The sequence below is a fragment of the Sphaerodactylus townsendi genome, linkage group LG07, assembly GCF_021028975.2.
Source record: "Sphaerodactylus townsendi isolate TG3544 linkage group LG07, MPM_Stown_v2.3, whole genome shotgun sequence".
Taxonomy (NCBI): domain Eukaryota; kingdom Metazoa; phylum Chordata; class Lepidosauria; order Squamata; family Sphaerodactylidae; genus Sphaerodactylus; species Sphaerodactylus townsendi.
In genome coordinates this window covers 27,712,465-27,830,687 of record NC_059431.1, presented here as the reverse complement: position 1 = coordinate 27,830,687, position 118,223 = coordinate 27,712,465, and the positions used below count along the sequence as shown (strand labels likewise).

Here is a 118,223-nt window from a genome sequence, read left to right as displayed (position 1 = left end):
AAAATTGCTGGAGGTTTGAAGAACAGAGATTGGAACAGATGGGGGTTGAGAAAGGGGGAGGGACAACAGTGGGGTATATTGCCATCACATCGGCTCTCTGAAGCTGCCATTTTGTCTAGGGAAACTGATCTCTGTAGTGTGGAAATTAGAGTTGTATCTGGTAAAGGAGAGTCAGCATGGTGTAGTGGTTAAGGGGTTGGACTAGGAGCTGAGAAACCCGAGTTCAAATCCCAACTTTCGTTGTGGAAGCTTGCTGGGTGACCTTGGGCCAGCCACACGTTCCCATCTGGACCCCGGCAAATATTTGAATGGGGTAAATCACCTCTGAATATCTTGAAAATCCTGTGAGGTTGCCATAAGCCAGTTACACATGCAACACATCTGATGAAGGGTACTTTCACTCTTGAAAGCTTATACCCTGGAAATCTTGTTAGTCTTTTAGAGGCTACTGGTCTTGAATTTTGCTGTTCTACTACAGACTAGCACAACTATCCATCTGAAACTATCTTCATAAAAAGTAGCTGTAATCCTGTCACAAATAAATAATAAAAAACACTTTTGAAAGGAAGACAAGTCAGTGAGGGTTCGAGCGCATGGCTCTTTTAAAATTTGTTTTTGATTGTTTACAAATCTCTTTTAATCTTCTCCTTTTCCTTTTTAGTTAATCTTTCCCTTTTTAGTTTAGTACATTTTTTAGTTTAGTACATTTTAGTCCATCTTAGTTTTGTTTAGTACATCTTAGTCCTTTTTAGTTTAGTACATTTAGTTGGAATTGTACATTCATTTCAGTAGGCATTTGAAATTGTGGGTCTGTGAGATCTTCTGAGACAGGCTTGGCTGACTTTCGGACAAAATTCCAGTGTAGTTCTGGTTGAATCTGATCACTCCAGTAACTTCACAGAAAACCTGTATACACTCATATGTTTGCAGCTATGACCCCAGAAAATGGTGAATAAAGAAACTAAACAAACTGTGGCCTCTTTACACAGTCAAACAGCTGCAAGGAGGCCGGGTCCACATGATGTGATTCTAAACTTCTGGAGTGTGTACAGATTAGCAGGTATGTGGGAATATTGTGCAGGTCTTTCCCCTGTGGGAAAGTGGGTCTTCATCCTGGCAGTGGGTCTTCATCCTGGCATCATTTGCTTCAGTGGGTCTTCATCCTGGCATGGTTTGATTCATTTCCTTTATAATAGGATTAAGAATTTCCACCTCACACATAAGCATCTGTTGAAAGAGTAATGGGGATTTACTTTTATAAAAGATACTTATTTCCCCCCTCAACTTACATTAAATCAGTGCTGCTCCATGTGTGTTTTGAAATTGGTTAATCCAGAAAAAATTACTGAAGGCAAGGACTGACGTGGGACAGTAAAACAAAATCTGAAATTAAAGGGCAGTTTGTTCTGTATCAAAATACAAATAGAGACTTTTCAGAAAAGGAATTGGCTTTCAGTGTTCAACGCAAATTTCATCTCCTAAGGTAGACAATAACAGGACCAGCTTATTAGGAAGCCAGTGTGAAGATACCCAACTTGTTCAGGACGTGCAAATGGTTGTGACCCACCCATCCCACTTGTTGGTGCAAGGGATATGTTGGTTGACAAGCTGGCACAGGTATGCAGCCCAAGTTCCTCCCATTCAAACCTAGCTCAGTAGCACTTGCTGTTTAAAGAAATTCAGGCTCTTCATTCATTAAAGTGCCTCAATCATTTCCTAAAAACTGATGATGGATCACTTCCATCTTCTTCTACAGTAGCAATGTTTAATCAAAACTTTGTTAGACAAGATCTGTCTTGAAGCACGCACCATCATAAATGTCAGAGATGCCTAGAATCCAAATAGAAATATTTGGGAACAGTGGGAAACATTCTGATGCCTCACTGTCTGGTTTTGTTTCCTCAGGCAAGAATGGGGAAAGAGCTCCAACCAGAAAAGTTAACCAATATTCTCACCAAACAGGATTGCCCAATTGTTATTCCTGAGCATAATGTTTCCACTTTCTGTCAATCATTCCATGTTCCCAGAGACTTTGGGGAAAAGAGGTGTGTTTTTTTAATTTATATCCCCTCTTTCTCTCCTGCAGGAGACTCAAAGGGGCTTACAATCTCCTTGCCCTTCCCCCCTCACAACAAACACCCTGTGAGGTAGATGGGGCTGAGAGAGCTCCGAGAAGCTGTGACTAGCCCAAGGTCACCCAGCTGGCGTGTGTGGGAGTGTACAGGCTAATCTGAATCCCCCAGATAAGCCTCCACAGCTCAGGCGGCAGAGCTGGGAATCAAACCCGGTTCCTCCAGATTAGATACACGAGCTCTTAACCTCCTACGCCACTGCTGTCACATTCTGCTTCTACAAAATTTTGGCACCCTTGTTCATATGAACTGCTCCATTTTCTAAAAACTTAAGAACCCTGCTAGATCAGACAAGTGGTCAGCTAGTTCCTCTGGAGGCCCAACAACAAGGCATGCAGATTGAGGCATTTTCCTAATGTTGCCTCCAGGTACTGGTGTTCAGAGGTTTACTGCCTCTGAACATGGAGGTTCCCTTCTTTCACTATGACTGTTAGCCACTAAAAGATCTGTCCTCCATGAATCTATCTAATCCCTTTTTAAAGCTGTCAATTTCTGTGGCCCTCGCCACATCCTATGGCAGCGTATTCCAAATTTTCATCACTTGCTGAGTAAAGAAGTATTGTTTTTTGCCCATCCCAAATCCACCTTTAAATAGTTTTATTGATTAATGATATGTTCCTTTCAGTGACACAGGTATAGATTTTTTTAATGGGGTGGGTTCGGTGACTGAGGGCCTTCTGGCTGTTCCATTCCATGCATTGTTTCAAGCAAACCACACATGTAATGGGACGAGTTTGAACCCGAGAACCCACCCCCACCCCCTTACCTACGTCCCTGGTTCCTTTTATTTCTCTAAATATGTTTATAGCAAGTTTATAATTTTATTTTTTTTTTAATTGCTTCCCTTGAATTGTCTTTCATTTTCGTATTCTGGAACTTGGTTTGTTTTATTCAATGGTATTGGTGTGTGACCTTAAATAAATAAATACTGAAATACATCTCCCATTGACCTCATTGGATGCCCTCAAGGTCTAGCAATTTGGGAGAGGAAGAAAAAGTTATGTTTGTCATAAGAACATAAGAACAAGCCAGCTGGATCAGACCAGAGTCCATCTAGTCCAGCTCTCTGCTACTCACAGTGGCCCACCAGGTACCTTTGGGAGCTCACATGCAGGATGTGAAAATGTCAACTCTCCCCACCCCATGCATAATTAAACAAACCTCTGTTGTGATCCCTTTCAGTTGTCTCTTTTCTGAAAGAAGTCCCAGACTCTTTAGCTTTTCCACATAGGCAAGGTGCTACAACCCCTGAACCATTTTGGATGCTCTCTTTTTCCATATCTGAGATGTCTGTTTTGAGATTCAGTGACCAAAACTCTATGCAGCATTTCAAATAAGGCCACACCATACATCTCTTCAGGGGTGTATAGCAGCTGTTTTATTTGTGATCCCTTTCCTAAAAATCCCTAAGATAGAGTGTGCCTTTTTCACTGCAGCATCACAGTGGGTTGACACTTTCACAGAGCTATCTACTATTACTTTCCCCATATCCGCCTCAGCAAGTTCAGGTCCCATTAGCCTGCACCTGAAGGTGGGATTTTTTGTTCCAGTGTACCAACAGTGAACTTCATCTGCCACACTGTTGCCCTGTCACCCAGTTTGTAGAGATCTTCTTGGATCTTCTCACAATCATCCGTGGTTTTCACCATCCTGAATAATTGTATGTCATCTGCAACCTTGGCCACTACACTATTAGTAAAGTGACATCATGAAGTAGGGGCAAAGCGCTAGGATTTGCCAAAATTCTAGGGTTAATGTTCCATTTCCCCCTCCCCCCCTCCCCTCCCCCAACCTCTGACATTCTGGTGGGAAACAAAATTGCAGGGAGGACTCCCACTACAGCAAGGCAAGGGATAGCTGTAGAGACGAGAGGCTTTCAGGGAACAGAGGTCAAGGGGTTTGCTTATACAAGCAGGCAGGACTGCAGAACCAAGAGAGAACAGAAGTCAGGTTTTGACACACACACATACACACACCACCACATACACATATACATCAGTAAACAAACTGTTTTCCCTGCAGTCTAGGTAAGAAAGCTGAGGTAAAGAGTGAAAGATACCCCAGCCAGCACCAGAAATGGTAATAAAGAGCAAACATCTACTTAAGGCGATGCACAAAAGATCAGTGATTGTCTCTTGGATGTCTTTATTATCTTTAGCAATAGTCAGGGGAGAAATGATATGTGCGACTCTGCTTGATCACATGTAAACAGCAGTATTTGTATCTTATTATTCAACCAAGTAGACTGTGTGGGTAGAGAGAACCTTGTGGGCCTCAGCCTTATCATGCACCAATTGAAGCTTTTTTTCTCCCAGCTGTGATATTGGAAGTCAGCTGAGATAAGAAAAAAATGCTGGAACGCAACAGTGGTTATAGAGGACCGTGGCTTTGTGCGTGAGTGTATGTGTAGGATTCAGTTTCTTACTTCCCTACAATCTGGTTTTGTACAAATGTGTGTTAAGAGCTAATTTGCTTCTGACTTAACGGCAGCCCTATGAAGTAAATGACCTCTCAAACATCCTATTGTTAACAGCCTTGCTAACTAAGGGCTTTGGCTTCTCAGCAAGGCCAGTTAGCAAGAGAGAGTTTCCAAGATGGTATCATGGCAGGAGCTTTGAATGTTTGTTCCTGTCTGTGTAGAATTTTAACCGTATTTAACAGCATTCGAACAGCATTCAAGGAGTTGAAATTTATAAATTCAGTGGAAATCTTACCACAAACTAGAGAAGGTGGATTTGGATGATGACTCATTGTAATATTAGAACAAGCTATGAGTGGACAAATAATGAGTAGCAACCACTAGAATGCTGGAACACTGAGATCTTTTTGAATATCTCAGGAACATCTGAGGAACATCCCAGGAGGAGAAGATGAAATATACTGAAAATGCAGGTTTTTCCTTTGATTCTCTTCCCATATTAGAGTTTGTCAGGCACTGAAATATGTGGTATTAAAATACTTACTGTGGTACACTGTGAGCGGGTCTTTTTTTTTTGAGGTGTTGTGGGGAAGGCTTATGAAGGTTCTTTCACCCACTGTGGCTCAGTCAGTTCTGCCTGTTTTCCCACCACTGAGCTGCTGATATCACACCAGCCCTATGGTTGGTTAGCAGCCGGGCTTTTGGCTCTCATCTTCCAAGTGGTCTTGGCCTGCAGTCAACCTGGGTGGCCTTGAATGGTCTCTGGCAGAAACGGGTCTTTCTGGATGATCTCAGGTGTCTCTAAGTGATTTTAAGTTATTTGATCCCATTTGACACGATGAGCTGTTACCACTGATCAGCTTGAACTGATAATGAACACATCAGCTCTGCTGTGCTTGGAAATGGATTAAGGGCAGCTCTGATGACTTTGAGAGCTGCCTGGAGGACTGTGGGGGATCTTGGTGATGTGGTGGGTTGGGCTGGCTTGGAAACAAAGAAGATTGTTGAGTCAACAATGCTGGATTTCTTGAAAGAGGTCTGTACTGGACGTTTGGGATCTCCAGAAATGATAACTTTGCAAGTTGAGATCTGCTGTTGTGTGGAAGATATCCATGATATGTATGTTATCCACCCTTTCAATAGACTGCTAGTTTTAACTCCTATCTCTCTTTGATTGATGAAGGACTAGCAAGGTTCACTAGATTTCATGAAGAACATCTATTTCCCTCTAAATTTAATATTGTCATTTGAAAGGTTTTAGTGTGGGGTGCTTAGTAAGAGTGATCGGGAGGGAGGAGGGAGTTGAATAGATATATTATTAATGTAGTTAGTGTGGTTCAGGTGCTAGATGTATTGATTGTTATACTGTATTTATGTGGGTGGGTTCTTGTCACTCCTCCAGGACTTTATCACTAATGTTGATATAGTGAGTAAACTTGAGGGCCTTTGGTCAACTTCAGGTCCTGGGTTGGAGCAGTTCAGTACACTTTTCCAGGATCTTGGTGGCTGTGACACTTACCACTTGCCCCTGGACCTGTGACCATCATGGCTGGTGAAAGCTAGTGGTGATGGGGTATGGGCATTATTAATCCTGTCCCCAATGTTATTTCATATCTACATATGCCCCCTTGTCCAGCTAGTCTGGAGTTTCAGGCTGGGTGGTCATCAGTTTGTAGGTGACACCCAGCTATACCTGTTGATGGGAGGCTGGCTGGATGCTGCCCTGGTTATATTAGCGCTATATTAGCGCTGTTTTTAAGTAGCTTTTAATGGTTTTTAGTATTATATTGTTGTTATCGATTTAATTAATTGTATATGTGAATGTTGTTCACCGCCCAGAGCCCCCAGGGGATGGGGCGGTTTATAAATCGAAACAATAAATAAATAAATAAATAAATAAATAAATAAATAAATAAATAAATAAATAAATAAATAAATAAATAAAATGGTTGAGTTAGAATTGATTGAAACTGAAGCCATTGTAGACAGATGTCACGGGGTTGGGCCAGGGAGATATGGGAGTGGAGTGCCAGCCTCCCACTCTTGACGGTGTACAATTTACACTAGCACTGATCATCAGGCATTTGGGAGTGACTCTGGATACCTTCCTATTAGTGGAGGTATAAGTCATGAATGTAACCAGAGTGGCATTTTTCCATCTGCGCCAGGTCCAGCAACTGGTCCGCTTTCTATCTCACTCTGACTTAACCACTGTGATCCATACAACTGTCACCTCCAGATTAGACTACCATAACTTACTGTACACAGAGCTACCCTTCAGACTGCTTTGGAAGCTTCAACAAGTCCAGAATGCAATGGTGTGGGTCCTTACAGAGACTCCATGGAAGGCACATATCCAATCAATGCTCTGCCAGCTATTCTGGTTCCAGATAGAGTACTGGATCAGGTTCAAGGTTTTGGGGTTGACCTTTAAAACTCTAAATGGTTTGGAACCATCGTATCTGCAGTACCGCCTCTCCCAATAAACCCCTCAAAGAGCACTGTGCTCAGCAGGGAACAACTTACTGGTGGTCCCTGGCTCAAAGACCATTCGGCTGTCCTCAGTTAGAGCCAGAGCTTCCTCAGCTCTGACCCCGGCCAGGTGGAACTCCCTTTCAAGTGAGGTCCAGGCCCTTCGGAACCTGTTGCAATTCCGCATGGTTTTTAAGCCTGAGATGTTCTGCCTGGGCTATGGTTGAGGATAGCAACAATTTCCATCTAGCCAGCCTTTTAAATTCCCTTTCGTCCACTTACCTATTTATAATTAGATTTGTCTGTATCTTATTTCCCTCATTTAATTGGAGGTTCCAGTTCTCTTTCTTTCCCCCTCTGATTTACATTCCATTGTATATAGCCTATGGTGGCATCAGTGTTTTGAGTTTTACCAATATTGAGGTTTTCATTTGTTAAATGTACCCTTAACTTCTTAACCTTAATTTCTTTGTTCTGTAAAAACCATTGCATGGGTTATCCTGAGTTTTGCTTTTCCTCACGACAGAACAGCTTGCAAACTGAGTTTGTTGGAACATTTACAAACGTTGCCTGAAATACTCTGACTGGTTGCATTGGTATACTATAAGGGGAGCGGGGAAGAGTGAAAGATTTGTGTCAGCCAAACTGCAGCAGTTTGAAAATACCTTAAGCTTTTAACAAACATAATAAATTAGGAGAACTTCTGGGGAGCTTCAGCCCTCTCTTGATTATGAGATGAAAACTGGCCATTTATCATGAAAAGCAGCACCCGGTGAAGAGGTAAAGAACTGCAGGGGAGGAAAAGATTTTCGGCATGTGCAGCGAACAAGACCAGTTAAACCTCCCCCCCCCCGCCCCCAGACTTGTTAAAGGTCTCCTAAACTGTATATAATCGACTATGCTAGAACCCATAGCCAGGAGCCAGACTAAAGTTCTTCAGCAGACGTTTCCTTCAACACAATCTTTGTTTTGAGTGTCTCGACCAGGGTGACAATGATGTCACCAAATGCTTGTTTTTCTGTGCGAAAGCCAAACATTTGCCACTCCCCGCACCTGGGAATCCTCTGAAACAGGAAAGGGAGGGGTGACATTTGGGAGGGGAGAACCTGGGTCTAGAGAGAGGAAAATATGAGTGAGAAGAGAGAAAAGTGACAAGGGGTGAGATTTAGCTGGCAGAGAGCAAGAGAAACTATGCAAAGAAGAGTCGAAAGAACATAAGACCATATCTCTCATAAAACAGAAGGGTGGGTTTAAGCAAGTATCATGGGAACCAATATGTTCTACAAGAGGATACAAAGAAGCAAGAAGTTCTACGGAACAGCAACAGAGAACTGGAATTTAGGGCAGCAGCCATTTTGGCAGCACTGTTAGCAAGTACTGGAATAACTTTTATACTTCAAATATCCCAGGATACCATAGGATGAAATTTGCCACATAAAATACTGCAAAGATTTTACATGTATCAAGGTCGTCCATTGTAGCACCTGTAAACTGTACCCACCCCACCAGTCTGCTATAGTGCAATTAGTTGAGTTTGCCTTAAAATATTCTTGTCTGTACAAAGACAGCTGGTCTCTTTCAAGCTCTTTTGATACTATTACAAGATGGGCCAATTCATAGGGCTGCTGCTGTACATTATGAATTGGTGTGCTTTTGAGCTCTGCTGGTGGCGGCAACGCATTTGTCGCGAGCTCGGCCATACGTGTGGGATGCTGATGTTCTTTGTGGCTTGTAACAATGAAAACCCAAAAGATGACTTGCTTTTCACAGAGATCAGTCTAGATTTTAAGAGGGAAGCACTGATAAGATCCTGGTTCATGGGAACACATGAAGCTGCCTTACAGAGTCTTTCCATCGGTCTTTCAAGGTCAATATTGTCAGTATTATCCATATGAGCGGCGAACTCTTATCTGGTGAATTGGATTTGTTTCCTCTGCTCCTCCACCTGCTGGGTGACCTTGGGCTAGTCACAGTTCTCTCAGAATTCTCTCAGCCTCACCTACTTCACAAGGTGTCTGTTGTGCGGAGAGGAAGGGAAAGGGTTTGTAAACCACTTTGAGACTCTTTATAGGAGAGAAAAGCAGGATATAAAAAGCGATGGTTCTCCTCCTCCTCTCCAAGGTCCCAGGGAGAAGTCTTTCACATCATTTACTGCCTGATCTTTTTAAAACAGGAGATGCCCGCAAATGAAGTTTTTCTTTTCTCTCAGCAAATAATGTAGATGCACAAGTGCAAGGACGTTTGGGATTTGTAGAGCCATCCCAAGCAGAGAGATACCCTTCTATTTCCAAGGATATAGCACTGGGTCAGCCACTCATTTTCAGCTGAACCCTCCTCACAGCCTTATAGTGAGGATAAAATAGCAAGGGCAGAAGTGCTGAGCTCCTCGAGGACAGACTTAACAAATATATGACATAGGATAGACAGATTTGTAACCAGCCTTGGCCAATGACTATTTTGCTGAATAAGGAAAAACAATGCAGAATATTGAGCATATTATCAAGACACACACACACACACTCTCTCATTAATCAGATTGGATGGATGGACAGTCAATCAGTCTGTAATCGTGCATACCATGCTCTTTAGTGTTTGTTACCATTATAAATATATTCCAGGGATAAGGGACCACTGGGTTCTAGTATAAATTTCCTCCTTGCTTGTATGCTCTCCAACTGTCAATATCCTAAAACCATGGTGGCGAACCTTTGGCACTCCAGATGTTATGGACTACAATTCTCATCAGCCCCTGCCAGCATGGTCAATTGGCCATGCTGGCAGGGGCTGATGGGAATTGTAGTCCATAACATCTGGAGTGCCAAAGGTTCGCTACCACTGTCCTAAAATGTCCAAAGTGTTCACATTGTTATGTTCTTATATAGACAGATACCCAGCATGACAGGCCTCCCAAAAGATTATGATTTGTCATAACTTAAGACCCTCAGCAAAAGTCACCTGCAAATGCAATAGAGGGAGAAGAAATAAAACATTCCCTAATGTGGGATCTTTCTTTCCTCAGTTTTTCATTGCTAAACTGACCATGCTTCATGACAGTAGAACAATTCAAAGAGCTTTAAGAGTGTATACACTACTTAAGCCTTTCCCGAGGTGAACATATGAACTGCATTAGTGCCTCTTGCCATTTTAATCTCCCAAAAGAAAGAAAGAAAGAAAGAAAATATTTGAACTAGCGTGATTTTAAATAAAGCTCTTGTTGTTTAACTGAAAATATCTCACTTTCAGGTGCAGACATCATTCTGGCTCCTTAAACGGCACCATTTGCAAACTGGGAGCCAGCAAGACAGCTCTTGTTATCTTCCAAGTATTCTGCAAAGTCAGATTTCCAAATCTGAACATGTCATGGAATACACAGATTGTATCTGGATGGATTCTGCTGAGTAATCGATGAGATCTGCGGGTTCTCCTTAACTCTTGTGCACACAGTGCCTGATTTGGATTGGGAATGTAATATGCATGCAGAATACAGTGGAATCTCGGTTTTCATTGCCTTCGGTTTTCATTGATTTTGGTTTTCATCAATTTTTCCAGTGAAAAAATTTGTCTCAGTTTTCATTGATTTGCCTCGGTTTTCATCTATTTGCAGTAAGGTGCAGGGGTTTGTGGAGAAAAATCACCCGGACAAAGCTGTTGCAGGCCGTGTCTGCAACTTGGTTAATGACAATGTCTTGCCCCATTTCAGACAAATCTTAAAGAGGCGTCAGAAACAGACCTCTTTGGACAGCTTTCTGGTGCGACATTGGTCCACTGGCTCTGAAGCTGGTCCTAGTGTTATTGTTTGTTATTGTTTTCAGCATTAAACAGTATGTTTATTCACCCAAAATATGTTTTTGGTATGTTTTTTTGGAGTGCCTAGAATGGATTAATTGGATTTACATTGATTCCTATGGAAAAGTTTGCCTTGGTTTTCATCGGTTTCAGTTTTCATCGATTCTTTTTGGATGGATTACCAACAAAAACCGAGGTTCCACTGAATAGTATGCTGTTTTCCCAATTTGAATTGGACCATAGGGGGATATATTAGGCTTTCTGCCATAGGCCAAATAGCACCCCTCCCAAACCATTTCAGGTTAAGAAAATGGGGCAAGGTCTGGTTTCCTTCTTGGTAGATGCTATGACCTGATGTGAATTGGGCATGTCATACATGGGAACTCATGAAGAACCCACAACTGATGTCTGTCTGTTCCACAGGCTGGAACCCCAGAATTTATGTGCCATCTCTCCAGAGCCCTGCTTGAGATGGCTGAGAAACAAAAACATTACTATAAAATCATTAAAAAAATCATAAATTAGAAATATAAAAACAAAACAAGCTATTATAAACAAACTTAGCATGCTAAACATTCACTGAGCGTGCTAAAAAGTATCCATAAAACAGATCTCAGACCATAAAACAGGTAAAAAGTTTATATGATCTAGTAATTTTTGAATTCTGTTACTATCAAGTGGTATGCTCTTTAAGATACTTAAGAGGTGTTTATGAAATTAATGATTTACAACTTTTCAAGAAAGAGATTTTACAGATTTATGGGTTGGATCTAGACTATATTTTCTGCTAATAGAAGACAGTTTCATAAGTAGACGGTTTCATAAGTAGAACTTTCCTGCCTCCCACTCCCCCTTCCTGCTGCAGATTCCTGATTTGTCCATTATGTCATTCCTGGGGGTCCCCTGCCCCCCAGGAGCAGCCAATTGGGGAGATCAATGATCTCCCCAATTGGCTGCTCCTGGGGGGCAGGGGACCCCCAGGAATGACATAATGGACAAATCAGGAATCTGCAGCAGGAAGGGGGAAGTGTTAGTGGAAAATGTAATTTGTATCCAACTCTATGTACCATATATACTCGAGTATAAGCTGACTTTTTCAGCATATTTTTAATACTAAAAAAGCCCCCCTTGGCTTATACTCGAGTCCCACTTACCTGTTCTCTGGTGCCTCATCAGGGAGAGCATCTCTTTATCTAGGCTCTATTACATTGCTCTTAATTTACCTTTTTTCCTTACCTTACCTCATTTGAATTAACTCCTTCCCTCACTCTCCCCCACCATCTTCTCCTCCTCTTCACCTCCCTCCCCTCTGTGTCAGATTTACCCAGCGGGGGCCCCAGGACCTAAGCAGCCTCAAATGGCCACCAAATCCTTCTCACCGGACAAGGAAGCATTCGTCCGCTCACTGGTGGAACGCACACGGGCGGCTTCCAAGGGCGCGGACCAGGATAAACCGATCCCCACCCAGAAGAAGGCTGGCAGAACAGGCAAGCAAGCCCCGATCGAGACGCATCCTCTGGAGCCACATTTTAAAAAGTCGCGGCTGCAGCAACAGGAGGGAGGAGCGATAAGCAAACAGGCATACGCCGGCGGTCCCAGCAGAGACGTGTCTGGCGCGGCCTATCAGGAACGTCAAGGAGGGAGGAACGAGAACCACGCTGGTGAATGTCAACGGCCCCAAAATTGGCTGCTGCATTTCCCACCCTAGGCTTATACTTGAGTCAATAAGTTTTCCCAGTTTTTTGTGGTAAAATTAGGTGCCTCGGCTTATATTCGGGTCGGCTTATACTCGAGTATATGCGGTATGTCCTGATGCCCAGGAACTAAATATGTGAGCAGAATTTGTCGATAATGGTTGTGTCTGAGTGAGTTGATGTGACATGATATGACTGTTCCATCTGTTAGATTATAATTCTAATCATTTTCATTTTTGAATGAGCTACTACCTGATGTTGTGGTTATCAAGTGAGGAACCTATGAATCTGCCTTATGCTGACTCAGAGCTTTGGTCCATCAGTACTGTCTACTCAGACAGGCAGCATCTCCCCAAGGTCTTGGGCAAAGGTCTTTCACATCACCTTCTATCTGATCCTTCCAGCTAGAGATGCCAGGAACGGAACCTGGGAACTTCTGCATGCCAACCAGATGTTGTTTCACTGAGCCTATAAAGGAGAGTCCATGATCCATCCTCAAATTGTGGCAAATTTTAAGGATGCAAATTACTTTTTAAGACATTTCTCTATTTCTATTTCCGTGGAAGTAAAAATGGGCCTTGTTTCAGAACAGGACTGACACAATGGAAGAGCTCTGTGCAATTGCATAACCTGTCTAGGAGTCTGATATTCCAAGATCAGTTGGGTAGATAATGTAGTGCTTGGCAGACTGTTCTGATTGCTCTGCCATCTGCCTGCCTGAGGCTAGGACTCCCTACTGCTAGGACCATACAACACCTTTCCTACTTGATGAGAGATGAAGTATTTCAAAATCTTGCCTCCCATTTCCTGGAATAATGGGGAAAGAAGATAGAGGCATGTCCTAATAGTGAATTACTTCACAGCGGGGACTGAGATATAAGTATTATAACATGGGCTACGAGGAGGCTATCGGGGTCTCTACTTCCATCTGAGAATGCCCCTTCTGTCTCCACCTCTGTTAATGAGGACAGGTTCCTCAGTGCCTGAATCCAGTTTAGCCGGGAAATATTTTGTATTGAGTTCAGTTTGTTCTTGGAATCCACTTTGAGCAACAGTGTTGGTTAAAGAGTGGGATAAAAAATAATATAAGCAGATATTTTGGGTTATGAAGTTCCATAAAACCAGTTGCATTTATTAGACAAACTGTGTTGGCATTAACTATACAGAATGAATCACAGGCTTGATTATCACAGGTAGAATATGTATGGAAGAAGCACAAAAAAACAAGGCCTCAATCTCTGCTATGAACTGGTGTAAAAAGACATGGACCATGCCACTTCTAACAAAAGTTACCTTTTATTCGAGGGAAACAAAAAGACCCCAATCAGATTTATGATGAATTGGGTTGTGTTTCTTGACCACTTATACTGTTCCACATAAAGATGTTAGTAGTTTGTATATTCCTCCGCCACAGAACAAAGCATGTTGGACCTTCTTTGTTGTAGAATGCTCCACTTGGGTCCTAGTGCCTACCTTTCCCTACTTCCACTATTTTTCATTTTCATTCAATGAACTATGAATTCTCTTGCATCGAAGTACCATTTTCCAGAATGCACAAAATAATGGTTTTGACAAAGTCAATGTGTAAAAATGAATGATAATTCTCATATTTGTTTGGGACTATATTCTAATGTGGAAGCATACAATTTTCTCATCCACTGTACCTCAGCTGACTGTACTAACATCTTTATGTGGAAAAGAGTATAGAATATAAAATTCTCAGATTCTGTACAATATTATGCTTGTTTTATCCCATATTAAAAATAAATATAATATGAACATTGGCAGCATCTTACAAATTAGCAGTGGCCGCTCTAAGATGTGAAAGAATTTGGCAGGGAATCTATGTATTTTCCTGCAAACAGGAAAGGATAATATCAGCTACCAAGTAATCTGCTACAATGAAGAGACTTAACAAATCGGTGAAGAGAAATTCACCATTCCTGTTCTTCCAGTGAAGCACAGTAAAGGTCTCTGCTTTGCAGGAGGCAGGCAACCAGCTTACCAAAGAGTAAGCTGGCAAAATCTCAGTCTCAATTCACCTATTTTTTTTAAATCAAGTAAGACCTTTTCGTTAAAAGATTTAATGCCATAATTTTAAAAGGTATGCTTATCACAATATCACTTCAGAACGCAGAATTGGTGAATCTCAGATGTTTCCTGAATGGTTTGATAAAGCAGCTCCCAAAATTCCGCTCTTTGAAGTTATTTGCTCAACATGAATTCAAAACATCAGGGGTGTTGGCTGCAGCTTTGTTTAAAGGGACATAACTAGCTTGGAAGACAGCTGGTTTGTTAAAAATAGTAAGATAGTTAGGAATACCTCTTTTGGAAGGAAAACAAAAGCAACAGGTTGATGATGTGAACCTGACGGGGAGCCATCACTCAATATATCTCTTCTCCACAAGAGCACGAGAACTACAATAAACACAGTCATGACAGATTTGTTATACGTTTTCAATAGAATTTTGAATTTCTAGAATCCTAAAAATTATTTAAGTTCACTTTCTTTCACGTAAAAGAACCAACACTTAAACCCCCAGACCTTGGGAAGATGTTGCCTGTCTGAGTAGACAACTCCTGCATTTTCTCTGGAAGATGCCCACTGAAGTGTGCTCAGTGATATGCATATTGAATACCATGAAGTTAAAAAGGTTCCACTATTGAATCCTATGGATGAAGGGAGGGGGTCGTGAGTCTCAATGAGAAAGATGGACTGTCAATAAATAAATAAAAATGTTTAATTGTGTGGAAGAAGAAGAAGAAGAGTAGTAGTAGTAGTAGTAGTAGTAGTAGTAGTAGTAGTAGTAGTAGTAGTAGTAGTAGTAGTAGTTTGGATTTATATCCCCCCCCTTCTCTCCTGCAGGAGACTCAAAGGGGCTTACAATCTCCTTGCCCTTCCCCCCTCACAACAAACACCCTGTGAGGTAGGTGGGGCTGAGAGAGCTCCGAGAAGCTGTGACTAGCCCAAGGTCACCCAGCTGGCGCGTGTGGGAGTGTACAGGCTAATCTGAATTCCCCAGATAAGCATCCACAGCTGTAAGAAGTATGCTACAGCTTTTTGTATCTATCCACAAGATTTTTGGAATGGGTTAACCATGGACTGAGCTCTTATTTGAAGGCAGAATGTATTTATTCACATCATTCATAGTCTGCCTTTCTCATAGAGACTCAGGTGGACATAAGATTTGCCTGTACCCTTTCCCAGATTCAGCCATGTTTTTATTTATTTAGAGAATTTTCATGCCACCATTCTAAAAGACTTGCTGGAGGCTAGTGCAGCTTTCTCATGTCTCAAAGTCTGTCACCTGTTAAATGACGCTTCTAGCTAAAGATGCCAGGAATTGAACCTGGGATCTTCCAGAGAAAATGCAGGAGTTGGCAACTGGCAGGCCTTGAGCTAAATCGGATTCAAGTTTGCCAAAACAGGCAAATGGGAGGGTGTGTGCAGAACTTCATAGGTCCAATTTACATGTTTGCATGAATGTGTGTTTCTCCACAGTAGGCTATCTCTGGGAAATGACATTGGTGTGGAAGATCCCACCTGACTGACTCTGTGTGTGCTCTCCCCAAGATAACCTGCATATGTGTATGGACTGATACAGATAATTTTCAGATCAGCTTAAATGCACAATGTTCAATGGATATTATCATGTATATTCTAAGTTAGGCCTAGAGATTTGAAGACTCAGGAGGAAACAAAAATCAACCCCATCTCACCAGCCTTCCTATTTCTAGTTAGTATACTGGTACATTTACCCAGTATAATCCAGTCTCCTTAAACTGATGGGGCTCTTCGGGGCCTTAGACCACTCACAAAATCTGCTACTTGAACATCTTTAGACTCTCAAATTAAGATAAAGGATGACGTTAAATCCTACGAAGACAGAGGTGCTATGCCTGGGTCAAGGTGGACCGGCCAGTGGACTTTTTCCTGCCTATGCTTGACAGCAAGGTATTGCACTTGGTCTCGTCTGTCGAAAGCCTATGAGTCATCCTGGACCCAGGATTATCGCTCGAGGCCCAGGTTGCACAAGGCCCGTGTTGCATTCCATCATCTGTGGCAGGCACGGCAACTGGCTCCGTACCTCTCCTGTACAGACTCAGCCACAGTTATCCATGCAACGGTTACCTCCAGGTTTGACTATTGTAACTCACTGTACGCTGGCCTGCCTTTGACTGTGATCCGGAAGCTTAAACTCGTTCAACGTGCGGCAGCCAGGCTCCTTATGGGACGTCAAGTTGGGACCGGATCACCCCGGTCTTGTACCATCTCCGTTGGCTGCCCATTGAGTTCTGGGTCATGTTGAAGTTTCTGGTTTTAACCTTTAAGGCTATAAGCAGCCTTGGACCTGCATATTTGAGGGACTGCGTCTCCCCATACTGCCCCGCTAGGACCCTCCAATCCTCAAAGGTGTACCTATTAGAGGTCCCTGGCCCAAAACGTGTCCGGCTGGCCTCTACTAGAGCCAGGGCCTTTATGGTCCTGGCCCCCCTCTGGTGGAGAGAACAGGGCCCTGAGGGTCTTGTCGAGTTTCTGCAGGGCCTGTAAAACAAACCTGTTCCGCCAGACATTTGGCCAGCGGGGCTGAATGTTGTTCCATTGTCCTGACCTCCAGTGGGCTTGGGCGGGGGGGGGGGGGGGGGAGGGTTTTTAATCGCCATCTGAGTTTTATTTTTGGTTTTATTAGGATGTTGTATTGTTGTTGGTTTTAATATTATATTACTAACTGTTATTGTAACTATTGTGCCTGAGCCCTCTGTGGAAGGGCGGCTAACAAATCCTATGTATGTATGTATGTATGTATGTATGTATGTATGTATGTATGTATGTATGTATGTATGAATGAATGAATGAATGAATGAATGAATGAATACAGGGAGATGTCCTTCTGAGTGTCCCATCAATCAAAGAAGCTCATTTGGTGGGTACAGGAGAGAGGGTCATTTCAGTAGCAGCCCCGCAATTACAAAACAAGGAAGAGTGCCAGGCTCCCCACATTTTCGTGCTTTAGGAGGCAGTCCAAGATGGTTTTCCTTAGGACTTCATTTGGTTAAGTTTACTACCTGGACTGAGTTGTGATTTTAAAATGTTGGCTTTTATGTTTTTAGTGTATTGTATGGTATGTGTTTTGCTTATGTTGTAAACCACCTTAAATTCCATAAGGAAGAAAGGCCCTAATACATGTTTTAAATTAGCAAATAAATAAAGCAGATAATCTACCACTGAGCCACAGCCCCTTTTTAGTGGAGAATTGATGAAAAGTTGGGAATGCCTTCTCATGCAGAAATACCTCTGCACCCAAGTCACAGCAGTCACCTGGTTCTGTATAGGCAACAATCTAGATAAATTACAATACTTTTTTTTTGCACACATGGAGGTGGGTATAACTCATCCTGTCAGTACTCTTTGGTCATTCTGATTGTAAGTATGTCTTTAAAATATGCTTATAAACTATTATGATTGCTAACAATATACTTTTATATTGATAACAGTATAATTATATTGATAACAGTATAAAGCTCCCTGCTCTTTTACATTTATTTATTTATTTATTTATTTATTTATTTATTTATTTATTTATTTATTTATTTATTTATACATACTTTAGACTTTAGACTTTTATACTGCCATATCCCCGAAGGGCTCCGGGTAGCCCTCCTATGCGGTTCCCCTCTTTTTTGGGGAGGGTTTTAAATATGGGTTTACTGGATGCCTTTTATTGTATTAACCGCTGTTTTAATGGAATTTTAGTAAGTTTTAATGCCTATTTTAGATGGAGCCTATGTAATTTGTTATTGTGTATTTGTATAGTTTGCTTCCCTGTTTGGTATAGTATTGATTTTGTGTTGTACACCGCCTGGAACCCCTTGGGGATAGGGCGGTATGAAAATCTAAGAAATAAATAAATAAATAAATAAAATAATTCTGAACACAGGTTAGCAGTCCCTTTACACTACATTGCTAACCTTGTGTTCAAGAATGTGGCTGTATCAGTGTTACAGTACTTTGAGAGAGAGAGATAATTTGATATTGATGTTGTAGTATGAGTCAAACTCAAACTATATAATTTAACCAGGAGCACCCAAACTGAACAGTTTTTTGATTCTTCTAAAATTTCTCATTCTCTAAATTAACTGTCAAACATTGTTAATTTACAGGATTAATTTACAGGCATTACAGGATGGATTGTTTAATCTTTAAAAAAAAGAAGAAGAAAACCTGGGAAGAGCACTGTCCACCAAAACAGTACCAGCTTTTCATGCATCCATTTTTGCTACATTTGTATAGTATGATATTTACACAGTTGAGTATATGTAATGAAGGTTGAGTGAGGACTGCTTCATTTCTGTCTTTCTAGAGCTTGGGTTTATAATGTTTTAGACTTTAAAGCAGTGAGTTCAATGGGGTTTACCCTCAAGTAATGCGTGTAGGGGTCCGTCACCTTGGTGCACTTATATTAGTTACCCCAAAATACTCAATGCATTTCTCACATACTATCTTGCTAACGTAATTTCTGATTGAGCCTATACCTATTCATAGGTATGAATCCACCCCTCTGTTTATAAGTCATCTAGAGCCACTGGTTGATGATAGGAAAGGAGGTATATAAATATTTTAATTAATAAAAATTCCCCCCTTTCCCAGCCAGTACACACGCAACAAGTATGGTGTGCTTATTTTTAAAATATCAGCTGTATTACCATTGAGTAACTCATAAGTTATAAATCTTTTCACCTACAACCTTCAGGAGGGTTGTGTGGAAGACATAAGAACAATAACATTTTTTTTAATGAACTGCAAGAAGAGATAAAAATAATGCGATGCTATCAGCAGCAACTATTTTGGAAAGTTGTGAAATGAGAAAAACAAAACTTCCCTTTTTGGTATTGAAGAAGAACATCTGAAGTGTGATAGTTTCATTGGCTGGACCCACTAATTATTTTGTTGTCAGAAATTGCTCTATAAAAGGCATAAGAGAGCAATTCAATGCCGTTTCCTTTTATCTGCCTTACCAATTGATGTCTATACAGAGCAAGCGGGGCTCCCCAAACACGTCAGTCTGTTTCAGATACACAAGATTAAGTAGCAAGTGACATTCAAGACCAATCGGCCCACCCAGGAGAAGTGAAACCAGCGGAAAAGCTGTCAGATTCCCCCTTTTCTCCATTAATCTTGAAGCTTTTCAATGCTGCCAGGTCGCATCTCCATCAAACAAGCTGGGAAGAGTGTCGGGCTATTTTCTTTCCGCTAACCCTCTCCTCCTATCATACTCTTTTGAGTAACCCCTTTTGTGCTGGGCTTCTGTTTGTCAGTGCCTCTGGCGCCCCAGAATTACCTTTACCAGTGACAGATAGAATGCTAGTCAGCAATGGCTCTCAATCCTTTACAAGTCAGATGCAAAAGACGTCTCTAAGCTGTGCCCCTCAAGTGACACAAATATGTATAAATGAGAATAAAAGATATGCGGGTCATTTGGACCAAACCCTTTAACCTTGCCTGTTTATTTCACAACTTAGGCAGTATATACTACCTTGAGGCTGCCACCAATGCATCCTCATATGATGGGCGAGAGCTCGACTACGCTGTTTATTTCCCATAGTGCTAAACTGAAGATGACTTAGCACCCATTAGATTTGATACTATTTAAGAATATGTCAATCATAAGCTACCAATAGTGGGTCTTACACACTCTTTAGCATTCGTTCCATAAATTGCAGTCATTCTCCCCATCCTTTATGTTAGGATAATAATGGCACATTCTAAATCTGTAATGATTAGCAAAATAATATGAAAAATCTACTGAGGATTTAGGTAAAAGCAGGAGTACTGAAACTGTAGTCATTTGCATGGGAGCAAATCCTGTTGAGGTTTATAAGATTTACCTGAAGGTGAACATTTGCCAGATCAGGCTGTAAATATTACAAAGGAGAACAGAGTGGGGGAAAGATTGAAGTTCCTGAAGATGACATTAAATCAGAGGGAGAATAATTGAAAAGATCCATGAAATTACAAAGAGAACATACGATCAAATTTCCCCACCTGTGAGTCAGCACCCAAAAGTGGATCATGAAGCCTCTGAAAGTGGGTCATGGGCTCTTGCGGGAGGGGAATTACAGGAACTAATGGAAAAGGAAAGGGTGATCAAATGCTGGAATGTAGCCTCCATATGAAAGGCTGCTTATTTTGGAATGGCACTTGGTTAGTTGTATTGTCGAAGGCTTTCACTGCCGGATTCAACTGGTTCTGGTGGGTTTTCCGGGCTGTGTGGCTGTGGTCTGGTGGATCTTGTTCCTAACGTTTCGCCTGCATCTGTGACTGGCATCTTCAGAGGTGTATCACAGAGGGAAGTCTGTTGGTTTCTCAAACATACCTGGTTAGCCAGAATGGAGAATGGAATGCTGAACTACATGGGTGCCAAAGTCATTTTTGTTTAGGTTGCTCAAAAACCTTGGGTCAGCTTCGGATGGGTCACCATACCAAATAATTTGGACTTGTGGGTCATCATACCAAAAAAAAAAAAAGATTGGGCACTGTTGATCTACCCTGTGAAGTTTCAGGGCAAGATTAGTTTTCTGACTTGTGTTTGGTGAATTCACATACCGCAACCATGAAAGGGACATGATGTTGCTCTCTGAGTTGCTGTCCTGAGCAAACAAAAGGGACATGCCTCCTGAGATGCATTAAGATTGTGTAGATAAGGAGGGAGAAAGTAGAAGGGTGAAAATAATTCTGTGAGGAGAGAGAAGTACTATGGGAAACACAGAAAAGTGGAGACAACAATAGTGTAAGGGAGAAGACTACTTTGTCCAGATAATATACTTTGGCAGGGTGTCAATTAAGTAAATAAACAAACTCCCGTTCCCTTTCCTTTTCTATTTCCTTTCATAATTGGAGATGGGACTAGATTAATTTAAATGGTTGGTGGTTGGTTCTTGTTACCAATTTGCCAGAGGGAGGAAATTAGATTGATTGCATGTTTTATCTTGGTATAGTTTCTACATAATAAAAAGCAGAAAAGCTTAGTTTTGGTAGCACCTTTTTTTAAAAAAAGCTTTATTTTAACTGCACCATCTTCACAATACCTCAGCCAGCTGCTGGAATGGGTTGAACGGTGCTAAATACGTCAGAGTAATAGTCTGAGCTTTAAAAGAAAATTAAGCCAGTAAAATTTTTTACTTTAAAGTTGACACACCTGAAGTTCTTCCCGTCTGTTTTATGAGGAGATAATGATGAAAAGTGAGAATGAATGAAGCTTGATAGTTTTTATTTCTGTTGAAACGGAGACCCCAAAATATAAGTAGACCTATTAGTGATTACTCTGGCAGTGCACACACAATGCCCCTAATTGGCTCTCATTAGATTTTATGTCCTATGGGCAATGAATGATGTGTGACTGAGCTGCCTGACACACTGTTGTGTAGAGAGTCTCTTTGAAAGGGAAAGGACCGCTCTGTGTTTGACATGCATGGAAGGGTGCCTGTCACTGTGATCACTTTACCCAGTAGTAAAGGACATAAAAGAACAGAAGAGAAGCTTAACGGTTCAAACTAGCCGCCCACCTTGCCTAGACAGTGTTCCTGATAGCAGCCCATTACCCAAGCTTCACGTTGTTTGTTAGTTCCTTGTAGTATTTAAAGTGCTCTGGCTTTACTGACTATACTGGAAAGTTCATTTTTCGCTTTCACTTCTCAGTTCACCACAATTCTGGAGAAGGTACCTGGGGTGAATGAGAAGCTAATGTAGCTGTTCAAACAAAATATCTTTCTGTCATTCACAACTGCCATCCACGAGTCCAAGAAGACTCAGAAATGGAGCAGGTTGCCCAAAAATCTGCATTATATTTTTCAGAGCACAGTGAAACATTAAAAAAAAAGCAGTCCTCTCCCCCGTATTGCGACTTTTCACTTCACCGTTTTCTAGACTGGGGGTGGAAAGTTGCTGCCTTACAGAACCCTGAAGTTGCGTTTACCTGAAGGTCTAGGGCAGGGGAGAAGCCGAGGAGGCAGCAGGGCTGCAGGTGGAAGCCAATGGAGGTCTTAAAGAGGAAGTAAGGACCAGAGGGAGAAAGAAAGATCCTGACTCCAGGGGCCTTATCTAGCGTTATCTCATTAGTACAGGTTGGCCCTAGTTACTACTTGGATTGGAGACCACCAGGAATACCAGGGTTGCTGTTAAGAGGAAGGCAATGGCAAACTACTTCTGTTAATCTCTTGCTTTGAAAACTCTATAGTGAGTCACCATGTTGGCTGCGACCTGGCAGCATTTTATACACACCTCTAAAGTTTTATTTTTTTAAATTCTGTTTTAATTTGTAAGCCATCTCAAACAGGTTCGCTGGAGAGGCAGCATGACTTTTGTTAAATAAATAAACTATTTATGATGTCTTCAGACTATAAAACTGAAAATACAGAAAACTTTGAGGAAGTAAGCATGCATTAAACTATCTGCGTTCTCTAAGGCCCCTTCTGCACGTGCAGAATAATGCACTTTCAAACTGCTTTCACAATTGGGTGCTGTGTGGTTTCCGGGCTGTATGGCCGTGTTCTAGCAGCATTCTCTCCTGACGTTTCGCCTGCATCTGTGGCTGGCATCTTCAGAGGAAGATGCCAGCCACAGATGCAGGCGAAACGTCAGGAGAGAATGCTGCTAGAACACGGCCATACAGCCCGGAAACCACACAGCACCCAAGTGATTCCGGCCGTGAAAGCCTTCGACAATACAATGCTTTCACAATTGCTTGCAAGTGGATTTTGCTATTTCGCACAGTAAAATCCAGCTGCAAAGTGCATTGAAAGTGGATTGAAAGTGCATTATTGTGCATGTGCGGGCCTAGCTGAAGCAAGACAGTATATATGAAATCTGAGAATGAGTTGATGCCAGTGGTGAAGGTGCAAAGGGGGGGGGGTCTCCATGCCCTGGGCACACACCATTGGTGCCACGTGGGAGCGGAAAATCACTCGCCAGAGCCCCCTCTCCAGGGGCAGGGGCAGGGCATGGGTGGGCTTGGGGGCGTATGGCCAGGTCATACCCTGAGCGCAGTTCCCTCTCCCTCCGTCCCTGGTTGATGCGCTTTACAAATTTGGTTAGCTGGTTCCGGAAAACTCACCACAGTGGTTATACCTAGAGGTTAAACACATCTCTAGAAAATATAATTCCAGTGACTCTTCTTGCATTATTTAAATGTACTTCTATGGTACACAGATGTGACTACTTTAAAAACATGACCTTGAACATTTGGGAAGAAGGTTTGCCCCTATAAAAATTTTTCTGCACAATTGTCAATGTAGAATGTCTGCCAGAATTGAAAGGGACAGAGTTTGACTCAGTCTATCAACGAAGGGATTCAGTGTGAGCAAGAGGAATGCTCTGGAAACCAAAAGGTTGGGGGATTGCTGAAGGTAGATAGGCCCATGTAAAAACCAAGGTCAACATTCAGAGGGCCACGGGGAGGCTGCCCCTACTCAGGAAAAACAACATTACCTGGAAAGATCAGCCACTGACCAGAAAATGAGCAGCCACAGGGAACTGACTTTTCCGTTCCAGACTGAAAGAATATATTGCTTTAACTGCCAGCTGCCCAGGGATTGCAGCCAAAAGTAGAAGGACACCCTGCCCTTTACCAGACATTCAAGAGCTACTTGGTCACTGCATCCCATAGCTTCCAAGAAGAACCACTAGCAAGGAAAAATTAGCTTGGCCCAGCTGCATATATAAACTGTGACATAGTCAGGCTGATATCCGTCCTCTGTTGTTTGTCTCTATTCTCCGTCCCTTGTGTGTTTAGTGATGCTAAGAGTTCCCTGGCTGGAGCTTCCATGCGTTTTGCATTTTTATATCATAGTTATAGGGAAATCTGAATCCGACTGGGACTACAGGAGAAGAGAATTAACCCTTCTCCAGCTACACAGTTATTCTTACCTGAAACTGGCCCTATGGAATTGCAGCTTACTCTCATAGATTCTTAAGTAAGACAGTCATTTTGACAGTTTTATGGGGCAAGAAACCACCCCAAAGGATTTTCTGTCAAAATTTTGCACATTCTCCACTGCTGAGGGGAATTTCAGCAGGAATACAAAAAGTGCTGGAGATAGAATCTGAGCCTGGATCAATAAGCGAGGTGTAAACAGATAGGGGCAAATATGTTTTTCTTTTTTAAAGGAACAAGAAAGAAGTTTGTGTTTTTAAAGAAAGACTTAAAAAGTACATATTAATACTTGACAAGGAGATGTGGAATTTCAGGTTTTAAGCCGCGCATTCCAAGGGAAATAACCCTTTCTAAGCACATGTATTACATATAGATACAGCACTTCACTACAACTTTTTTATTCTGTGATCCTAGTCTTATTTTATTGTTTATTGGATGTCTTATGCTGCCAGACTGAATTTTTAACAATGATTTTCAATCCACCTTGAATTTCAGTGTGAAAAATAGGGGATAAATGCAGCAAGGAAGTAAATTTTATTTTATTTATTTATAAACATTTATACCCTTGTCTCTGGGTGGCTTTCACAAGTTAAAAACAATTTTAAAAAATACAATAAACACACTAAGTCCAAAAATACTGACTAAAATACAGCTACGGTCTGACATGGGTGCTTTCCACACAGGCCCCTGAAAATGTTTTGCAAACATTTTCAAAACTCCTTATTTGTCCACACTCACCCCCTCGAAAACACTTCCTGCCCACCATTTTGTGGTCATTCCAGGTTTGTTTGTTTTTACAGTTTGGTAAATCTGATGCTACGAGACTGCAATTCTCTAGAAGTCATGTCTACATAGCTCTGTACACCCAATCCCCTGAAAAAAAAAATTAAGTAAAGAAAATACCCTGAGAGACTGCTAGAATGAGTTCGGAAAATGGCGCCAATGAGGAAGTCTGGGGACAGCAGAGTAGCATGGGAAGTGTTTTAAAGAGATCAGCACAGCAAGTGAACACAGTTCCATCAAAGAAACCCTTCAGAAAACCATTTTCAATTGCTTGGGAACAGCATGCAAATAAAACCTTTTGAGGCAGGAAGTAAAATGTTTTGGAAAAAAAGCCATATGGAAACTACCTGGGGAGAGGGAACAAGATCATCTGGTCCCACCATGCTGAGCTCTGATCTTGGCTGGGCCTTCAAAGCATTTTTATAATCAGCCATGTTAGGCTTTAAAATGGCAGTGGCATCCCTGGGTCATATTCTGGGATGTCATCACATCAACTTTGATCCTTACCTTTTAAGGCCTTCTTGCAATGCTTTCAAGCCTTGTAATTTGAAGACTTATTGACTTGAGAACTAGGTCATCAACACTTAGCTCAAGGCCCCAAGGAATCCCTTTCCCAGTTACTTCAGCAACCAGGGCAATTTGTCTCAGTCTACTGAGTCATGTTCTGGATTCCCTGATGAGCAGGCCACCCCTAGTGAGCACTGGAGCAAAACTGATCTCTTCACCTACCTGAGTAGTTGCTTCTCCAGCTTTTCCGAGCCTCTCTTCTGATATGGGTGGGCATCTTCTAGGTGCCCAATGAGAATTAGCATGCAAAAATAGATGGGCATCATATGTGGATTTCATTTGAACTGACACAGAGCTTCTCTAACAACATTCAGTTGTGGTTAATGATCTTTTAAATACAACCCTATGCAATAAAAGAGAAGTCCAGGTTGCAGCTATTAAAATTTTCAGTAATGAAGATTAATTATTTGGCCTTTGGTAAAACTCTGAAGGAAGCTTCTACCCAGTCTCTCACTTGGGTTGCTCACTTTACTGATCTATCTCCTTGTCAACTTTCTTGCCGGGATTCCTTACTCCTTCACTCTTGCAACCTGCTTAAGGTTGCCAACATTCAGGTGCGTCCTACAGATTTCCTGCAATTACAACTGATCTCCAGATTACAGAGATGACTGGCTCCTAGGGAGGATGAAATCTATGGCATTATACCCTGCTGAGGTCTTTCTTTCCCAAACACCGCCAAACCCAGGTCCAGCTCTAAAATCTCCAGGTATTGCCCAACCCAGAATTGGCAACCCTATATGCTGCACTGTTGGGGTGATTTAGGGAAAGCACTGGTTTGCCCCATGTGACTTCAAGCTTGAAAACTTCCCTTGCTGCTGGTTTCCCCCGCAATTATACTGAACAAAATCTCACATTCCTCTTTTTTACTACCAGATTAAGAAAAAAGGAAGGTGCTATTAGTCCAAATCTACCCATAGTTTGCTTAGTAAATAACTAGTACTGGATTGAGGGGATCCAATATAGAACTAAATTCTATTACTGTACTCTACCTAGAAGCAATGGACATGGTAATAGAAATCCACTACAACCCAGCATTCTTATTTTACTTCCAGACACCAGCACATTTGGTTGGTTTTTGTATGCCGACAGTGCAGTACCTCGCAGATGGGTTGTAAACACATATTTTACTGGTTGTGTGCAATTAAACTGTTGAGTCAGAGTCATGCCAGCCATTAAGAAGTCTGTCTTCGAGGAAAAGCAATTTAAAAATAGTTCACCGGAGTTGTTTATTGTTAATGCCAGCGCACAATATGTTCAAACCTGAAATAACAAACCTTGATATGTTTTTAGAAACGTTTCAGCCACTTCTTTATGCTCCAAATGTATCTCCCCATGCGTGAGAGATGTGTAAAACAACATCTTATTGAAAGTGCAAGTCTTGTAGCCTAGAATATTTTCCCCTGTGGACTCATGAGAACCTTGCCTGTCAAAACGGTCTGCTGTGCTTACGTGTCCTGGTGCAGCAATTTCTAGCCGGTATAAAGCTGTGATGTGCATACAGAAATCTCTCCTTGCTCACAAAAAGGTGCTTTCTTTACTTTGGGCGAGGGTAGATCTTCATGCATTTAGTGGGATGCACAGCTTCTTCTTCTAAGTAAATATGGGCAGCGGTTCTGGATCCAAACTGGCATTCAAACCCATGCACTGGAGGCATTGATTTCACTGTGTTCTTACAAACTCTCCAGTTTGTACTACAGCCATTTGAAAAGGCCTGTGTCTCCATGAGAGAGCATGTATTTGATTTTGTAGAGGATCCCTGATTCAACCCTGAGAATTTCCAGGGGAAGTATCCAGTGGTGGGATTCAGCAGGCTCGCACCAATTTTTCAGAACCGGTTGTTAAAATGGTGGTCATAAACAACCAATTGTTAAATTATTTGAATCCCATCACTGGAAGTATCTCATGCTGTCAACTGAAAAAAGACCTTTCTCTGCCTTGATACCTGCCTGAAGAGCTGCTGGTAGTTAAAGTAGACAGTGCTGGAACAGATGAACCAATGGTCTGATCCCCGGCATTTATTAATTCATTCACTGAGTATAGGGAGCAAAGAAGGTGTATCAACCTTGTGGTGTATCAACAGATACATAGTATGTAAAGCATGATAGTACTACTGTATATTGCACTGGTATACTGAACTGCTGTGTCCAGTTCTGGAGGCTTTTTTAGAACAAGTTCAGAAGAGACTGATGACGATGATTAGAGGGTTGCCGCCTAAAGAAGAAGAGAAGAGTTGGATTTATATTCCCCATTTCTCTCGACTCCAAGGGGCTTACAAACTCTGTTCCCTTCCCCCCTCACAACAAACACCCTGTGAGGTGGGTGGGGCTGAGAGAACTCAGAAGAACTGTGACTAGCCCAAGGTCACCCAGCTGGCATCTGTTGGAGTGTACAGGCTAATCTGAATTCCCCAGATAAGCCTCCACAGCTCAGGCAGCAGAGTGGGGAATCAAACCCGGTTCCTCCAGATTAGAGTACACATGCTCTTAACCACTATGGCACTGCTGCTCATAAGCCTTATAAAGAAAGGTGGTGGAAACTGGGAATGTTCAGCATGGAGAAGATGAGATTGAGGTGATATACTCTTTTTAAGTATTACTTTTTTGAAGGGTTGTCATTTAGAGGCGGGTAGGGCACTGAGTTGGGAGTGGAGGATAGGACATGGAATGGGTTTGATTTGCAGGGGGAGATATCGGCGGAATATTAGGAAAAACCTTTTAACGATAAAGGCAGCTCAGTGGTGGAATCGGTTCCTCAGGAATGTTGTGAGTTCTCTGTCTTTGGAGGGGTTTAAGTGAAGATTGAATGATTGTTGTAAGAGATACTTTAGATCATCCTGCGTGGTGCAGGGGCTGGACTGGATAATCTTTAGGCCCCTTCTGACTTTCTAATTCTATGATTCATCCAGCCATCCCTTCAGTACACAATCTCAATAACACTTTTCCTTCAGGATTTTGAAACATCTGATCTACAACTAATAGTAACGAAGCATTAACGAAGAAGGAAACAAGGCCCAAAGCCTCCGCAGTGTTCTCCGTGCTCCCCCTTTGGTTTGGGTGCTGGAGATGGGAGCAGTTGCCACCAACATATGCCATGTCATTGTATTCCACAGCAAGCATTTCTTTTTTAAAAAGTGCTTCAGGTTACAGCTGTGACGCTCAGGGAAACTGGTTTGGAGGACACATGCAAAGTGATGACATCTGACTATTTGGAATCAGTAGATCCTGGCAGCACAGATGCATAGAGCTGGAAGTCACCCCAGCAGAGGTGACTTCCAGCTAGTCCAGCTTCATCTAGTACAGGGGTAGGGAACCTGCGGCTCTCCAGATGTTCAGGAACTACAATTCCCATCAGCCTCTGACAGCATGGCCAATTGGCCATGCTGGTAGGGGCTGTTGGGAATTGTAGTTCCTGAACATCTGGAGAGCCGCAGGTTCCCTACCCCTGATCTAGTATAACTCCTTGTACAATGCAGGAAAATAACAGCTACTCCCCCCTCTCCTCCAATGACTCCTGCTCTATGTTCAGAGGAAAGCAAAAAATCTCCAAGATCCCTGAACCAATCTAGCCTGGAGGCAAATTCCTTCCTGACCCAAGAAGATCCCCATAAGAACCATCTTTGTTGTAAGAGGCATGAGGTCTTGCTCTTTAAGTGTAGGGAATCATATTAAATATTTGATTGTAAGTGTTAATTCAAACCGCATGACGTTTGCGAGTAACGATTTCTTTCTGTCAGGGCTAATTTTCTTTAATCCTGGCTGCCGAGTAGAAAGCATGATCAATTTGTCTTTTCTAATCCGTCTCTCTCTTTTTTAACTTTTAAAGCAGCTGAACAAGACCCAACAAAGGAAATTTCACAGCTTGCATACCCTCCTCACTTCACAACTCGCTTAATTGCAATGATGTGACGATTAAAATGGCCTCTGGGGCTGCAGCAACGTATGTGTGGAACTGCAAGCTCGCTAGGCTTTCCAAGACAGTTTAACAATGGTGGCAGACTTCATTAGAGACGTGTTTGTGGGACTGGCATGAAAGAGTTTCAGACTCTGCTGCCTTCATTAATTTTAATATATTTCATTAGGATCATTCAGGATGCCATGGAATGATTCTGCTGTCGGACACCATTTCGTTGCTTCTTTTTTCCCCCCCTGGCAAGTGTGACATTCATATTTAAACGTTTCTACGGTCTGGATCGGCCACATGGCTGAAATGAGATATTTGTGGTCTCTAGTCTGGAGCCGCAAACTAGAAATTAGAAAGTTCGTCATGCTGCTTTCTTCTTTTTTTAGCTGCATTGATGCCATTCATAGTCACTTCCGCCAGCTTGCAGATGTTTCTGCAGTGTATCCGTTGCTGATCATGGTGCAGTCACGTAATGTGGCTTATCTCCAGCTTGCAAAAACCACCAATGCAGACTATGTTCCTTACTCCCCCCCCCCCCGTACATACTGCCAATGCAGATGTGGACTGCTACACTCACAGTTTCTAATACTGAAGAAGCTCATCCTATACTTCATGTAAGACATCAGTCAGATTATAATTGTATTGTCAAAGGCCGGAATCACTTGGGTGTTGTGTGGTTTCCAGGCTGTATGGCTGTATGCTAATAGCATTTTCTCCTTATGTAGTAGAACATGGCCATACAGCCCGGAAACCACACAACACCCAACAGATTATAATTGTTGGCACCATTTATTCAGGAGCCTGAAGGCCCCTCCCCAAATTCAGCTTCTCCCTCCTTTTCTCTGGTTGATAATCTAACTGGTGCCATATGCATTTATGTCTTCTGTTGTTTTTAATATCAGTTGTTTCAGTCCACTTTTAGGCATGAAAGTCTAGATGGATTTGGGCAATGCCATACTCAAATCAAGGAAGATGTATCTAGCACAGGAAGTGGAAGGGTATGCTATAACCTGATCTTCTCAGATCTCAGAAGCTAGGTAAGGTCAGTCTTAGATGAGGGACCACTGAGAAAGACTGCAGAGGAAGGCAAAAGCAAACCACCTCTGCTTCTCACCTGCTTTGAAAGGGCCTTACTGGGGCCCCTAGAAATCAGTTGTGACTGGACAGCACATACTTACCTTCTTTTTTTTGGTAGGAACTCAGTTTTTCCCCTTATTTTTTTTTCTTAATTTTTATTTAAACAATTGCAAAATTTATAATCACAATTAACACACATTTTAAAGTTACATTTTAAGCATACTTACCGTTCAATGCAGTGGTCATCCAACGCTTTCCTTCTGCCACACAGTCGCTTTCTTACACAGTTTCTCTTCCTCAGTAGAGATTAGCGAAGCACATTAGCAGCGCATAAGTATTATCTGGTGTTTTTATTTCATTTTCCTAGAAGTCAGTAATTGTCATCTCAGTGCATGTCATTAAAGGTAATTTTGATTTTCATATAATCCTGAAACATGATTCAACCAAAGTGAAACAGCTTCTGCTGATTCCAATGAGAAAGATTTTGATTTGTGCGTTCTTAAAATCCGTGGGAGACAGTGACCTTGAAATTTGGTTGGCTTGCACCAGACTAGTTGTTCACTACATAAAAGTGATGCCATCTTATATTACATATTGCAGTGCACAGTGGTGGAGAAAACAACATTCCTTCTGGTAAATGCAGACCTGCATATTTATTATTTAGAATGTAGAAAATTTTAGCAATTATACTCCTATTTGTTTGGGTAGGATGATGTTTGTTTAATGACTGGCAGCTTATCTTGCTGATTGTTCTCATTTGACATTTTCTGTCATTCATGTTTTATACAGAATAATCTATCCATGTGCAATAAAATCTACCTAAATATCGCTCTATTGTATTTGTTTATCAGTTGAATGCCTATGAGACTTTTCACAGAAGACTGCAGACTAGGGGTTTAAATTGCATCCTAAAAACCTTTTCTGAAAAAAAACCCTTTTTGTTTTTTTTAAATCAAATTAGCCTTTCTGTGCAACTCAAACGCTCATTTTCTTTTTAATGTACTTGTTGATTTACATATACCGTAATGTATAGCCCACCTTTCTCGCTAAAACACACTGATGGTCAGTCTAAATAAAAATTACATTGCTGCTGTTTTGATTTTTTCCAAAGAATGAATGTGGCTACTGACAATTTTGCTCTTTGAGCCCTGGGCTTTTTACAGTGATAACATAAACATAGGGGGTCCTAGTTGAAACCTTACAATCTACATAACAAGGAACAAAAGGGAAGGAGAAAGGAAAACAGGGGAGACCGATCTGCTGGAAAGGGCTCCTGGAGGGGGTGGGGGGGGAATCCTGAATGAACCTGTTAGAGGAAAAGTGAGGATGCGAGAGAAATGATTGGAGTGAAGCTGTTCTTCCTGTAGAGGAGAGTCGGTGGTTAAAATGATGACTTCTGTGAAATTTCACTGAAAAAAAACCCTTTTTTGTTCTTCCTTGACTGCTCCCTAACTACATAGGCTGTTTCAAGCTTTAAGACACATGAATTCGGATTGCATTTCTTTTGTTTGTTTGTACAGTTGCAAACGATAGATACCCCTGTCTCCCACGGTCTGCATTTGCTGATAGATAGCTTCCTTTCCCCCTTTCATCCATTGGGTTGGTAATTACACACAAATAATGATCAGATTAGTGAGTTGTATTGAAATGCTTAGCACCATCTTTCAGCTAGATGGAATGTAAACACCAGTGGTACAGGCCTCCCCAGGAGCACTTCTCATTCCGACAGGAAAAACAAAAACCATGCTCTGTTTGTTACCTTGGCCAGTTGCTGTGAAGCTGCATTTCCCTGTCGTCTCACAATGGCTGAGGGTTGCTCCATTCCAGAATTTTCTAAAGTGCAAAAAGCTGGGCTTTCTCTCATTCTGTGATATAAGCAGCTGCAACTCATACCAGAAGATTGAAACAGAAATTATACAAACTAGGGAAAAAGTTTGGTTGGAAGTAACCTTTTAGAGCTCAGAGTTCTGCGGGATGAGCAAGGCCAAACACCTCTAATTAATTAATTAAGATTTATACCCCCCCCCCCTCACTGCAGTGGGGCACAGGGCAGGGCATATATTAGTTTAAAATCAAGAACAGTTAAAATAGGTTGAACTCTATAAAATAATAATAAACATCGAACATCCTCATTGGGCATAAAGCAATATGAATGAGTGTTTTAATTGGATTGTGTTTAATTTTATATATGAATACTATACGTTGTTAGCCACCCTGAGCCCTTCTAGGAAGGGTGGAGGACAAATAAAATATAAAATAATTATTTTATAAAATTATTTTAATAGGGTTTGGTATAAGGGTGGGGATGGGGATTACCAGCACCCTTCTGTCCAAAACAAAGGGGATTTAAGAGACCACAACACTCCTCGATCTCTCTCCTTGTAACATTTAGTTACAAAAGATGAACAACATGACATGAATGTCCTCACTAATTCTTTGGGAGGTCAGGAAGGCTACCTCAGAACTATCAAAATGTGAAATAAAGAAATACATTCTTGAAATGGAAAGAAGCAGAAGAAGAGTTGGGATTTATACCCCACCTTTCTGTCCTGTAAGGAGACTCAAGGTGGCTTACAAGCTCCTTTCCCGTCCTCTCCCACAACAGACAGCTTGTGAGGTAGGTGGGGCTGAGAGAGTTCCAAAGAACGGTGACTAGCCCAAGCTCACCCAGCAGGAATGCAGGATTGCAGAAATACATCTGATTCACCAGATAAGCCTCTGCCAATCAGGTGGAGGAGTGGGGAATCAAACCTGGTTGTCCAAATTAGAACCCACCTGCTCTTAACCACTATACCATGCTGGCTCAGAGAACTGTGGTAGGGCACAATAGTCCAGAAGGGCACCTTCATAAGATGGTGGGAAGTGGGTACTACATCGTAATCCCTTGTTTGACATTTTCTCCTATAAAAATGAAAGCTTCGTTTTGGCGCTAGGTTTTTGTAGTGGTTTGGGGAAAAGGTCATCAGTGGTTCTCACAAGCCTATCCTAGAGCTGGTCTGATACATTTTCCTGCAAACAGGTAGATAACACAGACCACATGCTGTCTCACCACAATACACCATTAGTGAAGCCTTCATGAAGGAGTTTAGTTTAATTTAAAAGATGTATTATCTTCCCAGAAATCACACACAGAATGCAGTCATGTAAGCCATTTTCTCGCTCTTTGGTACAGGTAGGGAGTGGGTTGGGGGAGGAAAAAAAGTAGCCAAATGGTGTTTTCTATGATCTGAAGGGGAGGGGGGGGGGGACGTGACAGGAAACAGATGGCAAACCACCTAAACAAATATACCAAAATTTCCAAAAAATGCTTATAAATTATTGCATAAGAGGTTGTGTATTAATGGACATCTAGTTATTTGTTGTAATAAATTATGTATTTTTAAAGAAAAGCGTGCATTCTTTTGCTTGAGGTTTTCACTTGACACAATAGCTGCTTCAAGCAATGCAATGACTCACTTTTACCAAGTTCAACAAATGAGCCACGTTCAATTTTATGTACTCAAATGTTTATTACAGGAAATCAAGTCATAGCAAGGAACAAGTGCTTCATTAAAGAGGTATGTTAAGAATGCTGTAATCTTTTTTACCTAATGCTGGAGAGCTAAAATACTCCATTCTTAAATTTGGTTGCATCGTTGTTATGCAAAAGTTTCCCCAGATTTTTTCATTCTGCCTAACGCACATGTGACATGTGATACAAGTACTTTTATATAAGTTAGGCACTTGTCCAAAGCATGGAGCATTTCTACCATAAAAATGCACGACCTATAATGCTTCTTCTTCCAGGAGATCCATAATTTCTAACAGTTTAATTGAAGAACACATATTTTATATTATCTTCCTTCTCTAAAGATGTCAGGTCTAATTCTGAACGTACCCTTGGTGTAATAAATTGGAAGGGGGGGGGGGGATTCCTTTACCCAGACTTGGATCCTTGGGAGATGTTTTGCCTGCTACATGAAAATACGAAAGCAAGAAACATAAGCAAGTCATGGTTCCTAGTTAATATTTTATTCATATTTTTAGAAATTTACATAGAATCATAGAGTTGGAAGAGACGACAAGGACCATCATGTCCAACCCCTGCCATGCAGGAACACACAATCAAAGCACTCCTAACATATGATCATCCAGCCTCTGTTTAAAAACCTCCAAAGAAGGAGACTCCACCACTCTCCGAGGCAGTGAATTCCACTGTTGAACAGCCCTGCTAGAAAGTTCTTCCTAATGTTTAGGTGGAATCTCTTTTGCTGTACCTTGAATCCATTACTCCGTGTCCTAGTCTCTGAGGCAGCAGAAAACAAGCTTGCTCCCTCTTCGACATGACGTCCCTTCAAATATTTTAATATAGCTATCATGTCCCCCCTTAACCTTCAGTTCTTCAGACTAAACATCCCCAGCTCCCTAAGTCTCTCTTCATAGGGCATGGATTCCAGACCTTTTACCATTTTGGTTGTCCTCCCTTGGACACGTTCCAGCTTGTCAATATCCTGTTTTTCTCCCCAATGAGATCCCATAGCAGTTTACAGTGTCATTCCCCCCTCCTCCATTTTATCCTCAATAACAATAACAAACTTGTAAGATAGTTTAGGTTGAGAGAGAGTGACTGGATCATCCCACAAACTTCCACTACAAGGTGGGGATTTGTGCCTGGGTCTCCCAGATCTGAGTCCAACACTATGGCTATTCTACGCTAGCTGCAAAGAAGAAAGTTCCAGAAACCAGAAAGCTCTCTTCTCCACAGGAAGACACATAAGCTGCCACTATATCCAGTGCTTGCACATTGCCCTTTGGAAGGATCTAGAAACCTAGTACCAGAAAACACAAATTGCTTTCACCACTATTTTAGTATCATTTCTTATGGGGAATTACTGAATTCTACGGCTTTGCCTTATCACTGTGGAGTCCTAGAAGCTTTGGAAGTAAGGGGAAAATAGTGACCTATCTTCTGCACATGTGCTTGTGCTTTTTATGTTGGAAAGGTGTCTTATATAAAGGTTAGGGTGATGTCATTGCAATCTTTCAAGACATGATGATTAGTGCCTTTCAGAAATTGTAAATGAAGTAGAAGAGTTTTGATTTATATCCCCCCTTTCTCTCCTGTAGGAGACTCAAAGGGGTTTACAATCTCCTTGCCCTTCCCCCCTCACAACAAACACCCTGTGAAATGGGTGGGGCTGAGAGAGCTCAGAAGAACTGTGACTAGCCCACGGTCACCCAGCTGGCATGTGTTGGAGTGCACTAGCTAATCTGGTTCACTTCGTCATTATCCCTCTGCTTCTATGACAAGCAATGTATTTAGCTGTGTGTGTGTGTCTATGTGTGTGTGTGTGCGCGTAAAGAGCTATGTCACTTACAGTGACTTTGGCAAGGGGCTTTCAAGGCAAGTAAGAAGAAGACGTGGTTCATAATTGCCTTCTTCTGCCGATTCTTCCTTGGTGGTCTCCTCTCCAAGTACTGACCCTACTTAACTTCCAAGATCTGATGGGATCAGGCTATACCCGATGGCACCTTCCTTCCCGTGTATAACAATGGTCATAATTTAATTTTTAATCACTGGGTATGATTATAAAACAGATTTTAACCTTCACTTAACATAGAGTATATAAATCATGGTGCATCCATTAAGTTTTTATCTCAATATACTTGGATATAAAAAAGCATCATAAATGGTACCAGCTACTCCATATTAAAGCCAGACAGTTAAAGACTTTAAGGTGTTAAAAGTTACCCATGGAATGGATATGAGGTAAAAATGAAAATGGTTCAGCAACATAATATTAATAACACCTTATGGACAGCTTAAAGGCTCTATTACAAGCATCCATACAAATATTTCCAAATGAGTTGAATAACTGCTTAATATGATACTGGTGTTTAAGGAAACGCCTTTGATACAAATAAGAGAAAAATATTTGTACAAAGAGACTTTCTGGGAATGCAGACACTACAGTACAAGCAGTTCCCCCCAAATATGAGGTTTACTAGCATTTTAGATTCTTTCATTCATTGAGCTGTATCCCACAATTTTTTTCCTCTAAAGATGTTGTAGCATAAGGAGTCTTCCCCTGATATAAGAGTTCCTGCTGTGGGGAAAGATTCCACCCATAGCAAGCCAAAGCCGCAGGATACAGCCACAAGTGTCTGTCTTTACTGTTTTAGTTTGTTTGGGTGAGTGCCTTTCTTTACTCAGGAGACTGCAGCAAATGGGTTAGTTGCATAATAAACCTCTCTGGCTGACACTGGAGTTCAGTGGGTTGACTACTAAATAAATAGTGCATTTTTAACGCTGTGCCAGACAACCTCTCAAATAACGTGCTCAAGCCAAGGAAGTTTGTATCAAGAAATTTTAAAAGGTGGAAGCTGAAGAGACTAAATTTAGCCGCTCCTCCTCACGCTGCCAATACTTTTGCAGATAAAGGGCAAATTAGCTTTCCATTTCACAATATCGCTTGCCGGACGGATTTGTTTAAAATAGTCCATTAAAAACTATGCAATGTAGCAACATTGTCAAGGAACTGAAATAGTGCTATAATGTTCTGGCACACTTTTTGTCCCCTATAAATTCAAGGCTTGCATATCCTGTGTTGACCTGTTTAATTGTCTAGTGTACGGCACTTTTTTTTGGCATAATTGCTAATAGGGAGTTGTAACCTAAGAATTAGTTATTACAAGCAATTCCACCTCCTATCCAATTGACTTCCTCCAATCTTGGCTTCTTGACTCAATCCAACCCAACCCCACCCCATCCATCTTGTTCCTAGGTCTTTTGAGACTACCTTGTTCCAGATCTTCTGCTTAGAATTTAATTATCGTTTAATGGGTTACCCACCCTAGACTGGATGTGGGCTATAAACAATTGTCTCCCTTCCTATGATGTAAACATTCTATGACATCACATCCATTCAACCAACGGCAGGAATGGGAGGAGGGGGCCCACAGGCAACTGGGGGAGCAATTTCTAAACCTCAGAGTAAAATTTTATATGATTTTAGAGGATGTGACTGACTCTTTCAGCTCTCATTCCAGAAAGGCAATCAGAATGAACATGTCAAAGTTCCTTGTTCTAGAAGTGTCTACATGCATTACAGAACTAGAGATGCACATTCACCTACGTTGTTGCAGAGTAGTTTGCTTCTATTATAGTATAATAGCTTACTATTGTGTAGTTCAATCTACAGCAATACCCTAAGTATTGCATGGCAAGGAGAATGGCACCATCTGCTGCCTGACCAGACTGCTGATAGTATGTAGCCATGATAGGAAGAACAGAATTGGTTGCTCTAGTTATGCTCCCCATGAGTACAGGCACGGATCAGAGCAATCATTCTCTGGGTTGCTGGAAGAAGTTAGCCTGACAATTTCTCAAAGCTAAGACAATTCACCTAGCTCTTTGCCCTCAATGGTGAGTGAGGAGAAAGCACGCAATGAGAAATCTGATCAGGTAGATCTTTCCCATGCTCTAAGCGGCGGTAGGAAAAGAAGGGTTTTTGTCAGATTCTTGGATATTGCTTGTTTGTATAAAAGATAGCACCAAGTGCAGATTATCTGTCACTGTAACTTAAGCATTAGGTGCCTTCCGCACATGCAGAATAATGCACTTTCAATCCACTTTGAATGCACTTTGCAGCTGGATTTTACTGTGTGGAATGGCAAAACACAGTTGTGAACCAGATAGTTTAGTGCATGCTTACGTCCTCAAAGTTTTTTGGATTTTCAGTTTTATAGTCTGAAAGCAGCATAAATGGTTTATTTATTTAACAAAAGTTATGCTGTCTCTCCAGCGAACCTGCGTGAGATGGCTTACAAATGAAAACAGACTTAAAAAAAATAAAACTTCAGAGGTGTGTATAAAATGCTGCCATGTCGCAGCCAACATGATGACTCTTTATAGAGTTTTCAAAGCAAGAGATTAACAGAATGGGCCTTACAGTAGTTGAACTTTCAAAGGCTGATAATAAGGCCGTACCAACCTTTGCTCAGCCAGACTACATCTGAGGTTTGTAGACATACATGACACTTAATTCAGTCTTTCAGTTTTAATCTTTGTTTAGACAAGGAATGTTTCTGGGAAGTCAGCTGTACAACACAAATAGTCATTGGAACTGGAAAGTACTGAGAAAAAAATATGGTTTGCAGAACATTTTAAACAATAAGCAGGTAGTGACTTCTGCGGGCTTTTAGCCTGATGAGCCTATCATATATAATAACCCACTTCTCCCAAAAGGAATATTTATCAACAGGTTTTCTTTGGGAAAAGATGGTCATCTAAACACCTTCTTGAACTATAAAATTACTCTAAAAGGCAATGCCTGATCTTTAATGTTGCAACTCATTTCAAGCATTCCTTTTAATGAATTCCACGTACAACAATTTCCTAGAGGTATGAACACCCCAAATCTCCTCTCTAAATATAGGGAAGTTTGTAACAGGTTCAATTGGAGACTTCAAAAACATTTTAAATAGACACCACAAGATGCATGAGTAGTTTAAAGGTCAAATTTATTAGGAGATTAAGAGATGTATTATACATGGACTATAAATACAGCACAGCTGACTTTATTCACAGTCAGACGCAGAGACAGCCAATGCCAACCTATTTTGTGGACACCCTTGTTCTTTTGTTCCAAGAAAAGTTTGCACCATAAGACTTGGATTTAGGTTTTGGAATCCTCCGCTCTTGAACATCATAGCTCCAGCCTAGGAAAAAACATGTCGAGAATTCTAAACAACACACATACAGCCGACAATACTGACCAAATGTAACACAAAACAAATGCAACTTCAAGCTTTTAAGAGCTGACAAAAAAGAAATAACCAACATATTTGATATACAATATGTAATTACTCCCTTATTCTTTTGCAAAAAGCAGAGGAGAATAATCCTTTAAGACAGATATGCCTTAAATGTGACATACACCTGTTCCCAGGTTTGTCAGATCTTGGGCACTGTATGTTCCGACTTCTGCTGCTCCTGCTGATAGACCAGCATCGACAGTTGACACATGAAGTCCTGTAATGTTATGCTTCTACACCTCTCTATCTGATGTCAGGCCAAGTTTTAGAAATATGCATGGTAGCAGAGAGTGCCAATGTCACAAGGAAAGTGAGAGGAACGAGGAGGTGAGCTTAGGATAATTTATTAAGTAGCCTTCAAACCAGCATCAGCTGCTTTGTTAGACCTTTGTAGACAGTACCAACTGCTTCCACAGCTTCAAATAAAGAGGTAGCATCAAAAGGCACCAAACTGCATTGATTCAGCCACTGTCAGCCTGATTCCTTTTCTAGCCTGCTCACAGACTCCGCAGCTGGAGGAACCCCTCCATACAAGGATGATACAGGAACAGGGAGTTGATAACCACAGAAGAAGAATCTCTCAACAGTGGATGGGATTCAGGAAAGCATACAAGAGCTGGGTTCTGTGCAGCCATTCAATTAAAATTCAACAAAGACAACCTCAGATTCTGATCAGGTTTGTAAATGTACTGGAATGGGGGAAAGACAGAGGGGCAAGCAATAAAGTTTCTTTCATTCATACGAGTCAGAATCCAAAGATGGTGTTCTGCATGCTCAAGTGGCTTTGGCATGATGTTCTAATTTCTAAATTCTAATGATCTAAGTTCTAATTTCAATCTTTAAAATATATATCTAGGGGACAAAATAGTCTTTCTTTTTTCACACACACACACATCATTCTTCACCACAATGAATGGGACAACAGGAAATAGAGCAGCCCACAAAGGAGGAATCTGATGCTGCGGAATTGGGGGCTGGATCATGCCTTTAGAAGAAGAAGAGTTGGATTTATATCCCCCCTTTCTCTCCTCTAGGAGACTCAAGGGGGCTTTCAAACTCCTTTCCTTTCCCTTCTCACAACAAACACCCTGTGAGGTAGGTGGGGCTGAGAGATCTCCGAGAAGCTGTGACTAGCCCAAGGTCCCCCAGCTGGTGTGTGTTGGAGTGTACAGGCTAATCTGAATTCCCCAGATAAGCCTCCATAGCTCAAGCGGCAGAGCGGGGAATCAAACCTGGTTCCTCCAGATTAGAGTACACCTGCTCTTAATTACTACGCCACTGCTGCTCCCTTTACTACTAATACTTTATCCACTGGAAACCTTTGTACTAAATATCTATCCAGTAGAAACCTTTACTAAAGGTGAATTTTCATCAGGTTAAATAAGTTGCAATAATAAATCATAATAAATTGCGTAGTCCTAATCCAGTTTGTTATAAACTTAAGTTTACCAGGCACACATAACGGACCACATTTTTTCATAAATCCCAGCTTCTTTCCTGCTTGTCTCTTTTCCTGCCTCCAAGCAGAATCCCCAATTGCTAAGTTCCTTTCCATCGCCAGACTGTTGCCACAGCCTTACATATAGACAGCCTACTTGCTAATGGCCAGAAGCAACACTCAGAAAATGAATGGAGGGGGCAGATTAGGAGGACAAGCCCTAACTTCCTTCTCTTTTCTCTTGTCTTAACCATTGCATGGTGGGGAAAGAGGGAACTGGAGAAAAAGTGGATGAAAGAAAAGAGTATCATTAAAACAGCTGAATACTGCTAGTGTGGCAAAATTTCTGTGGGTTTGCGCTAACTTCCCTGTATGGAGGCCAGGAGGAATGGAACGACTGATTTCTGCATAACAAACGACAGTCAACAAGACCAGAATCCCAGCTTAGCACCTCCCAACAAATCACAGTTCGTTGTGCAACAGACACAAGTTCTTAAGAGGAGCCATGCTGGACCAGACTAGCAGACCGCATAGTCCAGCAGCCAAATAGTTACACTGGAGGGCCGAACAGAGCCAAGACCTTTCCTGATGTTCCTTCATAGCACTGGTATGAAGAGGTTAGTTACATGTTGATACAGATGTATAAGTATTGTCTACATTTTTTAAAACCAAAGGAGCTAGTTCTTTATTAATCTGTCAACTGAGTTGCCTCTGCCGCCGCCGCCCCCGCCGCCCCCCCCCGCGACCAATTATGCACTTGAGGTCAGAGTACAGAGGAAATAGCACCAGACAATTAAACCATGTCGTGCAGTACGAGGGGAAAATCAAACAAACTTTAAGAATGTAGCACCTGCTCAGCTGAGCAAACGGATTCTTCTCAATTTTACCTACCTAACTGGCTCCACACAGACAGAACAGGAGTTATGGTGATCTACCAAATCCAAATGTAAAAAAAAACCCCAGTCCTTTTGTAGATGAACAGCCTCTTCGGAGCTGGGTCTGGATGGTGGATTTTCTATAGTTTAAGAAGCAACTGCCTTTTCAGGCATTGAAAGGTGGTACACATCAGCCTCTTATTTAGCCTTAGGCTGGTTCAAGATTGCCACAATACAGCTCATTGTGAACCCTGTTGCTCTCTAAACAGTCTTCCAGGAGAAAACCCCAAAATCCCACAGGGAGGTTCAGAATGGATCTCTCTGCACACTCAGGGTGAAACCATTCTAGAAGATGCTGTCATTCCTAGTTCAAGCCGATATGTATTACAAAATACCTTCAGTACATTTCGTGATTAGAAATAAGCATGAAGAAAGTTTATCCTTAAATTAAAAAAAAAAAAAACACCACACTACGCAGGAAGATATTAGACAGGCCTGGGTTCTACACTCTCGCCTTCATTCCCTTGGAGAAAAGTTCAACTTTTGACTCCAGAGTTTGTGAGTGAAAATGAGTTTAATGGCCCCTCGTTCCCCAAGTGTTATAAACTAGCACATAAACTACCACATAATTTGGCATCACCCGATCTGCCTGGCAATGTCTGTGCTCAGGAGGAAGAGACATGGAATTAGCGAGGCCCCGTTGGCCAAGATAAAGGTGCGCTGGCACAGGCAGATGGGGAAACTCGTACCTCACCCACACTTATACTGGGCCGAGGGCCAAGCCTCTTGGTTTCTCACTTCAGTGAGCACTGAAGTTCCTTGTCAAATATTTCTGGGAAACAAGATAAAGAAAAGGGCAGAGATTTTTTATGCCAACACTTAAGGGCCTGTTGAATAATTAGGAGAAATCCTCCTCTTCAAAAAGGCTCAGGCGAAGATGTTAAGAGTGACAGATGCAAAACAGGCTTCGGCTGAGCTGGGAAGGCTTTTAGCTAAACACTTTTACTTCTGAGTAAACAGATATCATCTTGATGCAACTGGAGTGCTGCCTCAGAGTCTCCAAACTGCATTTAATCCTACGTTTGTACTAAGCGTGTGCTAACAAAGTTGAAGGAAAGGAGGAAGACACAACATGAGATGGCTTGACTCAGTCAGTTTGCAAGACCTGATCAAGGTTGTTAATGATAGAATATTTTGGAGGTCGTGCATTCGGAGGTCAGAAGTGACTTGATGGCACTAGACACGCACAACAAAGGCAGACATTAATTTTTTTTCCTCTGAGGTAAATCTCACCAAGTAGATTGGATTTTGCTTTCGAATAAGTATGCTCAATAAAACAAAACTCATGAGATGTATGCTCGGATTTTGATGTCCCGCTGATTTCAAAGTGTGCCAACTTACTGCTGTTGAATTACAGGATCTGAGCCAAGCTGTTCTTAAAATATTACACTGACTCTGTAGAAAAGTTTACATTTCAACAGATTTTTCTAAACTCTCCCATTCCCTCTCTCTCTCTTACCCCCCCCGCCCCCCACACATGGTCTCTGTAAAATAAACCATGTTCCTTCATGTCAGATGACAGAGGATAATCGAGCTACCCCAGGTTACATAGCAAGACACAAAGGAGACATTACTTGATATGTTCTCCACAAATAAGTGTTTCCAGTAGTAACCACAAAGTATGGAACCAGAATAGGACACTTAATATATTTGCTTCTGGCAGGGGCAGCAAAGTTGCTCAACAATGTGATCTAGCCCTTTGGCCAATGATGGTAAACCCTACTCACTGGGGAAGAAGAGGTCTGGAAAGACAGAAACCGCAGCACAATGCAGCTTCTGAGCCAAGCATTCCAGGCTGGCTACACACAGAGAAGCTTGCCTGGGAAGTTTGTTACACACAATACAAGGGACAAACTTCTCCGTGGGCAGGGGAGCAAGGGTCACGGAAAAGGAGGGGAAAGAGAAGAACGGCTCTCTTTCTCTGTCCACAATGGAGAAATACCTGGGCTCATTCCGCACATGCAGAATAATGCACTTTCAAACTGCTTCCAGTGCTCTTTGAAGCTGTGCGGAATGGCAAAACCCACTTGCAAACAGTTCTGAAAGTGGTTTGAAAACGCATTATTTTGCGTGTGCGGAAGGGGCCCTGGTGTTCTCTCAGAACCCAATGTAACTGGTAGGTGTTCAAGAAACACGTACCAGCCAGTCTTCAGTCTCATTAATACACCTTGTCCCACCCCTTAAGGATTGTATTGTTATGTAAAACATATGCTCAGCAACTCACTGGGAGGTAGTAACAAGCTATAGCAGTGGTTCTCAACCTTCCTAATGCCGCGACCCTTTAATACAGTTCCTCATATTGTGGTGACCCCCACCCTAACATTTATCCATTTTACCGATGGAGAACACTGATGCAGAGAGTCGTAGGTGACCCCTGTGAAAGGATCGTTCGACCCCCAAAGGGGTCACGACCCCCAGGTTGAGAACCACTGAGCTGTAGCCACTGAACAGGGCCTCTTCTGGAAGGTATCTCAATGTGGCAGAAACATGGAAGCTGCTATATCAAGTTCCCCAAAGATGTGAGGCAACTTGGTTGGGTAGCAGCACTGAGAAAGGGCTGCGGTCAGATGCCTGTATGGAATGCAAATATATTTTGCACCTTCTGATCACAACTGCCATATTTCCATCCAGTGATGCTCAGGGGAGCAAGCTGCTGTTGTACATACCATTCTTTTCAGCAAAAGCGATAGCTTCTTCTTTCGTAGCAAAAGTCAGAAACAGATTGGACATAGGATCCGCCCTGTAAAATATAAAAGAAGGACTTCAGTTTCAAAGTACAAAGAAAATGAATACCCAAGCAAGACTTTGTGCAGCTTATTTCAAAGAATCCATGCTAAAACTGACTAGACAACCCAAACATTTGATCACGCTAATCCTATTCAGGCACTCCTACTCTAAGGTGCCAGCTTTTAAATCGACAGCATTCCAGCAGGTGTGGTTGGGTATGGAGCAAAAATGGACTCTGCAGAATCGGAGAGCAGGAAACAGTCGTATTTCTACTTGTAGTCCGGTTTCATGTGGGTAGCCATGTTGGTCTGCACCTTCAAGACTAACAAGATTTCCAGGGTACAAGCTTCTGAGAATCAAATGCTTTATTCTTGGTATAAGTTTATACTTCATTCATAGACTCAAAGAATTGGATGGGGCCATACAGGTCAATCTAGTCCAACTGAATGTTCAATGCAGGATCAGCCTAGAGCAGTGGTTGATAAGCACTAGAGCATTTGGGGGTACATGAAAAGAAAACAGGTCATGAGTTTGCACTTTTAGGGACATGAGTTGCCAAGGTGTATGTGAGTGAAAAAAAGTTGGGAAACACCGGCCGAGAGCATCTTGGTCAAATGTCTATCCGGCCACTGCTCAAAGACTTCCAAGTAAGGGGGAGCTCACCACCTGCCTCGGAAACTGATTCCACTTTTGAAAAATTCTTACTATACATTTTTCCCTCACATCCACTCAGAACTTTTCTCCCCATAATTTAAACCCATGCGGCCTCTGCTGCCAACAGGAACAGCTCCCTGCCCTCTAAGTAGCAGCCTCTCGTGGTATAAGCCTCAGTGTGCCTGCACACTTCTTCAGATACATGCACATCTGCATACGCATGAACGTTAAACCAAAAATAAAACACTGTTGGTCTTAAAGGTGCGACTGGGGTTGGAGAGGGGTGGCAGGTGTGGCTAGGGATTGGGAAGAGTGAGCATTGGGGGGTTGGACGGTGAATATGAGGGTGGGGAAGGGTAACAAGGAGTGGGTGGGTGGGAGTGTAGTAAGGGGTAGCTATGTGTGAGGAAGTGTGGCAAGGGGTGGGGGAGAGTGGCAAGAGGGACTAGTGGTTGGGGAATGTGGCATGGGGGGGCTAAGGTGGGGAGGGGGAGGGGGAGCGGGCAAGGAGTGGGTAGGGGTGAGTGAAGGTGGGAAGAGGTGGCTAGGGGTGGGGGAGGGTGCCAAGGGAGGCTAGTGATAGGGAACGATGGACATTTGGAGGGAAAGTGGGGAAGGAGTCTGATGGGCCCCATGCAGGACCGGCTGGCCTTCTGGGAGTGGGGGGAGGTGGAGACGCCTTTGCCTGGCCCCCTGCAGGCCTGGCGAACCTTTTGGGAAGTGGGAGGGGAGAAAGGCTGCTGCCAAGCCTGCAGAGCAGCTGCTCCACCGGCCCAGCCACTATGCCAAAGTGCAGTTGGAAGGGCTGCAACATCTGTTTGGTGGCTCTACTGTGACATCAGAAGAGATCAGCCAAATAAACAGAAGCAGGGCAGGGCAGGGCATGCAGGCAGGCAAGACAAAAGGATACTGCCAGATTTACAAAATCACACGATTAAGAAATTCAACTGCATTCACAGACCATGTATTGCGATCATGCTAGGCTTTGCATACTTACGAAGATGCCCAACCCATCAATGGGTTTTCCCAGCGCTCCCTTGTGTCAAATTCCATCTTCCATTTTTTGGTGTTGTTTACACCTGCTTGCATGGCATTACGGGCTGGAACAAAAATGTGAGCTCTTCTGGTTTTAATATGCTCCTCTGGCACACCCGTTAGAGGTGTAAGGTCCTATTAAAAAAATGACCAGTTTCAGACCATATTGCACACTCACAAGTTGAAAGAAGGCATCTTGTTGAAGTGAAGCATGTAACACAGAAGAAACATTCCTGACTTTCCTACAACCCCGATAGAATCCTCAAAGCCACCTATTATCTTGCAGGGTGACAACACCAATCAGGCTATTAGCAGACTTGTTTGAATCCCAATCTTCATTTTAAGTAATGATTACAGTGGATAATGGGCTGCAGGGTGGGTTGGAAAGGCTCCACCTCAATGTGCTCACTGGAGCTGCCACCGCTAAGCATTCTATATTTATTTATTTGTTTGTTTGTTTTACATCCCGCCCTATCCCTGAAGGGCGGGATATATATATGCATAAAACACACAAGAACCCATGTTGAACTAGGTGCGGTGTCCTCAGAGCTACTAATTTGGGGCATGTGGAATACAGGGTTTACCCTCGTATGGTCAAACATTTAATTATTCACTGCAAAGCCTTGAGTTCCCAGACTGCTGGAATTTAACTCCTGAGATTTCTGGAGATTCCTATAAAGCACAGGCTCGAAGCAAACTCATTCACAAATTTTGAAACAATCCGTCTGAAGTCTAAAGAAATCAGCTTCTACATTCAAGGACATCCACAGATGTATCAAGGGCAGCCCTCTTAAACCACAGATCCATATATAGCGTTACATGGAGTTACAATCAGTTACGAGGTCGGTTTTCTCCTGTATAAGAGGGATTCAGTAGAAGGTGGATACTCTCTGATGTCAGTGTATGCTTACACTGCAATCCCAAGGAGAGTTGCTCATCTTTAAATTGAATAAACAAATAAGGAACGGGAAATTCAGTATTCTGATGAAATATTGCAGGTAATAAGTTTTCCATGTGCATTCAATGCAGGCACATAAGCAGACAGGTTACTGGGGTGGGCAACGGGGTAGAAGAAGAAGAAGAGTTTGGATTTATATCCCCCCTTGTAGGAGACTTAAAGGGGCTTACAATCTCCTTGCCCTTCCCCCCTCACAACAAACACCCTGTGAGGTGGGTGGGGCTGGGGCTGAGAGAGCTCAGAAGAGCTGTGACTAGCCCAAGGTCACCCAGCTGGCGTGTGTGGGAGTGTACAGGCTAATCTGAATTCCCCAGATAAGCCTCCACAACTCAAGCGGCAGAGTGGGGAATCAAACCCAGTTCCTCCAGATCAGAGTGCGCCTGCTCTTAGCCACTACGTCACTGCGGCGAATACAACTTTGACTGCAGGTTGCAAGATTAAATGAAAAATATGGGAAGGCTTTGTTTTGTATCTGGTTCTACCTCATTCCCATACAGTCTTCTTTCTTATTTGTCCATTCTCCAAATTTACATGCAAACATTCCAGGCAAAGAATGAGCTTGTTCCACCGTAAGCTGTCGGGACTTGATGGGCTACAAAAGGGAAGACTTTCTGGAAAAACTCCCAACAATTCAATATCATTTTTCCTGTCATCTTAGTCCTTCAAGATCTGTTGATGAAAGTGCAGATCATGAGTCACCTTGTTTTTCAGAAGCTACTGCAAAAAGCTTGCAGAAAGAACCGGAACTGCCACCGTCTTGAGTTCTTCTAAATTTGATGCCAACGGGAGAAGTTTGGACTTTCTTCCCTTGCCTCTCTCCAGGAACAAAAGCTGATCTGGGGGAGGCCCAACTACAGGCAGACACAACTAATCCAAACCAGTGATGACATGACTTAAATTGTAGGAGGCAAGCAAGTTTAAATAGCACACTGGGTTTTCAAAAATAAGCCTCAAGCTAGCAACTTTAGCCTCTCTTCTGTCACAGAGGTTTAAAGCTCTTTAGATTCTCACCAGACGATCGGGGTGGGGGGTGGGGATAGACATTTCTTCACTCCCCCCTTTTTTTGTTTCATTTCATGAAATAAACTTGGAGGGATCAGTCACAACTGCCAAGTGAGAAATGTTTGTCTTGTATTTAGAACTAAGGGGTGGGCGGGAGGAGAACCCACAGGAAATTACAACATGTAAAAGCTGAGCTCAGACTACCTAAAGCAAACTGTCAAAATATTTTAACAATTTAATCATAAATGTTTTCTTTGAGCACAAGTAGTGTTTATTTTGAACATTGGTCTAGTCAAAATATGAAGACACACCAATTATTACTCAAAAACATTGCAACACACCACACTACACTCTCTCTGACAGACTGGCACTTGATTGCTAAAAAAGAAATATTGGAGAGGTTGTTCGGGCAACCAATTGTGCTTCACACAATGCTTTTCACCTGCAGTAAGAAGGAGGATTGTCCTGGCTTGTCTGTTTATAGAAACTAACTGGCAATATATCCGCTTTCACACAAACATCGCCTCAGGGTTGAGGCACGTAAAGCAGAGAAATCTTAACATTTCATTGACAGGCCAAAAAAACACCCCTCAATGTTCTCCCAAGGTGTGTCTCGGCAATATACTATCCAACACCCAAGAATTAAACTAAAGCAGAAAACAAAAAAGGGAGTATTAAGGGGAAATACATATGCAGAACTCAGACAGATTTAGGTTAATTGCGCATTATGATTGGATTGTATGATTTGAATCTATGAAATGCCCCCATCAAAAGCCCTCACCTCTTGTGTGAATTGATCCTATTGCTTTAGTTCGTGGTCTTCAAATGCCTTTTCAAATTTTATTCATTTCCAAGAATACTTTGGCACAGCATACTCTGGCATAGCATGCTTTGCTTCTGCTATGCCAGATGGTTGCTGCATCAGCAGGAGGCAGTTAGGATCATACGCACTCATAGCAACACTCAACAGGGCAATATTGGTATAAAAAGTCGCCATTCCAATATTCTCACATGGGCAATGGGAATATTACCATGAGAGCAGCCCTGTCTAGTGATTAACAACAGTGGACTCTTAACCTGGAGAATCAGGTTTGATTCCTACTTCTCTACATGAAACCGGCTGGAGGTTGGGCTAGTCACAGTTCTCTCAGAACTCCATTCACCGCATTTACCTCACAAGGTACCTGTGGTGGGGAGAGGAAGAGAAAGAGTTTGTAAGCGGCTTTGAAACTCCTGACAGCAGAGAAAAGTGAGATATAAAAACCCAACATTTCTCTTTTGTCAATCACTGTGTCGCTTGGCCTCCACATGAACCAGGCAAGAAAGGCACAAATCAGTACACAGTGATGGCCAAATGACTCCCAATCCATTGCAGAAGCCTGCAACTAGAAAGGGACTACCAAGCTGGGGCCAAATGAACCAAGAAGGATGTGTGATATAAGGGAAATATGTTCCCGGAAGGTGATACAAATAAGCTATACTATGTTAATACTATACTAAGTCAAACCCTACTTTGAAAGAAGTCAAATGGTACTCCTGGCTTGAAAGGAGGGTGAAGCAGCACAAACCCTGTGATAAAGGGATGCTGTTTTATTTCACTGATGAACAGCAGGTACAAGTGAAGGTTGATTTGGCTGAGCATGCTGACATGTTTTCCTCCAAACCTGGGAGGACTCGGCTTATTTGGCACAAGAATAATACAGGTGAGGCAGACCCAACAGCCCATATAAGATTACAGGAACTTATATGCCATTAAAGGTTAAAATTGAAATTGATTACAGGAACTAATTCCACCTGCACTGAAAAAGAAATGAAAAAATACTGGACCAGCAGAAAGTCCGTGGTCTGCTCCAGTAGTGGTAGTACGGAAGTCTGACCAGAGAATCAGATTCTGCATTGTCGAAGGCTTTCACGGCCGGCATCACTTGGGTGCTGTGTGGTTTCCGGGCTGTATGGCCGTGTTCTAGCAGCATTCTCTCCTGACGTTTCGCCTGCATCTGTGGCTGGCATCTAGAGCCAAGATGCCAGCCACAGATGCAGGCGAAACGTCAGGAGAGAATGCTGCTAGAACACGGCCATACAGCCCGGAAACCACACAGCACCCAAGATTCTGCATTGACTACAGGATGTTTAACAAGGTTACCAGGAAGGACATGTACTGCATGCCCAGAGTGGATGAACTGGTGGTGGTAGCACACAACATCATCACCTGGTTGTAGCACAATACATCATCACCCTGGACCTTACTAGAAGTTACTGGCAGGTGGAAATGGTGCCAGAAAACTGCCTGAAAACTGCCTTTACTACCAAGACCAATTTGTTCAAATTCACACTCCTCCTATTTGGGCTTAGAAATGCTGGAGCCACCTTCCAAAAGTTAATAGACAAGTTGTTGGAGGGTCTGGGTGAGTTCACTCTAGCTTGCACTGATGATGTAGGCATCTTTAGCCAGAACTTAGGTGATCACCTAAAACACCTGGCCACTGTCCTACACTGGATAAGGGAGGCTGGTCTGACTGAAAGCAAGAAAATGCCAGGTAGACCTACAACAGGTGAAGTTACCTTGGACATATGGGGTGTGTGTGTGTGTGGGGGGGAGGAGTAATCAAACCAGAGGAGCACAAGTGGCTGGTGTCCTTGACCAAACTAATCAAATAAAAGAAAATACATTGTGCCCAGGCTGCTAAAGGCAACAACTCTAAAGTAAAAGGTAAAGTTTCCCCTTCAGTCGTGTCCGACCCTGGGGTACCACTGCAATGGCCAAAATTTGGCTGGCCTGCTGGAGCTACAATGGCCAAAATTTGGCTGGCCTGCTGGAGCTACAATGGCCAAAATTATAGATGATAGAAGTTAGAGCCAAGAACAATGATGGGTTACTTGGCTTTCCCCTATTCTCTTCTGGTAACCCCCTTCAGTGATAGCTGAAGAGAAAAGGCCTACACATGAAATCAGTGCTCTCCACATGTCAAAAAAGGGAAGACTGTTTGTCAGTATGTGCTCCAATACTGGGGGGGGCGGGGGCGGGGGCGGGGGCGGGGAGAGAAAGTGAAGACATGCCCTGTTGCCTCAAGAGTACGTATGTGTAAAATGCTGTTAAGTTACTTCTGACTCAGGTGACCGTATGAATTAGTGTCCTCAAAATGTCCTATCATTAACAACCTTTTTCTGGTCTTGCAAGCTGAAGGCTATGGCCTTGTTTGAATCAATCCATCTCATGTTGGGCCTTCAACTATTCCTGGCATTACTGTATTTTCCAGTGATTCTTGTCTTCTCATAATGTGGCAAAAGTATGATAGCCTCAGTTTAGTTGTCTCAGCTTCCAGGGAGAGACCTAGAACCCACTTATTTGTCTTTTTGGTAGACCACAGTATCCGTAAAACTCTCCTCCAATCTTCCTTCCTGTCAGCTTTCTTTCCTGTCGAGAATATACTTTATATATTAAAAAATTCTCTTATATCACTCTGTATTTTTCTGCTCAGTATCAGAAATGGCTATTTTTTATTATTCAGCCTGTCCTTATTCTCCCAGTGCCTACCATGGACATGAATGGTTCACTATAGTTTCTTCCAAACCAATCGTCCCTGGCCTAATTTGCTCATCTCTGAATCAGTGCTCCTGCTATCGCTATTTTTCTTTCTGCACTTGTTCAAATTCTTCAGTTCTTTCTCCCATGCCATCTACTTCCATTTATTCCACTGTGCATGTTCAAGAAGTGTCTCACGGCTCCTCCAGTTTCTCTTTTTTTTTAACGGTGTAGGTAAGAATTGGTGGCAACCCTGAATCACGTGGATTCCTGGCACTGGCTCAAGCGAAATGCTGACTTCTCGATTCAGCTGTCTCCCCTGCTGGCATATGTGCAGCTGAGCAATTTGTTCACTTTGCTTATACTTTACTCTGTTACACGTGTGGGATCCAGAACTGCAGGTCATGCATGGTGTATGCTACGCCCCCATAACATACAGGCTCCTACATTTTACATAGCACTGCAGAGCAGCAACAAATAGTATTTTCTACAGCTTGAATATCACCTGGTCACAGAAACATGTTCTCCAGACATAGAGAAACTGACATTGCTGCAGCAAAATTGGGACTCATCCAAATGGTAAATGAAGAGCCAGAGTGGTGTGGTGGTTAAAAGCAGCAGACTATGACATGGAGAATTTGATTTGATTCCCCCCCTCCTCCTCACGAAGCCTGCTGGGTGACCTTGGGTCAGTCACAGTTCTCTCAGAACTCTCTCAGCCCACACAGAGGCAGGAAATGGCAAACCACCTCCTAATGTCTCTTGCCTTGAAAATCCTATGGGGTTGCCACAAGTCAGCTGTGGCCTGACAGGACTTTCCATCATCAAAGAAGTAAGTGTGAGCCAAGGCCTCCCTCACATCTACCAAAAAAACAAACAAACCACATGCAGACAACAAAATTATAGGGCAAGGACTATTTCTACCCTACTTGTCTCCCCAGTGCAAAACTCAAGGTAGCGTTCAACACTGTTCTCTCCTCTTCTTTTTCATCCTCATGACAATCCTGTGATGTACATTAGCCTGAGAGTGAATAACTGGCCCAAAGTCACCCAAACAGCTTCCATGACAGAATGAGGATTCGAACCTGGTTCTTCCATACCTTAGCTCAACAGTGCTCTACCAACCTTCCAGAAAGGCTGGAGACCTTTCTAGCTACACAGGGAAAAGATCTTTCTACTTAAAACATTTCAACAAGGACGTATTCTATCTACTAAAGGAAATTTAACATGTTTACACACACACAGAGACACACACAGAGACACACACAGAGACACATCTTGTATACCCCATATTTCCCCGAAAATAAGATAGGGTCTTATATTAATTGTTGCTCCAAAAGATGTGTTATGGCTTATTTTCAGGGGATGTCTTATTTTTCCCCACAATTTTGCGCCCCCCACGTGACCAGATCAGCTGTGACGGGGAATTTGTAACTAGGGCTTATTTTTGGAGTAGGACTTATATTTCAAGCGTCCTCCAAAAATCCCAAAAAATCATACTAGGGCTTATTTTCAGGGTAGGTCTTATTTTAGGGGAAACAGGGTATATGCATGCATGTATCATATCCCTTAGAGGTGCGTCATATCCTCCATTTCTCCACTCCACTGAGGGATGATTTAACACACGCTGCAGCTATTTTAAATAAGTACATAGTCACTGTGCTGTCCGTGGGAGATCTGATATATTTCTAAGTTACTTCTCAAGAAAGAAAAAAAGATGAAGCCTAATGTGAAAAAGCCAAGACGCAGATACTCAGTCTCTGATTGGTTAAAGGTAAAAATTAAAACTTTATACCAATGGCATGGCATTCATTCATCCCCTGAAAGCCCTTTTTTCCAGAGTAAGAAGAAAAACACAGCCTGCTTTAATAATTTAAAATAGCTACACGATGCTGCTAGCTCACTGTACTTTTGATTCATTACAGGCAAAGTTTCCATGCCTTCTGGGAATACAGCAATTGTTTATTGATATCTTCTCCCCCCATTCCCTCCCCCAGTTTAAAGCTGGCAATTGAACAGACAGTTGGTTAGGACAATGAGTTTCTGGATTGTGAAGCCCAAGTTGTCCTGACACAGAAATCCTTGGTTGTTTTCAGGGTTTTTTTTTTAATTTTTTTCTTTTGCTCACAGTAGACATACAAGGTACTATAGCATAGCTGAGTTGTTGCCAAAGATATAGAATTTAAAAAAAAAGTTTGGCTTCTCTCACACACTTGACACCTAAAGAGCACAGAAGCTCTAAAATTCCTATTCCCTGTAGGCGCACTCTCTGTCTAGACAAACTAATTTCTCACACTTTGAAAATGCATTACAACACTCTATTGTGATCATTTCATCCACACAGCTTCAGCTCCTGACAGAGCAACCTGTCTTTTTAGCGACATTTCAATGGGCTAATGCTCCCGCTTCAAGACGCCATTAAAAACAATATAAATACTTGAAAAGAACTAAGTCCAACTCTGTACTGTGTCTCCAGTGCTTTGTTCTGAGTTCAAGTTCTTAGTGAAAACTACCTGTGAACCAACTTTCTGAAACAAAGATGTTGGCGAGACAGGGTTTTATTAAATTTCTTTTGTTTGTTTCTCTTCTTCAAATCTACCCCCTTCCCTTTTCAGGCAATGTTGTGATGGCCAGCTCACAGTCCTCATTTGTGTTCAAATGCACGCCAGAGAGTACCTGTGGGATTTCTCCAGTATCGGGCCGATGTTCAAACAGATAGCTTCACACACACACACACACACACACACACACACACACACAGAGAGAGAGAGAGAGAGAGAGAGAGAGAGAGAGAGAGAGAGAGAGAGAGAGAGAGAGAGAGAGAGAGAGATGTATGTTTTAAAGACAGTTAACAGATCAACTAGTGGAGTTCACATAAGGAATGGCCCAGAGCTCTGTCCAGCATGGCAAAGTATTATTTCCACTTTAGGGCACCCCGTAATATAGTGGTAAAAGTTTTGCAGGGAAAGAAGTAAATAACAGGAAGGGAAGGTTTCATACAGTTTTTTATAATAATCTAAAAGTATCCTAAAATACAACAGTAGGGGCATTTGGACAGCCATGTTAACAGTTTTAGCCTCTTCCCCCCTTCCCCAGTTCTCAGTTCAGTCCCTTCAGCCATCCTGTCGTGGAAGCAATTGGTAATGGAAACACTTAAACCTACAAAATGCTCTGCTAATAATCCAAGGAGTAAAATAGGAAGGAGTAAAAGCCACACTTCTGCCACTGGGTTATTCACAGACATCTGAGCGTCAGTGGTTTTTGCCTCATGGATCTACACTATGACACATCAACCGTTATACCCACCAGTATTTGTGCAGAACCCCCGAGAGCAACTACCTACTGTTTAACTTTGTCCTCCTCTTCTGAATAAAGGAAGCTGGGAACAAACCAGGGGGGGAAGTTGATGTCAAAATGCAGAAAACCTCCCAGCAAGCTTCCAGCAGCCACCCAAGATTCAGAGCCTTGCTCGCTGCCCTCTTTTCAATGCCAGAATTTCACACATTTCAATGACCATTACGACTTCAAAGAATCAAATTTTCATCATTGTCCATCATCTGCCGGCTGATTTGTATAAAGGAGTTCTTCTGCAGGCACTCCAGACAAAAGGCCCCCCCTTACTTTCATGGCTATATATCAAATTTAAAAGTCCTGTTTGTGACAGTTGTGTCTGTGGTAAATTACGGTAACACTGAAGGAGTGCAGCTGCTCCGCAGGAGCCTCCCTTTTTGGCACCATTTCACTTAAATAAAAACTGAATAATTAGCCTCTGCCTTTATTAAACTGCAAAAAATGCCACTGGCCTTGGTAATTACTTCCGGTCGCCCAACCTACTTAACCTCCACCATTCCTGCTTTTACATAAAAGGAGGAGACTAAAGAGAAGACACTGCCGCTTCAGATACATTTGCAGAAGTCTGCTGCCGTGCCCGCAAACTTGTTTTAAAAGAGACCACTGAAAAGCTGTAACAGTTTTAGTAAACGCTTTAGTTCATCTCAGGGAAAGAACGGAAGTGTTCAAACCAACTGACATAGGATCGAGCTGAAACACTGTAATTGGGGCAACCAATTACAACGGCAGCATGTGTGCTTTTACTCATTTATTGCCATGAAACTAGCTGTCACTATGGGAACACCAATAGGTGGTCGCACGCTGCTGCCATTTTCACTGATGCTTTTCAAGGACCTAACATCTTCCTGGAGGAGATCCAAATAAGAAGAAATCTGCAGGAAAAATGTTTGACGTGAGCAGGTACTTAGCTCAAAGGCAGAAGAAGCAAGGGAGAGCTTGTGTGTCTCAAGTAAGTTCTCAGATGCACTGAGACACGTCTTTCTGCACATATTATCTGTTTCAAATATTTATGCCTGACCACTCTACAAAATGTGCATCAGGTGACACACAAACTGGGGGTTTGGAAGCAACCTCTTAACATTTAAGCAGCACCAAAGGTTCTGCCAAATGCTGTGCGAGTGAGTGGCTGATCACCCATCTGTGAGAATGAACAAGTCCCCCTCAAAGAACTTCAAAAAGATGTCATTTGGCCTGCAGAGTTGCACTGTATGGCTTGGATCTCATGTATGAGTTCCATGTGCTTCAGACAGTCTCTAGGTAGCGTGTCTCCTTGTCCACTAAAACTTCTGTTGGTGCAAAGGCTCAATGAAATCCAAATGAAAGAAGTGAGCTCCATGGCAGATGTGAATGGAACTCATACATAGGATAGAAGCCACTATCAGTAAAAGATCATTTTGAGTATTACTTAAAGCTTACCAGTACCTTTATGAGCATCAATCTAATGGAAAGTTAACATTACATTATTTAAAGAAGATTAATCTGCTTGGAAGCCTGCCTTACTGGTGGTTTTTCCCCTTCTTCCCTCAGATAAATGATTGTGTGCAACTGTAATGTTTGCTTTGGAGTCGCTGCCACCACCTGCCCTTTTCTCCTTCTTGCTGAACTGTTGCAAAAACAAAAGGGGGGGGGGAGAGGCTGGCGCTGCCCCTTCCGTCCACTTTAATTGTGTGGAGATAAATTTCCTGTGAAAAGAAAATATACTGTTGGTGTATTTGCACACAACTGCACTACAATTCTGCCAACAGATGTATCCGAATACCAACCTGTGTTAACTAATATGCACTCTCACTGAGAACATATAGTATCTGGAAATTTAGAGGGTGTTATGTTTCTACCAAAGACAGAAGAAAAGCTTGCCTGTTTGGCAGGCAGACACACAAATATTTCCGTTATAGACTTCCTAAAACAGGCCAGGCTGTTTTTCAGCTCATACAAGGAAAACAGAAAGAAGAGAGACACAACCTGTAAGAACAGGAATAAAAGCAAGACTAAAAATTCAGATTTTAAAAATTGTTTTAAGTGAGAAGCACCATTCTGCAAAAAAAAAAAATGACAAAAAACTCATGGGAACAATTTCACCCCTTTTTTGCCTTTGTTATTTTTGCCGATATGGTACAGCCAGCTGAAGATTCTGGTAGTGCGACTTGCTATCATATTGGCCTATACCAGAATCACATTCTATTTTAGTATAAACACTGGAAGAGAACAGAACAAGAGACACTATAGATATGGATGTCACCTATGGAGCACCTAAGGGGATGTGCACAGAATCTCCCCCCCCCCCCCAGTCCCCCATGTTATGTTGTACTCTAGTAGTTTTGTCATGAGGAAAGCTCCAGTTCTGGTTAGAAAAACAAAAACCATGTACTTGAGTGCTACCCAATCTATGAATGACAAATTGTCTTATTATACTTTTATATCCACTGACCGTTTTGGGAAATAAAAGCCTAATAATGCTTAAGCCCACTGACTAGAGTCCAACAGTCCAGTTTCTGAATCAGGTATTTTTTAACACAAGGTTGAACAGAACACAACTACTTGTTCTGCACCGAGTGAACAATGTAAGGGGGGGGGGGGGTACAACTGCAGGCATAGAACCAACCGCAAATATTTAATTGGGCTCCTTTGCATACGTAGGCGGCAGCAGAACTTTTTAGGACTTTATTTTCACAGAATTGGTTATTTTAGAAATTAACGCTCAACACACTCGATGGTCTGCCTACCCTCATCATCTTCCTTGCCTGCACTGCCCCACCCCGGGTAATGTGAGATGCTGCACTTTTATGCTATAATATGTATTGTTATCAAAAAGTCAGAAGACAAGCACTGAGTAATGAACCTGATTTCCATACACAGCAGGGTAGCAAAGCCAGAAAAGAACAGGCACAGTTACCCTGCTAAAACAGTACACATACAGAACAGTTACACAGTGTTAGCATTCTGCATTGCTACACTTTTGGGATGTCATGGCTATTAACAGTTTAAACATGTGTTGTATTTGTTAATTAGTGCCCAGGATTTTCAAGCTTTCATTAAGCACTACTTCTAGAAGCGTTTTTGCTAGCAATTTGAAAAAGCCACTCAGAGTCACTGGTATAAGGCAAGGTCTAAACATTTATAAATAAATAAAATAAAAATCACGTTTATTAATTACCAGAAGGAACCAAACGCAGAGACTGATGCTTCCCTTGTTCACCCACTGCTACCATTTTGGATAATTTATTCTTCTCCACCCCTTCTTCTAAGCCTCACGTTGTCTTCCAATGGCCATGAAATAAAAAAGCAACATACCTTTGAAGATCAGATTTACATAGAAGTACACTGTAGTTAAAAATTTAACTAACCAAAGACCACCACCAAACCTTTAAAAGGTCTTTCTAAATACAGATGTTTTCTGTGGAGCTCCATTTTCATGAAGCAGTCTTAACAGAAGAGGTGTACCATTTGCATGTTATTATATCCTTTCTCCAGCTGGACAGATAATTGGTGGCCAGAGGAAAAGAGTTAAGTGCTTGCACTGCACTGATGCTCCCAAACACAGACAGTGGGAGGTCTAGAATTGCAGCAGCATTCATGTAGCCTCTTGCATACATGTGGATGTATGAACTGGGCCATTTCCTGAATATACAAATAAAAAATAGGCACATTTGTTTTCGCATACACAATGCTCCCTGCTAAATAAAGATCATTGCATTTTCGTCTGTCCACCTAGCGGAAAGACTGGATTTCAAAAGCAGCATTCTATAATCACCTGCTATAATGTTAAAATAATTTCTATATAGGTCGCAGTAGTAGTAATATAGCTTCTAGTTCTATTGGGAGAAGGGGGCAAAAAACTGAAGAGGATGAAATTGCCTTTCCTTGATGCAGATTTCACAACATGAATCCATACGGGCTTTGGCTTTGATCCAACAAAAGTTATTAGCAGCAGCACTTCATCTCACCAGTGCTCTCTAATCAATACAGCTGCACAGTGCAAAGTTCATTTTAGGGAAATAGTTCAGTCTTATGGGGTAAAACCTACAGAATGGACTATGCTACCTGTGGTTTAATGCAGCAATCCTGCACTCACAAGTACAAATAAGGAATATACCGAAAAATAGTCTTGGCAGTATTATAAATGTTTTTATTGTCGAAGGCTTTCACGGCTGGAATCACTGGGGTACTGTGTGGTTTCCGGGCTATATGGCCATGTTCTAGAAGCATTCTCTTCTGACGTTTTGCCTGCATCTGTGGCTGGCATCTTCAGAGGATCTGAAGATGCCAGCCACAGATGCAGGCGAAACGTCAGGAGAGAATGCTGCTAGAACATGGCCATACAGCCCGGAAACCACACAGCACCCCAATGTTTTTATTGCTCATTTCCCCACCTTTTCTTCAAAGAGTTCTACATACTACACACAGTCGACCCCTATCCCATTTTATCTTCACAACCCTCTGAGGCAGGTTACACAGAAAGAAAATTACTACGCCAACGTTACCCAGTGAGCATGGGACAGGAACGATTTCAGTGCATGTGCCACCATTTCTAGTCTAACAAATTTTTTAGAAAGTCACGTCGGTTCTCAGTTTAGACACTAATGCCAAGCACGTAGAATGGCAAGCACATTTCTTGAGATTCGTGAGACCTGAAATAATTTGCCATCAATATCACACCCATAACTGGTATTAGTTTCCTTCTCAAAAAGATCATTTTCTTGCAGTCTTGCTTCCTGACTGGCTCATGATCCTAACTCAAACCACTGAAGATGTTGCAGAATTTCCACAGAAACAGAGATGGGATTAGCTAAGGAACAAATGTGCCCTAAAGAAGCATTCGGTGTGGGCACAGATGGTCTTGCCCTCAATACAGCTGTGAGGAATTTTTTACCCCAAGCAGCGTTAGACAGACTCAAATATTTTATGTACTTAATTTTCTTCATTTATGTGGCAGTGGTGGTGAAAAGTGCTGTGGAGTTGCAGCTGACTTGTGGTGACCCCACACGGTTTTCAAGGCAAAACACAGAGGCGGTTTGCCATTGCCTGACTCTACGTAGCAAGCCTTGACTTTCTTGGTGGTTTCCCATCCAAATACTATTTAGCTACCAATATCTGAAAAAAAAATTGGGTAAGCCTGGGCCACCCAAGTCAGTGCTACTTCACTGACTCCAAGACTACTCCATGAATTTGCAAGAGTCCTCTTGGACTATTCCATTACATTGCAGTTCTAATCCCTTTATTGAAATGCCTCTCCTGAACATTTGTTTTACATGTTCTATAGAATGATAGAAGAATAAGAGCCTTCCTGGCCTCCTCAGCCAGTTTTATTTTGCAAGGTAGAAGCTACAATAGAGAATACATATGTACGGTAAGTTATCGACCTTACCCATTTGCAGGGTGGCACCCTCAAAGACTTTTGTTTCTAGGACCCTTAGATAATCAGAACTCAACAGTCTTCATAAGTATCAAGTGGCACTATGAGTTGCAGCTACACACCTCAGACCAGAGAGCAGAAGTTATGAGAAAGGAAAGACACGAGAATCCTCTGCCCTTTCTACCACAATCAAGGACCCTCTTTCTTTGTCCAAACTAAAGATGCTTCAGGGAACATAATATTTATACCTACGCAACATATTTATTATGGGGTTTGCTCCTGACCTGAAGCAGGTATATGTAGATGAACTAAAGCACAACTCTGTGTCAAATTCCTTTCCCCTCCACTCAAATACTTTCCCTATACAACAGCTTATTCTATTTCCCAAAGTTTAGATGTTGGGTACAAAATACAACATCACACTGTAAAGTGGATTCCAAGAAATTGGGCAGGATATAAAGGAGTTCCAAAATATGTGTAATATGTGTAATATCAATAAAGGATAAGTAGCTGTGAGTACACTTAGTTAACCAGCATAGTGCAGTGGTTAAAATGTTGGACTTAGGAACTAGAAGACCAAGGTTAGAATCACCACTCTGCCATGGAAGTTCACTGGGAGACCTTGGGGCAGTCATATACTGTAGGTCTAATGGACCTCAAAAGATTGCTATGAGGATAAAATAGAGGACGGATGAATGTTGTAAGCTGCTTTTGGGGCCCTTAAGGAGAAAAGTGAGATATAAATTAACTAAACACTTTTGCTGAAAAGCCAGTTTAGATTGGCTATCAGGAAAGATTAGACACAGAAACAATTGGGCCAACAAACAAACTTCAAATTCTATGCAGGAAACTTCAAATTCTACCACTGAATGATCCTTAGAATTATGATTCTTTCCCAGATCAAGCATTAGTTTTTGTACTCTAAAGATAACTATTCCTCAAAGGAATTCTTTTAACTATTCTATTCCCCAAAGGAAACTGGGAAGCCCCAGTTTCAGATGCTGCCTTATGAAGGCAAAAGGTAGGGCCTTCTCAGCCAAAATTCTGCGATGCCCACTTTGAAACACCTCACCTAGCTCCCTCTCAACTGATATTTCACAGATACATGAAGAGCTCTTTTTTCTGTTGGCCTTGAGTAAATTTGTATTCCCAGTACTGTTTTAGTTGACTCTATTTACCATTTTCTATCATGTTGATTGTGTTTTATGAAACTAAATTCCTTTTCTAAATAAAGACATTCACTGTTGTCACAGACAGAACAGATCACTGATCCAAGGAGACAGCAAAGTCTGATTTTTAGGGTCTCGAGTTGCCTCCATGATGTGATTGAATTCAGTCCCCTAGCATCCCTCCACGTCAAGAGTAAGCAATCAGTGCTGTCAGAAGGTGATAACTGTTCTGCACAGAGCAAGTGCTTTCCAGTCTAAAGATCGGGGCGGAATTTGATTTCACAAGAATAAATGAATGGAAATCCACTGTGTATAAGAGCCTTGCCAGATCAGACCAACTAGGGATTACAGAGATATCTACAGAGATATATATAAAAAACAAGATAGTCAAATGCATTGGTTAAAAAAAGAAAGCAAGTGTTTTGGTGACAAATCTCCCAGAAGATACTCCAAACTGACTATATATGGTGCACATCTTTTAAACCATTGTATTGAACTGCAGCCCTAACAAGGCCTGAAAAGCTACCATTCTTTGATGTAAAGTGAAATACTACTTGATGAATAGAAAGACCTCCTATCTGCCCGTCAAACAGACATATCCTTTGACCCAGTGCTTCAGACGAAAGCCTTGAAATTTGCTGTTCAAGAATGCTGCATGAAGCAAAGTCCAGACAAAACAGACACTTGAGATGTTGGAAAATTGTATAACCCCAATCTCAGACGCTTCTTTAACCAACAGAGATAGCGCACGCACAAAAAAAAAACCAGAAAAGAAAAGGAGTTGACAAAATGAAATCCGCAAACCTCTTATCTCCTCCCTTTCGCTAAAAAAAATTAAGCACAACCATCAAAAATCATTCATTTATCAGGTTAGTAATTCAGAATAAATTACTGTTATTGGTCCACACAATTTCTTGAAAAGCTGTCCAAAGACGCCCATTGGCCATAACAGGAAATTAGCATGATCTCACAGCTCTACCTTTTCGTGTTTTTTTTAAAAAGAGTTTCTTCTCCTTCAAAAGATTATAAACCCCCAAATAACATACTGATTTTGTTGTTTGATCTGCCACAGTTGCTGATACAGTCTGTCGGCTGGCGGAGTACTTGTTGCCTGCAGACATTTTGCAGAGAGCTCTGTATCACTAGCCAGCCAGCTGAGCTTGCTAACACTGCCACATGCTTAATCAAACAGTAATTACTTAGAAAAGCAAGTGGCGGCAAGCACTTGGAGGCTGAATTGAGATACGTTATTCTAATTAAAGAGGGAATTAATTGGCAGGCAATAAATTGCCATGAATTAGCAAATTTTTTTAAAGCGAATATACCAAGCTAGGTATAAATATGCATGCGCTATTTCTGATGACACTTTTAACACCCACGTAATTGAATGGATATAAACCCCCCCACCCTTTAAAAAAAAATACTAGTGTGTGATACTATTTTAGCAGGAAGCCATCTCTGGTTTAAATGAAAGCCACAATGATGTAGCTAATGTTTTGGTAAATAAATGTACACCTACTCCTGAGAAATCGCCTTCTGATAACCATTTGTTCAGATCAGTTTTTAAACTAGATTTTTGAGAGTGACGCAGGACGGACCAGAATCCTATAGCCATTTATTGTGTTTGCACAGCTCAGATAGAACAGAGTTCCAAAGGACAGCTGGTGTCAATAGCTAAGCCAAGAAATTCTACGAAAGTGTAAGGGAAGGGGCTTCCACTTTGCAGAAGTTTGTCCGTTTACAAATGGCTTCTATTTTCCGCAACCTAGCTTCACGTGCACAACTTGAAAAGTTGAATCTGCCACCCCTAACTGTGGACTTGATTATCACTTTTAACATGATAGACTTCAAAGTGATAATCAAGAGCACAATTAGGGGTGGAAGAATGTGACAGAAGCTCAAGGTTAAGTATTTGGGGAAAAGGAAAAGTTGGAATAAGGTCAGACGTGCTGAACTTAAGAAACATTAAAACGTGAACCATTGAACAATCAACGAGCACCCAATGTTGGATCCAATTACTCTTTACTGTTAACTAAGGAACTTTGTCCCAGTAAAGGGAAGTCCTTCGCTTCGCAGAAGGGGATTCTGCATACAACCCACTGTTAGTTGATTATGTGTTTCCGTCCAGCTATGAGTCTGAAACGAGCCTCCCATCCAGTCACTGTGGAATCTCTTTCCTGAATAGTGTCAGCATGCATAGCTAGCTAACACGCACAATTATAAATGGTCCCTTGGCAATAAGTAGAAGAATGGTGCAGTTCAAACAGTTTGGTCCTGCCAAAGTCTCGTCTTCTGAACTTATGTCTGCACCTGCTTTGGCTGATCCAGTCTAGCAAATACTGCTAATAGTTTATGCAAGTCTGAACTCAAGAGCAAGCCTTGTCCTCCTTTTAAAGCACTGAAGTGTTTGCCTCGGAAAATAATATATAATACTTACTTACTTGTAACATTCTTGTAGAGAAAACTTGGAACGACTTGGATTCCTGTAATCTCCCTTCCTTCTTTCCAGAGTTTTAAATCTTTGTATTGCTGAAGGCTTTCATGGTTGGAATCAACTGGCTGTTGTGGGTTTTTCAGGCTGCGGGGCCATTATCTGGTAGTTTTTTAGTCCTAATGTTTCGCCCACATCTATGGCTGGCATCTTCAGAGGCATGTCACAGTGAAGTGTGTTTCTCTCTATGGCACTCTCACCATGACATGCGTCAGAAGATGCCAGCCACAGATAATGGGCAAAATGTTAGGAGTAAAAACCAGCAGACTATGGTCACAAGCTGGAAATCTCACAACAGCCACTTTAAACCTTTTCTGTTTAAAATCTCATTTCTTAAAGGTCTCTGGCCTTTTACAAAGACACATTTTAAAGCAAACCCACTGCATCCTTTAGATTCTGTGCATCCTGGGGAGAGAACTACTCCAAAATGGCTTTCTCTGGAGGTGGAGAATGGAAGAAATGAAGGAAAGCCCACAGAGGGACAGAAAAAAAACTGGAAAAAACAAAAGAAGGAAAGCCTAAAGGGGAAAGCATCAATCATACACTAAAGAAACTCAAGCACCTACTACGCTGATCTTGGAAAATCCTTTCATTTGAATGAGGGAAGCCAGCAACAAGTCCTGTCTTAAAATGGCCCCAACCACTTTCTCAAAAGCTCAGCAAGCATTATGGTGACTACGGGTGCCACACTGGAGAACTCTGCAGGATAGATTTTTAACACGAAGTCTATTCTGTTAATGCTATCTTGAACTTTAGAGAACAGACATGTGTATGGTAAGAAAAACTGCCTTTTAGGCCTTAGAAATCAAAATAAAAGGAAACCTACGTATCAACTGGTTTGGCTCTAATTAGAGATCAAGTTTCTCCACATTAAAAAAGTGTTCAAAAGCCAACGTCCAGAATTTGTGGGAAAATAAATTTAGAAAACAGTAATTCTGCTTATAAAAACAGTGATACACAGCTTCAAAAGTGAAAAAAAATTATTAATCACAGTTTAATAACGTTTATAAGAACAAGTTCTTTAGTTTTGTATCAAGAAACAATGACCTCTGCTAAGAAGCTGGGTACTGGAGCTGCTGGCCAAGTTATTTAGGCATGTCTTGGATTTACTTCTGAGGTTCCTTAATTACTCTTGGAAAAGCGGAGAGGGGGAGAGAGGGATCAAGTGTTCATAATAGAAAGTATTTAATGTTGTGGTAAACAAAAAAGAAAGGTTATATCCTTTAGGCTAAAGAACAGTGCACTAAATAGAGCCACTCAACCCCAACTATCAGCAAACAGGAAGAAAGTCACTCTATTTTTTCTAGGGAATGTCCCCATAAGATTAAAACAGAACTTTTTTGAGCAAAGGGGTATGACAGAAGTAAAGACGATGAATTAAAAATCTTTGTGGGTACTGACTGCAGTCTGGTACGAAGATCTATGATCAAAGCAATTTCAGAAGACAGAATCAAGTGGCAATTTTCAAGAAAAAATGTTTTTCCAAACGAGCTAGAAGTGCTCAAGAGCACAAGAGTTCACTGTCATTACAGAGGACATACACCATTGGAATACTGAAGTGGACCCCCATTCCCCCTCCCCAAATTCTAGACTAATTCTAGAAAATTAGTCTTCAGCAATTATACTGCACCTCAAGGTTAAAAAGCCAAACATACACATGGGTTTAAGAAAATTAAAAAGTGGTCTCTAGTTGCCATATGGCAACTACATCTACGTAAGTCGAAGACTACTGCTGGAGTTCCACACAACTCAGTATTACATTATTTACATCTTAAAACATGCTTAAAAAATACAGGAACACTTGGAATGTATCTGTCAATGGACGGTTTTATTCTAACATGAAGAACTGTGCCAAAGAATTAAGCATCATTATCAGCCATCTTAGTTCACTTTCCCAATACTTGTTCGTAACAAATTGGGGTGATGCAAGTGTAATGAAAGAACATACTTCCCGTACTTCGAAGTGTAAAGAAGGAAAGTTTCTTTCCGTCAACGGCACAGTCTCCAATTTAAACACAAAGCTTTGGTCATATAGCTTTTCTAATCCTACCACTGCCTCTGTCCACGATACAGCTGTCCTTCAGCTATGCTTTGAACTGGAACAAGCTGTAAGAATATATTGGGATGGAAGGGGGAGAGAAAAAACACAGCTTCACAAGCTAAACAGAGGAGAAAAATTAGAATTCTTCTTGGACTCCAGATTCAGGGAGACAGAGGATTGGTACCAGACCCCTAGCCCATTCTTGTGTGGGGCAGCAACTACTCTGTACAGCAGAATTAACTGCCTGTGGGATGAGGAGCGAGGAACTGTTGGAATAATGCTGACCCCTAAAGTCTCCTGAGCAATGTTGTGCTGGCACGTTAGGGTCCTGTTCCACATGCCTACGTGACTACAGGCAAGTAACTTAGAGAGGGACAATTTTATCTGAAAGGATGATGCATTTGTGGCAAAAGCCTCTACTTTCATCCCAACAGGCAAAACAGTAGCACGTTTATTTATTTAGAATATTTTCTATGGCCTGTCTTCAGAGTCCTACTTAAGGCAGATTTATAATTTAAAAACACGGTATTTAAACCCCCCCCCCCCCCCAGTAAAAAGCAAGCAATTGGACATAACCAACATAAAAACTATTCATAAAATTTAAAAAAATCTGATAGGACAAATCCCCTAATTAAATCTCTAGTTAACGGTATTTTAAAAAAAACAACAGTAAAAATCAAGCAGTTGGACATAAACAGCATAAAAACTATTTGTAAAACAGAAGCAAATTTTTTTTTACAAATTGGTAGGATAAATCTCCTAATTAAATCCTCAGTTAAAAGATGTGTTTCAGCCTGGACAGCAGGCTAGCCTCAAGGAGGAGGCCATTCCAAAGGTGACATGCCAAGACATGCCATCTCTAGCCACCCGCTGCCTATATAATATATTGTTATATTGATACACTAGTGATTGCTGTTATATCGCTTTCTAACCCATCCCAAAAGATTCTGCCCAAAATGAAAGAGACAAAGCAATTATCTGGACCACATGTTGCTGAAGAAGGGGACCATGTGCTAGATCCCCCACTTTTCCCCTCCACACACACACTCGCTCTCTTCCTACCACTGGACTGCCGCAGGAAAAGACAAAGGTTTGTTTTAAAATAGAGGCTTGTTTGAAAATTTTTTTTGAAATAGCCCTCCCTCCAGATGATGGGGAGGGTGGGAGGTGTGGTGGGGCCAAAAAGAGACCCTGCTTGTATCGTTTCTTGCAAAATCCAAATTTCTGTTATTATTATATTGAGATACTGATATCTTGATATTAGTACTTGAAGAAGTAGGAAGTAGCCAACAACATGGAAAGGGGAAGGGCGAGGGGGAAAGCATGGATGGCAGTGCGAGGGAGTGGAAAGAGTGGAGCTAGGTACAGTGGCTGTGGGGGGAGGGGAAGATGTCTGGGTTAAAGGTGTGCTCGCTGGCAAGTCTGCCCACTCTGGCGGTAAAGTAAGAGAAGTGGTGCCGTTTGCTGCAGAGAGAATGGAAAGTGAAAGCAGGCTTGAGGAAATACGTCCATACAAATTTTTTTGCTGCAATGGACATTCATCCCCATCATGCACCAGACGTCTTGTGCATAAACAGCCATTGAGAATCATCCTAGGTTTCTTGTTTTTCCATGTGCATTCTTTGAAAGCAGAATACAGAAATGTTGGCTTCATAACAGGACAGCCAATAAGGTTGACGGACAATGGATTTAGGATGTACTGCTTCTCTCTACAAGTAATCCATTTGTGGAATTGTCAGTGGATGTAGCAATGATCACTGGCACAGATGGGATTAGACTAGATGATTTCAACTACAATTCTGCCAAACTGTCGGTAAGGAATTGCGGCCTTTTGTATAAAAGTGGGGGATAATTTCATTATGCTAGAATGATGGGCTCATAACACACATCTCTAGAGCTTGGGTATGGAATGCGGTGATGTAATCCTTTGTGTAATTAATAATCCCTCTTGTTGATGGCAACATTAGGGTAACTATTCTGAAATAATCAATAGGAACATTGTTCACTTTCAAGGCTCTGGATCACGGCTAGTTCTGGGCAAGATCTTAGTTCCATTTGCAATGGGCTTGGTATTTACAAGCACTCTTGATGAGTGTTTGGAAAAATCTTGTCTAAGAGCCCGCTCCCAACTACTTACATTGAAGAATAAATCTTGATGGTGCAGCTTGTATATGTGTAGCCATATTACTCCCTTAATGTTATAGTTTGGTTTCATCTCCCTGCATTCACCCAAAGTCATGATGGAGAGCCATTTAGAAATTCTAATGTCCTCTGTCTTCTGCACATCCCTCCTCCTCCTTCCCTCCAAGAGAGCACCCCATATTGTTTGGGGTGGGGGAGTCCCCAAGGTTGGGGGAAAGTGGGCGGGGACAGAATGGAATGTTATGAGTCCTGCATACCCATTGGCTGGGGGTTTGTCGTCAGACATTCCATCCTTTAGGCAATTATGTATAAGGATAAACAATATGCCACATCTAATGGGCAAAGTACCATATAACTTTTAAAAAAATTAATAAAACTATTTTGATCATGTTTTTTTAGTCTTGTTCCTAATAGGAAGTCACTCTTGAAAGAGTAACAGCTGCAACTGGTGGAAAGAGGGTGAAGGGGCTTGTGGGAGCTGAATTCTCATCTGCTGACACATATGCCCTCCCTGGGGCACTTACTCAGGCAGAGGAGGCAGATGTGTCAGTGGTTAGATGCTCCTTAGCTCTGTCGCAACAAAACCCAGGAGTCTGGACTGCAGCAGAGCTGCACTGGTGTCCCATGCCAGCAGTTAGGGGTGGGACAGGGCATACCCAGGCCAAAGCTGACATTAGTTGGCTTCCCCAAGAGAGTGCCCCAGGGCCTCAGACTTACCCCACCCTGTGAGTGGCACAAGTGCCCCAGCCTTCAGACTTACCCCACGCTGTGGGTGGCATAAGTCCTTTAAGCTGTATGAAGGGTTTTCTGAAGGAAGTGTAGGAAGTGTAGGAAGATGTTCTTTATGTTTTTTGCTCTCCACGCTGCTGGAAAGCCCTCCTGGAGATAGTGGGGCAGTGCTGCAGTGGCACTGTGTCCTGCCACCGAGGGTTTTGGAAGGGGCTGAAATTAGTGAATAAATCATAAATCATAAACTTTAAGTACACAAGGCCCAGACACAAATCAAAGAACATGAAAAGCATTGCAGATTAATTCAGCTGGAAAAATCAGCAATAGCAGAACACGTCATAAACCAAGCTGGACGCAGAATGTTATTCGAAAACACAGAAATTCTGGACCACTTTGACAGCCACTACGTCAGACTACACAGAGAAGCCACTGAAATCCACAAGCACATGGACAATTTCAACAGAAAGGAAGAAACTATGAAAATGAACAAAATTTGGCTACCAGTACTTAAAAACACTAGAATCAAGACAATGGTTAGTGATCACCACCCAGACACAGGATGTCTCCAGGCAGGACGCAATCAAATGGATTAAAATCCCAGGCGACTGCTATGCAGATGCTCTCACTAATTTGATTTTTTAAAAATTTAGTTGATTTGATAAATTGCTCTACCCCCAAAGGGCTCTGAGCGATGTACAGACCAACAAAAACAAACAATAAATAGCAAAAAGTGCAGAGAAAGACAAATAGAATAATACATTTAAAACACAATAAAATCCAATAGAATCAGTAGCAACATATAACCCACCCATAATTCGTTGGATGACGTTCGATCCTACTCCCGGGAGGGGTCCAGCAAACTGCCAGAGATGGAAACAGATGTTACATGGGGCATCAAGGGGGGGTGGACACTCTGCGGCCAGCCTCCGCAAAAGCCCAGAGGAACAGCCCAGTTGTGCAGGCCCTGCGGAACTCACCAAGGTCCCACAGGGCCCTAACAGATGGGGAGAGAGCGTTCCACCAGGCAGGGGTCAGGGCAGTAAAAGCTCTGGCCCGGGTAGAGCCTAACTTCAGTGTTACATACATAAGCTAAAATGGGTGGGTTCCACTTAACACATGCCCAGTGCCCTCAGAACTAGGAGCACCCACCCTATGTGATGAGGATGTCTGGGACTGCACCATGGAGGGATCAGCCATCCGTACAGATGTGCGGTTCCTTCCATGACCCTGAGCTCCTTAGAGTGGCTGGATGTTCATAAAGTATTCTGGTTCTGCTGATGCCCTTTGTCAGCCAAAGTAAACCCATAAATTGATGAAGCAGAATGTTTGCTGCTAGCTGTGGCACAGAAGGGGATGCTAACACAGTTGTTGCCAAAAAAAACCCCATTATTGTCCTGCAGGCCGCTACCAACTAAACCCCATAGGGACTGGACTAACGGCACCATAGTTGTCCAATAGCTAGCCACCACAGCACAAGTGTTCCTCAGGATTGCTTTGCCCACCACCAAGGATTTCCATTTCTTTCATTGCATTGTGTTGTCACAGGCTGCAATTCATACTCCAGGGTAGTTCAAAGGTTGTCCTGCTGATATTTCTGTGTTTGGAGATTAAGGAACTGTCAAACTTAACAAACTATTCTTTGCTAAAGACAGGTGTTGTGTGCCGTACCATCATCGGCATTACCAATGTGACATCTTTTCGGTATAGTCTGTCCCCTCCCAGCCTTAGGATCGGGCACCATCATCAGTATCATTTTTATTGGGTTTGGAATGCTGCTATCTTATATTGAGTTGAGTTATGAATTTTAATTATTTATTAATTATTTATTGTGCATTATTGTTTTAGTTGTTGCTGTGTTGTACACTGCCCAGAGCCCTTCAGGGGTGGGCAGTTTATCGAGTTTAATTAATTAATTAATTAATTAAAACAACAACAACAACAACAAATTAATTATTACCAAGGCTAATGAGGGTATGAAATTTATCTCTGATGAAACTACTATTAGAATTAACTATTATTATTCCCAGGTACATATTGTTAAGGGAAAGGAATATGCTTGGAAGAAGGCATTGCAATTACTGCAGAAGTGTCCATCTGTTTTTTTTTCTTCTTTTAAGTAGCTCCATATTTTTTTGCTGCCAGTCTCGGGGATCTAGAAGGACCTTATCTTGAAGGACACACAGACTAGATTTGCTAGATCACAGATAGTTGAATGTCTATTGCTAGGTGGCTTCCCTCTCGTGCAGGCTTTCAATAAGATCACTTTGCAGCAATGCACTGTATGCAATTTATATCTGACAAAACTTAGTTATTACCAGAGGGAGAATTTTCACTTCCTATTTTACTCAGCTGCAAAAATGAATGACCAGGTTTATGAGTTCAAGGCTTGCTCATGACAGTCCAATTTTACACATCAATTACAGCGTTCTATATTTTACAGCATGTCACCATGTTCCTGAACAGAAACTGATGTCTGCAGTGATGACTACAAGAGGTTCTAACGCTGTGCCAGAGTGAACCTTCCCCAAGTCAAAAGAATTATTTGGGCCTCCAAGCGTAACCAACACGCAGTAATGACAATCAGCTCAGCTGGCAGAATTCACTCATCTCCAGGCTGAGGTCAGGGGGATCAAAGAAGGCAGGGATCACAGAGATGCTTTCAGGTCCTCTACAGAAACAAAAAGGCCACGAAAAATAAGAGATTGTACTGTGGGCCCTTGCCACCACTATGAATTCACGAAGTGAGTGGGTACACCATCACTGATTAAGAGAAAATGAGATAATCTTTGGAACCTACCATGAATTCAACTGTACTGGACAGAGGAAGGGTTAGATAAGCTAAGCTTATACCCCCACAATTGGGGCCTTTCTAAAAGCAGTCAAATGGACTCCATCCAAACACAGGATTTGCATTCACTAAGACTGTTGCTGCTACAAGGAATGCAAATGTGAATCACTCCCACCCACAATACAATACACTCAACCATGCCTTTGCCAAGCAAGTTCCACCCAAACATTTACTGATTGGTTCCCCACCCTGGGACATGGACAATGTATACCCCACTAAACATTCCCTTCTCACTAGACACAGTGTGCAACAGACTTCTCTCTGTGATACACCTCTGAAGACGCCAGCCACAGATGCAGGCGAAACGTTAGGAACAAGATCTACTAGATCACAGCCACACACGGCCACACAGCCTGGAAAACCCACCACAACCAGTCAAATTCTTAGTTTGGGAAATACAGCTTTCTGGATTTTAATATGTACTTCCAATAACCACACAGAGAAAGTCCAAAGCACTTGCTTGTGCACTACACTTTTATTTACATAGCAGATGGGTTGTTGCTGAAATTAACTTTGGTTCATTCCACTACCAAGTTTGAGAGGAGAAATTAAGCAGGTTCCTGCTCTGCCATCTTCCTGAGTGATACCTTACATTTTATACGTGCCTCTTCCAACACAAAAAGCCTGGTTGGGATAGGAACTCTGTCTCAAACTGACCAAGAATGACACCAGAACACTGCAAATCTGTGAAGATTCATGACAGACTCTGGGCCCCTATTATTTCAATCTCTTATCTCTAGTTATTTCAATTAATAATACCTTCACAACATCTAAGTGCTGTGGTTTACAGCAAAGACTGTTTCAGCGCTTGCCCAAATAAGATAGCCACTTTTTGCTTTTGAGGTGGAAAATGAGTGGCAACAGCACGCTCCCACAACAAAACACCAACCCAAAATTTAAGTGAGTTGGACTGACAAGGGATACAATAATCAACATGCTGGCTCAGTGAAGAAACACTGCAGAGATTACTGAAGTTTAAGAGAACCATATGTGAAGCATTCTCCTTTATACGAGGAAAAACATGATTTCTATATTAGTACTGGAACCAATTTGGTTTCATACGTTAGAAGTTAAATCATTTTAAGCTTCACTCGCAGAGACCACTGCTGACATCTCACGTCAGCAAGAGGGCAATTTCCCAACATAGAGAAAACCTAGAGGGGCCACCTCTCACCCTGCAATTTATCACATCAGCCAAGATCAGATGGCAAGCCCCAGCAACCAGCTCCTCAGGATAAACTCCAGACTTTTGGAATTCCACCTAGTGATGGCTCAACCGAGGTTGCTGTTAGGTCAGTCTACAGGGACCCATGTTTTAGGGTTGATCCTCCCTCCTCCCCATTTATTTCATGTGAAAAAAAAACCTTGTTACATCAGTGGCTGTGACTGAGCTAGAGCTGTCAAGCCCCTGGTGGGGACAGGGGGCTGCCATCCATTTTTTTATTTAAATGCAGCCTTGTGGTCTTACCAGAAATGACAAAGGGAGCTCTAGGAATCACGGAAACTCTACGGCTTATTAGAAATGGCTCCCTTAAGGCATTTCAGTCTTGGGGACTGCATAGAATAAAGAAAAGGAATCCTCCATGCTACCTAGCACTTCTCATATCAAACTTAAATGAAGTTCAGACACGACAGGCCTGCTGTCCTTTGAAGACTTCTGCATTCCATTTGCAAGAACAACTACAATATATTAACTCATTTTATTACTCCTTAAAATTATTATTGCAAATAGCAGAGTAAGGAAAGAGCATCTAGCAGATAATTCAAAGTTGCACAACGTGCTGGCTGTTCTGCGAAAAACTGAGATTCCTTACACATTGCAGCTGTAGAACTATTTCTTGGAAAAAGCCAAATGCAGCTTGTACACTTTCTGCAGGGGAAAATAACAGTTTACTGCGGTGCCATTCTTTGTTAAAAGGGAGAACAATGAGCAAAAACCTCTGTAGGACTGATTAATCAATCTGTGGGACTACATCCTCATTTAGCACCCACATTTAAAGTTTGTTGCAATTATAAAGTACTTCTGTGGTCAAACTACAGCACACAATACTTTCATAAAGGTCAGAAAACAAGAACAGTCCTTCTGCCTGAATAGCTTTCCGTTAACAAACACTTATGAATTATGAGCATGACAAAAACTATTATTCTATTGTATGCAAGAGGGAGGAGAGAGCATGGCAGCCAAATCAGCAGCGTTCTCAGTAATCATGATGTGAAATTCAAGAGGTGACAGAGGTTGCCGCAAATTATGAATGAGTACACAGAGTCCTGCCATACAGAGGAAGGTAAGATTTTTTTTTAAAATACTACTGTGCTGTTAGGAAACCCGAATAAGCTACAGGAGTTAGGCCAACTACTGAAAAGGCTGTAACTGCCCTAATTAAAAGTGGATTGCATTTATCAGTTACCAAAGTTATTACAGCCACAGACAGACATATTGAACTTTCCCATTTTGTAGCTACACAATCTATTGCAGCGTTTCCCAAATGATGGGTCGTGACCCGGTGCTGGGTCACCTAATGTCCGGGGCTGGGTCCGACTACGTCACCCCTGTCCTTGCTCAGAGGGCACTACCCAACTGGAGCTGGACCAGTCGGAACCATATAGCAGCTTTGGGGCTTCTCCCAGCCAGCCAACCACCCAGAAAGGGGTCAGGGACGGAGCCACAGTTAACAGCAGACACTGCTGCTACGGGGGAGTAGAGGTGAAAGAGGCATCCCGGGGAGCCTCCCTGACGACAACACGTGCAGATGAGTTGGGGCTGGGTGACATACACCCAGTGCGGGGCTGGGTGACATACAAATTTGTTTTATTTTTCTAATAAATAGGCCACAAACATTTTAGCGGGTCACGGAGGAGAGGTTTTAAAATAACTGGGCCATGGGGAAAAAAAGTTTGGGAAACACTGATCTATTGGATTCAGCCAGCTTTGTCATTCTACATCGCCCAATTCCTTTGCTTACTACAACCCCCTTTCTACATGGTTTATGTGGATACAGAGTTCCGTGACACTCAACATAACCTTTTTGTAATTTAAAGAGGGTTTCCTCCTCTCCTTTCCATCAGTGGAAAAGCTGGCTGGATCTCACCTGGTATACGAGTATCAGTAGGGACCAATTCAACTCTTTTCAGCATAACTCAATTATAAACATAATGTCAAGCAAGCTGGAACAAGAGAAGCACACAGTTCAAACCTACATGGTACAGAATCAAGGGAAATGAACTTTTTATGGGCTAGTGTCTATTTTATAAGGAATGACGATACAGATTTAAAAAGAACGCGTTCCAAAAATGTAGAGAAATTGTTTCCTTCCCAAAGTCTGGAAAGAAAGCATGGAACATCTATCTTGGCAAAATAAACTGAAACCTGCAGAATCTGTCTGGCATGTAAAATATTTGCCCATTACAAACAAACAAACAAACAAACAAACAAACAAACAAACACACACACACACACACACACACACACACACACACACACACACACACACACACAAAGTGCTCTAACACAAAACCACTATTTTAACAGAGCGTGTATCAAGAGCTGTTCTTCAGGTCTGTGGATTGCATCCTTCAAGGAAGCAGCTTAATAGTGCAATTCTAAACAGAGCTATCCCCTTCTATGTCCGCTGAGGTCAACGAGCTTACAAAGGTAAAAATGTGCTTAGTATTATATTGCAAGAGATCTACCTTTATTATTAAGATTAATTTTGAAGGCATCACTGAATCCAGCCCACCTCCTTCATGTAACAATACTCACACAGAGGGCATATGTGGAAGGGGTTACGGAAGAACAGTTACAATCTTTGAAAAAATTTCCTAATAATTTTTCACCCATTCTCATTCAGATTTTTTTTTTTAAAAAAAATGTAATGGCCAAAGTTGAGTTTGTGATGAATTGTGTGTCCTAAGTGCTCAGTCGTCTTCCCCTTCAAATCAAATCCACTATAATTGCTGGTGGAGATCATTAAGTTAGATTTGCCATTTCCACCACAAGTCTTGGATGCTTTACAAGAGTTAGGCTATTGTATAATGTAAGCGTAAATATAAAGTTGCATCACAGTACTAGTAATGGACCACACGCTGCAGTATGTTAAAACTTAAAGGCTGCCAAACTTGTGATCTGGGACAGATTATGAAAAGAATGCTACACAGTCGTTTCTAATTGTAATTCTTCATGCGTATTTAAAAACAGTGTGCATGAACACAGTTCGCAATAAATTTGCATGGCTCTTTGTACTGCAATAATTTTAAAATGAGAGAACCCAAGCATTAATCTCAGGAAGTGTTGGCAAATGGTGTATAATTTCAATGAAAAGGAGTCTGGATTTCAAAACAGTATATTTGCAGTAAAAATGCTTCTGTGAAGATTTTTTTTAAAGTATATATGTGTAGATATGTGATTATAAGCAGAATAATATATGGATTCGAATGAATGTAAGGTCTTTTTGTGTATTAGAAATCTGAGCAATCACACAAATTAGAAATCTGAGCAATCACATTATTAGAAATTAGAAATTTGTATTAGAAATCTGAGCAATCACATTTGCTTGCTGGATTTAACATTTAAGTTTTCCCCAGTGGCATAGCGCCCAGGGGGAAAGGGGTGGAGGGCGGGATGCACCGGGCGTGCCCCGGGGTGGGGGCATGGTGGGGGTGTTCCAGGGAGGTTAGGGGCATGGCAGGGGCGCAGGGTGCATAGGTTCTCTGGGCGCAGTTCCCCCTCGCTCCGGTCCTGGTGTCCCCCTTGTGGATTTCCAAAGATACCAGCAGGATGAGTAGGAAGCAGGAAGGAGCCAGCAACATGGAAGAGGAAGGTGTGGACGGCAGCATGAGGAAGTGGTGAAGCTAGGTAGGTTTGCTGTAGGTGGAAGATGTCCAGGGCAAAGCTGTGCTCACTGGCAAATCCGCTCCACTCTAACAGCGAAGCAAATTGAAGTCGTGCTAGAAGTGATATCACTTGCCACAGAATGTTAATGCGTCTATATAAGAAATCTTGCTGCAACAGACACCTTGTGCATAATCAGCCTAGAACTGTTGTAATGGTCCTTAGCCAAAGAGACAGCAAGGAGAACTTAGCAATCTTATTGTCCTCTTTAGCAACCTTCGTTAGGAGCCAATCAAAAGGCAGATGTTTCAATCTATAAGTAGAACTAGTTTAGTCAGTGAGGGACACAGAGGAGCAGCTCTGAAGGACTTCAGAAAGCAGGAACAGAACTGAAGTACAGATACCTGCAGCAAAAAAAAAACCCTCAAGAGGTGGAAGAAGCCTGAAAACTGAGGAAGCTGTAGACCAGGGAGGGCTAAATAGCTGTGGAGAGAGCTAGGCCCCAGCAGCCTGACTCCAGGCTGTTTCAAGGCAGTCCATGAAGGAAAGAGGAGACTCCCCCTTCCCATGGGAACGTTGGCAAAAAATATTGTAAATCTGAATTAACATATAGAATAAGGACAGTTCTCTTGTTCCCAGTTCTGCATTTTTCTAATGTTATCAAGAAATCAGTTATATATATTAAAGAAGTCCCTTGTCCGGATCTGAAGAGAGAATACAGCGCTGCACTTACCTGCAACTGTAGTTTGTTGAGTGGGTTCCTCCACAGGCACACATTGAGTCTGCGTATGCACACAAGCCAGCCACAGTAGAACAGAAAGCTTTCTTCCTCTTCTCTAGCTGAAAAGAAGGAACTCATTCTCCCTAAAGGTGATGTGAAGGGAGGCGGAAGAAGTACGTGGAGTTCAAGGTGGCCAAAATGAACTCTACCAATTGCACAGGCTCAAGCCTGGACTTATCAAGACTGGCAAGGAGACTTAAATTCTGTAGAGTACCAAAAGTAAAGGCAACCTGATCTTGAAAGAACAGTCTGGACAGGGCCATTAATAGCCAATGGTTCAAGTATGGAAAAACTGAACAGCCCTGCTCAACCAAATGGGCCATTACCACAGCCATACACTTGGTAGATGTCCTGGGTGCAGTGGCCAGATCAAATGGGAGAACTCGTAAACCTTTTGGGCACAATGGAATCTCAAGAACTCACAACTGCGTAGATAGAGATATGAAAGTATGCGTCTCGTAAGTCCAATACAGCAAATCAAGCTTACAGTTTTAATGGCGGAAGAATATTTGATGGCGTATTTCATACAGGACATCTGAACTTCTTTCCCACCATCCTTTTTATCAACCAAGAAATACTGGGAAGAGAGGCCCCCTGAAACTTGACCTGGTGGGACCTCTCTAATGGCACCCTTATGCAGCAAAATTTGCATCTTTTCTATGAAAAACAGGGAAGGTAATAAGTAAGCAGAGTCAAAGAACGATGGCCCCGTTAAAAGTTCCAAACAATAAGTTACGATTATTATTTTAAACACCCATCTATCTATAGTGATAGTTGCCCATACTGATAGTTGCTCATATAACAGAAAAACTCCAGCAAACAGTCAGGCATTACCCGATTTTGGGTTGGCCTGATAGGAGAGTGATTCACCTTACAACCTTTGTTTTGCTGAGTAAATCATTTAGACTGCTGGGGATGACTGAAAGCAGAATGACTTTGACCCTGATGTGAAGAGGATGGATAGCTGGGCCTAAGTTTCAGGATGGAAAAGATTGCTTAGGAAAATATGTCGGCTTATAGGTCTGATACTGAGGAGGTGCCAGTCTCACAGGCTTGGCTGTAGTTGTTACCTTTCTGGTCTTATGTAAGATCTCATCAGTCTCCGCATTAAAGGGGTGACACCTCTGAATGGGAGATCCTCATTTTTTACTATGGAAATGAAGACCTGAAAACCGTAACCAATCATGGCACTCAACAGAAACAGAGAAGGCAACAGAAGACAGTCATCCACGTCTGGATGATCACAGTGGTGAATGCTGAGGAGAATCATTCTTGCTATGCCTATCATAAGACTGATGAGAAGAAGACATATCATAGCACCCCGAGACAGGCATTGAAGTTGGAGGATGAACATGCCTCAGAGACCTTTGAGGGAATGATTTGTTGATCTCAAACAGCATCTGGAGTGTTGGGTTGACCTTGAGCGATGTTGGAAGTAATTCTTCAGACACGAAGATCGAGCTCTCCAGTAGGCCTTGCTACTAGTGTGAGTGGAAGTGGAAGATGCCAGCAACAGAGTCTAAGCAGCTCCATTTTCCAACTGCTTTTAGAGGTGGGCTGTGAATTGCATAAATGGATGATAATAGTAAGGATAATCAGCCAAGGTCCTATAGCAAGTGAAATGGACAAAGATGGAAGATGGATGGAACAGCTGAAGGCACCAATTGGGCAGCTGGATCCTGAACATCTCTCACATGTGGAGAGGCTGTGGAACCTCAACCAACTCATCATCTGGGAGTATTGCCACCAAAAAAGCCAGGGTAGGGCTACCACTTTTCAACAGAAGAACATCTGGAAGAAGATCCAACGTTGACAAACTCTTGCGCACAAAACTAAGAGGAGAGGCTTGCAGATGATCTGCACAGGAAGGCAAGTTGGATGGGTGTCAAGAAGTTGATTGATGATGAGGAGATAATCAGTGCCAAGAAGGAGATCGGTCCCAAGAGAACGTTGGTGGAGATGGAACCTGCCAGTGAGAGGTAGCATCTCCGGTGATTGAGGCTATTGGGGCTTTGTAGAAAGAGAAGGGGAGCACTAATACCATTCAAGGAGAATCAAAGAAAGAGAAGGTGGGGAGTTTTCACTTTAGAAGCCTCAGGAACTTGGGACCCCAGGTGCATGCCCTTGCAATCCCCCTTGTCAGAATGCTTCTTTTACAGCCCTTTTGACGAGGAGGCTCAGAAAAAGTTTGAGAAGCCTGGGTCATTGAGATGAACTTTCCAGGACCCCCAGGAATGGAGAGTGACGACAGGGAACTCGTAGATTGGGAACTTCCCCCTGAGATGCCTTGTAGAGAGCTGCTTTAAGGCAAGATGCCCTACCTTGCGACGCTTTAGGGGTCAAGGCAGCACAAGCCTTACGGGTCAAAGGGATGTGAGTCTCACCGAGTCAAAGGAGGCACTCACTGTGATGATCTCACTTCGCTACCTTGGCTCCACATGATGAACATTTTTTTTTAAGTGCAGTGCCCTTCTTCGGTTCCATGGTAAAAGAGGGGGAAAAACACCTCAGAGAGAACAAGGACAACTTCCAGTCAGCAAAGACTGGGAGCTAGAGAAAAAGCTATTGTGGCAAAAGAAGAAGTGAGTGAAAGGCGCTCCTCCATCTCCCCTCATGTAACTTTTAGGATGGAATATTTCCCACCTTTGGTTGTGGGGAGAAGGAAGGGAGTGCCTTATTTTCAGCTACAGAAGAAGAAAAAGCTTGCTATTCTACTGTGGCTGGTCTGTGCAGTTGGATAGCACAGTGAACCCATGAAGATGAACAAGTTGTTCTTTTAGTTGGGAAGCAAACGTCTAAGACCTAACTACATTAACCAATCCTGAGTATCCTGACAGCTTTCTTCTGCTGTCTAACAATTAAGTCCATGCCCAAATACAAAATTTCACGTTTTAAACATTTCCAAATCCAAATACATATTTTAATTTGGATTTTCAGATTTAAAAGCACCCATCTTGCATAACAGCAGTCTCTGATCTGGCAGTTATTCTGACGTTGCTTCTGATCTGGCAGTTATTCTGATGTTGCTTTTGACGTTGTATGGGGCAACACGGAGCGCCCTGAATACCTGTCATGCAGAAACCACTCTCAAGGCAATACGTGCAGCAGAACACCCTTACCAATTTTTCATCGACTGTGATGAGTTGCTTGTCTTGGGCTTGGTCCTCTGCCAGCTGCCATGTGGAAGTGTTCAGTGACCTGCAGTGCAAGACGTGAAGTTAAAAAAAAAATGATTCACGCAATGAAAAAATAGAGGCAGACAAATCTTACATAAACAAGTTACTTTAACAATATCCATCTTGTAAAAAAAGAAAAAGAAAAAAGGAAGAGCAAGATGAGGGCACAAAAATCCCTTTCCCCCCAATTAGTTCTGTCTGCTGAGTTTTTGGCAGACGACCACTTAGCAGTTCACAACAGGCTGCGCTTCGTGTCAGCCTACAGGCTCTCCATCACTGAAAGACTGCCAGTGGCAAGGACTGTACTACTCTATGAACGTACAGTGGCGGGTCTGTCACGAACAGGCGGGAGGAAAAAACTACAAAGCTACTGCAACTCTCCTGGAACTCTGAATCTCAAGGATGGTATCAGGGGGTCTACCTGTCTTTGCCTCTTACCAGTTCAGTTGGTAATTACAGACTATAGTAGCAGGTCTGTCAGTGAAAGTTTAACAATGGGACAGGATGATGCACATATTCTGAGCAAACAGCTAGACCCAGTTCAAGGTTCTTCTGAGGCACTCCTTCCTCTATGAGTGATCAGTACAGTCCTTTGCAGGATTTCGTCTCTGCATAGGAAATTATTTGTTTCTGCAGAGAAAAAGATTCTATCCTTGGTTTATTAGTGATGGTGAAGAGTTCCAACAAGTCACAGCAGATTTATGATGACCTGCATTCGTGTGGACTGAGACAGTTCTGAGAGAACTGTGACAGGCAGGCTTCATGTAGCGGAGAGAAGAATAGGACCTGGTTCTCCAGATTAGAGTCTGCTGTTCTTAACCACCATGCTCTCTATTAGTACATCAACTCAAAAACTGAACTGGATCTAAATGACACCCTTTGTAATGTGAAAGTCATCACCTTCTCCTAGAAGGGCTGTTTTCTACTTTCGACTAGAGCACCAAGTAAGAAAAACAAAAATAAATTCACATATATTCGTTCACATGCAAGAGGTTGAGTAGGCTCTTGTGCAAGTGAAAGCATAAGAACTACTATATGGCTTATTTGGTAGGGCACTCAATTAACTCTTCCAATAGCTGCTCCACAAGCCCTTAAAAATCAGCAGTTTCCCACCTTTCACTGAATCCAACCCATGCTTTTCATTAATCAATTTAACTTGAAACAAAGCAAAACAAAAAAAGGGAATTTTTAAAAAATGAATCTACTGCATATGCTTTGTAACTGGATAACTTATAATAAAGATGAAACATAAAATTTACATATTTAATTTGTATCTTTCTCCAACTTCAGGAAAGCCACAGCAGCAAATCCAATAGGTAAAGCAGACTTTCTGCTTATGAATAGTTCAAGCACTTACATTAGTTAGAAAGCAAGATACACTTCTAAATGCAAATTAGCTATAAGTCTGTTTATGAGGCATCATAGCATCCTTCCTGGCACAGGTTACATGAACATCTCACAATATCTGAAAGTCTCAGCTATGTGGTATAAGTATAATCTGAACAGCTTGAGAGACAGGAAGACAGTATGTTCTCCTATCCGCCCCTGCAAGAAAGAAATCCCAAACAAAAACTGAGCTTCACATAACAAACCAAAAACAGAACACTATTCAAATATGAATTTGCTGAGTAGTCTGTACTTTAAACAGCTATCATTAATTCCTGGCCCTTAAAAGTCAGTAAAGTAGTATAATACAGTGGTCTTAATAAGAGTCATGCTTAAAGGGGTGTATGTGTATGTAAGGTCAAGCTGTAGATGACTTATAACAACCCCACAGGGTTTTCAAGGCAAGAGACTAACAGAGGTTGATTGCCATTGCTTGCCTTTGCATAGCAACCCTGAGATTCTTTGGTGGTCTCCCACCCAATTACCAACCAGGGCCAGCCCTGTTAAGCAGCCAAGATAGGGCTGACTGCATGAGGAAAAACCTAGAAAAATTCAGAAATCCACCCCCCTGCATTTTTGAGGGCTTCTAAAAAAATTGGAGACTTTAAAGATAAACTCCTATTAATTTTTTCTCTTTTGAAGATGATTAAAATGCTTTTTCATATTCAAAAGGTATAACTTGAAAAAGTGCAAAGTTTTTTTCAATTTTTCCAAGGGAAAAATTGAACAATTTGGGGTAGCTCTTTTTTTTTTAAAAAAAACCCTCATATGAAGTATTTTCTCTTTCCAAACATACAGCATGAAAGATTCTAAGGATTTCCTCAATTTTTCCCAATGGATAAACTGGAAAATTTTGGGGAGCACTGGGGGGGGGGGGGTACTTCTATTCTATAGTTATACACAGAATTTTCAAGAATTTTTTTTGTTTAAATATAAATAATTCTGGCAAAAACTAATACATGCAATCTGTTTAATAATATATTATAATTAGTGTCTAGTGTTTTCGATGCTATAAAGTTTAGCTTAATATCCAAACATGCTAGCAGTCCTATCTACAGGGACTATATGAGTTTCCGTTCAACTAAGACACTCTGTGTTGTCTATTACAGAACGTGTTTCTACCTTCATTTTTTCCCCTACTTCTAAGATGAAAAACATTCAAAATAAAACTGCTAAGGTGGCATAGGGTGCAACAGTTTGCAATTCTTTTTCAAGTACTAAATGCTATAAATATGTCAATTAATACAATTGTATTATGTCATAAATCATGCATTTCATGTTGTTGAATCAGTCAAAAAATCATCTTTGTTAAATCATTTAAAAAAGGAGGTTTGAAATGTACATTTCAATTTCCCCTCAAATTTTGGCCTTCTTATTAACAAGGGGTGGGGTATTTCCATACTTTCAACATTTATAGAATCTCTAGCCACTCTTTCCTCAACATCACACTAACAACTGTGACAAGCTTCCAAAGCTGGAAGCATCTCACTTGCATTTGAAAAGGAACGATTGAAAAAGAATGCTACTTCTTAGAATTAAAAAACAAAACATAAGAAAAAGCAGAACAAAGCTAAAAGAGGCATTGCAAGTGTCTCCAAGAGAAGAAAACATTGTCTGAATTGCCTGCACCGCTAAACAACATCAACAATAAAACACTTAATGGTAGAATCCAGTCTTTTCTTCAAGTAGCTTGCACTCTCTCTCTTATTCAAAGTTTGGATGGAAAGGAAGCTCAAAGTAAAATTTAACAATGGTATCTACAAGTCATGCTATTATGTTTAGAAATGGTAGCCTTCATGGAAGCAAAGATCCTGCAAAAATGAGGCACTACTATAACAAATAAAATTAACAAAAATAGAATGGGCAGAGAAGAGAAATATTACACAGCTTGTCTGGTTACCTGTGTAACATAGTATGTCACTGGGCAGGCATCTGGTAAACTAGTTTACCAGAAGCCTGGGTCTGGTAAACTAGTTTACAAAATCCCAGGAATAAGCAGCAGAATGGCCAGAGATGAGAGGGAACTCCAATATGGGCTGAAGAAGGGAACCAGCTGCTTGACCCTGCCTTCCTCTGTGCCTAGGACATCACTCACTGTTTCTATGGTAAAAACTACACAGATCTGAAAATACCTTGGATGTCATGACTTCACTTCCTGTTCCAAAACAGGAAGTGATGTCCCAGCATTGCTTCACACAATTCCTCAGTTCCCACTCCACTGCTCCAGGGTGGGAATGGGGACAGTCAGAAGGTTCCTCGCCTGAACCAGGTAAGTGGCAACCCTGAAAGAACTTTTGTCTCGAAGAAAGTACTGTGACTCAATCCACACCATATGAGTTTTTAAATACTGCTTACAATATGGTAGACTTGTATATCCTGATCTAGATGGCTCAATTTCATCAACTGTGATCTCCGTAGAAACTAAGGCAAGGCATTCCGGCTATTACTACTTAAATGGCAGCAGACCAATAGTCCAAGAGAGCTGCTTCAACTCAGAGAGACAAGTAATGGCAGACCTCCTCTATTGGTTTTTTTACTTTAGCTGTGACTTGACAACACTTTCCAACATCAGAGTAGTTTAAAACTATTGTTTACTGAATCCACCCTGGGCCCTGCTTGGCAGGAGAAAGGCAGAGTAAAAAAAAGCAATATATAAATAATGGAAAGGAATACAGAAAAATCAGTGTTCTATTAACACTCACAGAATATTCATTAACAGTGATAACTGAACTTTCCCCCAATAGACTTTTGAGGGGGTACTGAAATATATTTCATTCAAAGGATTCCAATATTCCCCAATAATCCATTGAAGGTAGTATAACATTACCAAGTCAACAGCTTGGCAGAGTTTTAAGAATAAGTCTGGAGAGCAAAAGAGAATGAGATGCCTTCAGGATCCATCCTGGAAATCAGTGTTGTTTTCAAATCTTGCATATTAACACTAAAGCAAGAAAATGTTAGAAATCTCATTTCAAGAACGACTGAACTAGGAACTAAAGCTTCACTTGACAAAATCCGCTGCTAAGTGTTTTTCCATTTTCGCTTTTATACATGACCACCCTGCAGGCACAATTTCCAGATGTGATGCTGCAGTTGGAAAAGCAGTTCTTCATAGCTTATTTACTTAACAGCATCACGCCCATCTCCTTAGAAAGTGATCCTGCAATCCCGCCAATGTGGAACTGCGTGGATAGGCTTGATGAAAACAGAGTTGTACTTACCTAGCTGTTGTTCATTTGAGTCCTATGAAAAAGCACACATTTCCTCCCTCCTGGTCCGTGAGCACTGTTATTTTTTTTCCTGCCATCCATATGGACTTATTTGTTCGATTCAATCATCAAAGGGAATAGGGTGTTCACACTCCTCTACCATGCAATGTTTTCAATGGGAAGTTCCAATGAGGTCTACATTGTTTCTTCATTGCATAGCTAGAACACGTAGTATAATCCTCGTCCAACATGGATGCAGAGGTAAATTAAGAATATGGACAATGTGTGGATGTTGCAGATTAGTCAGCCATATTGTATATCTCAACAGATGTGAGCTACAGAAGTAAGTTGTCTTGGGTCCCTAACATCTTGGGACCCTCTGTTCCCCCCTCTTGGGAGGGTTTTAATGTGGTTTTAATTGGCGCCGATAATTTGTACTGTACACTGTATTTTAAGGGTCTATTTATAATTAATTTATTTATATTCTGTATTTTGTGTGTTTTATTGTTGTGTATTTTTGTTGTGCCCCGCCCAGAGCCCTTTGGGGGAGGGGCGGTATATAAATTTAATAAATAAATAAATAAATAAATTTTAAAAATGGCAAAGAACAGACCTGTTAGGATTTGAGTTCTTAAGAGAATAAAAAATGAAATAAGACAATTACAAAATAAGCTAGAGGAAATAGATAAGATGGATTTATGGAAAAAGGAGATTTGGGTAAAAAACCAGTTTCAAAGAAATAATATACATTCAGTTAAAAGATTAGCAAATTACTTGAAGAAAAAAAGGGAGAAACTGTAGTCATCCCCGCAGGGTCGTCGCTAAGGAATAGGCGAGACGCGGAGGAGGTTTCATCTGGTGGAGAGCCGAGCCATCAGCAACAGGAGGCCATGAGTTTAAGTGATCCTGACAACTCACTATGCCTAATATGCTGGTCTCTTCTGGGTACCTTTTATTAGGGGTTCTCATTGTGTGTAAAGGAGGTGTGTGGAAGTAGAGGAGTAGGCGGGAGACCCGGGAGACCTGGAGAGATCATCATGGCGCGTATGATGCATGATCTCACCTGGCTCACGGTCTTGGAGAGGAAGCCGTAGGTAGAAGCCGTCTGGAGCCTAATCCTCACCTGGGGGCAAGACCATTGTCCCTGCGCCCGGTGACTGAGCTACAGATACAGTTCATGAATCCCGTGACTCATGGGGGGATGAGAAGTGGGAATAGCGGTCGCGACCAGAAGGCGTAGGTCCGCGTTGGCGTCTAACGCTTCTACCACACACGGTGCGCTGCTGGGTCAGCAGGCAGTGCATTAATACTACATCTCCTCCTTTTTTTACGATTTTAGAAGGGGACCCGAAATGCTAGGGGGGGTGATTTAAAGGGCGCTCGTCTGCCTCCATGCGTCTAGTCATCAAGCTGACCGAAAGCTGCTTGTGTAGCATTAGGAACTTGGTTCTGAAGGGCAGGGGAAATTCGAGGGAGGCTTCTTACCACGTTACACAGCGCAACATTAGACACACACTTTCGAGCGTAAACCAAGATCCGAAGGCAATGAGGCATACAATTAAAACCATATCAATGCAGAGAGCTGTGTGAATAGCTAATACTAGCACTCAACCATCCTCCCGCAGCAGCCAGCCGCCCAGAGGGCTGGACTCACCAATGAGGCAAAACATCATATTTCCAGGGATTAGATACAACTTCTTGCAGCCTGCCAATAATGCGAGAGAGAGACTGCTTTCATATGGTAGAATCAATTGTGGGGAATTGTCAGAGGTGCTAAGCTAAAGGTCACATATTATGCGTACATTCCTCACAACCTTGGTGATGCGTACAACAACAGGCGCAAGTAAATCCCACAATAGCGGCTAACGCAGTCTAATTCTGATAGAAGCTTGATGGAAGTTCCTGCTGCTCGCCTGAGGCCAGGGCATCCAGAGCGGTGGAGAGTGTAGAGTTGCAGTAGACCACTTAGCGAAGGACACAGGCCAGCCACGCTAGAAACGGCCCGATAGTCTTGAATGCGCCGTTACATGCAAACAAGTCCGGGGACTCCCTGGCAAGAAGTCGCCAAAGGAAACATACTCCGCCTTGGCTGAGGTTTCATTCGTCGCGCTTCTCCGGCAAAGGGGGGGGGGTCGAGGCCGGAGGCTGAGATGGCACCCGGTGCTTTTGGGTCTCCGGAGGTGAAGGCCTGGATCACAAAACAATGGTGAGGCTGACAAGGTAGAAGAGTCCGGCAGGCAGATGAAGCGGGAATGCAACAGCAACAAAAGCAAATACGATAACTACAAATTGGGCATGCAGTAGCTAATAATCCAGTGGGTCATAGTACTCAACGAAAGAGATTTCCCTTGGAGGTGGCTCCAATGGGCAAGGCTAAAGAGAACAGAGCATCAGACATTTAAATGCCGGGCAACAATATATACAAGACATGCATTACGCTGTTTTGTAGATAGGCGATTAATCATATAAGTAATAAACATGAAAGCTAAACAGTACATAGGCTAGATGCCGTAAGGAAGGAAGGCAACCCGTGGTTGCATAATTGTCCAATGCATGGCTGCCCCGCTTGCTGTTTGACTACAAAGCTTCAGCTGGCTACAGAGCGATGGCGTTATGCGAGTCCAGCTGGGTTTCTCTAAGAGCCGTGGGAGAGCTACTGATAGTCTTTAGCGTGCACAGAGAGAAAGGTTCCAGTGACTCTCACGAGCATAAAGGTTGTGAAGAAAGCAGGCTGTCCCAACAATTATCTGCAAGCGGCTGAAAACAGCCCGAGAGTTCCCAGGCAAGGGTGCCTCTATCAGGAATGTTCCTGGCTGCAATTCCCGCAAGCTTCAGCCAGGGGAGGCTGACAGAGAGGAGAGAGAGAATGGCGGCTGTAGATGAGGAGCAGCAGCTGGACACACAAGCGTCAACCTTTGAGCCATGGCAGCCCAGGCTGCCGCCATATTCCTGGGGGGGGGGCAGGGTTCTGCGATCTCCGTGGAAGAATGGGTACCTGGTGCAATTCCCAGAGAGAGGAGTCCCTTCCCATCTTGGCCCAGGCTGGGGTGCGTGATGGGAGGGCTCTCAACAGGCAGCGCAGGGTCGGGATCCTCCCAGGGAGGCCCTCCCGCCTCTCCATCTCCCGAGATGGGGCTGGCCACAGGCATCGGCGGGCGGCGAGCTGGACTCCTGTATAGAAGAGAAAAAAACAAGCTTCACGCCTTTTCCCCAGGGGTTTTTGCGTGCTGGCTGAGTTAGTTCTTATAGATGATACAATGGAAAGCTCCGAGCCCCTGAGTGGGGGGGGCGGGCAATTTTTTGATAGAGAATAGAGAAGAGTACTTTGGATATGGTCTGCTAGATGAGACCTTGATTGGGTCAATAGGGGGGAACTACTCCCCTTTCTTTGGATTTGTTTTGAGCCAAGCTTTAGTTAGGCAGTTGGCCCATTCCGACAATGATCACTTGCAACATTCAAGGCGCAGTTAGAGAGATACAAGGCAGGGAATTGCCGAAGGCTTATAGGAGGGAGAAGGGAGATCATACATCCAGGTCGGATGTTTGTTTGTAAAACGAGTCCCAATCACCGTCACAACTAAGTATAAGGTGTGGAGTTTTTTTTTTGCAGCAACAGCAAACAATTCTCACACAATTATAGTCATATCAAGTAATATACAGCATCTACCTATAGGAAAAGATGTAGAGAAGATGCAAAGAAAACACACAGTTCCTGGGCTTGAAGGAGTTTTGGGTAGATCACACGAGAGCCAACTCTGCAAGGTGAAACCCTTTTCCAAATCCTGCGTAAGGTGCGTTGAGGCAGCGGTGGAGTCAGCCCATTTGAGAGAGAGAACAAATGCAAAGAAAGCGTGGAAGAAAAGGAGGGGTTTGGAAGTTAACTCCTACCTTCCCCTCCTGTAAGGAGAGACTCTGGCACGGGTTCGAGTCCTTGCTTCCCTACCTTCACAGCGGAGGCTGTGTAAAGGTGGGTAATGGCTGAGAGAGCCCCCAGGCACTGTGACTCACAGCCACTGTGGGAGGCAGCACTCAGCAGAAAATGCTGGTGAGCACGGGAGTAATTCTTGGCTCCACATACAAGCTGCTGTGCGCTACCAATGTAGCAGGCAGGTGTAGGCTCAGGTAGACAAAGGAAAAGGTTCTCAAAAAGAAAGGCTTTCTGAAGAAGAATTTTGAGGGTTAAAACTTCACAAAAATGGAGGCAAAGGCTTGAGGCAGAAATGGGTGACACCTTTCAAGGCATTAGGCACATATAATCAAAAAAGAAGAGAAACTTCTTAAATTGAAGCATAAGAGAGCATAGCTTAGAGGCAATGGGGAAAAAATTCACTCTCCTTGAGGGAAGAAGGAACCTTAGGGGTCCCTTTTAAGTGGGGCAAGACACACATATGGTAGAACATACATGCTAGCATTGCTACATGAGAGCATATATATATATAAGTAATGTAATGAGGGAGGATTTCGCAACTTTGACTCAAGGTCTTGCTCTCTCTCTCCTCTTGCTGAAGAAGATGGTATTTCTTCTTTGTGAGAGCATTTTTTAACAAAGGCGACCTGCTAATCATATTTAGGATTTCTGTGAGAGCATTTTGTATCAATAATATAAGCGCCGGGTGAAAAGGAAGTGGGGTTAGGTCCTTTGGTCTTAATTCCATATAGGAAGTGCGTTTCCGCAAACTGGATCATTTCTTCTATTGAACAGACAAATTGAAGACAAACCCTAAGAGGAAATAACATGAGTTTAAGAACATCCAGACCCCGTGAGGAGAGGCCGACAGTTCCTCGTGGTTGCTGTGGTAGAAGAAAAGATTAGTTGGGGGGTCGATGGGAGTGCATGAAGCCTTTGTCCTCTATGGCGTGGTTCCCAAACTGGCTGCGGCAAACAGGGTCCTGTAGAGGCAAGTGGCACGCGTGTTGAACTCTTAGGCAGGTATGAGGATAGAATGGCTGCACCCAAACCTCGAGAAGCCCACCATCTGGAGTCTACTTAAGAGGCCGTCCTCCGCAGGCAGGATCCCTGCTCCTTCTGAGGTGTACTGGCGCATTTTGTATTTTGCTGTTACTACAGGTGCTTGCGCGCTTAGGGCCCTGTGCGTGCTCACAGAAAGGCTATGAAATCTGGCTCTGAACCTTACGGGCTGCTGGAGGGGCCAAAGGGGCTTCCCTCTTTGTATATGAAGAAGGACTCGTAGGCTTGCAAGGCCATGCGTCTGCGAGCGTCTTTCCCTCTCCAATGCCTCATTGTCCTGCTTATGCGTGACATTCTGAGGAGAGGTTCAAGACGTCGGCAGTCCTCTCTTGGTTGAGTGAGAGGGCGGAATGAGGCATAGTGATGCCAAGATATTTGGTGTTTTCTTCCGTCAGCATTCCTTCCGGCTGCCACAAAATCAGTGCGGTTTTGCAGGGATTTTGGAAATACTTGGCGCCATTCTGGGTGGCACTGACAGAGGCAATGGTGATTTCTGGTAGAAATAGCATATGCGTGGGAGCGAGCAGAGCTGGGCAAAGTGGAAAGCGCAGAGGAGGCAGAGGCGAACAGCGAGATTTAAGATCAGCTGAGCTTAAGATTAGATTCAAGTGAAGGCATAGCAGGCAGGAGGACGGCGGAAAGGGCAGGCATTGGACACCCGGTAAGTGGGCATCATCTTCCGTCAGGGTTTCCTTCCTCCATAGATCGAAGTGGTTAATGCCACGGCTCTGCCAGAAAGTTTTGAAACCAGCGCCATTACGTAAAGTAGCTGGCCCAGCGGAGATGCATTAATGCCCAGAAAAAATGAGGGAGGAAGCAGGTGAAGGCTGAGGAAGAGGAGAAAGGCGTCAAGGAGGGGCGGCTGGACGCATGTAGTCTGGCGGAGAGAGTTTGAGGGAGGGCGAGAGAAGCAAGTGGAGGGCAGAAGCGAGGAAGGAGGGACGACCGAGAGTCCATGATATGTAGTGGATAGAAAATTCCGGGGGGTGAAATTGGAAGGTGAAAGATCCCGAAGGAGAGTGACCTACAGCACTAAGTGAGCCATAGTTTGCTAAGCAGGTCTGCAGGCGGGCTGATGGCGACGCCAACAACTTTATTGTCTCCACGTCAGTAGCGAGTGGACACCGGCGGCGGGGCTCTGTGCGAAGAAAGGCCTTTACGCCGGGATGTTTTCTCCCGAAGGCAGGTAATCCTTAAGATTCAATATGTCCCCTCGAGAATTTCATGGACATTGAGCTTCAATGTCTCGCACCTCAACCAATTTATGGCGCATGACTCCCCTCTCTTTGTGGGAGACCCTGCCGCCGCATTTCTCGCTAGCGGCTTTGTGAAGTTCCTCCTCGGCAAGGGTTAACGTGCTTGTCATAATACCTGCTTTTGCAAGCTCCCATACTCGGCATCGCCACCGCGTTCCGGCCGGACGAGAGAGAGAGTGCGTCTAGGATCGTGGCAAGATGGTCTCTGGATCACGCCCGATCCAGAAGGATACAGCGTGGCTGTATACCAAGCTTGGCAGATGTGGTCCTCCCTGGATCGCGCCGATCCAGCCGGACTTATCGATATCACAGCGGCCCTTTCCCCGAAGCGACCGGTGAAGCAGGAGTGGGAGGGTTCGAGGATTCCCGGGTTTCGGCACCCAGCTTCTGTAGTCATCCCCGCAGAGGGAGTCATTCGCTAGGAATGGGCCAGGCTTGAAGCAGCCAGCCGGGAGGAGGCTCTTTCATCTGGTGGGAGAGAGCGTCAGCGCTTAACAGGAAGCCTTGAGTTTATTGGGATCCACATTGCAACAACTCTCTGCCCCGTGCTGTGCTATCGGTCTCTGGCAAGTGTTCCTTTATTAGGGGTTTCATTGGCCGAAGTGTAAAAGGGGAGGTGTGAGTAGGAGATGATGAGCGGGAGACCCGGGGAGACCTGCGCTCAGGAGATCATCATGTGATCGCACAATGATCTCCACCGCCTGGCTACGCAGGCAGGTATGAGAGAGGAAGGGGCGAGCCGTGGTAAAGCGTCCGCTGAAGCCTAATAATCACCTGGGGCAAAGACCATTACTGTCCCTGCGTAGCCCAGTGACTTCGAGCCAGACTCCAGTTCATGACCCGTGACTCCTTAGAGGATGAGAAGTGAAGGGGTGCGTGCGACCAGAAGGCCGTAGGTATCCCGTTGAAGCGTCCCCAACGCCCGTTCTACTCACGGTGCTGCTGGGTCAGCAGTTTTACATAATACTACAGAAACAACGAGTAGAAAAGCTAAAAGATGAAAAAAGAAGAATCGTGGTGAGATAATAAACTTGAAAATAAAATTAATTGAAAGAAGAAAAAATCTCGAGGGAGTTTTACCTACAAAAACTATTTCTCTCTTGATCAATACGCAGAGCAATTACGCGTACAATATGCGCGAGGAAAAAAAATGAACAAAATGATTACATCTTCAGGAAGATACAGAAATAGCTATAGAAGAAAAAAAATATAACATAAATACCGCCAAGAGGGGAGATACCTTCAAAGCAAGGTTTATCAGGGAATTAAAAAATAATAAATCCCCCGGTGGAACAGATATAAGGCTTTACAGCGGAATATTAATATAAAGAAATACAAAGTACGGAAATTTTAGTTCCAGAACTCCAAAATTTATTTTAATTCAATAGCTCATGCAAAAAGTTTCTGGATGCAGAAAGCCCTGCAGCAGGAATTGCCATTACGGAGAGAGAGAGACAGAGAGATAGTGACAATCCTGAAAACCAGGAAAAAAATAAATGCAACTCTTGCTATGGTAGAGATCCTATGGTAGACCAATAAGCCATTATTAAATCAAGATGATTTCATTATAAGATACATACATTGCAAAAAAATATTATCAAAATAGGATTAGAAATTATAAGCTTTCCCAAAATAATAATAGAACAAAGATCTAATACGGGTTTAGTAAATAGGAAAGCAGATATATATATTACATATGTCATCCAATAAGAAGCGTTTTAAATATATTAGAGCACTGGAAAGAAAATAATAAATATGCTATGATAAAACTAGGATGTATATAAAGCGCGACATTTAGATACAGGGTAAGTCATGAATTTCTTTTCCAAAATAATAATACCAAAAAAAAACTCTCTCTTGTGGATTTGAGAGACAAGATTCCATAAGCGTATTAAAAAGAAGTATATAGAAATGCTAAGGCCAAGATAAGAGTAAACGAAGAAGGACTACTTCAGGAATAGTTAATAATAAGAAGAGTATGAAATATCAGAGGGTGTCCGCTTGTCTCGGCTCTATATTTTGTAATGGCCATGGAGTATTTAGCAGACAGAATACGAAATAATGGAAGAATAAAAGGATATAAAATAAATAAGGAAGAAATTAAAATAAATATGTTTGCAGATGATGTATTACTGATAACAACTAATCCTGAGGATACAATGAAAGAGTTAAAAATAATTATAGAGGATTTTAAGAAATATTCAGGATTAACAGTGAATATGGACAAGACAGAAATATTAGGAGTGAATATAGAAAAGAAACAATTTAATAAAGAAATATTAAAGAAGAAAATCAAATATTTAGGAATTGTAATTTCTACCAGAAAAGATAGGATGTATAAGTATAACTATGAAAATAGATGGAAAAGAATTCAAAATCAAATAAAAAGATGGGAAGCAAAAACCCTATCTGTAACGGGGAAGATAAAAGCAGTAAAGATGTGTATATTGCCTAAAATCTCATACTTATTTAGAACACTACCAATGGAAATCGCTAAAAAACAATTTGAAGAATGGGATAGGAAAATAAAAGGATGGGTATTTAATAAAAAATATAATAAAAAAAATGCCAAATGATCTCTTAGGCTGGGGAATACCGAAAACCCAGGAATATTATGAAGCATTCCAGATAAAAAGTTTATTAGATATCAATGAAGATAATATCTCAAAATGGCTGAAATTTGAAAATGAAGTAAATAAGGGAATAGGTAACCATGAGCCCTTCGGGGATTGGGCGGTATATAAGACTGATAAATAAATAAAATAAAATAAATAAAAAATGTTATAAATAAAGTAATAGGTCCAAGAAAAGTAAATATGGATATTTGGGAAAAATGGAGAAGTAAATGGATGCCTGGCATTCTGGATAGGGCCCCAGTGGGGAGCGTGACTGGAATAGAAGGAGAAAAACTTATAAGAAAATTGAAAGAAGAAGGGATACATAAAGTATCAGATTTGGTTCATGAAGGAGAAATTATACAATTACAAAACTTAATAGAATTGGGGGGAGAGAGAATTGGCTGGCAATAAGAGGACTATGGGAAAAGTTAAGGAAATATAGAATACAAGGTGAATGTATAATGAATCAATGGTTAAGACTCCACGAAACAATGAAAGGGAAGATTATAGGAGCAGTATACAAATATATAGTAGAGGATAAAGAATTCATGATAAGAACGTTGATACAAAAATGGGAAAAAGATGATTCCTTAGATGAAGAAAAAATAGAAAGAATAATGGATAGTATGAAGAAGATAAAGATTGAAAAATATGTGGAATTAGAAAGAAAGGTTATACTAAAATGGTACAGAACCCCAACACAGCTAGCCTATATGATTAAAGGATTAAGCCCAAAGTGTTGGCATTGCGGAGAAAAAGGAGCATATTATATACATATGTGGAATGCAAAGAAGTGAAAAAGTTTTGGGAGAACATTATAAAATATATAGTACTACTGATAAAAGTAAAAATTGATGTAAATAAAGAATTATTAATTGTGGGGATAATAGACGACATTAGAGTGAATAGAAGGTTGGAACCAATGTATAAAATAATGATCAGAGCAGCACACGCAGTGTTGGCGTTGGGCTGGAAAGATAAAAAAAATGGACAGTTTCAAGATGGTTGGAATATATATGGGAACAAATACAGCTAGAGATATTTGAAAGACTGGCAAAAAATATTTTATGGAAAGAAAAAATAGAAGATATTAAGAAGATATGGACAGTGTATAAAGAATGGATTGAAGAAGCCGGATTTAACGAAGAGCCATGGAATAAGAGAATAAGAAGAATGAACCTCCTGCTGCTTGAATGAAAAAATTAATAAAGCGAAGGGGGGGAGGGGGGTGAAAATGGAAAAAATGTATAGATGAAAGAAAAATATTAAATGTAACAAATGTATGAATACTCTATACAATAAAAAATTATCAAAAAAAAAAAGGATTTGAGTTATTAAGCACACACCTAGTAGTAAGTCCAGGTTTCATTGGATTGAAGTGTTGGCTGGTGCTGGGAAGTCCATTAGTGAGTTGTTGATGGTTTTACGTACTGGGCTATCATTGGGTTTTTTACCCCACACAACAACTCTACGAAGCAGGTAGGTTGAGTGTGTGACTGGCTCAAAGCCCTCCAGCACATGGCAGAGTAGGGATTTGAACCCAGATCCTAGTACACTATACCACTCTGGTTCCTCATTAGCCTCACGAATTTATGGAGAGATCAGGGAGTATGTTAATCTCCTTTCTGCTTCTGCAGGTGTACAACATAAGAACATAAGACCATCAGAAAGAGCCTTCTGGATCAGACCAGAGTCCATCTAGTCCAGCACTCTGCTGATCACAGTGGCCCACTAGATTCCTTTTGGAGCTCAAATGCATAATGTGAAAGCAATGGCCTTCTGCTGCTGCTGCTCCTGAGCACCTGGTCTGCTAAGGCACTTGCAATCTCAGCTCAAGGAGGATCAAGATTGATAGTCATAGATTGACTTCTCCTCCATAAATCTGTCCAAGCCCCTTTTAAAGCTAACCAGGTTAGTGGCCCGGCTCCTGAGGCAGCATATTCCAAACACCAATCACGCGTTGCGTGACTCTAGAAGCAACAAGCCAATGTGCAAAGATAATCTCCATTAGAAAAATGCATACTGACACACCAATGATTAGGGCTGCCAAACTCCAAGTGGTAGTTGGAGATCTCTGGAGAAAATGGCAACCCCGAAAGGAGGATTCTATGGAATTATGCCCCATTGAAGTTTCTCACTTCCCCAAATCCCGTCCTCCTCTGGCACCACCCCTAAAATCTCCAGGTATTTTCCAAAACAGAGCTGGCATTCTTACCAGGGACCTACTGTGTGAATACATAAGAAAAAATGTGGGGGTGAAAAACCCACACAACCTATTTGTGATAACAGGAAGAGGATGTTTTCTTCATACCATGGATGGGAGGATTGCGAGACCAGGCTGGGAAAACTGGTCAGGACTAGTTGAAACCACAAGTTGCTTAAAAGTCAGAAAAAGGGCATAGGTTGTATCAGTAGGAGGCTAAGACGCGTGCTTAAATAGCTAATACATATTAACTGACACCCTGGGCTGAATAAGGAGCATCGATAATGAACATGGAATGAAAAGGGGCTTCTAACATATGAGGAAGGGGCTTCTTGACATGTAAAAGGCGGATCGTGTGGACGGAACTCCAAGTACTCTTAGCCAATGGAGGAACAGAGGGACTTGCGTATTGGGAAAGGGGAGCTGTATAAAGTTGTATGTATTGTAGATAGTCAGCGGAGTCTGTACTGGCAGGGCTCCCCTTTCTTTGCAAATAAAGCTACTGTTGGCTTGCTACTTAATAAAATAAATATTGGGCACCATACATACATCTCAAAACTGATATGTTGCACTGGGAGGTGGGGAGGAAAAAAGTCAGAACTTTTTCCTGTGTTTTGATGTTGTCCTGCTTGTAAGCAATTTTCACTCATCCCAAGCAACTAGACAGCTTGTAAACCTGCAACGTTACACTTGCAAATGCCTGAAACCGTGCTCTAAACAAATGGTTTTAAAGATGAATAAGCTTCAAAGCATACCCTTGAAATGAAGACAGTAAGAAGGATCTCTCTTATATACTGAAGCCATTAAACTGAAGAGAAAAGGTACCTGAAATCTATATATCCAAATGACATGGACAGGTGAATTCACTATATTTGTCTCAGAAGACAGCAATGACCTGGAAACACACAGATGTCGCTCATCTGGTGCCTAAATAAATACCAAATTAAAACTAATTTTAAAGTTACTAGACAAAGGTCAGGCAGCTACTTGAGATCATATATCAAAGCTAATCACTACAAAAAGTTCACCTGTTTTTTGAAATTGAACTCATGACCCTTTAGGTACATGATTGCTGAACCCAAGCTGGGGAATATGGGTGTTGTAAAACTCACAGGGCATGAGGCTTCCCTTTATTAAGCTCCTCTGGCAAGGAATAGCTCTACCTCCACTATACAATTTTCTTACAACTTCTTATGAAAAACATTAAAGCTGTAACCCCATACATGAAAGAAAGCCATCTGCTGATAACAATCAAGAACCATTATACCAATAATATGACACAGTTGTGATGATAATTTCAGAGGTTAGCCATACTGGTCTGCAACAGAACAGCTAGATTTAAGTCCAATGGCTCTTTAGAGAGGAACATGATTTTTGGGGGTATACGTTTTTGACAGTTAAAGCTTTGTTCACTTGTACCTCGAAAATCTTGGGTCTCTAAGGTACTTCTGGACTCGAATCTAACAGTTATTACATTATTTCCAATCTACCCTGCAACAGCAGAAGTGTTTGCTTAAGAAGTATGAGCAGGCAAATCTAACAGAACAATAAATTATGCTCATACAGCATCTTCTTAACTCTTGACTGGTGCTGGAATTCTATTTTTGTGGGCTGACTGGTGGGAACGGGGACAAGACTGGGGGTGGAAGGATTACAAATCTGCAAAAACCACAGGTGACCTAAGTTTTGCCCGGGCTGTGTTTTCTGAAATGTCAAATGTCTCCCCACACAAATCTATTCAGATCGTACCAAGAGCCACAGTAACCAACAAGCATGCTTTTATTATCACAGAGTAGTACAAAAGTCAAAGGGTTTAATTCCAGAACTGGAAGGAATGAAAAAGCTAACGTTCCACAGCCCACCTCTGTCTTTGGGAAAGGCTATGATCTTTCACTGTTCCAAAATGTTACTGAGCTCTATAAATTTTAGATATTACCAGGGGAGACACATCCTCCTATTTTAAAAGACAGCAAATGCACTGCACTGCATTGTAAAAAGTACAACAGCATTCTAATATCTCCTAAGAATTGCAAGCATAAGACTGTTTTGAAACACCAAGGAAGTAAAAACGAATCATAAAAAATGTCAAATACAGAACCTGAGCTTCGAAATGAGCAACATTAAGGACTACTGACAAACTTGCATGTGTGGTGGCTGGCTTTCTTCGTAGCTCACCAATATCAAAGATGGTGGCTCATCAATAAATTAACCTGAGCCCTTATTTTGAAAAGCATAAAAAAGATGAGGCTTTTGGATATAAGGCTGAGTATTTTAAATCACACTAGGACTCTGAAAATGGAGAACAAAAAATAACACCAGATCATTACTGATAAACATGTGGACAATTATGGGTGAAGGAGAGTGTGCTTGGTTGTGCTGCATGCCCCCATGGAAGATGCTTCCCCCCAAGGATCCATGCAATCTTGTGACTCAGATTTATCCAAGATCTCAGAGCCTCAATTGACTAGCCTCTGGAACAGACAATGCTCTGCTGCAGGTTCAATCCAGAATTGCATAGACCCATCATGATACAATCTCATATATGGCAACAAAGCAGAATCTAATTTCAGGGCGCAGTATTACTATCTCAGAAGCAGAGCCTTTGAAAAGACCTTTGGGAGCACATTTAACTTATCTGTGACAAAAAAGAGTAATAATGAGTGGGAGCAGGGAGAGAAGGGGATATGAATGTATTTTTTTACACTATTTCAAAAGGCACCAGATGGGTTTTAGGAAGAAAATGTTATCGCAAAGTGTCTGGGGGCAAGGGTTCCCTTCCCCCTATGTACAGGCCTATGTAAAGATATTTAGTTTGTAGTTTTGATTTCTATCAATCTGGTCCTTCTCCTGATTTTTCCAATCATTACATCTCCTATATGGTTTCTAATCAGCTTTGTAAAGTTGTGCTGTCTGTAAAATGCTTAACTGTTGGGTCTGTGTGGTTCTTAAATGATTTTTACTCTAGATCAGGTTTTTTTAACCTCATATTAAAGTTATCTCAAAAGTGGTGCAGCAGGAAAAAAGGCATACAGATGTTTTAAACAAATGTTCTTTTAAGAGAGTTATTGAAAGTTTAATCTGCTTCTTTTATGGAAAGGAAAATATAATTAAAATGCATTTCCTTCATCTAATGGCTTAGCACTAACAGACTTGCAGGATGTTAGATAAAATACACACTGGTTACAAGTTCAAAACATCAGACGAGATAGCTAGTTACCTGATAATCTATGGAACACATTTCTTAAAAAGTAGTATTTGAACAGCCTTCACCCGGGTAACCCAACTTCCTCAGATTTTAGAAGATAAACAGGACTGGATCTGATCAATATTTGGATGGGAAACCACTAAGAAATAACAAGGTCGCTATGCAGAGGCAGGCAATGGGAAATCTCTGAAATGTCTCTTGCCTGGGAAACCCTACAGGGCAGCCATTACGACGACAGCCAAAAAAGACAAAGAAAAAAGAAAGAATATGAACCGGCATTTTCTAAACCATAGTACATGGTTAATTAATATAAATAAAGGCAACATCTAAAGAGTTCCCACCTTTGTTAAATATAAAGCAGTATGCAACTTCAGTCTGAAAAACTGACTGTAAATGTGTGAAAGATCTGTAATACATACTTGCATTGCCAACAATCATATTGACTGAAGAATAAAGTTCAAATACTGCTGGAAACTGCCAGTTCTCTTGGGCTATACAGAGTGACCTTACAAAAAGAATTGAGGTTTCTCACACTGACAATCAAATATGCGCTTTCTAATGAATTACATTCTTGAGATTCCTGCAGCAAAAGAATAGCTGGTTAAGTAATACGGCTTTCAAAGAAGACTGTTTATCTGCTGAAGAATATGCAGTTATCAGAAGCAAACGAAAAACAGTAGACAATTATGATGCCATGGAATATGTGGGATGCTTGCTGAACATACCATGAAATTGATTATTTGAATGCAGCTGGAACTATCTTTGCATTTGGATTTGACGTGTGCCATGCGGAGAGGAAGTGACAACAGATGCTTCAGTTAGAAACTTTCATTACTCTTCTTGTATGATTGTAAAAACGGTATATTCTCTTCTCCTCGAGGTCAGTTTAACCCTAACTTATCAACTTCTATACCACTTAGAAATTGCTAAAATGGCTTGCTTGCTTAAAGAAAGATCCATGTGAGATTTATACCAAGTAACTCCAGTCTTACAGAAAAAATTCTGCTATTGAAGTCCCGGGAATTTACCAACTTAAGTTTTCATCAACACCACACAACTTTCAAGCAATTTCCTACCACTGAAATTTAAAAATGTACAATGAAATCTATCCAGAATAAGACTGACAGCACAAGCAACCTGGTCAACTGAAGGACTTTTGTGACATAATGAAGCTGTGTTTGTCACAAGAAAAGAAACCTGGGATCCTTTACTATCTTGTAGAGTATATTGGTGTGCAACTCTCACACTGTGCATAGCCTTAAGAAAACATTGTCTCTGAAAAAAAAAAGAATTATTGACACAACTCTTGGATCAAGAGCTATGCTGATTGGAGCAAAAAATTATTTTAAATAGAATTTTGGATGAATTTTAATGAATATAAGGAATATAAATTCATTAGCTACTCTAACAGGTTTAGAAGAATGGAGCAGAAGAAATGTATTACTCAAAGACCCCAGCTAGAAAAAAGAGGAGGAAGAGAAGGAGTTTATACCCCACTTTTTTCAACCGTAAGGAGTCTCAAAGCGGCTTACTCCTTCCCTTCCTCTCTCCACAACAGACACCTTGTGAGGCAGGTGGGGTTGAGAGAGTTCAGAGAGAACTGTGACTACCCAAGGTCCCACAGCAGGCCTCATGTAGAAAAGCAAGGAAACAAATCCAGTTCACCAGATATGAGTCTACTGCTCATGTGGAGCAGTGGGGAATTAAACCCAATTCTTTGGATTAGAGCCTAACACTCTCAACCACTACATCACATTGCAAGAGCTGGAAGAATCATTTCACAATTTTGGAAATAGTTGCCAAGGAAAGTTTTGGTCTTCTTTTTGCATGTATTTTAAAAAAACACTACCCAAATAAGATGCATTCTTCTTCAACCATATCCAGCCTGTAGGTAATAATATCAAGCTAATAAAATGTTTTTGTTTCTTTATATTGACTGGTAACATTAGGATTTACATATATTGCATTACAAAACATTACATTACCATTTAGAGTATAACTATATATACTATACACACACATATGAAGCTGTGTTATATAAGGCCATTAATCCACCTTGCAAGTATTATTATTAATTAGATATCTGTGATGTCCCCCTCCCCTTTCAGGCTTGAGGAAAGCATAGCCAGAAATCTAGTAGTATTAGTAACTTGAAAGCAGAGAAAGTTCCTTGTCAAACACATTCTGAAATATATCTTATTTGGTGATAACAGAGATTCAACCCTTTTGTATTCCCTGTCTCTGAACCACAGAACCTCACGAAAAATATGGCAATTTATCCAAACTTACTAAGGTATAAATGTCACTGCCACAACTTGACTGTCTTCAGAAGTACCACAGTACACAACATCTTTCCCAGAAAACATACTTCCTAAGTATCCCGTTCCAGTGCAGGGCACATACATTCTGATTTATGAAACAGCATCATCGGGACCTACATTTCATAGGGAATTTTTCTGTTCCAACATTTTGAAGGAAGATTACTCGGGGTACCAACTGGACATAAAGCTTTAATTGCAAGAGTATAATTGAGATGCTTTGGGATGAATATCAAAAATTGCCCCTGACAATTCTATGCTGCCTGGCTTGCCCAAGTTCATTAAAAGCAACTAGCTTATGACTAATTATGCATAGAATTGGGCTGATGGCAGTCATTTTTTAAATGAAACAATGTGTCCCAAAAGTATGCTAGAAAGCAGAGAAAATCCCCATGTTGAAGGTGCTAAATTAACATATTTTTTTTCCAAATATACTGCCATATCCGAAGCTCTATAAGAGTTTGCTGTCAAATAAGAGAAGCACCTACTGTATCCTAACATTATCCAAATGTTCAACAAAAATATATTCATGCCTAAGAATTACAAAGATTTGCAAAGATTGCAATTACAAAGATTGTAAATGGGCACTCTTATTTTAAAATCACTTTTGCCAACGGAATTTGTGGGCTCTTTCAAGCCATGCTGATAGATAACAACAATAGCCTGTCCGTTCCACAGAACTGCTCTTCATGCTTGGAAATAGCATCTCTAGCTAGTAACAGATCACATAACATTAAAAAAAAAAACAGGTGAAATACAGCTGTGAAAAGTGTAATGTGTATGGGAGGAAGTGGATTATAAGTGATGATCTGGCATAGCAATCCACATAAATAACTAATTAGAATAACAATAACTGGGTTTTGAAATGATGGGCTTTTTTCCCCACTACAGGGCAGGTAGCTACATGGCAGATACTACAGTATGGTAGCACAGCATAGCCAGAAAGCTAGTATTTCCAGATTGACAACTACTGAGCAAAAAGGATCACTCTGGTCTTATTCTGCATACAATCTGACACCATAAGAATATAACATACAGACTTCTTTTACGTTTTACTGCCTTTAGGTGCCATTGCTTACGTGTGTGGCAAGGGGGTGGTGACATAGACAGACATATGTCTATAATAACCCTTCAGCTGAACACAAACCAGACAACTGGAAAGTGGCTCAGGCCCACAAATGCTTACGACCCAACACTGGTGCAACGCGAAATACATCCTCCTGCACACAGTAGGGCTTGCTCCCGAGTAAGCAGACGGCGCTGTCAACCTGCTGGACTATTCAAGCTCTTGGTGGCTTCCACCTTCGAAAGCAAAGTGGCTTTCTTCCCGCCTTCTTCCTGTCTACTCCTATAGGCAGAACTCGCTTTTCCTCGAGTCAGCATGTTTGCTACAAACAGACGGTCAGCAGAGGTGGATGGGAGAGAGGGAGGTCTGTGCCCCTGCACCCTGGGGTCAATAGGAGAGGAAAAGGGTCCAGGGACGCCACCGAAACCCCCCGGGCTCTCTTCGCCCACCTGTCCCACGTACCTGGCCGCAGTCAAGCAGACCTCACCGGCGCCTGCTCTCGTCCCTGCCCCATGAGCGAGGGGTCTCATCCAAGCGGCTGACATTGAGACCTCCCGCAGCAGCGCCGCCGCCGCCGCCATGTTGATGCTACAACGTCCGCTGCGTGGACGGGGCGACGGTAGGGACAATACAGCGCCGTCTTGATCCAGAACGCGAAGCCAGAGAAACAAGAACCGACGAAGGCGAAGGAGAGCAAACGGAAGGAGGGAAGCAACGGAGCTGCGGGGGCGGGACAGGAGGATATTTCTAAAATGATAAGATCTAAGCTTTCATGGTTTGGGAAGGTTTTTTTTTTTTTGCAGTATTGCAGTTTTTTGTATTTGTTTTGTATGTTTGTATTGTATTTTTGCATCGTATTTTGTTTGTTTTTGCAGTGTTGCAGGGTTTTTTACATTATTTTATATTTTTTGTATTTTTGTATTGTACTTGTGCAGTATTTTGGGGTTGTTTTTTTTACAGAATTGCAAGGTACTTTGCATTATTATTGTATTTTTGTATTGTCTTTTTTGCATTATTTTTGTATTTTATTTTTGGGTTTTTTGTAGTTGTTGTTTTGCAGTATTGTTGTCAGTTCCTTTGCCTTACGAGTTACAACTCAGTGCATGTTTGGAAGTCAGTCTCATTGTGGTCCGTAGGGCTTTTTATTGTGTGTGTATGTTAAAGGCCACCCATTAGTTTCCAACTTGGGAATAAATATTCTCCAAAACATCCTATCATTGGGCCTTTCCCCACTTACCTTCTGCTGCGCACTACTCATAGTCCGGGGTCCCGCGGCACTCCCCCACTACAGGGGCGGCGACAACGCAGCCGCCCTGACGCTGCCGCTGTCGCGCCCCCTCAGCGTGCATCATTTATGGCACTGCTGAAAACGGCGCCTTTTGATGACCCCGCGCAGAGCGTTGGGAAGCCCGGGTGTGTGCCAGAAATGATGCGCGCAGTGAGTAGCGCACAGCGAAGGTGGTAGAGGGAAAAGTGGGGAAAGGCCATTAACAGGTCTTCCAGCGTGGTGTAGTGGTTAAGAGTGGTGGACTTTAATCTGGAGAACTGGGTTTGATTTCCCACTTCTCCACATGAATGGGAGGCCATTTCCGCACGGCCACGATTGGGGTTGGGTCGGCGTATACAACGCCGACCCAACCCCCCTGGGACCGTTCGCATGAACGGTCCCAGAAACAGCCGGGAAGACAGCGCTGTCACCCGGCCGACTTGCCGTGTCTGTGGCTGTCCGCTCCGGCGTCGCAGGGTAGGGGGTGTGTCCCCAGGCCTCGGCGACGCGCTGGACGGTCACAGACACGGTAGGTGGAGGGCGAAAGGGCGGGCGCCTTCGAGCCGCTGTTTTCCGAAAACCTCGCTGGGGAAGTGAGGTCGGAAAACAGCGGCTGTGTGAACGGCATTTTTGCCGTCCCCAGGGCACCGTATTTGGCCCATGTGGAAAGGGCCGGAGATTCATATCTGGTATAAAACACCACCACCACCTCCTTCCCTCCTCCTTCTTCCTGCTGCCTTCAACTTTACCTAGCATTATGGTCTTTTCCAGTGACTCTTGTCATCTCACCATGTGACCAAAGTATGCTAGCTTCAGTTTGGTCATTTGAGCTTTTAGGGATATTTCAGGCTTGATTTGAACTGGAACCCACTTATTGGATTTATGGCAGTCCAAAGTATCCACAACACTGTCCTCCAACACCAAATTTCAGACAAATCTATGTTCTTCCTGTCAGCTTTCTTCATTCATTGAAGCTAGCCAGATCTCTTTAGGGTCAGAGATCTCCAGCAAATTTCCATTCGCAGATCGTAGTGATCTTCGAGAGACGTACCAGGAGAGACATTCTGCAGGTATACTGGTCCCAGACTGTTTAGTCAACACCAAAACCTTCAACAGTTACCATTCCATATATGAAAACTGTTGTGACAGAACTTATACTTTCAATACCTTTCTTTATATTAGTCTAGTGTGTTGATTTGAAGACCTTCCCAAAGGTCACACGTTCAAGTAGGCAGTTTAGTTAGTTGAGAGTACTTGCATGAACTTATTGGAGTTGCTCCTTGGTTTAAACCTGTTTGAACTACTTATTCTGTTTGTCTCTGTTTTGGACCCCAAAGAAGAAGAAGAGTTTGGATTTATATCCCCCCTTTCTCTCCGGTAGAAGACTCAAAGGGGTTTACAATCTCCTTTCTCTTACCCCTCACAACAAACACCCTGTAAGGTGGGTGGGGCTGAGAGACCTCCGAAAAGCTGTGACCAGCCCAAAGTCACCCAGCTGCCGTGTGTGGGAGTGCACAGGCTAATCTGGATTCCCCAGATAAACCTCCACAGCTCAAGCGGCAGAGTGGGGAATTAAACCCGGTTCCTCCAGATTAGAATGCACCTGCTCTTAACCACTATGCCACTTCTGCTCCAAAGATGTTACAGTAACAATATGTGGCAAGAAAGAAAGACAATGCCACAGGAATATTCATGGTCAGTTCATGCATCTATAAAGTGGGTTCTAATATCAGAAAAGGAGGTTGTGAAGAATGTAAAAATCTAAACAGAGGAGGAAATTTATCAAGGTGAAGAATGAAGAACGCTAAAAGCAAAATTAAGACTATTTTTTTCAGTGGTATATCTGGAAAACAGAACCTGGTAGTGCTTTGGAGTAAATACTATATTTTCTCTTACATAATAGTTCCGTTCCTAATGAACTAACACCAGGTCCACTGAAAACCTACTGAAGTTTATTTGATGAAGCATACACATGAGACCATTTTTAGGACTGCACTGTACAAGTCTTGTGACTTTCATGAGTCCGGGTCTACTTTGTTAGATAAATGACATCTATTCAGTAGGCCGATATACATATATACCCAAAATTAAAGTGAAAAAAAAGTGGATCAGGGTGGGTGGGAGAGAGAACAGACATTATTATGAGAACCAGACAGCCCATTATCCCAAGGCATGTGCATATTATTTAGAAGTAAATCCCATTGTGTTCCGCTTTACTCATTAAATATGATTAATTGCTTGTATAATTACTCTTGGTTTTAAAATGAAATTATTTTTGTTTAAAACCACCCTTGCTTGTTCTTGGTGTACAATTTTTTTACAATGGTACACTTTTGTTTCTTTCAAAATGCAGAATTTTCTCTCCCACTGATGATATATCAGTCATAATTGTATCTTCCTGTGTTGTCCAAATTAGAATTTGAAAAGGGATTAAAGGCAATTTCCCCATCCTCTGTCACTTTGAAGTCCTGCTAACCCATGCACTTAATGTAATAGATGTTGTTATTTTGACACCAACATGTGTCTTTAACAATCAGTGAGGATAAACACATTTTATTTGTGGTTTGGTTCAATCCCCAAGCGATCGACAACCAAGTGATGAAGGGAGGGGGAGTATTTGTTAAGGTCTGCTGGGCTGCATATGACATTTACAATGCAGTCAGTACTGTCTGGTTTTAATTCTCCACCCCCCCCCCTTTTTTTTGTAAGAGCCTTCAATAAAACATCATAGTTCATGGAGAAAAAGAAAAATCAAAAACAGGCGCCTTCTGCTCCGTTGCCCATTTTACATGCAACCAAACAGATGGTACAGACCTCCAAGGAAACCAACCCTGCCTTTTCCCTGCTAAAAAAAAAAATGCAAAAAAGTGCACAGTTTAATAGGTTCTACTTGGCAGATACATTCATTGAAATCTATCATTCAAACGTATCAACAAAGGCAAGTATGGATCTGAAACAATTTCTATGAGAACAAATCAAGGTAGGGATTTTTGTCGAGTTGCACCCCATTGCCATAATTTCCAGTGCCTGCTCAGTGAGGTTCTGTGCCAGACAGGGCTCATATACACAAACAGCAGATATTTTTTGCATCTGCAGGATCACATTGCAGTTCCTGAATGGAATCTGTTAGGCCGTTTCCGCACGGCCCATTAACGACGGCCTGGGGGCGGTAAAAACGCCACCCCCAGGCCGCCGTTCACACAGGCGCCGCTGCTCCAACGCAGCAGCGGCGACCTGATTCCGCTTCCCTCCCCCCAGGGCGGCGTCAGGCCGCCCTGAACAACAACCCTTTAAAGGGTTGTTGTTGGGGAGGAAGCGTCTTCCCGGCGGCGCAGTGCGAACCGCGCCGCCAGGAAGACACTGTCTCCCTTCCCCGCCCCACTCACGGTGTCCTCGTCGTCGCCTGCTGGGCGTCGCAGCCCCGCCCACACTGTCCTCCGACCTCCAGGGGTCGGAGGGCAGCGAGGGCGGGGCTGCGACGCCCAGCAGGCGACGACGAGAACACCATGAGTGGGGCGGGGAAGGGGGAAGAGGCGGCTCCGTGCGGAGCCGCCTGCCGTCTGCCGGCCTCCACTTCGCCTGCTCGCACGCTTGCGTGCGAACGGGCTTGCGCCCCCACGCCGCCAGAACTCTTGGCGGCGTGGGGGCGACTGGAGGCCGTGCGGAAACGGCCTTAGTGATATAAGGTCACTGAACACCTTAGATGTACCATTGTGTCTTTTTATGATTGCTCATATCCTATTTAATCATATGGGCATTCCTGAAAATAACTAATAATGGTAGATGTATGTCAGTCAAGAGTATATATTTGTATGTGAGAAAGAGTAATAGTAAAACAGTACTGCAAGAAAATGATTTGGAATCACATGAATATTTCATGAATGATGAAGAATCATGGGGACTTGTTGCTCCTGACAAAGGTAAAGACAAGAAAATGCTGGAAGTTTTTGATGGAGGTTTCAGTTAATTTTGACTTCTTTTTCCAAAAGCGTTGTGAGCATTTCTACTTTTGCACCTACATTTTTTAAAAAAATATTCAATGGGTTGGATCCAGACTGCTTTTTTATACAGTCAAGCCCCTCCATTAAGCCCCTGTTCCATTTGGCTTTTGTCCACACAGAGGCCCCTTCTGCACACACAGAATAATGCGTTTTCAAACCACTTTCACAACTGTTTGCAAGTGGATTTTGCTATTCCGCACAGCTTCAAAGAACATTGAAAGCAGTTTGAAAGTGCATTATTCTGCATGTGTGGAAGGAGTCGGATTCTAGGATCTCTGGCATAACAGGTGACACAATCTTAATATTTACAACCTGATGAAGGTTTCATTTTTAGAATAATAGCTTTTCCAGTTAGTTTTACAGTAATATCAAAAATTATTGATTTGGTTATATTATTAGAAATACATAGGTAGACAATTATGAAATTATTGTGGGGTGAACTTTGTCCAGTTTAATAGGGTAATCATTCGTATTTGGACAACTTTTCATATTTGGACAACTTTTGGAAGGAGAAAAATAATCATTAGCTCAATAACAATTGAAATGGTTTTATTTTTATAGCATATGTATTATAGCATATGTATGCTTGGGTTGGCTTAAACATCCATGTTTGCTAATTGCTTGCCCCTCCATCCTAACACTGAGGCCGTTTCCGCACGAATGCGGAAGCGGCCGGCTCAGTGTACTCGACGTCGACCCGACGACGCTGGGACCGTCTGCACGGACGGTCCCAGAAAGAACAGGGGAGATGGCGCCGCTGGGCGCCGTCGCCCAGTCGCCTTACCTGCTCTCCGGCCCTCTGCTGCGTCACTGGGGCCTGGGGACACGCCTCCCCTGCCCTGCGTGCCTGCTTCCGGGTTGCAGAGCAGGGGGCGTGTCCCCAGGTCCCGGCGACGCGCCGGAGGGCCGGAGAGCAGGTAAGGGAAGCGAGGGAGTGGGGGGGGGGGAAGCGCCGGGAAGCTGCTGCCGTTCGCACGGCAGCGGCTTCCAGCCGGCGTTTTCAGAAAAGTGTGCTTCCCAGCGCACTCTGGAAACGCCGGCTCGGCGCCGGGCAGGCGGCACAAGGGCAGCGCGGCTGCGAAGCAGCTGCGCCCCCTGTGCGAATGGCGGCCTGGGGACGGCATTTTTGCCATCCCCAGGCCGCCATATTCCGCCCATGTGGAAACGGCCTTAGTTTCTTGTGCAGATCTATTTCACTCTTGAATCTTAGCAGTTCAGTTGATTATGTGTAAAGGAACAACGGGATTAAGGTCTTTTTCTCAACTCTGTATATTTATTTTACAGTATTTTTGCTGCGAAAAAGGGACATGCTATCTCTGCAGACACAAATTCACAGTTTTGAGAACTGCAAGACCAAGCATCTGTCATAATGTCTTCTGGCCAAAATAATGTTACAGAAACTTCTAGAAGAGCATGACATTGTGAATTCATTAATGGGATTCATTTACCCAAAAATTTAAACATTGCATGAATATACAGCTTCATGCTACACAATGTGAAAGTAATCTGGCTGCAACATATTTCATCCCATACATTGGGCTATGACGTATGTTAAAAAAACCCTTTAGAGTATTCCTCAAAAAGCATTTTGTTTAAAAAAATCCTGGTTTAAATCAATAACAACAAATGTACAAAATATGATTTTTTTTTAAAAAAAGTCATTGATTTTTATCCATCTTGCACCTGGTACTAGGCTTGTGTTTCTTATCCCAACTTTCTTGACCTGCTGGCCATGATCCTGATCTTGACACCAGTGAGGTTGCAACGCTATCCCCTCCTTTTCCTGTCATGTGATGCAGAGGTTGTCACTGTGATATTACTTGTCTTCTGTCACATGCGTATAGCTCAGTGGGTCTAATTGCTTTTTCCTAGTGTTTAAAAGTGTATCCTGGGTCGTCTATAAAGGTGGAACACCACTGAAGTTGACTTTTGAACGGGGCCAAGAACTCAATAGTTGCTTCTATTTCCTGAGAAGACTTGCTGCCGTATTTTACAGTGCTTTGATAGTTGATAGTAACCATGATTTTAAATGTTTTTTTAAAAGAATGTTTGTGTTTTTATGTATACTGGCCTGATGGCAATTATTTTACCAATTTTATTTCTATGACATAGTGGATGGAAAGAATTCTTCCTCTGCAATCTGGCAAGAGATGCGTAGGGCAGGCTGCTTGGGTTTAAAATAAAACTTGTCTCCTGACTTGTTTGGTTGTTGCTGCAGCTAAGAAACTGCTCATATTGTTTGACGTCAGCAGGGATTTTCTTTTCTTTTATTGCATTGTCTGTACAACTGGTCCCCTCCATTATCCCCCCTCCCTCCATTATAACTTCTTCTGGGAGGGTAGATTTGGTTATGTTTTCCATGAGGAGAAGGAGGTAAAACAGATCTTTGTCTTTGAATTTTTATAGCCATATGCTGTATGTGCTTTTTCAGATTTTTTTTTGGGGGGGGGCGGGGGGGCGGGGGTTGGAGTGCCTGACTCAGCCGTGAACAATAAACGAAGAACTTGCTCATAATGGCCCCAGCGCCTGGCACAACACAAATCAGACACATCTTGGTAGATAATAACATTAAATGCTAATCATTCTTTGCTGGGAAGAAAATCTGTCTTTGTTCTTTTTTGAAGTCTGGTAGTGGGGAAAAGCAGGGACTTTTGAGACTGGTTCAGCAAAGCCCTGGCATTGTAAATTTGACGGGTGCCTTGTCTACTGGATCTCACTGCTCAAAGTTAAATAGCCCCTCTTTAGTTGATCCATCTTTAGAATATTAATTTACAACAGACTGTTGCTCTCCCGCCCCTGCTTTTTCTCATGCTCTGTCAACAGGTCTCGAACACAGCTGTGTACAGAAAAAGATCTTTCTCCGTTTTGGTACCTGAGATGGCAGGGCTTGAATGTGAGGTCTGAGTTCTGGCTTACATCCTGTTTTCACTAAGGGGAAGACAGGTGTAACATTTTTGGAGCAGCATTGCTCATTTGGAAACACATTCGTCTGAGCGTAACTTTCATTTCTTAAGTCAAGTTCAGGGAGTGGGGGAAGTAACAGTCTGCCAAATTGCAATAGACCCTAGCGGCACCATAATGCATCAGAAAACACCTACCCCCATGTTGTGTGTCAGTTTTACTCCTTTAAAAATATCCTTTAAAATTAATGCCATTTTAAACAAATAGATAATTTACTTGTAGATAGATTGAACAAATAGATAATTAAAAAACAAAAACACGAAAGGCTCGAGGATAATGGCTGAACCAACACTTCGCTTTCTAGTCTACCCTTCCAACTGAAAAGCCAGGAATAAGTTGATGGCTCAGGCAAGAAATCCATGATGAGTTTTATTTTTATAAGAAATCGGTCTTCCCCCTGACATCTTGCAAATATAGGACTTAGGTGGAGAATAAAGTGATATCTCACAGTTGCCACTGTTTCATTTGGGTGCAGCAGGATTGCTTTCAAACTTTGCTGGGGAATACAGATGTTTGTCAGGTGTCCCTTTGTGAGGAGAGCTACTGCTAATTTCCCTGATAGATGCCCACAACTTATCTTCCCCAGCAGGGCTCAGACACAGGAGCCTAGAGATGGTTCCACATTGGATCATTCTCTGCAAGCATTGGTTATGGTCTGCTATTAGTTGCTTGCAGATTTGTAATGAAAGGTCCATATGGTGGATATTGCACCCAGAAATAATTGAGCAAATAATTTACCTCCTGTAAATACTCTAAGGGTTACAATGGGTTCTTCAATGCCATGATAACAAATTTCCTTCCTCTCTGATCAAGGATACCAAGTAAGGTATACCTCCATTATCCCCGCATTTTCATTATGCCATGACAGCATAATCAGTAGTTTCATGACCCATGATGGAGGGTGGGACAGTGTGCATAATACCCAACCTCCCTCTTTCTTAACACCCCATGCTATCAAGCACAACATTCACCAAGTCCAGTGGGGCCATGGATTTCCCATGTAATGATCTACACACAAATTCATGGACCATAGTGGCTGACACTTTTAAAAGCCAGGCTCTGGCAACAGGCCCTTTGACAGCCAGGTATCCACCAGTCAGCTGTCTGAATATTCCATTGTGGAATGGAGAAGAAGAATGGCTAGGTAGATATTGCTCAGATTGGACCCCTAGACTTGCCTGTGTCCAGGGTGTCTTGATAGAGGGTTTCCTGATAGAGGGAGGCCATTGGTCATGCCCCAGGCCAGGCTAGAGCCTTTAAAAGGTATGAGGGCGGAGCATGAGAAGGACAGACCAACTTTGACTTTTCGCTCACAAGAGTGTAGAGCTAGGGAAGAAAAGATGAAAAGGGGTGGTCTCAATCCCCATTCCTCTCTGTTTGAGGCAAGGGGTGATTCCGCATGGGCCAAAAACAGCAGTGTGAAAACGGTGTGAAAATGGTGTAAAAGGGTTTAAAACAGTGTAAAAGGGTTTATACTGTTTTCACACCGTTTTCACACCGCTGTTTTTGGCCCATGCGGAATCAGCCAAGGGAAGATGCTTCAGCCAAATTGAACCCTAGTGCATGACAGCTGTACTACGAGACCTGGGAACAGATATGCTTTTTAGCTCCAGATTTTTCTTTTTCACTGGTGTAAGGAGGAGAGTGAGAGAACTTTGAAGTGACACAATGCAGCCGAAAGGGCAAGCCTATAGAGATATTAAGACAGTGATTGGCTAGGAGCTAGCAAGGTACTGATTGGCTATATAAGACATAGTCCTTCCACCTAGTAGTGAGTGAAGTTAACAAGTTCCTTGGACATATGCAGCTTACTACTTGACCTTTGTATCTCTTAACAATAACTTAAAAAGCAGAATTCCATTTGTGATCCATTTTTTTTAATGAGGGGGAAATTCCTGTTGCCTTGAAGGAGGCAGTGATAAGGCTACTACACACATTCAAAAGCTTATCAATAAATTGAACATTTTTCCTATCCAGCAATAAATTGAACATTTTCCCTATCCAGTATGAACCTATTCATACTCACCTAGGAACAAGTCCTATTTACTTTGAAATAAAAGAAGGAAAAAAACGCTTGAAGATATTTTTAAACAGAATCATGAGAGTTAGTTCATGAAATGTGACAGAACGTGGTGCTGTCAGTTAAAGATGTTTCCAGCATTCCCCTCCCTAAGGCAGCCCTTTTGACCCTGAAATAGCTTATTCCAGGGGTTGGGAGGACCATGAGTACTACTACTAACCATTTGTCTGGATACTACAGGAGGGAGAAGGAAGAGAATGAAATCACCCTTTCTGCCTCTTACATCAGACAACAGAAAGCAATTTTGCCCTTTCATTTAGAAGAATAGTTTGGATTTATAGCCTACCTTTCTCAACCATAAGGAGTGTCAAAGAGGCTTAAACGCCTTCTCTTTCTCTCCCTACAACAAATATCTTATGGTGGAGGTTGGATTGAAAGAGTTCTGAGAGAACTGTGACTAGCCCAAAATAATCCAACAGCCTTCTTGTAGAGGAGTATGGAAACAGATTAGTTTCACCAGGTTAGAGTTCGCTGCTTGTGTGGAGGAGTAGGGAATCAAACCCATTTATCCAGATTACAGTTCTTTGCTCTTAACCACTACACCATGCTGGCTCCCCACTGCAGTCACCTGACTTGCATGGCTATAACCACATGGGTCCTGTGACCTCAGGAATAAAAGTGGTGTCAGAAAGGATTGCTGGTGATGAGGGAGGGGAACATGGGACAGATGCATGATTCTTGTGTATGCAGATTGTGGGATCCAACTCACTGTATCGGAAGGGGCCTTATAGGCTACCTAGGCCAATCCACTGCTCAAAGAAATCCAGAGCTAATATATCCCTGGCAAATGACTGTCAAGCATCTTTCTGGACTCCAACAAGTGGGAGTCTCCCCTTTCCCTGCTAGGTAATTGTTACCACTGATGAATGACTTACACCATTAGGAAAGCTCTCCTAATGTTCATCTTCCTGGAAAGTACCGGTAAGTCATCCACATTCAGAACTAAACTACATGAGATGTCAGTGTTCCCTTCTCCAGACTAAATGTATCTGATTCCTTCACTGTTCCTCATGGGACATGTTTTCCAGTCCTCCCAACTATTTTCTGTTGCCCTCTGAATTTGTACCAGCTTTTTCTACATTACTCTTATAGTACAGTGCTTGTAGCTGGGCACAGTTCTATAGATTTTTACCTGCACGTGTTAAAAACTGTGCAACAATCCTCATACAAACCTGAACAAGGTTAAACCACCAATGGCTTTATCTGATTTCAGTACAATAAATTCTTACTACCTAATAGAAATCAATATTTTAAAAATGGAGTTTAATTTTAAATCCAAGAAGCTTAGCAATTCAGATGGTTGAAAGACAAATTATGAGTTACAGACAACTCTGCTAGGGGAGAAGAGGATGGAGGTATCTCATGCCCTGCAAAGGCTTAGCATATTAATAACCCTTTGACATTACCAGCCATTCAGCTGCAGGATTTGCCATAGGGAAGAAAAGGTTTCTTCCTCCAACTGGAAGCACTGGTAAAGCAAAACTGACATTAATTCCCCATCAAGTGAAACCAAACTCTTGTTTTTGAGATGCACCGTACAAGCAAATGCTTAACTATTTGAGCAAAATATTATTTTGGGAAAAATTCTTCTAAGTTTTTAAAAGCTCTTTCTTTAATTTGGGACTCTTTTGGAAAAAACTGTTGCATTTTTTCCCATTATTTTGCAACCTAGGCTTTCACGTTACAGTACAGTTCAGATCACGAGCTGTCACATCCAGCAGACTACCCAGATGAAATGTTTCCCATTTAGCATGGCTTTCTTCATTTGTTCCTTTGTAGCCAACAGAAGACAATACTTCTGAGCTTATGTCTGACGCTATGGAGCCAAACCAAAATCTGGAAAGATCCATGCAATGTTTTAAGAAAAGAAAGATAAAAGAAGTGAGTTTTAATTTCACATTGCAAAATAACCCAATATTTTGACTCGCTGTTTTCTGTTTCCTTGATGTCATTCCAAATATGGGGAGGCAGGGGCTGTGAAATCTTGATCCTTTACTAATTTTGTTGATTCATTTTTAGCAGAGTCATACTTGTTTTATACAGATTATATCAGCAGTTTTTTTTCCAGTTTTCATTTCAGAAGAAGGGAAATATATATTTATCTGTGTTTATATGTTTTCCTTAATTGCTTTAAATATTTTGTGCATATTTGAATTTTAAACACTGTTTTGAAACATTTATGTTCACCTCCATGGGGATGACTTGGGCGGAAAGGCAAAACATATTATATAAACAATAAACACAGAGATTCCTTCAGCAGTTCCACTTTTGGCCAGTCTACACTATCCAACACAATGCATAAATATAGCTGTTTCAACAGTATGGCTTTACAAACATGGACACCTCTATCGGGACATCATCGTTATCTCTGTAAATTGACAGTCACTAAATACAAAAGACAAGCCTTAAGATCTGAAGAAGAATATCAAAAATACAAATTTACTGTGGACAGTAAAGGGGAAAAGTTTGCTACTTACCAACTTGACTGGTGTAAGTGAATTACTAAATCTTGATATACTGGATTTACCCACCAGGAGATTGTGGATTATCATCTGCTCACAGGGCAGCTTTCCCCCCTGTGACTGGGATGGGGTACTACTAAATTTATGACTGGTCCTTGGCATTTAGAGATTGTTTTAAAGCTTGTCCTTTGTAATTAGTGACTTTCCATCCCGTTGAAACAGCGGCATTCACACAGTGTCTTGGACAGCATGGATTAGCTATAAGTGGAACCTACTGAAGAGGCCTCTGTTTTTATTGTTCATGTATTGCTTTTTGCACTTTTATTTGGAGCCCTTTTGGTATCATTAAATTACCTGACACATTCGCAGGGTATTGATTATATTAGAATCTGAGATATGGTGGTGGTTACATACCTTTCTTGCTGATACCTACATTGTGTCTTTTGTTTTTGTTTATTGTGTGGAAAGGAAGCATAGAAACATCTAAAATAATTAATAAAGGGAGATAATCTCTGGTAGCAAAAGAGATAAAATCAGATGTAAATGGGACAGCACTCATCAAAGAGGTTTACAGTCTATAATGTATCTGTGTATTCCTCCAGTCATGTATTTCTCCAGTATTAAAGACTTCTATTGGAAATAACAATTTCTCCTCCTTTTTTATTTTTCATACGTTTATCACCTAAGTGGTAAATTAGGTAGCAAGTTCAGTTACACATGGTGTTTGACTCACTAATATATGGCAAAGTCAAGTATCAATTGTGCACCTTTGTCTTCATTCATTCTCCCTGCCCCCAAGTTACATGGAGCTACAGATGTGGTATTTTAGGTATTTTCCTTTGAACAGTCAACTTTCACAAGGACTTTTGGGATAGGGAGGAACAAGAAAGATTTAAGACCATCAGTACCTTCTGCAACTAGATCAAGCCCATTTTTTATTCATAATGTGCAATTCTCAGTACCCCTTATAAGATAATGCTAACAACCTCTATAGCACAGAAAGTCCTGAGGTCAGAACACAGCTGCTAAGCAGGATTGGCCATGGTTAATACTTGGATGGGAGACCACCCAGGAAAAGCAGGCAGAAAAAAAGCACCCAGGAAAAATGGGGCCAGGTGGGGCGTGACACCCCAGGTGAGTGGCATGGCGGGGGCATGTCAGAGGCATGGTGGAGTGTTCCGGGACAGATGGCGCTACGCCAGGGGTGCAGGGTGCACACATGCCCTGGACAGAGTTCCCCCTTGCTCTGCCCCTGAAACCAGGTTTATTATGTAGAGGAAGGCAATAGAAAACCACATCTGCTCATCTCTTGTTTTAAAAACCCCATGAGAGATCAACACAAGCTAGTTATGTCTTGATAGCTCTTAATTATTATTGTATTGGAACATCTTCCATATCAAAAGCTCCCTGCACACATAGACTTTGAAACCAAGATTCAGATTGCACATGATCATTCAAATCCTTTTGTGCTTTGCACAAACTGACTTCACTTTTCCCCCTGCTTCTCTCAGCAACATAACTTGGAGTATGGCAAGGGCTGTACCAGAGAACAATTCAGGATGTTCACTTTCCTATATCATACAAACCCATAATTAAAACTGTGATTAATAAATCAATTCCAGTCCTTATCAGATCCAGCTTTCACATGCATGGAGTGGCTTGCATTCAAACAGTCGTGTTAAGCATAGCTCCATTAAACAATGGCTTTGCATGTCATCTTCAACAAAGCCACAGGGGGACATTTTCACATGGGGCAGATCCACGCACATACTGAAGTAGCAAGCTCCTCTTTTTGAACATGTGGCTTCAAGTTCTTCCTTTGATGCTATAAAACAAAGACTTTGGTTTCAGCGCACACATTGGTATTGCTGTAAAAGTATTTTCTCTCCTATGCATGCCATGCTTGCTACAGTACCATTAGCGGCTTCTGGTGTCATCAGATGAATTCAACGGGCTTAGGAAGAACGGCTGTATGGAATTTCATGGCTCAAGAACAGAGGTACAGCATTGTGTGGCTGTTTCTATTGTGTTACTAAATATGACTCCAAAGCATTTTTTGCTTTTGCTGTACAAATAGCATTTGCACTGCTGCATCTAAAGCTGCTTCACATTTGTGTGGTTCTTCTTTTACATAACTGCTGTTGTTGATGCAGCTTCATTGTTGTGAGAGTTCTACAAACACAAGCTCTACAATTAAAAAACATGTTGAAGACAGAATAAGTGGTTTTGTTGTTGTTGTTGTTGTTGAACTGGCCTTTTAAGTTCTTTACTTCATGGCCAGAAAAGTGATGTGAATCTGGATTTAGGATGTAACAGTCTACTTATGTGCAGGATGAAGCATTCATAGAACCTGTATATCAGGGCTTCAGTTAGATAATTTTTGACAATGGTCCTAATGGTCTTACTCCCTTTTGAAGTACACTGTATATACTTCCAATGTGAAGCACAGAATAAACATTCAACAAGTGTCTGGGGAGGCCCATTC

At 42.1% G+C, this 118,223-nt stretch overlaps 1 protein-coding gene across 1 annotated transcript; it reads right to left on the bottom strand.

Moving 5' to 3' along the window:
- Positions 1–39,245: 39,245 nt before the first annotated feature.
- On the bottom strand, positions 39,246–103,598 carry NDUFS4 (NADH:ubiquinone oxidoreductase subunit S4). Its single transcript, XM_048503982.1, has 5 exons — positions 103,430–103,598; positions 80,681–80,759; positions 46,308–46,480; positions 44,596–44,669; positions 39,246–39,460 (listed from the first exon to the last, which is right to left on the bottom strand). Exons 1-5 carry the CDS (start codon positions 103,546–103,548, stop codon positions 39,357–39,359), a joined length of 549 nt encoding a protein of 182 aa, XP_048359939.1. The 5' UTR covers positions 103,549–103,598; the 3' UTR covers positions 39,246–39,356.
- Between the last annotated feature and the right edge of the window lie 14,625 nt (positions 103,599–118,223).

Bases quoted from the DNA above. Each gene is read 5' to 3' on its own strand.
- NDUFS4 (XM_048503982.1), bottom strand. From the start codon at position 103,548: ATGGCGGCGGCGGCGGCGCTGCTGCGGGAGGTCTCAATGTCAGCCGCT. The intron at 44,670-46,307 runs GTAAGTATGCAA...TATATTTTACAG, and splicing joins TTGATGGGTTGGGCATCTTC to GGCGGATCCTATGTCCAATC. The intron at 39,461-44,595 runs GTATGTACAACA...GTTTTTTCCTAG, and splicing joins CGCTTTTGCTGAAAAGAATG to GCTGGAGCTATGATGTTCAA.